The 144,179-nt window shown below is 37.6% G+C and overlaps 2 protein-coding genes across 6 annotated transcripts; one reads left to right on the top strand and one right to left on the bottom strand.

Annotated features, from left to right (window-relative positions):
- The first annotated feature begins 54,494 nt into the window (after positions 1–54,494).
- Positions 54,495–95,639, top strand: SLC44A3 (solute carrier family 44 member 3). 4 transcript variants are annotated; one of them, XR_015742928.1, is made up of 16 exons: positions 54,495–54,827; positions 57,557–57,664; positions 60,034–60,176; positions 60,586–60,722; positions 62,757–62,850; positions 64,509–64,678; positions 65,334–65,423; positions 67,703–67,827; positions 69,501–69,687; positions 72,540–72,705; positions 80,799–80,955; positions 83,349–83,432; positions 91,612–91,749; positions 93,348–93,400; positions 94,218–94,313; positions 95,436–95,639. XR_015742928.1 is itself a non-coding variant. In XM_087930193.1 (16 exons), the coding sequence occupies exons 1-16, from the start codon at positions 54,801–54,803 to the stop codon at positions 95,439–95,441; spliced, it is 1,965 nt and encodes a 654-aa protein (XP_087786319.1). In that variant the 5' UTR covers positions 54,495–54,800; the 3' UTR covers positions 95,442–95,639. The 4 variants fall into 4 exon arrangements, 2 of the variants coding, with proteins under 2 accessions (XP_087786319.1, XP_087786320.1); XR_015742927.1 differs by having other exon boundaries at positions 93,297–93,400; XM_087930193.1 differs by having other exon boundaries at positions 93,164–93,400.
- A 3,269-nt stretch (positions 95,640–98,908) lies between these two features.
- CNN3 (calponin 3) lies at positions 98,909–133,283 on the bottom strand. Of its 2 annotated transcripts, none has more exons than XM_026700346.2 (7): positions 133,152–133,283; positions 108,952–109,073; positions 108,264–108,330; positions 104,750–104,887; positions 103,634–103,750; positions 101,785–101,931; positions 98,909–100,033 (listed from the first exon to the last, which is right to left on the bottom strand). In XM_026700346.2, the coding sequence occupies exons 1-7, from the start codon at positions 133,206–133,208 to the stop codon at positions 99,686–99,688; spliced, it is 996 nt and encodes a 331-aa protein (XP_026556131.1). In that variant the 5' UTR covers positions 133,209–133,283; the 3' UTR covers positions 98,909–99,685. The 2 variants fall into 2 exon arrangements, with proteins under 2 accessions (XP_026556131.1, XP_087786321.1); XM_087930195.1 differs by lacking the exon at positions 133,152–133,283 and adding an exon at positions 131,612–131,756.
- Between the last annotated feature and the right edge of the window lie 10,896 nt (positions 133,284–144,179).

Raw genomic sequence — 144,179 nt, 5'->3', positions numbered from 1 at the left:
AATTTACCATTTGATCATTGAGTTAGAGTAAGATAGTCTTAAGGTTGGTTCTCCAAAGGGGATTTTCAATTTGAGTTTTCAAAGTAAAACTGGGCGAAACGTCAACAATGTAGTTAACAATTGTGTGGAAGCCAATGACAAATTCCGACATTCCTGATTTGTAGAGATAGGCTTTGATGTAGTGTGAGTGTGAGTGAAGTCCTGTACCTGTTATTTTCACTGAATTAAAAAAAGTATCTCACTGATAAGAAAATAAAAATGTATTTAAATATAAAGAGTCCTTTGAATTGAGTTCAACTTCTGCTTATTACATACATATCCATGAAGTTTTGCTTTGGTTTTTTGGCAGTCCTATTTGTTTTCTATGGCCACCTTCTGGAATGATTTTTCTGTTTCTCAGTGAGCCAAGGATGACCTAGTGGTCTTCCAAGCAAATTACTAATTTAAACTACCAGGATCCAATCTGGATCCATTCCTCCTTACCTGTAAGCCTTGCTTTTAAAAAGCCACCCTTGTAATTGTGCAATTCTATAGGTGACAGTTTCGTTTGGCTCAGAGTGATTAAATAATATGATGAAACATTGAAACCAAAAATAATGATCCCATCATATTTCAGCATCTCTGAGCTAATATTCAGATTGAGTTCACATCTCACTAAGTGCTAGATTAAAAAAAATGTTATGCGCTCCACTTGACATTCCGTAAGATCTGTGAGTCTCTTATGACTGTATATGGGTCATGAGGAAGAATTTGAAAGCTCTGGGAACAAAGTGTAATAGATGCTACATTATTATTTAACGACACACTGACACAAGGACATTTTCTGACACTTTTCCAGTGAAAACTTTAATACCCACTTTAAGTTTTCATTGGAAAAGCATTTGTCAGAAAATTGGCTCTGCCATTTCAAAAACCAATTTATATGGGTCATATAAATTCAGATCTTTATTTAGAAGAACATGTATCGAGTACTGTAGAAAGCTTCTATTTTAGTTGCCGTGATCTGTGTAAAACTGCTCTTAGGGGTAATTCCTTTAATTGCTGCTCTGAAAAAAAATTACCACTTGGAATTCAGCTCCAATATATTTATTTGGAACTGCAAAAGATCTGTTGTACCTATTTTTTCTTCTGGCAGGGAAAACTGGAGAGGCTTGAAGCATTTACTCACTACATGGCCTTCTTTCGTATCAGCAGTTCAGAAATAGGCTATAGCTCATAGATCATGGTCTTATTCCAAAACATTGCCCATGATAGTTTTAAAGTACAGTTTGTAATTTGCAGATTATGCACACCCAATAGTGGGTAGGTTTTTCAAAAAGCCATGGATAAAGATTTTGACTTTCTGTAACATGCAAACCTAATCTATATTAAAAGGGAGCATCAACCATAATAAATGTGTACCCCAGCAAAAGCCACTCCTAAGAAGTAAAGAGATTGGTGCAGGGCCACTAATGTAGAGGACAGGAGGAGTGGCTTTGAAGGATAGGAGGAAGAGTGACTACCAGTGATCAGATGAGAGAGGTTGAGCTTAGAATAGAATAGACTTGAATTCTTTATTGGCCAAGTGTGATTGGACACAGAAGGAATTTGTCTTGGTGCAAATGCTCTCAATGTACATAAAAGAAAAGATACATTCATCAAGAGTCAAGAATCATCAGCTACAACACTTAATAATAGTCATAGGGTGCAATAAGCATTTTAGTTTACCCAGGATTTAGCATGGATAACTTTAAATAACAGCTTTCCCTTCCGACCCCTTTTTAAATAGAAGACAAGCCTTTTAAAATAAACCATGTGATTTCCTCTGGTAGCATAGAAGTCACAGAAGTTCAACATCCTCATTTACAGAAGTTTCATCACAATATTACAATGATTGCACATACTGTATACACACACAAACACACACTGTGAATTAGGACCCAGAGAATTCAGTGGGAAAATAAAAACGATTGGGCTCTTAGCTGCCTGCTTTAGACAGCTATTAAAAACAAGCTTTGGTGAATATTTTTTAAAACTAAGATTAAATCTAAAGACTAAGGTTTTCTAAAGAGGCTTTTATTATTATTATTATTATTATTATTATTATTATTATTATTATTATTATTATTATTATCATCATCATCATCATCATCATCATCACCTCTTTTACCAGATATTGCAATGTCAATGAACCAACTCTTTTTCTTTTCAACTATTGTTATGTCAGATGTGTTGTGGGCCAAGTGCCTGAATTCTGAAGTCCCACAAGATCTTGACTTTTTCATTCTCCAGAACCTACTCAACCTGATATTCCCAGTAGTTGTTACTATATTCAAATCCAAACTTTTGGCACAGTTGTTGTTATTGTTGTTGTTATTGTTGTTGTTGTCATTGTTGTCATTGTGATTATTGTTATTATTATTGATTTAATCTTCAATTTGATTCACAATCTGAGATTGGTAAAATCTTCACAGTTCAAGTCTTAACCAAGGACCTAAGAATTGTTATTGTAGTAGTAGTAGTTGTTGTTGTTATTGTTATTATTATTATTATTATTATTATTATTATTTTACATAGTCAGAAGTTTAGGCCGGATTCAGCATTTTTATAACAATGTGGTGTTATAAAGAAACTCTTTCCACCCGACTAGAAAGGAAATCACCCAAACAGCAGAGGAATAAAAGATCAGATCCTAATTGTAAAGATGATGCTGGGAAATTGGAAGAGAGGAAGAAGGCATTTGACTCCCTGCTACATGATTAAATAATCAAGAGCCTAGAAGTAACAGGATTTAGTAGAAATACCAGAAGCTTTGTGCAAAAATCGATGACACACTGGAAAACACAGTTGCTGGTCAATGGTGAAGGACTGGAAGAGGTTATTATCAAGTGAGGAATTCATCAAAGAGACTTGCTGTTATCACAACTGTTTCTTATTGCACTAATTCCTCTGTCAACAATACTAAACAAGTCATGTCATAGCTATCAAACATCAAACATATCTGCCTGGCTATTTCCACCTTCTTTAAATAGGTGATCTAAAGCTATATGGAAAGCCATTTGAAATAGAATCACAGCTCAACATTGTCCATATATACAGGCAAGACCTTTCAAATGTGCTGCCCTCATCTTCTACAGGGGAAAATAATGAAAACTGAAGAAATCAAGATGTCCTATGGAAATAACATCAAGAACCCTGGCTGAAGTGATTGCATCAACATAGTGAAGAAGATCTTAAAGTTCAACCTCAGTGGATGAAATATGATCAAGGCAATTAACATGTGGGCAATTCCGGTCATTAGATGCACAGCTGGAGTAATGGATGGGAATAAAAGCCCTGTATAGGAAGACCAGAAACATAATGACAATGAATCATGCCCATCATTGGAGTGTCATTAGATTCTACTTACCAAGGAAAATAGGTGGGCATGGAATGTTGCAAGTTCACCAGAGAGCTGAAGAAGAAAAATGGACACCAGAAGAATATCTGAAGGACAGTGAAGAAGGCAAAGTATTACATTTGTCAGTACATTAAAAAAAAAAAAAAGCAGCAGGCAAAGCAGATAACAACAAGGCCTGGCAGTGGCTAAGAGCAGGAAAGTTGAAGAAAGAAACAGAAAGACTAATTCTGGCTGCATAAGACCAAGCCTTAAAACAAATGTATGCAAAGCCAGAATTGAGAAGAGAACAACAGACAGCAAGTGCCATCTCTGCAAAGAAGCTGGAAAAACTGTGAACCACCTGGTTAGCTGCTGCAAGAAAACACCACAACCGCATGGCAAAGAAGCAACAATAGGGCATTGGAAGGTCTAGAAGAAATACCATTTCCTGCAAGCAACCACTGGTGAAACCACAAACAGACAAGTAAAGTAATCAAAAATGAAGAAACCGAAGTGCTCTAGGATTTTAGAATTCAAATAGACAACACCTGCCACATAACACCCCAGACTTAATAACTCTTGATATTAAGACAAAAAAAATGTGGATAGTGGATATGGCAATATCTGGAGGCAGCAGAAAAGAAGAGAGAAAAACTGGAGAAAATTATAAACTACAAAGACCTGTTAATAGAAGTAGAACAACTGCGACAAAAGAAAACAAAGATAGTGCCAACAGTAATTGGGTGCAATTCTAAAACAGCTCCAGCAATACTTGAAAACAATCAGCATTGACAAAATCATCAGCAGACAACTTCAAAAAGCAGCTTTACTTGGAACAACATACATCCTGTGAGAACATCTTTAACACCATCAAACAACATCTGCCTATCCCAGGTTCTTTGGGAAGGACTTGGTAGGTGGATAAAAATGCAAAACCCAGTCTTAAAAGCACGACAAACCACGATTATTTAGACTTAGAAGGTTGCCCAGTTCTGGAATGATTGGACAGCTTATGTATGTAAAAGAGATTATTTTGTTTTAAAACAAAAGTGGAAAGTGGAAAGCAGCATTGTGTGCCCAGAAAAAATGTTTAAAATACTACCAACACACACACACACTCATTCTTACTAGGAGTTCAGAGACAGCTTGATCTTTTCAAGGTGGGATCTGTCATATCTACAATGGATGGTGTTCCAGAGGACAAACACTGTGACAGAGAAAGTATTTCCTGGGGTCTTTTAAGATGACACTGTTTAATGGAGGGTACCTGGTGTGATATATAGCAATATAAGACACAGCAACTTTTCATGTTAAAGAAGGATTTTAAATGAAAAACAAAGCAAGGTTATGAGAAAGCGCTACATTTATGGAATACTCACCATTTACTGGTATCTCTTTTGTAAACTTAAAAGTTATGCCCATTTCACTGTTATGGTGACTGGGCAGCTTACAAAATGATATAGATATTAATTTTACCTCTAGGTTGCTTCTTGATGACATCTCTTTGTGGTAATTGGGAGAATAAGATTCCTATTTTGGAACAATAGGGATCGATCAACATGGATTCAGTAGGCAGCTGTCAGCTGAAAACGAGTGATGTGGTTTGTGTTTTTTTTTTAAATTTTGTATAGAACCCTACCGCTCTGGATAAATTTTGACAAAGTGGAATGCATTTGAAAATTATGAGAAGGGAATCATAGCTTTTTTAAAATCCATGCATTCACTGTCAGAAAGGCAGAGAATCTACCAAAGCACTACAGAGAGCATGTGTTGTGCTAATCTCTCTCTCTCTCTCTCTCTCTCTCTCTCTCATCCTCATCCTCATCACAGCATGTGATAGAGGTAGAGAAGAGCAAGCAGAAGAAAAATGAACAGACTGATGGATCTACTTTCTAATCAAGTTGAACAATTACTTAGAGATTCCCTAATCTATTTGTCCACATAACAGCATTTAAAAGTAGTTTGTTCGTTTGTCTGTGTGCACTTGCGTGCATAAATAATGTAAGAGAAGTGTTCATGTTTTTGATCTTTACTGACTCTTATCCTTCCAACCAATCTTTATTCTATCTTCACAGTCTTTCTTCTTAATGGTCTTTTTCATTCAACTGTCCCACAAGCAACCCAGTGTAGATCATATCAGGATGGGGATTGCTTTATACCAGGAATAGACAACATCTCTGGATCAAAGGCCTCATTCACTACTTTGTGCAGGGAAGATGTCAAAAGATGCATACCATTAAATTTGAAAACTAGCGGACAGGGAAAAAAATATAACAACGCCTATGCATAATCATACAGTTAAAAGTACAGTTAAAATACTTGGATATTATTATATGTAGGTAGATAAGCAAGAGGATAAAGTGGGGGTGTTGCAGCAGGCCTTGGAGAAAAACGAAGTTATAATAAAAGAAGTAGAGAAAAGAACCGAACGAACAGAAAGGGAATTAGAAAGGGTGGATGAAGATCTCAAAAGCATGAGCAAAGAAATGGAGGACTCCCTTGTCCTCCTAGAAATGGACAAGGCAGCAACTTACCTAAGATTCCAAAATGTGACAGAATCAAAAGAAGAAGACCTGGAATACTTGATGGCAGAAATACTGGCTGGTTTATTGAAGATGGATAAAGATGAAATTCAAAAAGAGTTTGATGAAGTCTACCGGGTCAATACAAATTATGCAAGACGCCACAATTGTTCTAGGGAAGTACATATACGATTCACTAGAAGATGTGTTCGAGACATGATATATAGAACCTCAAGAGATAAAACTATAACCTACAAAGAGAAAGAAATTGTGATTCTTAAACAGATACCGAGGAGAATAAGGGAACAAAGGCGTGACTATAAATTTCTGGCAGCATATTTAAATAAAAAAAGAATCACATTTAAATGGCTTATTCCAGAAGGAATGTTAGTGTCGTGGAAAGAGAGGAAAATCAAAATAGATACTACGGAAAAAGCCCAGGATTTTTACGAACGGATGGTGGGCCCACAGGAGCAAAGTAGTAGGGAGAAATTGGACACAAAGTTTCAAGAAGAATACAGTGGACATAAAAATAGAACTGGAGCGGTAGGAAACCAAGAAAATACCTATCCACAACAAAAGACAGAAGGAACTACATCAATACAAGCGCAAGAAGAGAGAGGAATTGTTACGACAAAGAGCAAAACAAAACTAAATAGATGGGAGAAGAAAAAAAATTACTATCAATAAACATAAATGGTTTAAATTCAACAATTAAGAGAAAAAGGATATTATCTAAATTAATTAAACATAATGCAGATATAACGTGCCTGCAAGAAACCCATATAAAGAAGAAGGATGAAAAATATTTAGAATGCCCGAAATTAGGAAAATTATTTACCACACCAGCAGATGAGGAGAAAAAGAAGGGAATCGCAGTATATGTGAAAGAGGATTTGAAATCTGAGCTAATATGGTCGGACTTAGAAGGAAGGACTCTGGGTTTGCAGATCTGGATTAATGATATTCCAATTCTTTTAGTAGTAATATATGCCCCAAATGGAGACCAAAAGAGTTTTTAAACACCTATATGGAAAATTGGTTGAATTGCAAAAAAAGAAATATTTGTATGGTAGGGGACTTCAACTCCATTGCTGATTTCCAAAAGGATCACAGTAATGCCGGGAAGAATAAAAAGGGGAAGAGAGAGCTACCCAAGATTTGTAGGGAAATGATGAAAGAGCTAAATCTGACAGATATATGGAGAAGATTACATCCTGAAAAAAGACAATTTACATTTTATTCAAATCCCCACCAAACATGGACACGGATTGATATGGCATGGATGAGTGGAGAGATAGCAAATGAGACAAAAGAAGTGGAAATTTTGCCTAATGAATGGGCAGACCATAATCCAATACAGGTAATATGGAAGGGCAGGGCAAAACCAAAGAAAAGATGGACCTTAAACACTCAATTAATAAGAGAGAAAGAATATATTAATAAATTAAAGGAGGAATTGATTTTTTTATTAAAGAAAATGATAACGGAGAAACCACGAAACAAAATGTCTGGGATACGATGAAGGCGGTTATAAGAGGCACAACAATCTCTTATAATGCTAAGAGAAACAAGGAAAAATATTCCCAACAAAACAAATTACAACAGAGAATTAAGGAGCTAGAAACCCTTCTACAAAATAACCCAAAAGAATCCAAACTGCAAAATCAGATAAGTATAGTCAAACACAAACTGAATTTAATTGATCAAGAGAAAATGACTATGAATTTGAACTTAACTAGACAAATCTATTTTGAACATGCCAACAAGCCAGGAAGATGGCTATCTTATAAATTGAAAAAAAGAAAGAGAAGAGACTAATATACCAGTTAATAGATAGCAAAGGAGATACATACCAGGAAATAGAACAGAAAAAGAAATCATTCATAAATACTTTGAAGATTTATACAAAAGAGAGGATGTCAGTGAAGATAGAATAAGGAATTATCTAGATGAAGTAAAGGATAAGGCAATTGGGGAAGAAATGGCTGAACTATTAAATAAAGACATTACTGAATCGGAATTGAAATTAGCAATAGAGAGCCAGAAAAATAATAAAACCCGGGCCCAGACGGGATCCCAGGGAGCTGTACAAGGCAATAGCAGATCAAATCGGACCACTTATGGTGGAAGTTTTTAATGACGTTTTACTAGCAGCTAGGATGCCGGACTCATGGAGGGGGCACTGATCTCGCTGATCCCGAAGGAGGATACAGATCCCAGATATATAAACAATTACAGGCCGATTTCACTCTTAAATACTGATTATAAAATATTCACTTCTATTATAGCAAACAGATTAAAAAGATTGCTAAACTTGTATATACATGAAGATCAAAATGGATTCCTTCCAACTAGGCAAATAAAGAATAATCTAAGAATAGTATTAGACGTACTAGAATTTTATGAAGCCCACCCAGAGAGACAAGTAGCACTCATGTTTCTAGATGCAGAAAAAGCTTTCGATAATTTGAATTGGCAATTTTTAATTCAAAAAATTTATAATTTGAATCTGGGTACCAAATTTGAAAATATTATAACAACTATATATGACACACAACAAGCTAATATAATAGTGAATGGGGAATGCACCGCCCAATAAAGATAGAAAAAGGAGTGAGACAGGGTTGCCCACTCTCTCCCTGCTCTTCATATTAGCATTAGAGACATTATTAACACGAATTAGGCGGAATTCAGATATAAAGGGATTAACAGTTAAGAAAGAGGAATATAAATTGCAAGCGTTTGCGGACGACATGATTTTCTTCCTTGAAGAACCAAAAGACAGGGGACCAAAATTGATGAGTGAATTAGAGAAATTTGGAGCAGTAGCGGGACTTAAAATAAACAAAAAAAAAACCAAATTAATGACCAAAAATCTAACAGAAAAACAGAAAATAGAACTAGAAGAAATAATGCAGATACAAGTGACAAAGAAAGTGAAATACTTAGGAATTTGGCTAACCCCACACTGTAAGACACTTAAAGAAAACAATTATGATAAACTGATACATCAGGTAAAGAAAGATTTAGAATCGTGGGGGAAACTTCAAATTTCACTACTAGGCCGAATTGCTACTATTAAAATGAACATTCTCCCTAAATTTTTGTATTTATTCCAAACAATCCCAATTAAATTACATAAAAAGTTTTTTGAAGAACTCAATAGAACAACCCTGAAATTTATTTGGCAAGGGAAAAAACCCAGAATAAATGTAAAAGCAATGCAGGATATGAAGAGCAGGGGAGGGTTAGCATTTCCAAACTGGGAGTTTGGAAATAGATATGGATATGGAAACCTGGAAATGGATATGGCCACCTCATTCGTTTGGTTGAAGGATTGGGTGAATTTAACCAATAAAAGAATACTATTTCTAGAAGGCCATGATTTACAAAGGGGGTGGCACGCCTTTCTATGGGACGTAGGGAAAACCAGTCAAAAATATTTCCATAGACATTTAATTAGAGATGCACTATTAACAATTTGGAGGAAAATAAGGAAAAAACATTATACAAAAGTACCAGTATGGATTTCAACAATGGAGGCAATGATTCACCCAAACAATTTGGAGCTTACCAAAATGATTAAATACAAAGACTTATTAGACCCACAAGGAAATTTGAAACCGAGGCTGGATCTTCAAGAGCAAGGACATAAAATTGATCAATGGGTTTATCTTCAGATTCAAAGCAGATATAAACAAGACAAAAAAGAATTGAATTAATAACAAACTGCAACAGTTAGATAAAATTTTATTAGGATCAAATAAAAAAACATAACAAAATTTTATAACTACTTATTAGAAACAGAACTAGAAGAAGAAATCGTAAAAGGAAATATGATTGCTTGGAGTAAGAACGTAGGGCGCAGCATCACATTAGCGGAATGGGAGAAAGTTTGGGGCAGAAACAATAAGATTACCAAATCGGCAGCATACAAGGAAAATCTTTATAAAATGTTTTATAGATGGCATCTCCCCCTTCGAGGTTAGCGAAGATGCACCCCAACATGAGTTTGCATTGCTGGAAGTGTAGGAAAAAAGAAGGAACCTTTTTCCATATGTGGTGGTCCTGTGCAGAAACCCAAAAGTATTGGAAGAAAATCAAAACTTGGTTGGAAGAAATCACCAAAGAGCAGATCGAATACAAACCAGAGTCCTTCCTACTAGGGATTTTTGATAAGCAAATTTCCAAAAAAACCAAATACATAACAATACACATTTTAACAGCGGCCAGATTAGCCTTCGCTCAACATTGGAAACAACACCAAATTCCATCAGAAGAAATGATTATTGAAAAAAATCTCAAAATGCGCAGAAATGGATAAATTGACTTTGGCACTAAAAAACAAAGACACTTCACTATACTATGACAGCTGGAATTGTTGGTATAATTGGATTGACCAAAGATAAATAATATATTATAAGGCATAAAAGAAAAGTATCAATACATAATAACGAGGTAGCGATATAAGTTAAAAACAGGTGTGGTTATATGACACAAGTTAAGGTGATGAAAACAAAAGAAGATCTTGCAAACTGTTAAAATAAGAATACTTTTAATCCTGTAACCTCTTTCTTTCTTTCTTTTCTTAAAATCCTTTCCCTCTCTTCCTCTTCTCTTTTCTTTCTTTTCTTTCTTTCTTTCTTTTGCTTATTTGTGTATGTATTGTGACTGGTTTTAATTGTAAAAATTAATAAACTATATTTAAAAAAAAAAGTACAGTTAAAATACTTGGATATTATTATATGTAGGTAGATAAGCAAGTGTTTGGTTGGTTGCTTTTGTGCCTTTGAGTCAGTGCTGACTCATGGCAATTACCTGGACAGGTCCCTGCAGATTTCTGGGCAAGTTATTTTCAGAAAGGGTTTGCCCTTGCCTCCTTTCCAGGGTTGACAGAGAGTGATTGGCCCAAGGTCACCCAGCTGGTTTTGTGCCTAAGGTGGGATTTATAGACTCCTGGTCTCTAGCCCGGTACCTTAACTACTACACCACACTGGTAAGCTGGCAAGTAAATGATATCCTAACTTTGGAATTTTTCTCAAATGGGCATGTGCCACCATCTTATCTCTCCTCAGTTTTAATTCTGAAATTCCATTAGACCTTCATCTTGGCCGCACTACACTCCTTAATCTTGGGGACAATATTCCATTTATTTATTTATTTATTTACTTACTTACTTACATTTATATGCCACCCATCTGATTGTCAGTGATACCGGGTGGTTCAGCAGCATTTATGCTTACATGGGGTTACATGTTCAGTGGAATCCCTAATCCGCATGCTCCTTTGTGGCTCTCTTTCCCGGGCATCTTAGAAGATATACATTATCTGATTTTAAAGAACTTCTCTGGTAGAAAGTGCAATGCTTATTTTTGACATTTTGTCCTACTTGATCAGGATCTTGACATCACTTTCCCAGGTTGCCTGATTTGGAACCATGTATCTATACCTGAGGGTTAGTACAAATCTTGATGATTGCCACTATTATCTGTATTATTGTCACTGTATTAATTGATTTATATGTAATGTTATTCTATTTTATGTCTCCTTTTGAGCCTTATCAATAATTATAGGTTTATGTATTTCTATTGTATTCTTTGGCCTAAAGGAATTAGTAAAGGGGATTTGATTTCAACAGAATTTGCATCAGGATGTGGAAACCTAAGTAATAATGTGGCCACAAACTTTTTGAAGAACATTGTCAATGGCAGCAACATTTTGACTTGCAGTAGCAGCACAAAAGCAGGTATAATTTGGCAAGGTGTACCCATCCTCCATATCTATTCCAACAATGCATGTTATGGCATTTTACAAAAATACCTTAGTACTGTTTGGATTAAATACAATGAAAGCTATTTTTATTTATGTATTGAAAATAATTAGTCATTTAAGGGAACTTCCAGCATAGTAATAATATATCTGTGAAATGTTATACAGGTTGACTTATGACTGTAATTAAGCCCAATTTATGGTTGTAGGTTGTGTCACTTGTTAAGTGGGTGACCAAGACTTTGACTGATTTTATTACCTCTTTTTTGCAGCAGTCATTAATCAAATGCTATGGTTGTTAAGCAAATCCATTGCCTGCAATTAGCATTTTTTGCTAGAAACTGTAAGTAAACATTGGTTTCTGGCCAAAAAAATTTGTCATAAATTGTGTTTACATGATGCAAACAGCTGTAAATGGGAGTTGGTTGCTGAGATTGCAAAATGTGACTGGAGAAGGGACTTGGAATCCAGGTCATAAGAAGTGACCTGCTCTAAATCGAGGACTATCTGTATTTTCCCAGAAAGGTCAAATGTTCCTGGAAACCTTATATAAACCTATTAAAAGTAAACAATAAATAAATCAACAACAAAGGTCCAGCTTATTAAATATTTTGCGTGACAGTTGAAGTGAGGTGCAAAGTTTTTGACTCTTCTATTTTGCTTTGGATTCAGCCTCGAGTTAATTCCAGAAGTTTTTGACTTGTATTTATTTTCCAAATTGCCAAATGTGTACAAGTGTGTCTGTGTCCGTGTGTTGTTGTTGTGTTTTTTTGTTTTTTTTTTACATAGAATTGCTTTGTAGCTCCCTAAAATAGTTAACACATCTAGGAAATATCTTCTATTTTTAAAAAATCCAACAGTGACGATGACATCATGACTAATAAAATCATTTCCTCTTTGTTTTAAAATATGTAAATTTCCAAAAGGAAATGGAGTCACTGACTTCCCGTGAGTGGTTCATCAAATTGTATTTTTCAAGACAAATTGCTAAACGGCACGCTCACACGAAGTGTGCAGTCAGATATACTTTAGTAAAGCTTTAAAATCAGGCTTCTGCATCTCTATGTATTTACTCGCCTATAATGATCAAGAATTGATTCCATGCAAGTGGATAGGAATATGTTTGCCGGCAACTGGTCTAAATGGGACCCTTTGCTTGAGGTACTAGAACCCCTTGTCATCACTGGCAAAGTGCTACATTTTGAAATATGCCTTTAGATCCGTTCTATTATTGCAGGATATGAGGAAATAGTCATATGTACTTTCCCGCAGCAGGATATGAGGAAATAACCAGACAGAGTTTCTAGGCATTCTAATAGTTGCCCATAGAAGGAGTCACTCAATCAATCAATCAGAATAGAGATGGAAGGGATCTTGGAGGTCTTCTAGTCCAACCCCCTGCTCAAGCAGGAGACCTATGCCATTTCAGATAGGTGGCTGTCCAGTCTCTTTTTAAAACTTCCAGTGATGAAGCACCCACAACTTCTTGTGGCAAGCTGTTCCACTGGTTAATTGTCCTCACTGTTAGGAAGCTTCTCCTTAATTTCAGGTTGCTTCTCTCCTTGATTAGTTTCCATCCATTGTTTCTTATCTCTGTTAGAGTTTGCAGCAATCCAACCAACACAATAATTCAGCAGGATTCATTTACAGAAGAAACTTGTTTATATACAATAATAATATATAATATGATGCATGTATACAATACCATGCCAGAAGTTTTTAAGCTGGCTGTGCACATGGATGCTCCGGCTAACCACGCCTTCTTTCAGTGTATGGTGTGTATGATTCTGTGTGTGTTTTGGTTCCTTTCCTTGATTGAATCCTGTGAGGCAAGGAGCATCTAGTCAGCAAGCCTTGTTACAAATTGGACTGAAATGTGAAAAGGCATTCTCATTCTCTTTATACATTCTCATAACATACCAAAGAGGCAGTTAGGCCCCTGGGGGAGCCATGGATCACTATCCCTGTAGGAAGGAGGAAGCTGTGGAGAAAGAGAAAGAGAGGATGCCGTGCTGGGGTTTTCTTTAGGCTGAGTAAGTTTCCACACAAGCCTTCAATTCCAAGTATATTTCTTACCAATGCAAGATCTCTGACAAACAAAATGGATGAATTAAGGCTGCAGATTGCAAAAACTAAATTCATCAAGAACTGCTGTGTTTTGCTAATCACAGAAATTTGGCTTCATTCATTCATTCCAGATGCAGCTGTTGATCTGGAAGGCTACATAGGTCACCAGCAGGACAGGAGTAGAGATTCTGGCAAGATCAAAGAGGGAGGTTTAAGCCTTTATGTGAACAAAAGCTGGTGTATCAATACAAAGACTGTAGACAGCCACTGCTCCATGGATCTGGAGTATATGATTCTTAAATGTAGACCCATATATCTTCCACAGGAATTCAGCATGGTTTTGATTACTGCAGTCTATGTCCCACCCAATGCCAATATTACCATAGCTTTGGGATTCTTGTATAACATTGTTAGTAATCAGCAGAATAAGTATCCTGATGCTGTGCATATCATAGTAGGGGACTTAAATCAAGCTGATTTAAAAGAAGTGCTCCCTAAATTCTATCAGCATGTTAAGTGTGCTACTAGAGGAGCAAGCATATTGGACAAAGTATATACCAACATCAAACATGACTATAAGGTTATACAATTACCACATTTGGGACAATCAGACCATATGTCACTGCCTTTAGCACCAGTGTACATCCCTCTTAGGAGACGGGCTCTGCCTATAATAAAGACAGTGAAATCTTGGCCAGAAGATGCTTCCCAACAACTTCAGGATTATTTTGAGAACACAAATTGGGACATCTTTTACCACCCTGACCTAGAAGTGCACACTGCAACTGTTCTGTGCAATATCAAACACTGCAAAGATACTGTCACTGTGGATAAACATATTAGGATCTATCCCAAACAGAAACCCTGGATGACCAAGGAAGTCCAGCGCCTCTTGCGTGAGAGGACTAAGGTCTTTAGGTCCGGTGATGGGGCAAGATACAGTGTTGCCAGAGCTAATCTGAAGAAAGGTATTCGGAAAGCCAAGACTGATTATAAGAGGAAGATTGAGGATAATTTTTATAGCAATAACATGAGGCAGGTGTGACATGAGGTGTTACAAACCATCAACCGACCAATGTCATCCCAGCTGAGGGGGATGCTTCATTGGCAGAGGAGCTGAATCATTTCTTTGCTCACTTTGAAGTGGAGACATCAGAGACAGATAAAACACAACTACCAGCCAATTGTAGCCCCACCTCATTGTGCAGGAACAGGAGGTGAGGAGCATTCTGAGGGCCGTGGACCCTAGAAAGGCTGCCGGTCCTGACAGTATCTCTGGCCGAGTGCTTAAAGGCTGTGCTGATCAGTTAGCTGGAGTCTTTACTGGGATCTTCAATCGGTCTTTATCCCAGTCCACTATTCCATCTTGTTTGAAGGCTTCCACCATTGTTCCGCTACCAAAGAAATACCCTATCAATAACCTCAATGATTACAGACCAATGGCACTCACTCCTATCATCATGAAGTGCTTTGAGAAATTGGTCTGCCGGCACATCATTTCTGGTCTTCTGTATACATTTGATAAACACCAGTTTGCATACAGAAAAAATAGATCTACAGAGGACGCTATAGCCACCACTCTTAACACTGATCTGACTCATCTAGAACAGCGGGGGTGGGGGCTATGTGAGTATGCTTTTTGTGGATTTTAGTTCTGCATTTAACACAATTCTTTCACATAGACTAATGTCTAAACTTCTGGACCTTGGGCTTTCTAATTCAATATGCCTTTGGATTATGGATTTCCTGTCTGGCCACGCACAGAGGGTCAGATTAAGTAATCATACTTCTTCAGCCCTTATTCTTAACACTGGTACACCACAGGGTTGTGTGTTGAGTCCCTTACTCTATACTCTTTAAATGCATGACTGCATTCCCACTCACTCTAGTAATACTATTGCTAAATTTGCAGATGATACAACAGTGGTGGGACTTATCTCTGGGGGGGCAGGGATGAGTCTGCCTACCAAGATGAGGTGGACCAGTTGTTTTTGTGGTGTGGTCCTCAAGGAGCTTATAGTGGATTATAGAAGGAACAGATCAGACATCCAGCCCTTGCTTATCAATGGAGACTGAGTGGAGCAAGTGTCCAGTTTTAAGTTTCTGGGTATTACCCTAAAAGAGGACCTGACCTGGGGTGCTCACATTGCAGCCATGGTCAAAAGGGCCCCACAGAGATTATACTACCTGAGACTTCTCAGAAAACAACAACTGAATGAAAAAATGCTGGTGACCTTCTACCGCTGCATCATAGAGAGTATCTTAACTTACTGCACCTCTGTATGGTTTGCCAATTGCACAGTGGCAGATAGGAAAGCACTCCAGAGGGTTAATGTCATTGCCCAGAAGATCATTGGTTGCCCTCTCCCCTCTTTGGAAGAGCTTTATAGCTCCCGCTGCCTTAAGAAAGTTCAAAACATTCTCAATGATCCATCTCATCCTGGGAACCCTTTTTTTGAACTATTACCATCTGGCAGATGGTACAGAATAATAAAAACAAGGACAAATAGGCTGAAAAACAGTTCCTATCCCAGGGCAGTAGCTCTTTTGAATTCTGCTGTATAGTGCAGTGTTGGTGTGGTGTCGGGGGTTTCCGATTCAATGTGTCAAGGGTGAAGGATGTGTGTTTGTGTTTATTTTCAGTCATGATGTGCACTGAAGATGGTGTGTGATTTCGTTGTACGAGGTGCAATGACAACTAAACTAAACTAAACTAAACTAAACTAAAGAAGTCAGAACCAGAAGAATCCAGAAGTCATAATCACAGAAGCAATATAAACAGGGAAGCACTCATATACTGTATATACAGATCAGTGAACCTAAGCCATGCCCAGGCTCTGAGCTGTCTAGGTTATCAAACAGTCCCCACTGACTGCCTTGTTACCATATCTATTCCAATTTATGAACCTTATACACTGACAGTCTTGCCTTCTGGTGCTTTGGAAAATAAGTTGACCCTCCCTCTTATAAAAGAGTCCATAAGAAATATGCCTTTTGTGCCTCTTACCCCCTATTCCTTTTCAGAGTAGGCAAAATTTTGCAAAGTGAAGAAAATGATTTCAGAAATACTAAGCAAAAGAAATTTAAAACAGATAAGAAAAAAATGGAAATATAGCTATGTTTAGTTTAAATCAACTTCATTCTCTATATTGTTCCATAACAGTTTTATAACCATTTTTGTTTTCACCCGCCCATTTTATACATAGACTTTTGTTTTTAAACTCACTACCCTTTTCTTTTTGGGGATCTAATCAACTTGATTCAGTCATGACTTACTTCTTCTTTCAGTTTCTCTGAACCCATTCACTCTTCTTTCATATATTTGTAATTTAGTCCTCATTCTTTCTCTATATCTGACCAATTCAACTCAAAACATTTCTTTTATACTGGTCATTCATGTTTGCATTCAGTGGACATTTATTTATCATTTATTTACTCCTGACCCCGTTTTTATTTCTACTATCATACCATACATACAGTATTTCTTGAGGAACCCATTCCCCACTGCATTCAACTAACACATTTTACCTGATAAACTCAGCTACCATCGAACAGAAGCATATTCTTACACACATCTACTGCCTTTTCTTTTGACCAATATTACTGTAATTCCTTAATGGATGGTGAGGTGGCCATAGCTGTGAACCACAGGGTTGAGTGTTTCTTCCCTCACCCACCCATTCAAATTTAATATAGCTCACCCTACAGCCCCCCAAAGATACAAATTTTGTCCTGCTACACCATGACCCGCAGGTTCAGTGAATCTTTCAGGATGCGATGTTTTGTTTAAACTCAAGACGAAACACACTTTTTTGTGCAACATCTCTATTTAATGCCATCTTGTAGCAGCTTAGTTCAATATTAATCCAAGGGCTTTAATAAGACTGAATGCATAAAGGAGAAAAACAGGGGGGAAAGTCTGTTTTCTAGGCAGATGAGTTTATCACTCAGGAAATACAATCAGAATTGCTATCTGGTGCGATGATGTGAATGAGTGCAGTACATCAGCTGTTGCCTAGTGTGTGTCTATACTCTAATTCCATCACAGAACAATACTTGCTACCCAGTTAATCGGAAAGAGAAATACCACTTGAATTCATAACATGCCATCATCATTAAGTGGAAAGCTTTACTTTTCTAGGAAATGAGGAAAATAGCCTTTGACCTATAACTTGTTTTAAAAATTTGCAGAGCACAGAGTGGGAAGACTCAATTTTCTTCTAAAATATTTTCCCTGCTTATTCCAGACCACATCCCAACAACATATTTTTTTCCCCTGACATGTCCACTTGATATCTATATCTCAGCCCTAGAGTTGCATAGGCTTAAATAATCCTTAGCTACACCACTGCCAAAGTAGCATTTTCCTCTTATTCCAACACCACCAAAGTCTAGCTAGATAAAATCTATTGTGCTTGGCCATGTTTGGTCTTGGAAGGAAATCAAGTGACAGGCAACAAGGTGTATGTGTGTGGGGGAAGAGGGGAGTAGATACAGTCAAGGCAATGTAAGGATTGTCTCAATCAAGGATTGGTGAAGTCCACTTCAGCTTCGCTGTGGGAAAAGGCTTTTAGGCTTAGGTTTCATCAACCATCTTGGACTGGGAATGTGCTTCATATGATTACTGCTAGGAGGAAAACTCTGAATTCTTAATTAAAATTTGCCTAAAGAAACAACATTGATGTTTTGAAGCTAGCTGTTATGTTCTTGACTTAACTGTTCTTTATAGTGTTGCCCTGATAAGCTTCATTTGTTTACTTTTCTATTTGCCATATGATTACCCTGCTGGAGCAGGAAAAAAAACACATTTTTTTTTCTATAGCACCCACTTAGTTTGTGGACCTTCTATCACATAGTGGAAAATCACTTAGAAATGGCAACAATTCACAGTCATTGCTTGTTTGAGCACTCTCGATCTGCTTCTCTACAGTACCTGATGACAAGAAGAACATTGTGTCGTTGAACGGAGACATAATTTTTCTTAATTGTCAATTTTCTGATTTAAGTTAGGAAAATATTTTCTTTCAGAGCCACTTTATTCCTTTCCAGACACTGGTTGGTTGGATCACACTTCTTTGTGGTTTATAAATAGCACAGGTGAAACATGGCAAGTTACAGTTCTTTCTGATATAGTGTATATTTTGTTTGAGAGTAGTTTTCTGACTGCGGTTAATATATATTTATATCATCCAACTGATAATATTGTCCATTTGTGTTTATATTAAAAAAATATTCGTATGCTGGTCAAACATCAGCTTTTTTTATTGGCCACCCATAAAGAAAGAGGTAGTTATATTTTAGAATCCAGATGACTTCTGCATAAAAACACATATTTAAAAAGTATTAATGGAAATGGAAATACTAGCTACTGGTATTTACTAGTTATAATACTAGTTATAAACAAGATACCTTATTGATTTTTGAAAATGAGTATACTCTATAGGTACAAAAATAAGCAGCCTATAATGCAATATAAGTAAATATTATTCATCTTGCTATATACATTTCCAGTATACATACTTTAATTGTAGAGAACTGAAATTTATTAATATATTTCTTATAAATGGCATACTCTCTTTTTCCATGTTTTCTATGCTGAGGATACTGACATTTAGAGACATTATGATTAAGATCATTTTAAAAAAAATCCTACTCATGTTTTACTTCAAGTATTAATAGCTGTTGTAAACAAGTAGTAACAGTAACATTTACAGTTCAGTCATAATTGGCACCATCTATTTTTAGAAAATGAACAATTTCACATGCATCATTAATGTTTCCTCACATACAGAAGCAATTGTTCTCTCATTATGGCTAATGATAATGACTAATTGCCTGTACAGAATATAACTGAAATTATATATTTATGGATGTTAATTAGCACTGTTTTTCATTTCTTTAAGAAATTCAGTATATTTATTTACTCTGAATCATAAGGTAGGCTGATAAACAAAGCCTTCAGTTACTGAAGTCAGCATCCTTTTCTAGAACAGCAGAATCCTGAGAGACATATCATGATTTGCAAACTGTACATTAATCACCTGCAGTTTAAGAAAGAAGTGTTTTAGGGCTAGGCATTATGTCTATTTACTTTATTATAGGGCAGATTCAGCAAAACTGCACTAACAGACCACATCTGCCCATGTGATTCTGGGTAACTGGAAATAGTCCAATGGGTGCAGTTTCTCTGTCATTTTTACAGGAATCTATGCAACGATAATATATCACCCCTGCTGTAACATCTTCCAGGAAGGACAGAAACTACACTCATCTTTTTCTTTGAGACTCAACTGTGCTACTATCCACATAGCCAAATCTGTATAGCTGCAGTTAAAAAAAAATAAAAACAACTGGTGCAAATGTGACAAAATTTGTCAGTCTAGACTCATCACTAATTTTATTTTATTGTTAATACAGTGATCTTTAATCATAATAATGACTTATTAGATTTGAACTTATCAGTTTAATTCAGTAACCTACTGTAGAATTCAGTATGAACTCTTAGTTTCTGGAACAGGGGTGTCAAATTCATGGCTCACGAGCTGAATGCAGCACACGCTGGCCGCGACCACGACCATTTTAGCAAAGGGGGAAAAGTCGTGATACGCCACATGACGATGTGATGCTGCGAGTTTGACACTCCTGTTCTAGAACAAAAATTACGTCAATGTGACTCTCTTCATACCACCACCGGTAATGTGGGTGTTGGTTCCAGGTTGAGATCCAAAGCTTCCACGTCAAGAGTTAAAATTGGTGGTTGTTGCATCCATTCTTTCTCTTCTGATGTTGGGATTCATTTCCTCAGTTTCTAAAGTTCATTGGCTTACTCATCTGTTGTCCTCCTGCCAACAATGAAAAGTAATTTGGTCTTCAGAATCTGAATTCAGTGGTCCAAAGTTAAAGAAGATAGGAATAAAGAAGGAAGGGAGATTAAATGTGTGCAAATAGAATGCAAGTCAAGATGGAAGCACTCAGGTGGTCCTCAACTTACAATCACAACTGAGCCCAAAATGTATGTTGCTAAGTGAGAAATTTAAGTTTAGCCCCATTTTATGACTTTTCTCGCCGCATTTGTTAATTGAATCATTGCCGTTCTTAAATTAATAACATCGTTCTTAAGTGAATCTGATTTCCTCATTGACTTTGCTTGTCAGAAGGTCACAAAAGGTGATCGCATGACCCCAGGAGACTGCAACTGCCATAAATGTGAGTCAGTTGTCAAGCATGGGGATGCTGCAATGGTCATAAGTGTGAAAAATAGTCATGTCACTTTTTTCAGTGCTGTTGTAACTTGGAATGGTCATTAAACAAAGTGTTGTAAGTCGAGGACTACCTGGATATCTTTATATCCTTCAATCCACCTGAAACTAGTCATGATTTATATCTAAGATATTTAATAGTGAAATGAAGGAACTAAGGAAATAAAGAATCCAAATAGCAGTGTCTTGCACTTGCCAATATGTTGGCCCAAGATTAAAACATCCATCTACCATATTCAATCTAGAAATTGCTACAGTACATGAGTCAAGCATGATCTTGAAAAATAATGCGGTAGCCTTTCACAGCAGTTAGAAATATTTTTAATAGCAACTAATTTATTTATAGCTCTTAGCAAAGCCTTGGATAATACTGTCTTAGAGTATGACTCGACTCTGTGTTCACAGAAGAGGCTGACTGATGGAAAAGTGCACATCTGGAGGACTTCACATTTTATCCTAGCCAAGCCATCTCTTCAGTACACACACACACACACTAAGAGAACATGTTGTCCTGAGAATTTTCCCTTCTGAGGATACTCCCCTCCATTATGGCAGAGAAATCTAATAGGCGATTCATTCACAGAAGACTCTCAAAGGTGTGATTCATTCTCTTACAATGTGAATTCAGTCTGCTTACTGAACTATTTAGTAGGGTTCTCTTGCATAGTCTAACTGCACGCCAGTTCACAAATTGGCTTGCTTTTTATAATTTTTAACAGTTCAATTAGCATTATGAAATGAATGTAAATCTGAATGTATCATTCCAGTCCAACATTACCTTAAGAGCAGTTCAATACTAAATGTTATTAGACATAATATCTCATGAAATCAAAAGGAACATTACCAATTCTTAGTAAAAGACAGAATGGCTAAAAATAATGTTTTGAATTCAAAATGTTCTACAGGGGCCCTATGCTTTTTATTTACTTTTAGTTATTCCACACTATGTATGGTTTTAATGATGGCTTTAAGAGTGTAATGTCCCTCTGTCATTCTTATTTGTGGGCGTCGTGAATGTTTTACGTGGAAACCGCATAAATGGATAAAACCTCAAAAATTCTCAGTTTAAATATTAGTATAGCTATTTAAAATTGGAAATATATGCCAGAGCAAGAAACCATTATTCTCCCTGCCACCACCCACCTGAAAAAAGTTCGTTGTTTTCAGAGATATCTTAGTACTTTTGATATTAATGGCTTTATGTGAGAGCAGAGAACATATTTGAATTCTAGAATGTCTCTGTAACCCTTTAATTTCAAAAAATGTGTGTTCACTCATGAAACGTGGATCTGGAGGTCAGAGCCCAGCTGCCAACCTCCACATTCAGGTTATATTTACTCTAAAGATCTCAGAGAAATGCTTACCCAGCATTAAAAGCTATCTCTGATTGCAATGGGAAAATACATTTTTTATTCAGGAATTCTACCTCCCACTTGCAGGGTCTGGGGATCTGGCAAAGATGAGGTTTAGCAGATGAATAGAGGCTGCAGGTAAACAGTCCGCACCAATCGATCTTTTGAGTTGTGCTGGCAAATACCTTTATTTATTTTTATTTATTTATTTGTTGAGCATGTATTAAATAACAGATATAAGTATAAACATGATTATTAATACATGAAATGGATAAGAATAAAAGGGAACATTAGGAGAGGGACGGTAGACACATTGGTGAGCTTATGCAAGCCCCTTAAAGACCTCTTAGGAATGGCGTGAGGTCTTAAAGTTTTTGGGGTTTTTGGAAGAAACCAGAGTCAGGTAGAACATTCCAGGCATTGACCACTCTGTTGCTGAAGTCATATTTCCTGCAATCGAGTTTGGTGCAGTTTACCTTGAGTTTGTATCTATTATGTACTCATGTATTGTTGTGGTTGAAGTTGAAGTAGTCATTGATGGGTAGGACATTGCAATGAATAATTTTGTGTACTACGCTTAGGTTGGACCGAAGTCGGCATAGTTCTAAGTTGTCTAAGCCTAAAATTTCAAGTCTGGTGGCATAAGGTATTCTGTTATGAGTAGAGAGGTGGAGGACTCTTCTCATGAAATATCTCTGGACTCTCTCAATGGTATTAATGTTTGATATGCAGTGCGGATTCCAGACAGATGAGCTGTATTCAAGAACTGGTCTAGCAAATGTTTTGTATGCTCTAGTTAGTAGTACAATATTACTGGAGAAAAAGCTACGCAAGATTAGGTTTACAACTCTTAATGGCTATGTTGTTACAATGAGCTATGTTTTTTGGCTTTGTCGTTACAGTGTTCTCTATAGCACTTAGATCATTAGAGATGAGTACTCCAAGGTCCTTGACAGAGTAGGGGCCATCTACCTTCCATTGGATGAGTGTCTGCAGAGGATATGCAGACTGGACAGGTAGGATTTCATTGACAGAACCGCTGAAATATACGGTCAGATCAGAATGTGTGCTGTGGTCTTCTCTGAATTTTCGGAGACCAAAGCTTAAGAGACAAATCAGACGATGACCCCAAAGATCCAAGATGTCATCTCATACCTACAGCAACATCAGGTGACCCTGAGCAGGTGAGACATTGGGATCAGATTTTGGCAGGCACATAGCTGCATTGAACAAAGGCAATCTGCATATTTTCTTGAAGCAGACAGCAAGACCTCTAATAAAAGCATGCCGACATATGGTGTTATATATGGACAGCTTCCAGAACCTTGTCCCGCTATTGAAAAACAACAATAATAGCAGCCTCTCTGATTTGGGATCTGCATTCTTATCCCTCTTGCTCCTTGTCCCATTATTCAGACAAGCTCATGGGATTTTGTGGTGCTCCAACACAATTTTTACCGATAACTGTTTTTGCTCTGCCTCTCTTCTGCTAGCAGATCACCAACTGTTCAAATTACAAGACAAGTTATGTTCTCTATGAACCTCTAATGCTTAATTGCTTAGTAATTGGATAATTACACAATGGCTGACTAATACAGTATCAGGAGATTTATGTCATGGCAATAAAATGTTTCAAACATGTATTATGTCTGGCTTTCGGTTTTAGCAAAACTGACATAGGATGATATGCCTCATGTCCTCATGTCCTTCACCTTTAAAACACATTGTTTGGGTCATATTTACTTTCAGAACCCTAAAAGGTTCAAAACTCAATTGCTTGTGGCTGATTGAAGAAGTTTCTCAGAAATATGATTTTTCTCCCCTCTCAGTTCTATAAATGTTGTCAGAAGCTGAGCAGGATAAAGAAACCTACTGGATCTGCTGCCCAACAGCACTGCTTCCTTCTGATTCAGATTAGGGCTGCTCTCCTTTGGATTTGACTGCCTGGGCTTCTTTCAATTCAGGAGCTTCATGTGGAATTCCATCGGCGTTACAAACCTAAAAGGAAATAAGCTACATTAAGGTGAAGTGGCGGGAAGCAACAAAATATTTTATGGCTTGCTTTACAGTACTTCCTTTTCTATAGCCAAAAAAAAAAAGAAAATAAGAAAACAAAAAAAATCATGTGTATAGATTTCAGAAAGCTTCCTGGAGAATATATGTGGTCCAAGAAGACAGTGTTGATTCTACTTATGCTTTAACTGACTGTATCATTCACTAATGTGCTAGACGTGTATTCCTGAATAATCCAGTGGTGGGCTGCTTGCCCATACCGGTAGTTATGACCACCAGCTGGGCCTGTCCACCTGTCCCGGTGCTATCCCATCCTATATATCTCACATTTTGCTCGCTCGCCCCATCCATGCAGCCCAGCTCCTCTCCCTGCCTTACCCACTCTTGTCGGGCTCCAAGTTCACCCAGAGCCTGTCAGCTCCGAATGTGCCTCACAGCAAGTCATCTGGCCATGTCACCTTATCTCTGCTGCTGCTGGATCTGTATTTCTGCTTGTGTGCTGGCCGATGGTTTTGGAATGACTCAGCAGAGCTGAGGATGGATTCTGCAACAACTGCGGGGCTGCTCGAACTGGCTCTTTATTGATGTGGTGCATATTGTTAAAGGGGGTTGGGGCACATATAGGTGGTGATTAGGACTTAGGTTAAAACATGGTGAAGGTGGCACCAGGTGGGGATCAGTTAGTGAGGGTCAGAATAGGGAAGGGATGTAGACGTGTTATAGGGTTAATAGCATTTAGAGATAATGGGTTAGGCGTGGCCAGAATTAGAACTGCCTATAGGCCTGGGTGTGGTGGGGTGTGTCTCATGATAATGGTGATAAAAGGAAAGGGATCAAACTCAAACCCAACTCTAACCTTGCCTGGCTTTTAGCCATTCTTGCCTGATTAGAGTATTTGTTGTTTGATGCTATATTGAATAAACCATCATTGTCCTAAAGAGGAATTGGAGTTTGGATTCATTTAAAGACAAATCTTCAATACTCAAGGACTGGCTAAGAACTCTACTCACTGGAGCTATGAAGGAGGCATGTGTGCATGTACACGCTCACATTTTCGGTTTTGCACTAGGTGAACCAATTGTTACAGTATGTGCAGCCCACCTCTGGAATAATCCCTTATGTAATCCCTCTTGCATCCATTTTTGTCTTTTCCATGAGTCAGATGGCACAATGATTTATTTTCTGACAGACTTGAGTTTTCTGCCGTGCTTCCCAGAGTATTGTTTGCTTGTATATTTGTCGACAGTACTGTGCCTGTTTTGATTTCTAAATAACTCTGTGGGGGAGGCTTACTTGCAGATGGGTTTGAATCACTCAGTTGTGCAATATATCATAAAGAGTTTAGCTTTAATTTCAAACCACCAAACATTTCAAGCAGCAGCTACAGATATGGGAACAGCTCCCCACATTACTCCTCTACTTTTGTGGGAAATAATTTTTGTGTGGGGTGGGGGAAGTGGCTGTGTGGGGTGGGGGAAGTGGCTGATGAAATGCACCAGTCCTGAGTATGAGAGACTGCTTACACAGTTTAAAAAAAGCAGAAAAAGGATTAATTTTTACTAGTATGATTCTGCTGGTAGTAGAAACCAGCATTAACTGCCTCGCATAGAGCAAGTAACTCAAGTATAGGGTTGGTTAGCTTATGCTTTTTCCTTGATTCTGTAAAAAACAGAACTGCAAATGCTGTGTGCTTTGCCAGTTCCTTTACATCTCTGACTATTTGGCTGGGCATGTAATGTGCTGATGTGTTGTAATTACCAGAATGGATGATTGTGTCCCTTATCTTTATTGTCTTATGGAGGCATTCTACTTCTGATCTCGCAGTAGAAATCAAATCCTTTTTTTTTTTAAGGAAAAGAATTTCCTTCATTTATTAATTTGACTATATACTGTATATTTAGATTTTCCATAAGAAAAGTCTAAAATAGATAACAGCAGAAATAACGTGGTTTCTTTTAAATGAAACATTATACTAGTGCAGATAAATGATAACAGAAAGTGTTAGATGGGTCCATGTATGAACGAGAGGCAGGACACGGCAGGAACTGGTAAGATGTCTTTATTATAGTTAAATCCAAAAAGCCACTCAATCGTGGCAGGCACCAGCTTTTGTAGCTGGCACTGTCCAGAGCTTCAGCCACTGACGAGACTTTATTTTTCCTTCTGGTGGCTGGGCCAATGAGAGGAGTCTGTTAGCTGACTCCACTCTTTGGCCATATTTGGTCATATGTAACACTCCTCTCCTCTTAGTGTTCATCCAATCAGTGCTCGCCTACCGTACGTAGTCGCACAGGTAGGCGGGGCTTCGAGCGGCGCAATTGGACCTGCGCATCTCACTTGTTCCTGGGGCAGCAGCCCGAGTGGATGGGTCCACCGCTGCTCCGGTCCCTGCTTGCGGAACAGTCTCGAAACCCACTTGTGGCACGGCAGGGACCATTGAGCCTGAGGTCTCAGAAGGACACCGCGGGACCTCCTCTTTGCAAGATAAGTGTCTTTGCTGTTGTTGTGTGGGGGTTGGTGTCTGCATCAAGGATTGTTCTGTCGGTGCATGTCAGGTGTCTGGCTGGTTGTCTGAGTTCGAGACCCAGCCTTGTATTTGATCGATGTGCCGCTCCCATAGTTTCCCTTCTTCTGTCTCCACCCTGTAGGACCGGGCCCCATAATTCTGGTCACCCTGGTGGGTACCCATGCAGATCCCCCTGTGTACTTGTGGGCCCCCTATTGTGAATTGTCTGCACTTCCCCGTGGAGTCTGGGGGTGTCTCTGTGCTATAATTGGGGTGTACTCGGTCATGTGGAGACCGTAGCCTCTGGCCCATTAACAGTTCTGTGGGGCTACAGTGTGTTGTTGCGTGGGCACTCTCTGCTTCCTGGTTTACCATCTGGCTTACCGGCTTTGTTTGTAGATGTCCCCATCATCGTCATCGCTTGCCTTGGATGCAGATTCGCTTGGTTTGGGGTGGCAATCAGTCACAGTTGCGTGGACCTTCCTGTTCCTCTGATCCGTGCTGCTGAGTTGTCGAATGACTCTGCGGCTCGTGCCTCATCAACAGCCTCTTTGAAGGTGATGTCCTTGTGGGCTAGGAGTTTCTTTTGTAGTGCAGGATCCTTCGTTCTCAGGATAATCCGGTCCCTGATCATCCCTCGGTGTTGGGGAATCTGCAGTTTTTCGCGATTCTCCGCAAGCCTGCCACAAATGCATTGATTGTGTCCCCCTCTCTTTGGCTCCATGTGTAGAAATCATATTGGCTAGCCAGGTAGGGGGGAGAGGGGCCACAGTGTCCCTTGAGGGACCATTGTAGTTCATCCCAGGACACAGTCTGTAGGTTGTTTGCTACCAGAGCATCTGCCATTTTGTAGATCTCGATGTCGCAGTAAGTTAGGAACAGTGCTTTTTTCTGAGCATCGGGAGCCGCTTGGAGTCTATTGACTTCCATGTGCAGGTTAAAACAGCCCATGTAGCAGGACCATTTTTCCTTCCCTGGATTGTAAGGGATTGCCATCCGACAGTGTGCTAGTCTGGTTGCACATTGTGCCATGTTGGTCAATGGGTCGTGATCATTGCACTAGCTGTTAAATGGCATCCAAATCCACAAGGTGTCCGTTCTCTCTGCAGTTCAGGATCCCACCTTCATCACCAGTGTTAGATGGGTCCATGTGTGAATGAGAGGTGGGACACAGCAGGAACTAGTAAGATGTCTTTATTGTAGTTAAATCCAAAAAGTCACTCAATCGCGGCAGGCACCGGCTTTTGTAGCCGGCGCTGTCCAAAGCTTCAGCCACTGACAGGACTTTATTTTTCCTGCCAGAGGCTGGGCCAATGAGAGGAGTCTATTAGCCGATTCCACTCTTTGGCCATATTTGGTCATATGTAACAGAAAGGATAAGCCATTCAAAGTTAAGGTAAATGAAAAGACCAGGGAATATAGAGTATCTTAGAAAGACATGTAGGTGGTCTCCAAATTAACATATCTCCGGAATTAAATAGCCTGGACTCCATCTCCCAAGAGCTGTTTCTTTTTATCAATGCATTGTGCTGTTTATCAGAGTTTCTTTAATTTCCAGAGATTGTTTGGTCCAGATAAGTATATAGGGAGAAAAATCATTCTGCAGCTATTCAGTCCATAATTATGATGGCCACCTTGAAGTGGTCATAATAATTATGCACTGAAGTCTGGTGTGGTGAAGTCTGATTTTTTATTAAATATTGTGTTTCTGCTTTATTTCTGGACTACATTCATGTTTTGTATTGTTCTTAGATAGCATCTTGGCAGAACTTTAGACTCAAAGGAATTAGAACAGCTATTTCTATTATATGTGTATGGAAACTTTCTTTCTTCAGTTCTGAATGGGACAAAATTGGGCCTACACAGTAAAAACAGAATGGGTTAGCTATTTGAGAAAGGAATGGGAGAAATCTGTAATTTTCAGATGGGACTCACAGAATTATAAATTCAAAACATTTTCTGGTAGTCACCATGTGGCTATTAAGTATGAAAGAGTGGATTTGGCTACTTGACTAGAATGTTCTGGCTCTGCTTTTGCCTGCTATCAATATAGATATTTGTAAATAAGCTAATAGATTACAGAATACTTTAAATCTCAATGCTTGAAATCTAAAAAAAGAGTCAATCCTTATAACTAGGTTTAGTGGCTAAGACATCAAGATAGAAACCAGGAGACAGTGAGTTCTATTCCCACTTTAGGCATGAAGTGGGCATGTGTGACTTTGAGCCAGTCAACTCAATCTACCTCACAAGGTTGTTGTGGGAAAAATGAGAGGAGGGAGGAGCATTAGGTATGTTTGCCACCTTGAGTTGTTTATAAAAAATAATAAAGGTGAGATAAAATTAAGTAAATAAATACTGCACAGTTGAAATTCACTACTGTTTCAGAAAGCGGGATGGGCATTAATGTACTTTTGATTTCAGTATTTAGATGGGAATACATTTCATTCAAAAATATCCCCATTTTTTTTCCCCGGCCACTTTCCTAAATCCATGAGAAAATTTTTTGCAGTGAGGTCTTCTGATATTCAAACATCAGGAATCATTTAGAAGTTTGTCTGCCTACTCATTCCATCAAATGATTATGTAATTTTTCTTGTGACTGGTGAACTATGTAGCCAGAGGTTTTTACTTAGATCCACACCCAGAACTATCCTTTCAAACTTCCTTCAGATTCTTAAAAAGGAAATATATTTTCATCCTAATAAGGCATGTGTTTGTCTAAATAGTGATGTTGTTAGTGTAAACATTAGGGCTAAAGTATTTTAAGTGGGCTAGATATTCAGCACTGATAACAGCATAACTGAGCCTGGGGGAATTAAATATCATATAATGAAGAAGGAAGCTCAGAGTTGTAATTAGAATGCTCATTCTAAAGAAGGCTCTAGAATATTTCCAGTGGGTGAAGACTGCTACTGATCTAAATTTAGAAAAGGAAGGTGGCTGCATTGAAGTCAGTTATATAACCTATATCTAGAGGTTTAAATTATATAAACCATGCTATTCAGTTTGGATTAAGAAGATTCTAGATGAGGACCCAGCTTCTTCCTCAGCCTAACAATCCTTGAGAAGATGAGAAGGTAATATAATTCTACTGTGAATATATCTATGGCCAAGCATGCTTTCAATATTACCTTATTATAGGTCTCATGATAACACCACTTTCCATATGGAACGTTAGTAAGGTAGCAAGAAGTTGAATATATAACTCCCCTCCCCAGTGATCTATCTCAATTCATTGAGAAAGAGACATTTTTCACAATATGCCAACCACAGGGATTCAAATGTCTGGTACACATATGCTATTCCATCCCATAAGTCTAGGAACATGCAAAGGAACATATGAGATACCTTAAAAACTGATCTACAGACACTTGTTTTCTTTGACAAAAACACAGTAGGATATTTGAAATATCTTCTAAGAGCCAGAATGGTTAGTCGCAGCTTTAGGAACTTTGAAATCAGGTTGTTACTTGTGGGGGAGCTGTCATAACTTTGAACAGTCACTAATGACTAGTTGTAAGTCAAGGACTACCTGTAGTTGCACTTGGGAGACCCAGGTTCAAGTCCACCCTGTGGCATGAAAGCTTTGGATCAGTTACTCTCTCTTGACCTAATCCACCTCACAGGAATATGGATGTGAGGACAAAATAAGGGAGACCAGCTGAAAGTTGTCTTTAATTCCTGGACAAAGATGGGCTACAATTTAGATATTAATCACATCCTCTAAGTCTGTTTAAGGTCCTGGAGTTTTAAGACACAACAGTGCCATTATGAGTAAAGAAATGGGTGATTAACATGGGATTGGAGCTAGCACAAAGTACTCTATTCAGCTATTCTCATGGTTGAGAGCAGAATCATAAAAAACACTGAATTTTTGATGAGTTTTAAATTGTACTGGATGTACTGTAGTTGCTTAAAGACAGCTAACTACTAATGAGGTGCTTGCTCATGTCCACCATCTGTCCTTGAATTCTAGCCATAAATTCTCTGTGACTTATACTAACCACTCATTTTTATTAAGGTCTGTGGTTTTCATATTTTCTGCATTCCTTGCTTGGCTCCTATGCTGTCAGTATTACCCTAGCCAGGATCTCAGGGCATAGGTTAATTTAGTTGACTACAATATGTTTATTACCTATATTGAAAGTTCACATGTAGGCTTTTTATAGTGACCACAGTGCAAAAAAAAGTAGTCAGCATATGAGCTATTCAGCCCACAATTTGAAAAATATGCACCCAGATCTTAACAGAGCTGGGGCTTCCCATAAACCACCAACACAGAATAACTCTTTTGTATAACTAAGATAGTCTGCTGTCTAGCAGAAGCAAATAGTAAGCATCAAATAATACCATGGATCTGGCTAAGCTATTAAGAAGGGGATGTTTACCTTTTTCATGTTATACATAACTGGAAGTGGCCACCTATCTTGTACATATTCTATCGCATTTATCTTTTAATCTTTTTTTTTAAAATAAAAGTTTTATTTAAGTTTTCACAAAACATACAAATATAAATAAAATATCTTTTTTTTGAGAACAGCGTGGCCCCGGGTTATCACTTCTCCATACAGACATAAACTCAATACATATTTATCTTATATATTCTAATCCATATCTTATAACTATTTTCACAATTTTTTCAATAGCTTTTCCCTTTCTTTACTTCCTATAGCCTTATTTTAAATTATCTCATTCCTTTCTTAATTCAATTACATATCTTTTTCTAATTTTTAAAATCTTTCTAATCAATGCTTTTATACTTTCATCTGTCCTGTTTATAATTTCATATTATCTTTTCCCATAAAACAAATTTTCCCCTGTAATTACTAGACTGGAGTGTAAGATTTTCAAATCTTGTTTAAAAATTTAAGTTACATCTTTACAGTTATAACATTCATTTTCTATCCTCTATTTTATAACACATACATATTTTCAATCGAATTCTGCTTGGTACATTCCCTTAAAAATATACACTAAATTCTTAAAAGAAAAACGTATATATGTATATATATATGTGTGTATATGTATAACAGTAATAAATGGAATAATTATTCTATTCAAGTACAGCTCTGCCATTAATATCAATAACAATCTTTTACATTTCTATTTCTTTTAACAAACATTATCTAGTAGTATCAGTTGTCTTTCACTTTAATCATCTATATTTCATACTTTACTTATTACTATCTTTAAATAAAAAAAAATAGTTATTAACAGTAGGCAATAAAGTTATTATTCTTATTCAAGTTCATCTTGTCAACTGATAAAAATCTTTCATGTTTCTTTTCAGTTTTTTAAACATTCTTTTTAAATCATTGAGAGCCTTATTCTCTTTATAAACAAATATTCCACTACACATCAGTAGAAATTTTTCCTATCACTTTAATCATCTAATATATTTTCTAACCCTTTTCTATTTCTAATATAACAATGCTATCCCATGCACCCTTGCAGAATCCTCTCAAGTTAAATTTTAACCATTGTCTCTGTGTCTTTTAAATAGGTTTATACCTTTAATTCTTGTATGTTTTTCCTGTAACTCTATAGCTTGTTTCTGTCCTTTGTAGCTTCTTTTCCTTTTCCTTTCCCTCTTCCCTATCTTCTTTTCCCTCTCCTTTTTATTCCCTTTTCTATCTGATTCTCCCTTCTGTGATCCTCCCTTCTGCTTCTTCCTGATATTATGATTACTTTTCAAATTACGTTTTTGGGGGGGTTGTTGCTTCAATGCTTAAGTTTTTAATTCTTTCCCCCCTTTCCCTTTTTTACTGCATTTAAAATTTCTTGGTCATCCCGCCCTTCTTGTTCTGCCAGCTTTTCTTGCTGTTTTTCATAGTTCAAGCTCTCCATTTCTAAAAATTGAAATACGAAGCCAAAAGATCCTCTTCCCTCTTGTGCTTCTTCTTTTTGTTCTTTAAGTCTCATTTTTATCTCTTCAAGGAGTGATGGCATTTTAAAAAAATTTAAATAACCCCAAATTGATTTTATTTTATTTCATTAGGATCCTCCATCCAAAGTTCCAGGAATCATCCAATTATCCAAAACTGTTTCTTGCTTCTTTTCTCATTTTCTCTTTCCAGGGGCTTTGTTCTCTTGTAACAATGTTTCAGCTACAATGTATCTTTTGCAAGCCTTGTTAAAATTCCACTATCATTTTTTTTTAAAGTTCCAGGTGGTCTTCTCCATTTTCCAGATTCTACCCTCTTTTTTCCATTTTCCCTCCTCTGCTTTCTTTTTTTAAAGAAAGTTTTTAAATTATCCAAGAATCTTTATCCCTTTGACACTTTATTTTCAGCTAGAAATAGCCTATTAATATCAAAGTGGATTAGTATCAATTTCTTATTCGAATCTCTTCTTCTTAACATCCCAGGTCAATTAAAACTGTCAATGTGAGAGGAAAAAAAAGCCAATTCCGTTTCCTTTCCCTTTCTCTTTTGCAGCTTAAGATCTTTTTTAGGAATAGTAGTAGTCTTTAAAATTCAGGTTCCGGATACCTTAAATAGATGTTCTCCATTCAACCCGATCAGTCAAACTTTCTCCTTTAAAATTCCTCCTGCACAATCTTGGCCATTTCTGACCACTGCTGCAACCGCCTTTGAGAAAGGGAGTAATGGCCAGCCGAGGAGGAGAGATGCGGCTCTCCTCAACCCCGCTGATGGCTCCCCCTTCTTCACCACCTCTACGGGGTGGCTTCAGCCCCGAATCCAGGCGGCTCGGGGTGCTCCAGTGGCGAGCACGGATCAAAAGCGCGCACGATCGCAATTTCGGTCCGTCATCGAAGAAGCCCAAACTGGAAGTCGAATTTATCTTTTAATCTTATACATCATGCAGATCTAAGTCTTCTTATAAGCAAATGTTTGGGTTGGCCCCAGTGATAAAACATACTCAAAGAATTAGCCTAGTGAAATATCTGGAAATTCACAAATATTTTGCAGTATCACCTAGTGGGAAGTTGTTGAATCTGTTTCATGCAGACAGGAATGGATTTTGAAACAGATGCTGGATTATGAAGTTTATTTATTATTATTTTTGTTTCATTCTCCAACATAATTTTTATAGTAATAGTAAAATTTAGTCTAAAATGTTTATTTTTATTTGTTTACTGCATTGGGGATTCTTTGTTTAACCCTCTTAAAGCATACGCAAACATTTTTTTTATTTCCATCAAGATACATTTTCTTACATCTTAATTAGTTATTGCTTCCATTAACTACGTTCTTTAAAAACAGACCATCCATTCTGAACATTAGCAGTTCATTAGCAGAGAAATAATATCAGAGGAGGCTAAAGTTGTATCCTAGAAACCAGACAGTGACTAGAAGTGTCCATTACTTTTATTACCCCCTTTCAGAAATATACAATAGATGAAAGGAAGAGGAAGTAGACAGCTAGTCTTATTTCAAAGTCCTGTGGACACAACATGAAGATAGTCCCAGCTTATTTTTATTACTTCTCTTCATATGCCCCAATTGTTTTTAATCTAAGAAGGAATTTTCCACTTGTTTACCAGATCTGTAAACCACCAGCTTTTCCAATTAAAATCAGAGAAACTGTTCAAGTGCTTGTAATTGCAACAGATATTCTTGAATGCCATCCATATCCCTTTAGTTTATAAGATCAATATATTCTTAAAATCCTGAAATTAAACTCTTCCAGAAGATATGGAGCACACTGACAGAGGTGGCAGCTGGTCTTCCCAAAGACGACTGCTTTATTAGGTGCAATATTAGATGCAACTTCTATATTAGATGCAGTCATATTGGGCCATTGGGCCAATTGCTAGGCCATCCTAGAAATAAAGAGCCAACTTAGTGTAGAGGTTAAAGTATTGGCCTAGGAACCAGGAGACTGTGAGTTCTAGTCCTGCCTTAGGCATAAAAATCTGGCTGGGTGAATTTGGCCCAGTCATTCTCTCTCAAAGAGGCAGTGATAAATCACTTCCAAAAAGCATTACTAAGAAACCCACAACAGAACAGCAGCTACCAAAAATGACTACCTATAAATTGTTGGGCCATCCTAGAAACCTTAGGAGCCCAAATTCTCCTAAGCAAGAATAGAAGGCAAAATGTTCAATTTAGGAGTTTCAAACCTCACGCTTCCTTCTTGGCTACATTCTTTTCAGCTCTCTTTCCTCCTCTTTATTCATTATACAATATCTTACTCTCATTCTCATTTTTGTTATTCTTGGCAGTGCATAACTTTACCATTTTCTCATGCATCTCTTTTCAAAACACTCCTGTGGTTCCACACATTTCCAGGGCTCTCTGTAATTCTCTTTCAAGCATCTTCCACATCTATTTTCCTTAACCCTGCTTTCCATCCATTCTTTGGGGAAATTACTCTATTTTCTAGTTTTTTCTCTCTTACAGGACTTGTGCTTTCTCATCCTGTACTCACTCTGCTTTTAACTCTAGCTTCTTTTATCTCTTCCCTTTTTCTTTCCTGTCCATTTTGTGAGCCTATTAAATAATGGACTGCTCCCAAATACAACTGGACCTTCTCAAGAACCTATGTTAATACCCTTAGAGGTAGATATAATTATAATAATAATAATATGCCAGCCCTTCAGAGATTATGGCCATGTGAATTAAGGGTGAAGAGTTGATGACACATGCGATTATGAAATGTAGTTTTATACTGACTCACAAGTAGCTACTTGTACTTAAAGAAAATGCATGCCCAGCCAGAAAAATGTTACATTTAATATTTTTTGATAATAGATATCCGGAAAGTGGATCTGGCATTTCAAAGTTATCTGGAGAAAAATATTTATTACTTCTCCCAGGAAAGAAGTTAATTAGCAGTTCTTTTCAATCACTTTGTCATGTAATTTCAACTTGATTATTATATTTTACTCTTGAGGTTATCTTCAGTCAGGACTCATAGAGGCAAACTGTAATTAAATTGTCTTACAGGCAAACTGTAATTAAAAGTGATCTTAAATAAAGAGAAGGGAGAAAGGCAGCTCCCACAGTTGGTTTGGAACCAGTAGAAAGATAATCACAAGAGTCAAATGTAATAATTGGTTGAAATTGCATGATAAAGTGATTGCAGAAGGGCAGGATTGGTCAGGTGACTCCAAATGAATACTCTTTTTATATATCTAAACTACCAACAGGAATTTGATACTAGAATTGTGTTACACACACCATTACTGTCATGATAAAACTTTAGAATAGAAATTTTGAATTCCAATTAGTCAGAATGATTGGAAGCAAGGGCATTAGTGTATGTTGGGGGTAGATCAAAAAACTCAAAGATGTCTGTGACTCTGATCAAAACTCATCTCTTTTTCGTGCAAGTTGTGTTTCCACTGAGGTCAACTGGATTGCCTTGTTCATTGATAAATAGGTATAGCAAAACATACTAACATGCAAAAAGAGGTTTTAAGCATTGTTTAACAGCAGTGGAAATGGCAGGCAGAGAGGGAATGTTATGGATCCAGTTGGTTAAGAATTTCAACTGGCAGGATCTAGAAAAGAGGGCCTTCTCTGCTATTGACCCTTGCCGTATGAAATTGTCCCTGGAAGCAGGGTAAACCTCCACTCCTGGCCTTCTGGAAGAGCATTAAGACTGTGCTCTCTGCCAAGTGGCCTGAGAGATCCAAGGGTGCCCTGCAAACCTTGGGGTGGTTGATGGACTGAAGGCACTTCCTCTGCCTTTCAACTTTGCATTTGTTCATGTTAACGTTGTTTTACCCTGATTTTTTTTAACTTTAGCTTTTATATCATTTTACTGTTATCTGTAAACCACCCAGAGGTACTCAGATGTTATAGGGGATACAGGAATTTGAGGAACAAACAAATATAATACAGGTAGTCCTCAACTTACAACAGTTCTTTTAATGACCGTTCCAAGTTACAATGGCACTGAAAAAAGTGACTTATGACCGTTTTTCACAGTTACTACTTTTGCAGCATCCCCACAACCATGTGATCAAAATTCAGATGCTTCTCAATTGATTCATACTTACGACCGTTGCAGTGTCCCAGCAGCTATGCGATTCCCCTTTTGCCACCTCCTGAGAAGCAAAGTCAATGGGGAAGCCAGATTCACTTTAACAACCGTGCTACCAACTTAACAAGTGCAGTGATTCACTTAACAACTGTGGCAAGCAAGGTTGTAAAATGGAGCAAAAACTCACGTAACAAATCTTTCACTTCACAACGTAAGTTTTGGGCTCAATTTTGGTCATAAGTCGAGGACCGCCTGTACAACCTGTCCATTTCCAAACACAAGTTAAGATTCAGTCCGAGTTAAAAAAAACAACAACAAAGGGTTAATTTTTCAGCCCTCCCTGAAATTCCCCCCTTTGTTGGAAAGAAAGGCTAATTTCTGGCCGGGGATCTTTACTAGGGTTGTACAAAGACTGGGATTTTTACACAGTAGCTTATCCCTGCCTAGTTTCTATAGGCTTTAACTATGCTGTACGTCCACATCATTAGGGGGTAACTATTTAAAGACAGACACGTTAAACATTGAGTGTACGACTGCGTGTCCAATTCAAGCTTTCTGTCTTGCTGTGAATAAATGAGCTACAGAATATCCTTGTGGATTTATTCAGCCCTTGCAAGTTTTACTTCTTAAAATGCGATCTGCGTTTAGAGTTTATTTAAAGGGGGGGCGAGCGGGGGGGAAGAAAGTTTTGATATTATGCAACTGGAGATGAATCAGTATCCATTTCACCTCTTCACCCCCAATCCCTTCCTTTGTTTCCCTTGCATCACTATTTATTTTTTCTTTAGACAGAAAGCTCCAAAAGACCTCACCAGTGGAAGAATGCAATTCAAAGAAAATAAAGGAAGCTGGGAGGACCACCATTCATCTGCCATCTTTCCTGTTTCTTTTCTTTTTTTCTTTTCTTCTTACATTGTTTGGAAGAATAAACAGCTCGACTTTAGTCAGTCAAAAACTGGCATCTGAGTTTTCCTAACTGCATGTATAAACACATGGAGACAGTCTTTTTTTTCTTCTTCTTCTTTTCTTTCAACAGGACCGACCCTATAAAGAAAATTCTCAGGGAAGTGTACATAATATAAAGCAGGCGTCTCCAATCTTGGCAACTTTAAAACTTGTGGACTTCAACTCCCAGAGTTCCTCAGGCAGCGAAGCTGGGAATTGAAGTCCGCAAGCCTTAAAAGGTGCCAAACTTGGAGACCCCTGATATAAAGGACAATGCCATCTAAGTAAAATGAAGTTTGCAAGCAGATATGTTTACAAAAGCAGAGGGAAATACCGAATCTATGCTACTCCCCGCTCCCACAACTTCTCCCTCTTTCTAGTATAGGGTTTCTTCCTGGAACTGATCCTGTTAGCAACTTTAAGGAGTCCGTGTGCTGAGCTTTCTCTGCTTCTTGCAGAAGGACTACACTAGGGATGAAATTCAAAAATTTTCCTCACCAGCTCTGTGGGCGTGGCTTGGTATACTTGATATAATAGTAATAGCAACCAGGAGTGATTTTTTTACTGATTCAAATCACCTGTGGGCCGAGGTAGTTGAATTTCACCCCCGGACTACACCCTGTTAGTCTAAAATCAAACAAGCCAATTCAAAAGAAGTGCAATATATTTCCACATTGGTGTGTTTTGTGGAGTGCCTCTGCATGAGGAAACCACGCCAGGTGGCAAATGCTAGAAATCTAGAAGCTATATCTGAAGGAAATGTCTTAATTGGAGCAGAACCACGTCTGATAAGGAGAAAAGCCCAAAATTTGGAATGACAAATAGGCTACCAGGTCTAAAGTTGCTTAATCCAAGATAATCACAAAATAAAAGCAAAACATTCGAGAAAACCCCAACTCTGCTGCTTTTCAATGATTGTACAGATTTTTGTCACCCCTGATGAGGAAAATAGCTGGATAAGGCAGAGATATCGGATAGTTCTACTAGTCTGACATTAAAGGCTCATTCCTGAACTCTTCAAACTACCAAGATTTAATTATGTGTCATCTGCCAAAATTTATTTATTTATTTATTTATTTATTTATTTATTATATTATATTATATTATATTATATTATATTATATTTATTATATTATATTATATTATATTATTTGATTTGTCAATTGCTTACAAGATAATAGGTATAAATATATACATAGTTATGAATACATGAAATGGGTACATATAAGAAAAATAAAAGAAACAATAGGACAGGGATGGTAGGCACATTGGTGCACTTATGCACGCCCCCTACAGGCCTCTTAGGAAAGGGGTGAGGTCAATAGTAGACAGTCTAAGGTTAAAGTTTTTGGGGTTTGGGGAAGAAACCACAGAGTCAGGTAGAGCAGGGGTCCCCAACCACCGGGCCGCGGACCGGTACCGATCTGTGGAACATTTCCTACCGGGCCGCCGGTTTGCTGGGTGCCGCCATCTTGTTTGACAAGAAAGTGCTTCCAGGTGAGCTTTTCCGGTTGGAAAGCGGCATTTGGGTCCTGAAGGAATCATTGCGCCTTAGTTTTATTGAAGGGGGGGTTTCGAATGAAACTAAGGCGTGAGGATTCTTTCAGCACCCAAGGCAAAGCGAGCCGAGCAACCATCCCGAAGCCGTCCCGAAGGGAAGCCCATCGACAAAGGTACAAAGGAGGAGTTGAAGGTGGCAGGGAGAAGTGGGGGACGGCTGGCTGGCCGGTCGCTCAGCTCGCCTTGCCTTGTCATGCGTGCTGATGCCGGTACGGGGCCACGGATCATTTTGTGATGCCGGTACCGGGCCATGGCACAAAAAAGTTTGGGGCCACTGAGGTAGAGTATTCCAGACATTGACCACTCTGTTGCTGAAGTCGTATTTCCTGCAATCAAGTTTGGTGCGATTAATCTTGAGTTTGTATCTATTGTTTGCTCTTGTGTTGTTATGGTTGAAGCTTTGAATTCATTGACAGGTAGGACATTGCAATGTATGATTTTATATAACATACTTAGATCAGACCGAAGACGGCGTAATTCAAGGTTTTCTAGGTCTAGAATTTCAAGCCTGGTGGCATAAGGTATTCTACAACGAGTAGAGGAGTGGAGAACTCTTCTTGTGAAATATTTCTGGACTTTCTCAACTGTGTTAATATCAGATACATAATGTGTGTTCCAGATTGATGAGCTGTATTTGAGTATTGGTCTAGCAAATGTTTTGTATGCTCTAGTTAGTAGTGTGATATTACCAGAGAAAAAGCTACGTAGGATTAGGTTAACAACTCTTAATGCCTTTTTGGCTATGTAGTTACAGTGGGCTCTAGCACTTAGATCATTAGAGATGAGTATTCCAAGGTCCTTTACAGAGCTTGGATCATCAACAAGATCTTGACTATTCAGCTTGTATTTTATTTTCTGATTTTTTTTTTTGCCAGTATGTAAGACAGAGCATTTATTTGTTGAGATTTGAAGTTGCCATTTGTTTGACCATTCTGATACATAGTCAAGATCTTTTTGAAGGGTAGCAGTATTGTCTGTGGTATTGAACAGCTTTACATCATCAGCGAAAAGAACGCAGTTGCTCTTAATATGATCACAGAGGTTATTTATGTAGAGTATGAAGACAGTTGGTCCTAGAACACTGCCTTGGGGGACACCACTGTTGACAGGTACAGAATTTGATAGGACACTCCCAATTTTGACCATTTGTTGTCTGTTTGACAGGAATGCTTCTATCCAGTTATGCAGTTGTCCAGAGATACCATAAGATTTTAGTTTTAGGAGTAGTTTGTTGTGTACCACTGAATCAAAGGCTTTACAGAAGTCTATGTAGATTGTGTCTATTGCTTTGCCCTGATCAAGTTGTATAGTCCATATGTTTTTGCAATGTAAGAGTTGCAGATTACAGGATAGTTTTTTTCTGAAACCAAATTGTTTATTAGAGAGTAGGTTGTTTGTCTCTAAGTGGAGGATAATGGATTGGTTAATAATTGATTCCATGACTTTACAGGAGATGTAGCATAAGGAGATTGGTCTGTAATTTTCAACTAGGCTGGGGTCTCCCTTTTTGAAGATGGGGATGACTGTGGCTTGTGACCATAGGTTAGGCAAGGAGCTGGTCCTGAAAGATTTTTCAAAGATTATGCTTAGAGGTTCAGCTATGGCAGTGGATAGCTTTTTTAAGAAGTAGGCACATATTCCATCCAGTCCAATAGATAGAGATAGTTTTAGATTGCGTAGTGTATTGTCTTCTGTAAAATCAATATGTATTAGATCATTGTAGTTGTCTGTGGTTCGGCTAGGAAATACTGGGCATGATCCATTGCTGTTTACAAATACTGAGCTGAAGATGTTGATGTTGGCTTTAATGGTGTCATTGTTGGAGTCTACCATTAGGTCCTATCAGGGGTGGGATGGACCTTGATTCTTTTAGTTTGTTGTTTACAAAATTGTAAAAAGCGTGGAATTGGTGCATTAAAGGTTTTCCTCTTGTTTAATGTGATAATTGGTGCATTCAGTCTTTATCTGGTGGCATAAATTTGTGTATTGGCTTTTGAAAATGGCAACGTGACCAGATTTGTTTTTCCGCCAGACTGATCTCTTTTTGGATTGAAGTTTCCTTATTGTTATGGGTAATCTGTTTTTTTTTTTTGGGGGGGAGTTGTTGTTGGTATATATAGTTTGATGACTCTTTTGACTTCAAGTAAAAATATGTTTTAATGGTCTTCAACAGTATTGCATCCAGAGAATAGAAAATGCCAATCAAGGGATGAGAGATCATTGTTTATAAGATCATAGTTGCCTTTTTTGAAGTTATAATTGGGGATTACATCATTGTGATGATTTTTGTGTGGGCGTATGTTGAGACAAAAGTCAATCATATTGTGGTCACTGCTGGAAAAGGGTTCTTTAGTTTGTATTCCGTAAATTAAATTCAAACTATTGCAGAAGATGAGATTGAGGCAGTTGTTTAGTCTAGTGTTGTTGGTTACTAGTTGTTCCAGTCCCAGATTTGTAACAGCATTGTAGAAGGTTGCGTGTATGGGTTCAGTTGTACATTCATTTAGGGTCCAGTCAATATGAGGTAGATTGAAGTCACCAAGAAAGATAAAAGCGTGTGGGAAGGATGCTGCCCATGTTAGTAGTGTATTTAGCTTGTTTACATGTTTGATGTCATAATCAGGTGCTCTGTAACATAGTAAGAATCGAAATGTGATATTTAAGGATAGTTCACAGATGATGGTCTCAGGAAGAGCAAGCTCCTGGGTAACTTGGATGTTTTTTAGATGTAAGGACTTTTTATAGAAGATAGCAACACCACCTCCTCTACGAATTTCACGATCTGATCGGTAAACATGATAGTCTCTTACTGTGGTAATGGAGTCAGGGAGAGATGCGTTGAGCCATGTTTCACAGACAAATATGATGTCGAATTTAGCCATATTTAGTAAGAGGAGAAATTCAGGTATTTTATTCGCAAGGCTTCTTGCATTGAGTAGCTTGCATTTAAGGCCAGCAGTAGATGGAATTGAGGTAGTTAGGGGCGTGCGTGCCTAGTCTTGGGTGATGGTGGATTGGTTGAGGTAGGGTTGTGGTTGAAGGTTAAAGCTGAGCTGCGGGTTGTGTGACTTACTTTTGATACAGTCAGCATGGTAGTCAATGTACAGGTCCTTCTCTCCATTGTCTAGACGTTTTTTGAGTTCAGTGCGGAGTACACGGGAGCAGGCACGTTGCTGTATGGTTAGGTCAGGGCGACAACGGAGGTTCTTATGATTGGTGCTGGTTTTGGCGAGTGAATTTATAGCGTAAATGAATTTACGTTTGCTTGATTCATTTTTGCAAATGACCCTGCAGAAGCGTGGGGCCACAGAGCCATCTCTGTTTTTGAGCTCTTGGCCAATGCGGGAAATGTCAAAATTACTGCATACTGACAAGAAAATATTTACTTTTGAGGAAACCAATACTCTCAAAGATACATATATTTTCAGATAGGCATGCCTTTCCCAACTGTTAATCATGTTTACATTCTCTGTGGCCTACACTCCTTAAAACAGGGCTGTGCTAAGGGTAGTAGTTTCAGATTAGAGGATGACTTCCTTCAAAGGAGAAAGATGGATTTGAAGAATTCTGTCTTAGAGGAGTTGAAACTTGCTGCACCTTAGGCTTTTGGAAATGTTTACCTCCAAGATTTATAGAGCTTTAGATGGCAGGGGGAAAAGACCAGGGGCAACACTAGATTCTGTAGTAACCCAGTTGTTAAGTGAGCCTGGTTTCCCTATTGACTTTGCTTTTCAGAAAGTCACAGATGATCACATGACCTCTGGACACTGCAACTTTCATAAATGAGCCAGTTTGCCAAGAGTTTGAATTTGATCACATGACCATGGGGATGCTGCAAGGGTCATAAGTATGAAAAACGGTCATAAGTTACTTTTTTCATGATAACTTTGAACGGTCACTAATGAAAGGTTATAAGTTGAGGAGTACTTGTATATCACTGCAAAGAGTAGACACAGTTGGCATGCTTGTATTTATTAGTGCAAAAGCATTTTTGGTCATAGTTAAAATGTAGGATTACTATGTATAAAAATACAAAATTTGGATGACCATCAGACAATGGCAAAGTTTTCTGTACAGTGTTTGCTGGATTTTGCAGTAAACAAAACCTAGTAACGTCTAACGTTTCTATAGTTAAGAGGTCTGAGATAACCATGATTCACCCTTACCCCAAATCTGGGTCTTTTTTATCTCATCTACTGATGATCTGGATTTTTGCAGTCCTAATTATTTATGACAGAATTTTTAAATTACTGAAATTTTATACATTACTGAGCATTGTTTTTCTAACAAGCTATTAACACGCACAAGCTTCTTTCATCTGATATGAGAACAAAAGAGCAATTGTCACTGTATAATGTTTGAAGAACTAATCCTGTGCCAAGCAAGGCATATCTTTACTATGATCAAGAATAGCACTTATGCTTTACTAAAGACAACCTGCTAAATTATTTACTGCGATATCAGATTAAGAAAAATGAATTTCCAAGAAAGCTTATTAAGTGAATTAAGTAAATTATAATTATATGGTCAGAGTGCATCCATTGCAACAGTTGTATTGTATAAATTGTGGGATGGACTTATTTTTGGAAAAAAGTAAAAATATTTAACATTTGACTGTTTCAGGGGATACTAGAATACTACTCCAGAGATCTGAAGCACAGTTGTGTTTAGCAAAGGTATTTGCAAAGAAGTACCAGAACTCTGAATTTCTTCCAGCTAGGTTCCTAATGCTGAATATATGTTGCTGAAGAGATTCTAGTATATTTATTTTGGACCCTGCCTTGATTATTGCTTACACACAACAATTGAATAAAGAGTGTGATGAACAGAGTAGAGTGTTTGATTCAATCAGGGATCACAGCTGTGTCAACACTAAAGCATCATATTTAACCATACCAGATGTGTTGCCCCAAGGACTTGTTGCACTAGATTCTTTGACTGTGGGAAGACAATTTTGGGAAGGAGTGGTTTGTCTGCTGTTTTAAGAGAAAGGAAATGAAACAGTCATCTTATTTCTTAATACTAACTTCCATGTGGAGGTGGGGAATCTGTAACCTTCAGATTTCTGTATTAAGGGCCTTCCTAAAGGACACCCCCCCCAAAAAAAACCCTACCTTTAATAGTGCTTATGGACTTCTTCACTGGTAGCTAATCATTAAGGCTACTACATCTGGGCTGCATAAATCCAATAACTACTGATATATCTGCAAAGATATATGGAACAACATAATGCTTTCGTGTTCTCAAACTTACTCTGAATTTTGCAGGACAGATCTGTCACCCTGCCACCCATGGTACAAAGCTGCCTGGTACCCCTTTTTATGGTTTGTTCCCATGACACTTCTTTCAACCAGAGAAGAAGATTCCCCTAAAACATCCTTAGCTGTACTAATGCAAAAGTACTGCTTTCTCTCTTAAGCTTACAGCATGAGCCGTGTTGGCGTGATAGTTAGAACACAATATTGCAGTCTAACTCTGCCCACTGCCAAAAGTTTGATTCTGACTAGCTCAAGGTTGACTCAGCCTTCCATCCTTCTGAGGCTAACTCTGCCCGCTGCCAGTTTGATTCTGTTTGATTCTGATTAGCTCAAGGTTGACTCACACATCATCCTTCCGAGGTCGGTAAAATGAGGACAGAGATTGTTGGGGGCAGTATGCTGACTGTAAACTGCTCAAAGAATGCTGTAGAGCACCATGGAGTGGTATATAAATTTAAGTACTACTGCTCTTCAGTGACAGTTGCATGGTCTATAAAATTGTACATGTTTCATCCACCATACCGTGGTGGATGGTGTGGTGGATGATCCACCTGACTAGTGGTCCAGGTCAGATGACTTGTAGCAGGTAGGATCAGCTAGCTTTCAGGCTGAGGCAGACATGTCCTCTCATCTCCAGTTTGCGGGTGATGTCCATCCCCATTCTCTTCTCCTCCAAAGAGTTGGAGAGAGTTGGCATACCAAATGCATTCTCAAAGCGTAGGAAGCTGCTTTACCACTTTTACAAAGCAGTGGTGTGCCTTCAATGCTATCTGAACCTTCAGCCCTGCATTTTTCACACTCTATAGGAGGATTCAGGGAAAAAAATCCATAGGAGTCTGCACCTCGGTAAGGGAACTGTTATTTTTCACCTATTGGTGAAAGGCTGATATGGGGCAGCTTTATATATAAGCTGATTTACATATGTATGGACTTGCGCAAGAGTGCTAGAGCCATGTTCTCAGGCAGTTTCAGAGTGAATACCACTTAATACCACACTGCTGGAGAACAATTTGTCTGAAATGATATAGGGTCTCTTGGGGAATGACTAGAAGACCTCCAAGATCCCTTTCAACTTTATCATTCTATGTTCTATATTTAAATCTTGACATCTACATCATCTTCTTTGTTGTCTTCCAAGTCATGTCTTATTCTAGATTCCATTTTTTTCATATGTCATTTTTAGCATAGTTCTTTCATGTGGTTGGGCTGAAGCAGCAGTCAATTTGCTACTGCGAGAAACAAAACATGTCCCATTGCCATGTTACCTGTTCTTGGATGACAGCAGATGTAATGGGCAAGTACTAAATTTAATGCTGGACAGTTGTAGAAAAACAATAGTGCTAGACCACTTTAGCTCCCATAATATTCCATTGAGTCTAAATAGAAGTAATAAGTAAACGCAGTTTACTTGGCAATATTTTCAGAAGTGCTTTAACTCCTTCCTAAGATTGAGAGGGAATGGTTGGCCCAAGGTAACTCAGATGACTTCATGCTTAAGACAGGTCTAGGGTCATCATTTCCCAGTTTCTAGTCCAGTGCCTTTGACCACTACAGGAAACTGACTCACAATTGTTATAACATAATATAAATATTATTGCATTACACAATACATAAATTACATTGTGAGTACAAATGTGTTGGACCAAAAGTCACATAGCCAACTACCAGCATGGCTTTTGGACCTTCTTACATTTGGGTTTACTTCAAGTAACATATTTTTTTATGATCCTAATAAGAACACTAGAATATTCTATCTATTCAAAAATCATGGAACTTACTTCCAATTTTTTTTTAGCAAAAAATGGCCAACGGTGAACATATATTGGCTTAATGACCATAAAATCAGTAAATGCTCATAATGTCTAGTCCCACAATGTTTACTTTACAACCATCATGATTTATGACAGGGTCCATTACAGTCATAAGTCGAGAACTACCTATACTTGAATAAAGAATTTGCCAATAAAATAAGATACCAGATTTGTAAAATTGATTTGCTATTTGGATATACCCATATAAACCGTTCTCTCTCAGAGATATATTCTCATGCGTTCCCCTCTCTCCTTCCATCAGAAGTACCAAAGAAACCAGGAGATGGGGTGAGGGGGAAGACATTGGGGAAAAATAACGCTGGGGGAAAACAAGGAAAAAAGGAGATGAGGCAAGATGAAGAGGTAGCTGAGCTGAGGGAGGGAGAAGAAGAAAGAAACCAGGAATTCAAAATAGAGAATGTGATGCACAAATAGGGGAGAGATTCCCACCACCCATTCTGCTTCACTGAGGATTCCAGGAAAATGCTTGACATCAAGAGATAAGAGTGTTCGACTTGACACACGTTTCTTTTCTTTAAAAAAGCTGGAATTTCTCTGTTTGACAGAATAATGTTTCAAAGCCATGACTAATGGAGGCTCTCCATCCCATCCTAGATTCTGGACCCCTCATCCATAATGAGGAAGCAGCTGTCTTGCATTTGCAGTTATGTGATAACCCTCCCAGTGGGCTGGGAAAGTAGGCAACCTGTGTAGAATGTTTGGGAAAAATCCCCATGATTAACATTTTGTGTGCAGGTGAATAAGTTCATGAAGGCTAGTCATTTCCCATAATGGAGTGATTTCCTTCATAATAAACTTTAGCATGATTAAGAATACAGAGTCCAGGGGATTTATGAGGTTTTTATTGTTACTGCTTTTCAGAATTTTCTCAGAACCTTATCAACGTCATTTTCTGATGATTTAACCAAGACTATGGCAATGCAGTACCCATTGCCTTAAACTTCTACCATGGGTTAACATGCTGGTTAAAAAGCAATGCAACATCCTGTTACCAAAAATAATATATCTATTAAAGAACACGCTATGTTGAAGGCAAGAGCTTCCTCTTTAGAAAATTTTACTCTCTGGATAGATTTCCTGTAAAATATATGGTGTAATAGCACCATTCATGATCACACACACAACAGCTCCGAAATGAGGATTTGTAAGAAACATGCAAAACTAACATTCACCAATAACTGGAAATTTAAACAGTACGAAAATTTAGCAGTGCAAAATAAGGTTTTTGCTTCTCTGAAATATTATTTCTATTTTGTCTCATTCATGCCTTCATTGTTCTAACGGAAGCTTCTAAGTTGCATTTATACGTAAGTAAATATAGCAGCCTTCCACAGTCTGAGCTAATGGGGTTGCTGACAGTGAATGATGAGAGTTATAGTCCAAAATATTTGGATTATACCAAGAACGACAAGATTTAATACACAGCATAAAGCAGTAATTTATATTGAGTAATGGATATATTATGGATATATTACATTAAGGCATAGATAACCGAAGCCAGGTAAAGTTTTTCAGAGTGCCTACTGCATTGTACCATGGTCTTCATCTTGACACCTCATTGCAAAGATAAATTAAACAGAACAGAAGTGTATAAATGTTGGTGTTTCTTTCAGGAGAAAGGAGAGACAAGTGTTCAATATGAGCATAAATTTGATTTAATTAATTTAATTAATTGATACAACTGATACAATTACAGTGCTGCCACTATATTTAATAATGTTCTCATTCTGACAAACTAAAAACTATAGTTTGGTGGCAGCTTCTGAGAGGTGTGCCCCCAGCATACCTTTCCTCAAATTTCAATATCAATGTAACAAAAAAATACTAACAGTCAAGATATGGGCTTGACTTTTTAAGAAGAAATACCTAAGAGTAGAACCAGAATTAGGTTCTTCAAATTAAAAAATAAATTACAGGTAGTCCAACAAATTTCATTTGTAGGCATTTATTCTTTCCTCTCTTCTCAAATATGAGTGATAAAGAACACCTGTAAAGCATCCAGGGATTTGACCATGACCCCAGATTGCTTCCTTAGGACTACAACAAACAACTTCACTGAAGTTGTATCACCAGAGGTGGTATTCAGCAGGTTCTGACCAGTTCTGGAGAACCCATAGTGGAAATTTTGAGTAGTTCGGAGAACCAGCAAATGCCACCTATGACTGCAGATTTTATAGTATCCTTCCCCTGCCATGTCCACCAAGCCATGCCCATAGAACCGGTAGTAAAAAAAAAATTGAATCCCACCACTGTGTATCACCCTGAGTGAATCCTAGGACATTACAAGTGAACTACAATGTCCTGAACTCTGCATTCCATACAGCCACTAACCAGAAGCTGGGGAAGATTTTGCTGAGGGTAACTATATTGTGGGAGATGAGAATTTACTCCCTATAATTGCATTTATTTGCTATTAAGTTGTTTTTAAATAATCACAAAGTAGATAATAATACAGAGTAAAAATGTTTGTTGCTTGTTTATTTATTTAATTTTGCCCATCTTGCTATAGATTTTTTACTTATAGTATCCTTCATATGAAATAATAAGCATTTTCAGAAAATAAGACAAAATCATAACAAAAACCATAGCAACAAAGAACTGAGTGAATAGGTAAGTCATTGCCTGGAACAATTAGTATTGACTACTAATAGAGAATGGAAGGGCCTTGGAAATTATGGAGAAGCTACCACCACCAAGACTACCTTGAATCACATTCCATCTTAGACCCACAAATTTAATCACAAGTAGGACTTGTGGTTGCTGATCTCAATCAAGGGATTGGTTGCTGAGGAAGAAGGGACGTATTTAGAAAGTTTTTCCCCTACTCTGGTCAGGTACTGTCTCTGGATCGGAGATTAGTCCACCTGCTGAAACAATACCTGGGGAAACAGTAATTTTTAGGAGGGCCAGAGTGGTTAAATTCTTTATTCATTAATCTTGACTCTTAAGTGACCCTTCCTTATCTGTGAGTTTCTGTTTGTTCAGCAAATGTGACATTCTGACCGCATTGTTCCTGAATTTAAGTTCAGTTCTGTTTTCAAAAATGGAAACCCTTAAGAAATACTTATTAAATGTTAATGTTAAATAGATATCCAAAATCGCCTCATACAAGTTAAAGCTACCCTGTGCTGGCTCCTTCTGGGGAAAGTCTGTAATCACAGTGTTTGCCAGATGGCATGTGGTGTTTCTATTGACATAAATGTTTTATAAGCTAAGTAACTGCTCTGAATTTTCCAATTTTTTTCATGGTTGAAAGGACATTGGATGACTACACATAAGGAAAAGTGATTGATTTTTAAGAATGAAAATCATTACATTTAAGTACGGCACCTCTTTTCCCCTTCTGTTCTCTTACTTCTTAAGAAACAGCCACCAATAAATATCAGATGCTTGTCCAGTTCAGCTGCATTCCTTTGAGATGGATACTTATTGATATAGGTGCTGGCTTACAGAAGCCCTACTCAATTATCAGACAAGAACTCCTTGTCCTGTATCATGGATATAGCCAGAGAATGTGTGGGTAACTGGTCTGCACTTGGCAGCCTGTTTTGGCTTCTTTTCTAGGTCACTTTCCCATGTCCACCTCTGCATATTAAAGATCGCTTAGCTTCCAGCTTTCATTCAGAGAGAGAAAGCACTCTTTAGGGATTTAAAGAAAGATGCTGTCTTCAGGGGTACAGACTCTTATTTCACTTGTCCCCCAACTATATTTCTAGGTAGTCCTCAATTTACAACCGTTCGTTTAATGGCCGCTTAAAGTTATGACGGCACTACAGTTGCAATTGGTACTGGGACTTAAGACAGTGGCAGTGTCTCCATGATCAAAATTTGGGTGTATTTTTGATGGTTGCAGCATCTGAGGTTCATGTTATTTCCATGTGCCTTTTTCCCCCCAGGGAAGTTTAAAACAAAGACAATATGGAAAAGCGGGTTTGTTTAGCAACTGTAGCAAAAAAGCTGGTAATATCAGATACAACTCACACCTGCATCATTTAACGAAGGTAATTCCAGTCGCAATTGTAGATGTAAATTGGAGATTATCTGTCATCTGCCTGTTTGTTATTTCTCTTCCTAGTTAGCATTTTCAGTTTTAAAATGGGTATTGACACAACGGATTTCTAGAAACAAAAGAGGTAGCAGTTAAGGGAGTATAGTATCAAATGAGAAACAGAAAAACAAACCTCTTAGCTTGTTTGGAACACAGTTCCTGTCATGTTCAAATGCAGGATTATGATAGATGCATGCTATCTGCAAAGAGGGAAAATTATATAAAGTGCATTTCAGAGCTGCACGGTATTTTGAAGTCAGCTCCAAAAACATGCTTCAAACATGAAGTCCATGAATATAGCTCCTGTTTGCAAGAGCGGCATCTTTTTCAGAGATCTTGGGCAATTTCTGCAGAGATAATCCCTGTTCTGACCAAGGCTTCCCGAGACCATAATTAAGCACACACTTATTTAAACTCTTGTTTTATTTCAATGCTGGGTATTATGTTCATTCCCAGCTGGTAATGAGTCCCAAACAGTCCCTTCAAGATAAGCACCCACCTTTCTTTCCTTTGAATTGCTGCCAATAACTAGAGTGCCAAATGAATTATAAAAAAAACCAACCAAAGTACAAAGTCCACACAGAGCTTCAGGGATTAATCCGAACAGAACAAACGACTTTGCTTCCTACAAAGGTTTCTTCACCTTTACCAGTCCTTTATACTTTATGGGAGGGGCAATCACCTCCAAGCCTTACTCCTGAGTCGCTCCTTTTTTTTCAGCTGTTCTTGCCTTTTAGCAGCTCTGCACATACGTGCACTGGGAACAGGCTCCCTTTGTTTTTCTGCCTTGCTGCTGCCAGACTCCAGAGGCTCCTGAGTCAGCACCCCACTCCCTGCATCGGACACAGGGCTCTCGTCCGAGTCCTCTCCAGACTGATCCTTCTTCTTCACCACTGTCCGATTCCACTGCAGTCTGCACGGGCTGCCGGCGAACTACAACAATCCCAGGAAAAACTGCCTATTCATATTTTAGGATTTCTCTTTTGCCCAAGTAAGCTTCCATCAGGGTATAAAGCCTAATTGTTTTTGACAGACAGCCACAACTCCATCCACAGACATCTGGACACAATTACATAATCTGTAACCTTGGGAGCAGACCCTGTGGAGCAATTTCACCACTTTAGTATACTGAACAACTTTTGAGTTGTAAACAAAGTATGAACATGGTCAGATCTTCAAATTCCAAAGAGATGAAGACTTTGAAAGGCAAGCAGCTTACTCTCTCATAGATTGTTGTAGTTTCTTGGAGGCATTTTCAATACTGGATTACTTGCTTAGATAGAATTCTTCAACATAAATTACATTACTAATAAAATCTTGAACCCTAATATTCTGTGTCTGCAAAAGTGACTCCTGCTGAAGCATTTCCTTTTCAGTCATAAAACGTACTTGGGAATTTTGTCTAAGTCAAAATTGAACTTGAACTTTTTTACTACTATCTGCTATGATATTTACAGATGCAAAAATAACCTGGAAAATAAAATCCAGGACAAGTTTTCAAAATTCTATGAAAGACATCAACATTTTAAATTACTTCCATTAGTCAGAATTCAGGGGCAAATAGAAAATTGGTTTCAAATAACTGTCCATAACCCAGGAGAGTCAAAATCAATACAATTAAATATGTTCATTTAGTTCTATGTCAGATTGTGGACCAAGGGTTGTATCAGGAAATCTGTCTATCATAGACCAGCATCTGTCAGCAAAATGAATTTGGTTCCCTTTGCAAACCACTGTCCTTCCTAAATATCTTGAATATAGTCCTGTAATTCTATAATGGTATAAAAACCTTTTCCTGTTTTCTTTTGCAACCTGCAGTAGTTAAATAGCTATATATTCTATGATAGATAGCACCACCTGGTGGAAGAAAACCCAGAATTCAACTGTTTACAAAACCTGAGTTTTTCAACATAGTGGGAGAGACAAATGAAATATTTCAACATAATGGTATTAGCAGAAACATATTCTAATAAACACATGGTAATAATTACTTTTACATAAAAGTGCACCATTTAGAAATGTCCAGTTTCTACAAGGTTGAGTCAGAATGAGGTATGATTCTAACATGAAAATATTTCATATTTTTAAAACTTCATTTCACTAGATACATTATTAATTCAAAGCTTGCAATCACAAAAAATGTTCAGGGCAGCATCCAGAAACAGTAGAAATCAACTTGACTTGCATGTATAACTATATTTCAATTTCAATGGGTATTAGGGTGCAAACATTTACCTTTTATTAATATACACATCATGAAATCACAGCTGTCAGTTTTTAGTTGGAGTTAGCCTTCATAAACATCAACTCTTCCAAAGAATTTAGGATATCGTAATATATTGGTATAGTATATCTCCAGATCTAAGTGGAATGGCATTTTGTGACAGGTGTAGATGTTGTCAATGCAGATTTTTGAAGTGCTGTCTAACATTTTTTGGTATCACACAAAGTGTGCTGATAACCACTGTTGTTATTTATTAATTATGGTTCAGCCAGATGTTTAGACTGGATTTGGCATTTTGATTTACCTGAGTCCTAAGGACTTGGGGAAGACAGATGTTTTTATTTGATGAGGTTAAAGGGATTGTCACAGGATGGAAGCTGTCCCCAAAATGCTTTTTTGAAATTGACCGATGATGATTTTGTCCATGCTGTTTCTGTTCAACTGGTGTTCCAGAAGTTTTGGGATTACTGCCAAGGCACCTATAATTATTGGTACTATCTTTGCTTTCTTTTGTCGTAGTCAATTCTATTTCTATTTGCAGGTCTTTGTATTTTGCAATTTTCTCCAGTTTTTCTTCTCTTCTCTTCTGCTTATTATTATGTGCCATGAAGACATTTTTCACTCTTAGTGACCACATTGATTTTTTTCTGATGACAACCTGTCCCTAACGTGTTCTTTCAAATCTCCAAATTGTATACTTATTGCCAGTGTAACTGAGCATATCTTCCTTAATGCTGATCATTCTGTTCTTTCCGTCCGCTTTTCCCAGCATTAAGTATTTTCTACTTTCTTTTAAATCCTTGGAGGTTGTTTTTTTTTTTTGCTTCATTCAGAAAGAAAAACATTTTCCATTTTATTTATTTATTCGTTGATTTTGAATATTTCTGGATTCTTCATCTCCCTCAAAAAAGGACTTTGGACAATGTACAATCTCATTTTCCTGAGAACATAGGATTGTACTACAGAACATGTGTTGCTAGATATGTTGTAAAATTATAGTCATAACATGCTCATAAAAATTAATGCATATTAATCAAAACTGTTTTTAATGAATTATATTTAATTTTATAATTGGCAGTGTTTTGGTTTTTGCTTAAACTGCATGAATGATTAGCAACTTAATGCTAAACAAATAACAGATATAATTATCTTCATTTCCTACTGTATAAATTAATGTTATCAAGCAGTGTGTAACTTAGACTTTGCTCTAGCTGGGAGGTTATAACCAGATTGCAGTTTGAATGTTGTAGGATTTCCTTTATTCCACTTTCTTTTACATGATGTCAAAGTTCAGTAAAAGAAAGTGTACTTCAACGAGTTTTGAGTCATATATACAGGACCTCTTAATCATGTTTTACTCGGGGGAGGGGGGGCGGTATTTTGACAAGACAGATCCTAGCTCTCAGTGAGAGAAATCTACTAGTAAGTGCTTTCAAAATAAGTTGAGGGCCACAAAAACATTCAAGAGGAAAAACTCGGCAGCTCCGGCGGCTCCCGTTCCTTCTGTATTGTGAATGCATCAGCCTGTCTTTATCCAGGGCTATAAGAAGTGCTTATGAGGCTATGAGGGGATTTTCTTTACTAACTGGGTGGGTGGGCATTTTTACACACACTCTCTCTCTCTCTGCTCGACGACGAAAGGCACATTGAAATCCAGTCACACACGAGAACGGGAAACGCGCAACCTTCCGCCCGTCACCAACAAGATCCCATTTATTCTTATTTTATGCCTTGTAATTTACGGCGAGCTGGCTCTGGGCGCGCGCCTCCCCTCCAGCGCGGAATTGTTGCAAAACTTTGCACACCCGCCGCGAGCACCTTGTTCCCGGAAAGGCAAACAAAGGCAAGGCATGCGGGGAAACCCAGGCGCAAAGGCGACTCTTGCCGGGAGGCCCTTTCAGACCTTTTCTTCCCCCCGCCCCCGCCCCCGCACGCCGGTCTATAGACCAGGATGGCAGCGTGCTAAACCCGAGGCTGGGATACTTTGGCTAAATCTGTAGCCCGCACCCAGCTGCAGCCCGGCCTGGCCCAGCCCAGACTTCCCGACCTGAGGCTGGCAAAGCAGGAAGGAGCCGCCCAGGTTGCCCCAGCACCCAAAGCGGCAGGGGTGGGAAAGGAGGGAGTAGCATGGCGTGCTACAGAGGCGAGTATTCGGTAAGAGACCAAGCGCGGTATTTCCTTGAGGGGAGCTTTAGACGGGTGGCGCCCTCCCCTCACCGTTGCAGGAGGAATGGGGGGGGGGGGAACAGGTCAGAGAGGAAAAAGACCGGCTTCGGCTACTTGGCAGCAGCCCAGGACGTCGCTAACAACGCGGGAAAGTGGCGTTTTCTCTCTCCCCCACCGGTTACGCGTGGATGAGGCGCTGCCCGCAAAAGCGGACTGCGGTGCCTCCCAAGCCGACAGGTGCACGGAAAGACGGTATCGCTTCCACCGTAACGAGGTCTTTTCCCGCGGCGAGGGTTTTTTTTTTTCCCCTTGTGCATTTGTAACGCGGGGGGGAAGGAACAAGCCCCCCGATGGGTTCAGCTGGGTTGGCGAGTTGAGAAAAAAAAAAGTTGCAATGCGAGGAAAAGCAGAGTTTCTGCGTCTCTGAATGGGTTGCAAGTAGCAAAGGTCGACTATTTTTCAGGGATTCTTTTAAAGAAGGAGCTCTGCCCTACCCGGGACGAAAAGGTTTGGTCTCCTTGCACTTCGGTGGATCTGTGATTAGGTCCCATTGAGCTGGAATAGTCAGTGAATGGCGTTGGAACCGTCGTTAGTGGTCAGACGAATCTTTTTGGCAAAATTGGACTGATAGAATGAAGAAGTACTATCTAAGCTACCTTGTTTTCTTTGCGGGGGGGGGGGAGGCACGGTTTAAAAACAATGTAATTGGTAAACATTTGCATTTATACCTGTGTAGTTTATCCATTAAGGTCATCCTTAATCCTTAAGGTCATCTTAATCATCTTAATCCTTAAGGTCATTCATTAAGGTAATCCCATGTTTTCCAGCAAGAGTTAAAAATGTTGGAAATCACATTCTGTAATCCCTTTCCCCCCAAAGTTAGTTGCATTGAGAGTTAATGACTAGCCTCAAGTTACCTACCGTCTTACAGCTAAAATTTTCAAAAGAGTACAATATTTGTTGCCCAGGGTTGAACTGTGGAGTCCTTGGTATTCTCTGAGCTCAATTGTTTGCTTACCTTTTCATAACAAACTATGTAACATCAGCAGTGCTTAGTAAGAATAGAGTTCATTGTCATTTTATATACATGCCCTGTCAATATTGGTGGAAGTGGTCTTGAGAGAATATAAAATGAGAGCAAACTCCACTCCCTACTGACACTGATGAACTTACCCAGATTGGTAATGAAACCTTGGCAAGAAAACAATCAAACTTGGAGAGCACCAAGTACCCCACAGCTACATTTTAATTGTAAGCCTCCCAGAATTGATTTTCAGAATGAGATGGGCATCATATAAATATAATACATTAATAAAAATAAAGAGGAATCTGAACCAGGATCTCTAGCTCTTTGTGGTCATGAGTGGGTAGTGGAGTGATTTGCCCTAAAACTTTAGTCAAAACGTTTACATGCCATATAATTGCTGCAACTTTATTTACATTTTCTTATGATGTCGTATCAGTTAAGTCCTAGAGAATGCTATCCTAAGAGTACAGATAGTCCTCAACTTACAACCATTCGTTTAGTGACTGAAGTTACAACAGCTTTGAAAAAAGTGACTTATGACTGTTTTCACACTTATAACCGTGGTCAAAATTCATCTGGCATGTATTTATGGCAACTGGCATGTATTTATAATGGCTTTAATGTCCTGGGGTCATATGATCACATTTTGGGATCTTCTGACAAATGAAATCAATGGGGAAGCCAGATTCACCAAACAACTGCGTTACTGACTTAACTGCAGTAACTCATTTGTGTGTGTTACTGTGTCAAGAAAGGCCATAATATTGGGCAAAATCTACTTAACTGTATTGCTTAGCAACAGAAATTTTGGGCTCAGTTGTCATAAATCAAGGACTACTTGTAAGTTCTTGTTTGTTTCAGTAACATATTGAACAATTATGCAATATAGCTCAGTAAAGCCATTCAAAGTATTTGATAGAGGTGTTTTGCAACATGCGAGAGTAGGAACGACAACAAAAGTAACTTTGAAGTTTTATAGCAGCCACATAGTTTGTAAGGCTGCTTTAGAAGTACTTCCCATATCTCTCTGCATGCATATGCATGCACTGTTACTTTGTTTTGCAAGAGAGAAAAGCAAAATATTTGCTGTATATATGCATGTTTTGATGTTTTGCTTAGCCTTATGTACAACAACCACGAAAGGTTATAAGTAACTATGTCAATGGGTCATTTATATATGTATTACATATCTAAACAGCACTTCTTAAGGCATACAAAAATTAGCTAGAATGCATTGAATGAATTGTAAAAAATTATTATCGATAAAATCTGCAGCAATGAGATTGATTAGTCTCAATCTAAGAGAACTCAAAGATATTTCTGTTGAAGATTTTTTTCTGTTAAAACCATATAGCATGCTTCAATTGGCAAGGGAGATAGGGACCTTAAAAATATATAAGATAACTATTAGAGAAGTTACTTCTTCAGGTAATTCCTCCAGTTCATTTAGGGATTCAAAGTTAATTTTGTTAATACCCGTAACATTTAAGTTTATAATCTGATACTTGTGTGCTTAGTACAGATTAAACTAAAATGATTATAATCTGATGCTTGTATACTTGGTGCAGATTAAACTAAAATGAGTGACCAAGATATATCCATTGGATGGCATGCAAAAACAATACATTGTCTATCTAAACATCCTTAATGTTTAATGAATTTTAAAATATATCCTATTTGTGAATTTTAGGTTTCTGAAGATAGATTTCCTGAATCAAGAAAGTGGCGACCATTGATACATAGGAAATGCACAGACAAATTTTGGTTGATAATATTTTTCCTCTTTTGGGCAGGTTTGGTAAGTAAGAGTTCCTGCTGAAATAAATGTGTTGAAAAGAATGAGATGTGATTCAAATTGTTAGTGAATAATCTGATAAAAATATTTCTTTATTCTACTGCAGTCAGTACTCTTTGTGTATACAATTTCTGTGGAAGCAAAATTTTGCAATATTTTAACTGGTTTTGCGACTGTCTATTGATTATGTTATATCAGGGTGCAGTAACATAGCGGTTTCAGTATTTTATTGCAATTGAATATGTTTCTCTACCAATAGACCTGGTTCATTGCCAAATTGTTATATATAAGGATATAGATATGGGGAAATCAAATTTGCCACTAGATTGTTTAATGATAATCCCTTTTAGCAAGAGTTCCTTCCCTGTCTTCCAGATTCCTATATTTAGAATAATTGCTGTATAAGGTCAGGGATCCTTAGTCCTTTCAGAGCTTGGCTGTTCCTTGCAGATGCTTCATTGCCCAAACTAGGTAACATAATCAGTGCTAGTTAGGAGTGGGGTTTGCTCCCAATATATTTTGGAGTTAATCTATGCTCTTTGGCTGCTGGTAGCGAAATGTTTGAATCTTTTTGTTCCCTTTTTGACTTGTTGATTGTCTCTTTTGCATGGTAAGTAGATATTGTTTATGCACATGTCTATTGATGGCTAATTTGTCAGAGTGTGAGACTTCTAGAAATTCCCTAGTGTTTTTGGACTTGGCTTGTCTAGGATAGTCACAGTTTCTCAATTGAAAGTATGATTAAGTCTCTCCATATGTTTTGAAATTAAAGATTTTTGAACATGTCTTCTGATTGCAACCACATGGAATCAGCATAGCACATAAGCCAACTAAAGCCCTTCAAATATCCTAAGTAAACCAAAAGGCCTAGTAGCCCCAGAAGAAAAAACAGGAGTCATCTATAACATATAGTGCAGGGGTGTCAAACTGGCAGCCTGCAGGCCGGATGCATCACACACAGGCCACACCTTCCTTCTGTGAAGGGAAAAAAACGTCGCAAAACATCACATGATGGCAATGTGACGCAGCAAGTTTGACACCGGTGATATAGTGTAGTGCTGAAACAGTCACTACAAACAGGCAGAAGACTGACAGAACGCATGTATGAACACCAACTAGTACTCAGAAAACATGATTAATTAACTCCACATCAGACCAGCAATCAAGTAAACAATATCCCAATCAAGGAATGGCCAAACAGCCAACAGTAAACAGCCCAACCAAAGAATCTTTAAGACTGCCCCCCCTCCAAATGGTGACAGGCCAAGTCACTAGAACACGGGTGTCAATTTCCCAGCATCATGTTTCGTGATGTTTTTCCCATTTGCAGAGCTGGGTCGGGCGTGGCCTGCGCATGATGCATCCAGCCCATGGGCAGCCAGTTTGACACCCCTGCACTAGAATATAAACTGAAAGCAACCCTAGTATTAATTAGCACTGATGATATTACCTAGTTTGGGTAAAGGTAACTCTGGGTGGCTTACATAAAAATGTATCTATACATACGTGCTAAAAAAATAAACAGCAAAAATTAAAAACCAAGGATACACGGGGAGGCCAGGGTGCAGTGAGGAGAGGTGGAATCTGTTGTTACTCAATCAACCATCTCCACTGTGCTGTTCTCCCTTTAAATTTTCCAATAAAGGACATACTCTCCTTTATTAGTTATTTTAAGGTCATGTTTGGGGCAAGCTCGGAAGAGAAGGGAAAAATCAGGCTGTCACTTTCTGTTAAAGTGGGGCTGGTTACTAATCTGAACATTTTATTTCTCTTTTCATTTGGAGGAAAGATTTTATGGGTATCAATAAATATTCTTAGCGTTTCCTGATATGTTAAAATTCTCCTTATTAGCAAAGAAGAAAATGTTTTAACTTTATCGTATATCTCCCTATAACTATAAGCAGAACATTTTCTTGTCTTTCCTCTCTATTTTCTTTTCTTCACCCAAAAAGTCTATGGAATTATAAACACTAAGTATGCAAAGCAAAACTGTACAAAACTGTAAAGCAGTCACAGACTCCTGGAAATAGTTGAGAATCCTGTTGTCAGTAACTTTGCTGTTTGTGATTATCTGGGATTCTTTAAGCTGATCTTATCAGCTACTGAGGTCACTTAAGTGGCTTGAGTTGGAAAAAGCACCATGTATTTCTGAACAAACCAGAAGGTAAGGGAGAAGTATACACCAAATCCATACATAATATTCTGTTACAGCTTCTGATAAATGCTTCCCTTGACATAATTGCATTAAAAAGGAATCATAAATATACTTAAGGGTTGAAATAGTTAACCCTTAATGTTCAGTAGAAGGAATGGTATAAGTGTTGCAGATCGATGTGAATTCCAATAATAAAGTGGTGTGCATGTGCTTATAGATGTTTATAACAGGTTATGCTGTAACAGCTGGAGCTACAGAAAGGCTTATATTTGGATATGATAGCTATGGAAATGTTTGTGGTCGGAGGAATACACCTGTGCTTGGTGCACCTTTGTCAGGACAAGATATGAGAAATAAAAAGTGAGAAAATTATTATTTATACTATTTTAATATTATCTCCGTTATATTTGAAGTGAAATTTGATTCCTGAGAAATTCATAATTGGTGTGGCTACAGGTATTTTGCACAAAGAAAAAAATGCATAAATATCCTAAAGCAACAACTATATAACAATATTTGCTAAGATTCAATACATTTGGAAATCCTCTTAAGGCTTAAAATCAGCTTTTTGCTTAATATATTATTAGTTTATCCTATATATAGTATTGGTCAGAATAAAATTGCAGTAGTATGCAGTATGAAACATATTAATTAGAAATTCATTTTTGGTTTCAGTTAAAAAAAATATCTGTTTTTGATGCCTAGGTAAAAATTGTAGAGAAAGTAAAATACACATTTGATTCTTAAAGATTCTCTCTCCCATCCTTAGATTTGTGTTCTATTTGAATTCATGTGGTTTAAAAACAAAAAACCAGAACATCAAATCAACTGCATTATGTGTATCAAGCTGTCCACAGGAACAACTGAATTCTTCGGAAGATATCCAGCTATTTGCAAATAACAATGGTATGAATTTCTTTATAACCAGGGTTGTGTGTATATATTTATACACTCTGTGTGTGTGTGTGTGTGTGTGTGTGTGTGTGTGTGTATACACACACATGCATACATACACACAACCTTGTTTCTCACAAAATAAGGCCGGGCCTTTTTTTTCTTTTTGACCCCCCAAAAAACGGCTAGGCCGTCTTTTCGGGGTTGACTTAAATTTTGCCCTCCCACACTCCCTCACCTAGAGCGGTCCATGGAAAGCTATGCCTCCCTACCAGGCCGCTCCTAACAGCTGATCATGGTGGAGCGCGGAGAGCTCCTTACCCCCGCCAAGTGCCTTTGCCGCAGACCCGGGTATGGTGCTGGCTGCAGGCCGGGTCAGCAGGCGGGTGACGGTGTGGATAGCGGTGGCAGGGCACTTTGCGTCACGGGACATTCGTCGGCCGCCACTTCCTCTGCCGCCGTTGCTTTCCCTTCTACTCTCGCTGCGGCTTATGCCACATTCAGAGTGCTGCCAGCAGTGGCTGGACACACCCCGCTGCTGATGAGAACTGCCTGCCCTTCCACAGGGCATCGCTTTGCTTGATAGTTGCATCAACAACATCCTGCAAGTCGGTGAGTGATTTGGGCTTCGGTGGATAGAAGCAGTGGAGGGAGGGTGATGCCATCGTTTCTCTCCCCCCACATGCCCCACTTTGCTTCCTGTCCCAGAGCTTCAGGTCATGATCTCATCGGACTCTGTCCCTCCCACCTGCATTCTTCAAGTGGATTCTCTTGCCTCAATCAGCTGTACGGTTGGGCACTCTCCTCTTGCCCCAGCTGCCCGAAACCTCCCTGTGGACCTTTCCCCCCTCTTTAAGCTTTGCTTATTCTTATTCCCTCCATCAGTTCCCTAAGAATACAGACTGGTGGGGGAGGAGGAAGCTGAATGAATGAATCACCAGGAGAATCCTCTGGGAAGCTTGGCAGGGAAAGAAGGGGGGGAGGGAGAGAGGGAAGATTGTCTTTGGGATTTGCCAGGAGAAATCGAGGAGGTGGATTTCCATCCTATTTCTGTTCTTCAAGGAGATGAAGGTGGGGAGTGGTTACTTCTTCCATTTAAGGGAGTGCTAAGAGTGAATGAATGAATGAGCCTTCCAGTCCAAACATAAGAGAAAGGGAACCATCCTACAGATCCTTAGCACCCCCTTAAATGCACTCCCCACCTTCATCTCATTGAAGGACAGAAATAGGATGGAAATCCACCTCCTCGATTTCTCCTAGCAGCAGAGGAAGCGGCGGCCATCGAAGGTCCCATGACGCAAAGTGCCCCGCCGCCACTGCCCGCCCACTGACCCGGCCTGTAGCCAGCACCATACCCGGGTCTGTGGCAAAGGTGCTTGGTGTGGAGCTCTCTGCGCTCTGTCATGATGGCTGTTAGGAGCTGCCTGGTGGTGAGGTGTAGCTGCTCATGGACCGCTCCTAATGGCAAGTTTCGCCGCCCCCCAGCACCCCCCCACCCTTCCCCTAAATAAGCCCAAATTTTGGGGGCGGGGCTTAATTTAACTCATGCCAATAAAATAGTGCTGGGCCTTCCTATTGGGGGGGCGAAGAGAAACACGGTGTATATATAATAATTTTATTATAATGCTTAATAAAAGATTGAATAAAATTACTGATTTCAAATAAGCATGGTCGAAAATAATTTTTGCTGTTCCACATTTTTTTATTGCCATTATACATCATCACACTGAATAGTTTCTTTACGATGATCAGAGTTATGGAACCAATTGCTTATTAGAATTTCTAAAAGTTAACAGGCTTTAAAATTATCAATTTACATAGATTTTTGTAATAAAATGAATATTTTGCCCAGTTTACCGATTCTGCTTTCTCTTTTTTCATGTTTATGTCTTTTAATTATATTTTAGTTTTGCTATAACTTTAATCTTTAAGAAATTATGAAATGTAATCTATATTTTTCTTTTAAAAATGGAACAAATCAATAAAAAACAATTCCAATACCGGGCACATGACTCTGAACATATTTTATGGGTTTGTTTTCTGTAGGGTCTTGCCTTTGTGTTTACAGTTTGAATGCTAGCAGTTGTATACACGGATCCAAAGCTTCTGAACTTTGTCCCACCCTACCAGTGCCACCAAGGTAAGAACAACCGTGAGTGTTATTTATATAGAATGAAACACATTCAGTTCACTAGTTTTGCATTGAAAAGTTGCCCTTTTTCAGAATAAAACTCAGTAGTTTCAAGGAAGGTATGTTTAAAATGTTCTGCATATTCTAAGCACTCTACAGGTAGTCCTTGACTCCCAATGGCACTTGTGACTGGAATTTCTATCTCTAAGTAATGTAGTTGTAATTACATTGCTTAGCGATAGCAACCTCTGCAGTCCACTTGCCATCATTCCCTGAATTCCACAATTGTTAGACTAAACAACTTATTACCAGTGTTCTGAACCGGTTCCCAAAAATGACAGACCATCTGTAGTTAAATAAATGTTCCCTTTATTAGGAGCACCAGCAGCCCTAACAAAAAGTCTCTCTCTCCCTCATAACAGGCTAACAAGTATGTCCGATAGGGAGATGAATAATTGTCTGCCAGACCTATTCATCTCCTCCTGCTTTTTATCCCCAGAGCTAGAGTGGGGCTTCGCTAGTAGTGGTAGCTCTTCCGTCCCATAGACTTCCACTGCTCTCCTCTCCTCTGCCTTCTGCGCATCCCTGCGTCAGGCACTGGACCCAGCTGTTCCTCCTCTTCCTCATCAGCCATCTCCAGACCTGGGGCTGTTGACTCTCCCTCTGAGGGCTGATGGACGGCCCAGGCTCTGCCTCCATCTCTATTTCTGACAGTTCCATTCCCTCTTTTCCCATGGAGCTCTCAGATGGCCTTGATGCTGGCCCTGACTCCCATGCCACCGCTTCATCTGATTCGGCTGCTGAAGGGACCAGCAGCTGACAGGCCACAACAGTTGTGTTAACAGAGGGATACAATCAAGATCAAGGGAGCCACTAATACCACTCTATAAAGCCTTAGTAAGACCACACCTAGAGTACTGCATCTGGTTTTGTTCACCACATTATAAAAAGGATGTTGAGACTATAGAAAGAGTGCAGAGAAGAGCAACCAGGATGATTAGGGGACTGGAGACTAAAACATACGAAGAAAGGTTACAGGAACTGGGCATGGCTAGTCTAGTGAAGAGAAGGACCAGGGGAGACATGATAGCAGTCTTCCAATATTTGAGGGGCCGCCACAGAGAGGAAGGGGTCAAGCTATTTTCTAAAGTGCCTGTAGGCCCGACAAGGAATAATGGATGGAAACTGAACGAGGAGAGATTTAATCTGGAAATAAGGAGCAACTTTCTGACAGTGAGGACAATCAACCAGTGGAACAGCTTGCCCTCGGAAGTTGTGGGAGCGCCATCACTTGAGACTTTCAAGAAGAGATTGGACTGCCATTTGTCAGAAATGGTGTAGGGTCTCCTGCTTAGGCAGGGAGTTGGACTAGATGACCTACAAGGTCCCTTCTAATTCTGATTATCTGTTAATCTGTTAAGCCAGCTTCCCACAATCAGTGAGAAAGCCAGCAGGAAGTTGCAAGTCCCAGGCTCTCAGGCAATAAGTGGCTGCTACCAGGTGGGGGAGGATGTGAGAAGGGGTGCAGTGGAGGATTGGGGAGGGTACATGAGGGGCTGTGCACAGTATGGGGAAAGTGCATATGAAGGTGTGAGGGCGTGTGTGACTTTCATTCGAGTGTGTTCACTTTTTAACTATTATATATATATATATATATATTGTCCCAGTGTGTCTTTTCCGGTGTTTAATCGATGTGTTCCACGGAACCTCAAATGCTATTCCAATTTCGCACCTGTATTAATAGATGTGGTAAATGAGGAGGATATCTTTCATCGTATTCTGGGTGGGCTTATGGCAGGAAGAGATACAGTAATGGGACTATGCATCTTTTCATTAGGTAAGTTGAGTCTCAGTTTATTTCACGTAAATGTTATTTATATTTATCTTTTAAAATGTTATTAGTGCATTACAAGACATATGCAACTTTGCTCTGTTATTTATCTTCAAACAAACAAAGGCAAAATTACCCATGAAGACACAATTTTATTACTCATTGAAATATATTACTGAAATGTAGAATGGAGAATTTTTCAACTAAATATATATATTTAACTGAAAAATTCTCCATTCTACATTTCAGTAATGTATTTCAATGAGTAATAAAATTGTGTAATTCAGTTTTTACAAAGAGGAAAATAATTCTGAATATAAATGCAATGAAAATGAAAGAACAACATAAGAAAAATGGAAACTTGATCCATTAAAAATAAACAATAATAATAATAGAACCTAAATAAAAATATGGTACTGAATTGGAAGAGAAATTGCATTAATTTCTGTCTCAAAGTGATAAGACCTGCATGAAGATATATAGAATTTATTGTTAAAAGGCAATGCACGTGCATAGTAAGGCTGCCATTAGATACTGTAATGTTTGGCAATTAAATTGGCAAGGAATGCAATTTTCATCCTTAGGTTCAAAGAAATTTTCCTTGTACTCCACTTAATTAGCTTGTTAAAATAAGCAATCTATTCCATTGTTTTCATTGCAGTTTTGTCTGCCCTAATGATGTTAGCCTTCAGATGCATCAATATGCTCGTGGTCCATATTTTTCTTACAATATTTGTATTTGGATTATTATGTAAGTATAATTATAATTTAATTTACAATTTAGCAAAACTGAACGTTCATGCTAAATTATTTCACCAGCTGTACATTAACATGAGGGCTTTTCACTTCTTTTTATCCTGATGAAAATCTCCCATACCCTGAAAACCATAAGTCAGAAATCTTACAATGTAAAGAGCTACTTGCAGAAAAAAAAATAACATTCATGGTTCTTTCTATGTTTCATTTTAAAACCACTAATAAATAAAGTGATTTACTGAAGAAATAGATCTGATTCTCCTGACATCTAGTTTACTAGCAAATGAAAAATAATTTCAGTAGGATTCATGGGTTAATACTCAAACATGTACTTTGAATATTAAAGTCTCTGGCATCTGAAGGGACTCAGAAGGACAAGAACATTTTGTCTTAGATCTTGGAGAACTCTTGTTCTCTTCTTAATTATTTGATCAGGCATTCCTGACTCTTGAACATGTTTAACATAAATGTTTTTAGAGAGCTGGTGGTGATGAAGAGAATTAGCAAAAAATACCTGTATTCCAAAAGACAAGTATATTGAGCCACGGTGGTGCAACGGTTAGAGTGCAGTACTGCAGGCTACTTCTGTTGCCTGCTGGCTACCTGCAATTTGGCAGTTCAAATCTCACCAGGCTCAAGGTTGACTCGGCTTTCCATCCTTCCGAGGTTGGTAAAATGATCCCAAATTATTGGGGGCAATATGCTGACTCTGTAAATTGCTTAGAGAGGGCACTGTAAAGCGGTATATAAATCTTAAGTGCTATTGCTATATTTGGAAAGAAAAATAAATTAACCAATAACGTGCAAAAGTGGAATTAAGTTCTAAATACCAAGCTATTTATTTCATTTTTTTATTTATATACATTTATTTTACAAAAAAAAAAAAGAAAATTAAAGGTCTTCTAGTCAAACCCCCCGCTCCACCATTCAAGACAAGTGATTGTCCTATCTCTTAGAATGCAGGATAAGACAAGTCTTGGGCTATCAATGTGGATAAATTGCCCTGTTCTGTGAAATAAAATTAGGGGTGGGGGGGATAGAACCTCTCCCTTATTGCTAAATTGTGGAGTAATAGATCAGCTTTATCAGCATCAGAGGTGGTATTCAGCAGGTTCTGATGAGTTCTGAAGAACTGGTAGCAGAAATTTTGAGTAGTTCAAAGAACTGTCAAATATCACCCCTGACTGGAGATTTTACAGTATCCTTCCCCTGCCACGCCCACCAAGCCATGCCCACAGAACCGGTAATAAAATAAATTGAATCCCACCACTGATCAGCATCCAAAAAACATGCTACATTAGCAAGAACCTGAAATCTTACCTAACTCTACCACATATTACAGTAAGAATTGTAGGAAACTGAGGAAAATGGTTTTACAGAAACTCTCATGAGCTTTGCAAGTTTTCCTTGTGCAGACATTCAGTTCCACACAGTTTAAACAGAGGAAGTGATTTTCTGCTTATAGTTTCCTCTCAAAAAAATTGTTTTTGATTTCCATTTAAACCAGTTAGTGATTCTTCCTGCCATCTTTCCAACAATCTTTGTACCACTCAAGAATGATCTGTAACCGGTATTATTTATTATTAAACTTGCATGCTGTCCATCTCGCCAAAGGTGACTCTAGGTAGCTTACAAGCATTTTTTAAAATGCTCTATAAAATATTAAATAAACTATATAAAGAGCTTAAATTTAAAAATGCAATTAAAATAAAATTAAGCAGGATGGAGAGAGAGAGAGAGGGAGCAAAGTGTTCACAGGGAAGAGGGGTTGCTATCTACTCCACTAGCCAGCTCCAAAGTGCCACACACCGACTGGGGCTCCAGGCTAGTTGGCACAACCAGGTGCTCTAAGTCTTTAAAAAGGCCAAAAGGATAGGAGTAGATCTGACTTTGTGGGGCAAGATGTTCCAAAGGGCAGGAGCCATGGCAGAAAAGCCTCTTCTGGCTAAAATTCCTTGGCTGAAGATTTTTTAAGGAGATGCAAACCCATGTGTTCATTTATACCCAAAGAACCTAGTTACAATCAAACATCCTTAGCAGGTAGTTGGAGTAGAAGTTGATATGCATCAATATTATTGTCTCACAAAAATGCAAACTAGAGTAAAATTTCAGTTTGTTATACCCTTTTTTTGTACCAACCTTAATTGTTTAGTCTCTTTGGAACCGCAGTTGAATCATGCTGAGTAAACGCTTGATGATAAGCTTAATATGCCAGTGCTGCTCTTTTATCTTTTATATTAAATAAACATGGCTCGATTTTTCTGTTTGTTCTAGTTGTCTCAGGTGTTATGTGGTGGCTTTATTACAATAATAGCAGCGGGCCCAGCATAGAATTAGAAACTGAAAAAGAAAATATGAAATTATTATATGGACTTTCTATTATATCTACAGTTATTGCGGTAAGGCATCTATGTATATTATAACTAATATTCTATGGATACTTTATTCAATATAGCTGGGATAGGACTTCATCAGAAATATTTGCTAAACTGAAAGCCTACAGTTAATTTCTTGTTTTTAATTGCTTCTATCGATTAAATTGCTTCTAGTAGGTATATACAATCTGTAAAAAGCCAGTGTTCGTGCAACTGAACATACACAAATCGGCATTTGCTGCAGGTGAATTATCCTTCCTCTATTTGGTTATAATGTAGAAACATGTACCTTCTATCTTCTATCTGTTGCTCAGTAGTGAATGCTAGGAAAGATGGTGCTCTATTATTACCTTGGATCCTGCTGTGAATACCCGATCCACACCTAAGGCAGGGCTATCAAACTCATGGCCTGTGGGCAAGATGTGTCACGCGCTGCCCACGCCCAGTTTAGTGAAGGGGAGAAAAGTCCAACTATATCACATGACGCCACCGTGAGGATGCGAGTTTGACACCTCTGACTTAAGGTGTTGCTGTTTTAAGTCATAAACACATCTCATGTACATCAATCTGAAACTTTTCAAATTATATTTGATTGACACATTTGTTTTTCACTATACCCTTCTTATATTAATTGCTGCTAAGGTTTTATTTAATTATTTAAGAGGACTGATACATGAAAAGTAATAGCATCAGTCATAATATCCAAATAAGTCAGATTTCAGGGATGCCTGGATGCAGCTTATTTTTTATTTTGAATTAATCTATAATCTATTCTAATCTATTTTCAGAATCTTTAGGGAAGACAGTTAGAAGATCCAGTTGGTCAGTAATGGAACTTGATGTAAAATACTCTGTACATGACTGACTCAAACCTTATAGTAAGGTTTGGCTAGAATGTATTTCTAAAATCTACTTGATAAATTCTATTAGTAAATGAATGTCAGGTTACAATGGAATAGGACATAAGCTGTAGAGAGAGAAAGCATACAGCTGCTGCACTTGTGGATTGTCCCAATGTGAATTAGGCTTTTGTGTCCGTCATCAGATTCAATTAATAGAGATTTGTGGGCCCCAAGCGTCAGCAGTAGCAATGTTTTTGCCTCATTAACCACTATACCCAGTTTCTGGCACAAGGAGGCAGCAGATATATCAAGGAAGACAGCTTCATTAACAATACACAAAATATTTTGTGTTATATTTTGAATAAACGTTTTACTTAACATTTTTAGCACTGGACTGTTAAGATAAAGATCTTTCAGTGTATGAAAAGAGACAGATCAAACAAACTGCACCTCATTTTTAATCATACATATGGCTGGTCTTTATGTTATTGCATTTTCCTGCTGTATAATTGTAGCTGCTTATATTTAGATCAGTAAGAAAACTTAAAAAAAGAAGTATCTAACAAAAACATACTCATTTGTTGAAGTTATGTTTGAGCCTTTTCTACATAGAATCTGTGGTTTTCACAGTGTATCTTCTACACCTTTTCTTGGGCAGAATTGTGATGCAAAACAGTGATTATGGTATTGAAATTTTTATTTCTGTGTTGGTGCATGTATAATGTAAATTTGTAAGACTACCTGTGTCAAAATTATTTGGTTAGTGGACAAATGAAAAATTATGTGCAGTTACTAAAGACTTGATTCTCATTTGTTAATACCAAACATTCTAATGCATTATTTTTCTTTTTATAGGTGATCCTAATTGTCCTGATAGTGTTATTAAGAAAGAAGATTCACTTAATTCTTCAGCTCTTTCACGCTGCCAATAAAATAATTGGCAAAGCCCCCTTTTTGTATTTTCAGCCTATTTGGACGTTTGTAATACTTATTTTATTCTGGGTGTATTGGGTGGCTGTGCTACTTAGCTTAGGAACTGCAGGTCAGTAATGTTACATTGATTCTCTTTGCTACATAAATATATCATTTTTCGCTGATGATCAGAAGTTATTAAAATTGTCCCAAGGCTTGTAAATACGTTTGTGCATGAGTGTTGCACAAGCTATTTTGTTTTCTAGAATTGCAAAATATTGTGGATCTAGAACCAATCAAGCTAGACCCTACATTGATTATTGTCTGATTATCATAGATTGGCTTAACTTGTCATTTTATAAACAATATATCCTAGCCCTGTGTATTTACTTATCTTGTTATTTGACCTTAAGATAGAAAACAGCATTTCCTACAAAAAGAAAAAATATCCAATTTCTCTTAGTTGCACTTAAAGAAGCTTGGATGGTTATGGTCTTGAGTCAAGATAGTAAAATTGGTAAACCCATACTTCTTCAAAATGTATAGTATTGCTTGAATCAAGAATAATTTTAATTATATGATTTAATATAGTTGCTAAGGCAGTGGTTTTTTTTGTCTATACTATGGAAATAAAGGAGAGGGTTAGAAGTCCACCGATCATATATAAATAAGGATTAGTATGAATACAATTGTATGAGAATACAATATCAATGCAAAAATTAGCAGTCAGCCAACCAGTTGCCTCTTTACTGTGAAGGAACAATTATTTCTTAATTTTGTTAATATTTGCAAAATGTTAGAATGAAAAAGTAATTGAAAAACTATTCAGTTGATGTAGATATATCCCCAAATTTCCCAAATTTTAAAAAAAAACACATTGAGGGATAAAGTCACAATGATGCTCTTCTGTTATCAAAACTTTGCAGTTTAACAGATATGCCTATTAGTATTGTTTCTGCTATATGAAGTTTTCCTCATTTTCCCCAGCTTCCTCTGTTAAAATTATATTGTGTGAAATAGAACTTAATATATCCATTGAGATTGGTTTTATATGCTGTGTCCCTCTCTAAAAGGAATGCCAATGCTAGGATTCAAATACAAAATAAGTATAAACACACCTCTTATATTAATACATAAATTTAAATAATAAAACCATTCTGCAAGAATAAAAGCCACGAGGGAAATTATTTGTTGATATTTTAAAATGACTCTAGAATACTCTATGGATTGAAGTGAAGCATTATAATTAATTGTATTACAATCTAGGAGTTACTAACATAACGAAAACAGGGTGATTTGTAAAATAACATGGATATTTTCCATATTACAGTGAAACCTATATCCGTGTAGGTGTCTCTGGCAGATAGCATTCTCCTGGAGAGAAAAATTGTGGACTTTGATCCACAATTCATTTAGTAGGATATGAGCCTTATCTTCAAGTGACCTTGCTCTGGTGGATTCCAAATCTAATTATGATGCTGGTTTAGGTTTCAGGATTCAAGTAGTTCTGGACTCGATGCCACAATCCTAATGGATGTGGCTTGCTCCTCCTTGTATAAGAATCTAAGCCAAACCATTGCTTGAAGTAGGGGTCCTGAAATCTAACATTAAATGCTGCTCTTTATGTTCTACCACTTAAACCAATAGTTAGTAGATACTTTAAAATGTCTTTATAACACTTTATTGTGTTCTGTCACTTTAATATGGAAATACAAATTAGTAGATGTGTGTGACTGAAAAAAAATTGGCATTATCAATGTGCAGATTTTCTTTAGCTGACCTAGCTAATGTGTTGTTAGGTTACAAGGAAACACTTTCTATAACCTTGAAAAGACAGCTAGCTTGCCTTTATATGTAGGAGTGTGATTTGAAGGTCACATATTTCCTAGACAATGTGCTTCACTTAGAATACTTATAAAGTCTTTTCTCTTTCAGTCCCTGCCCAGCCCTCCATTTAGAAGCAGTTAGAAGTTCTAATTCATTATGGACATGTTAATGTCTGAAATTGATAGAACGGTAACAGCCATTAGACCTGTTAGAAAGTTTCCTTGTTTGCTTTGCATTTTTTCCCCAGGGTAAGATATTCAGAAAAAAAAAAAAAGAAGTACGACATGAATACATTACCCTTTTCTCTGTATGTATGTATTTTCTAGTATAGATGCACATTCTTGTCTGCTTTTGAAATCGTTTTAATTTTATAAATCTTTGTTTTCTCTCCAGGAATGTTGATCTTTATGTTAGCTATACTTAATATAGCTTAGTTTTGTTATAATTAATAAAGGCAGTCCTTATTTAATGACTGTTTTGTTTAGCAACTGTTCGCAATTATTATGGTGATGAAAAAGTAACTAATGAATCCTGATATTTATGACTTTTGCTGGTCTGTAAAGCAAAGCAAAATTTAGATCATAGGCATGGTTGCTGCTTCACTTAGTGACCACTTCACCTAATAATGGAGTTGCCAGTCACAACTGTAATTGTTATACAAGGACTACTTGTATATACAAAGCTGTCTCAGTTTTAAAAGTTTAAAGTTGTAGCTCCTTTTGATGTAACTTAAAACGTTTTGGAGCTGCACTTTGTTCCTTGTTTTTAGTCTGTCTAGTTTTTATTTTTTTAGCATAAACATCTTAGTCTGACGTTTATCTTTTTATACATTTTTATTGTCTTAATTTTTTTATCTATAATTGGTTTTAAATATTTTCATTATAAATTGTTTCTAAAACACAATAAAAAAGAAGTTGAATAATTAATAATTAATACCAGTATAAAATGTAAAGACTGATATATATATGTCAAAGCAAGTCCACCACGTTCAAGAATGTTTATTTTCAGTAAAAAAAAAAAGTCCACCACGTTTTAAAATGTTTATTTTCAGTAAAAAAAAAAATTAAAAAAAACAACGTTGAATAACAGCTGGATAAACTAAAAAAGGACAGTAGAAGAATATTGATTTCTATTCTTTGTGCCTTAAATTTATAGGCAGTGCGCAAGTCATTTCAGGAGGACAAGTGAAATACAAAATTCGATTTGGAATCCGCTACATGTGGTGGTATCATTTACTAGGGCTTATCTGGACAAGTGAATTTATTCTTGCATGTCAGCAAATGACTGTGGCTGGAACTATAGTTACTTGCTTCTTCAACCGGTATGTACGACTTACAATCTAATTGCCAAAACCTTGTTTCTAAGCTTACTTTTACTGTATTTTTAAGTGATTAGGGGGGAAAAAATCAAAAAAGACCTGTAAGCATATATAAACAAGCCCTCTGGAAGTCATTGGATTCCTTTATAAACAGTATAAACAGGATTATATAATTACTGAGGAATGTGATGAGAGCAGTTGATCTTTATTGGCTGATGTTCTATTCTGTGAACTAAGTGGCTTTCTTTAAAATCTTGCTTGTCTCATTAATTCAGTGGCTGCATTCATGCCTAACACAATCTATAATTTAGTAGAGCATCAACAGAATTCAGACTTCTGGACTTTCCCACACTACTTCTGCTATTCTGGCATAACTTTGGGGAAAAGATGAGAAACATTTGCTGTTTTCAACTAACAGCAGTTTCTCATTGGATACAAACTAGAGCGGGCTTTAAATTAATGGTTTGTTTATATCCAGAAAGCTTAAATCACACTTTGTAATCCAAGGTTTTTATCAAAACCATAGTTAAACAATTGCAGATTGTGTTTTATGTGCATTTTATTACAAAAAATTTAAAAGAAAATAAAACTAACAAACTGATACAGGATAAGAAGAAGAGAGAGAGGAAGAAAAAACAAAAGTACAGAAGGTATGAGGAAGCTTCTTATTTCCTCTGCTGTCTGGTTACTTTTTTCTTTTACCCATTTTTTCTAATCAAACAACAAATCATAAGTATATTCTTTTCTGTTTTCTGCAAAAAAGTCTATAAAGGGATTTTAGTCAACCATACATACTGTTTTTGGCTTCAATTATACTTTAAAATCTTTTGAATTAATTATTATTTATATCTCAAAAGTTTTTCAGCTTTTTTTACATGTCCCCCCCAAATGATAAAATGTCACTTCACATTGTTCACATTTCTAGCAAAGATCTGAAATACCTTTACACATTCTAGATAATTTTTGTGGTGAAAAATGCCAACCATAAATCGTTTTATAAAAAAATTCTTTAGGATTAGAGAATAATGTAAATCAGTCCTTTCAACAACCTATTTTCGGATTGATCCATTTATATATATTAACCAAAACTTTTAATCAATTTTATCATATGTTCTTTTACTTGTTCTTCTGTCGTGTATTTCAATAAAAGTTTATTGAATTTTAGCAATAACATCTTAATCATTAATATATAGTTCTGTTTCAGACTGTCAAACAATAAAATCTTTTATCCACTTCAGAATTTTCTGATAATTGTATGTAAGAAGACAATTGATAAGTAATATTTTTATTGTCAAATCTTCTATGAGTGTATTTTACACTTTATTTGAGAAAATTCTAGCATGCTAAATTAATAGTTCATGTTTACTTATCATTTCTCATCTTAAAATAATTGCATATTGTTTTCAAACATAACATAAGAGTTAGAAGAAAACCAAAGTGGATGCTTTTAACTTACAGGTGAGAAATCAGACTCATAAATGATACTAAGCAGTTATTTAAAATTAAGTCAATCAAGCTTGCTGTTTCATTTTGAAATAATAATACTTAACTAATCTATAAAATTTGTTGGATTAGGGTGATGTTGAATGGTTCACACATAACATTAAATCAGTATTTACTTTTTGACCATGGCTTTTTGAATAGGCCATAGTAGCTTGGTTCACATTAAGCCAAAAAAAAAAAAATCAAACATATTACAACTTAATATTAAGCATGAACCAGGTCACTGAATGCACAGTACATTTAATCTCTTAAAAGAGCTATGTAAAAGTTTTTTTAAAAAATCAACCTAAATTATTTCTAATGGTCTGTTTAATGTACAATAAGTTGCTTGTTTTTTAGCATGTGTATTATATGTGTGTATATGTCTTAGAGAGAGAATGTGGGTGATAAGGCTCTGTTTTCTAGAAATTCTATCAAAAAGGAAGAAGGAAATCAGTGCCTCTGGCATCAATTAAACTGCAATCTAAGCAACAGTTTATTGAATTTCAGCCTGGAAGAAATGATACAGTTCTCCACTTACAACCATTCATTTAGTGACTGTTTGAAGTTACAGGGGCACTGAAAAAAGTGGTTTATGATCATTTTTAACATGACTATTACAGCATCCCCATAAGTCACATGATCAAAATAAAGATACTTGGCAACTGGTATATATTTATGATGGTTGCAGTTTCCCTGGGTCAGGTGATTACTTTTTGCCACCTTCTGACAAACAAAATCAATGGGGAAGCCAGATTCACTCAATAACCATGATACTAACTTGTCAGCTGCACTGATTCACTTAACTGTGGCAAGAAATGTTGTAAAATGGCAAGATTAATTTAACAACTGTCTTGTTTAGCAAAATAAATTTTGGGCCCAGTTCAGAAGAATTTATCAGAGAGCAGTCCCTTTTTTTCATTAAATATTGTAAATACTGAAACATTCTGTATTCTCAAAGGTTTCACAGTTCCCTGTTGTTTTCACGAAACTGAGATTATCCACAATTAGAACTGGAATTCTGATTTTTATGTTTTACTATTTGATTAATAGCATGATGTGCTTTAAGTTGTGTTAATAGGTTTAGGTTTGCTCCTGTGTTTCTCATCCTCTTGCATAGGTATAAACATTTTTGTGTTTTTTAATTAACCTGCCTGGCTTACGTAGAATGGTTCGTCTATAGCAGGGGTTCCCAACCTGGGGTGCTCGCACCCCCTGGGGGTGCGAGACGATATTCCAGGGCGTGCGAGAAAAGTCCAGGTAAATAATAGGATATTGGCTATATGTTGGCATTTTTATTTATTATTTATTTCAGGGGTGCGAGGTTCGAGTGAAATTTCTTTAGGGGTGCGGGGCGAAAAAAAGGTTGGGAACCACAGGGAGCTGATCTGTTGGATTATGAACACTAGTTTCATTTGGCAGGTGTTTCTGTCTTACATGACTCAATAGTTCATTGGTACCCAGAGTGGGAATCACCCATCAATCTCAGGATTGCAAACTAAGCTTGGAAAGTTTGGAAAAGATGGAAAAGAGGACTCTAGTAAATTATTGCTGCTATTTGTCTGTTGTGCAAAATGCCGTAGGGGTTGAGCCCATGTATTACAGAATCACTACTTCATAAGGTTTCAGTTCAGTTCCAGTTCTATTTATAGTAGGGATGCCTCACCCCTTTTGGATATGAAGGATTTTGGTTAAATTCTTTCTCTTTCCTAATTTTCATAAAATGTCAACATGGTGTGATTACTTTACTTCAGTAGCTTGGTGAGCAGAAAGAAGGAATTCACACTAATTATATCCAGTGATGCGTAATATTTTTATTTTGTTTTGCTATAAAATATGTAATTTAGATTTGTATTCAGTTTGCAAAGAAATGTAAATATTATGTCTTTGGTCTGAAAAACAGTTTTGCTTTTCAGACACATTCTTTATAGAACATAACTAAGGATTCTGAGCATCTACACAGGACAAATACTGCGTAAGATACTTTGAGAATACACAGAATTATAGCAATTTTTTCATAAAACATTAATTTTTAACACTGCATCCTATTATCAACCTTTTAACCAGAATGCATAGGATAAATAATTTTGGACTAGTTTAGTTCCAGAAAGAAATGTTGATTTGACCAATATTTCCTCTGATGAATACCCATTTTTGCCATAAGTTTGATTCTCTTTCAAATATGATTACACCATGTCAGAACTAAACTTGACACTCTTAATATCACTGATAATTGTAAAAGTTACACGATAGGCGTTTGAATTGAAAACCTTACACTTCCAGATGGAAATGTGCAGTCCCCCTGGTGTTGATCTCTCTTCCTATTATTTGCTTTGTCAGCATGTTGAAAATGAGATAAATCGATACAGTAGAACAATGTTATAAATATAGAAAAGAAAAATAACAGTGTTTTTCACATACTTTGTGGGAGGGATGTGAACAAGAGCTTTGTTTATCACCGTCTGTCTAAAGCTTTCCTTTTTAGCTAGTAAGCAATTACAGGAAACTGGAGAGACTTTAGTTTTGCAAATCTGCTTCCTTACTACTCAGTCCATTAGGCGCACTGCTGTCTTCTCCTCAGCAGAATTAAACTGGGGTGGGTTGTGAGTTGTTTCAGCTGGATTACCTATTGCAGGAGACATCTGTTTGACCTAAAACAATAAAAATGAAACATGCTTTGCTTTCTTTTATTTTTGATGAAAGATGCATTCCTTAGAAACTGTAATGAAAATGAGGGGTTCAGATAATAGCATGCTATATGGTTTGTGCAAATAGGCTCTGCATTTTCAAATATATAGCTAGAATTTTAGCTTAATGGATAATGCATTTTTGGAAACTTGATTGGCAAAATACTTCAATAAACATGCACTGAGATCCCAACTCAGCCATGATATTCATTGATTCTCATTGGGTGGAATATTTTTTATCCTCTATCGCTGTTTCTAAAATTTGAATAATATTCTTCCCAGTATTATTTTGTAGCAAAAACATTGCTTGATTGTTAAGGATCTCTCCTACTAAAATCAGTAGTAGGAATACTGGAAGCTAGCTTTAAATTTGTAAAGCTGCTATGCTGTGGGATTAAGTACCTCTCAGATTTAAACAGATAAAGAGCAAATGTTTAAAAATCATAACAGCAAGAACAATAGAGCACATATAAGGGTAGTTATGCCATATCAATCATGAAGGCAGCATAGGAAAATGTTGCTTAAGACAGCCCAGGAGTATTTTCTCATAGTGGTGTTTCCTTCAATCCCTCTGAAATGTCATACAATATTTACATGATTGCATTACTAGTAACACCATGAGAATTGCTCTAGTTTCTAGCCTCAGCATATTATATGACCTTGAATCAGTAATGCTGGAAAAGATTATATGTGTTAGTAGACCAGCTGATGGCATTCTTTAAATCCTATTACTTTGCTAAGGATTGGGTGCTTTAAACCTTTTGTATATTTGGCTTGATTTTAGATACAAAGAAGAATATCAGGTTTTTTCCCCATTTTTCCTTGCCAAGAAAGAGGCAAGGCAATTATTAGTTAGAATCACTTAAAGAATTTCTAGACCTTTTCCTGGACATTTCAGAACATACGGTTTGTGCATATCAATTATCTAATCTTACAAGTAAAAGGTAATCAAGCAAAGACAGTTTATTATTTTAATGTCGGAAGAAATTAACTACTAATGGATGCGTAATCCCTCTTATATATGAAATATTGTACACTGGGTTTCTGTACTAATTTAACTATGAAATAACAATATCTTCAAATACATGAAGTTTCAAATGTAAGTGCTTATTAGGAGGCATTTTGAATTAAAACCCTTTGAAATCTGTTAATAATTATTTTATACAAAAATCCAGTCATTATCCCTAAATAGTCTTTTAGGCTGAATAACTAAAATATATACGTATCACTTTTATGGTATTTCCTATTGAAAATACTGAAACACAGGAAAGCAGTATAGCCATTTAGCTGTAGTGTAGCAGAAATTTTTGTGGGTCCTTGGGAATTTATGTTAGAACAGGCATTTTAATCGATGTTCTTTTGTCCCGGCAAAACAAGCTTTCTTGAATCAAGTTTAGTTTACTTCACTATCTTGTAGTATTCAATATTGGCTAAGTAGGAGTGTGCTTAATTCTAAATTCTATTTTTCTTTATTTAATTTGTTCCTCTTTTACCATTTTTATTTTTTTTAAAGGCTCAAAGTTTTTGCAAGCAGCAGGCGAGCGTGTTTCTTCATTTGTGCATGCACAGGATTAGGTTGCATGCACAAATCCATCCCTGCCCTTGCTGCCAGTCCGTGGAGCCAGAAAGGTTGGGGTTCACTGCTTTATAGCAGTTCACAGAATCAGCATATTGCCCCCAGTGATCTGGCTCCTCATTTTACCAACCTCAGAAGGATGGAAGGCTGAGTCAACCTTGAGCCGGTCAGGATCAAACACCTGGATATAGGCAGAGTCACCTTGCAATACTGCATTCTAACCACTACACCATCATGGCTCATCTTGCTGCTATCTTTGCTTTCTTTTGCCACAATCAGTCTATTTCTATTTGCAGCCTTTGTATTTTGTGATTTTCTTCCGTTTTTTTCTCTTCTGTTTTGCTGTTTCCAGGTTGATACCATGTCTACTATCCAGACATTTTTGTCATTCTTCTCAACAGTTGTTAAGTCTAGGGTACTATGTGGCAGGTGCTGCCTGTTTGAATTCTAAAGTCCCAGAACATTTCATTTTCTATTACTCTATTTTCTGATGTATTTGGAACAATCTAATGTATTTTATTTTGTAAGTAGAGCCAGTCAACATCATTGCAGGTTTCCTTATCTTTATTTTTCTGGTCTTATCCATTATTAAATTTATTTGCTGCCCATCTTGGTATTCAAGGTGAGTCTGAGCAGCTAATATTTCTTCCTTCTTCTATTTTTCCCTGTGGGGTAAGTTGGACTGAGAGGGGGTGACATGGTTCACAAAGCTATCTAGCTGGCTTTCATGGCTAAGGTGAGATTACTTAGTGGAAATTACTGAGTGGAAATTACACTAGTTGGCATTTTCTCTCTTGGCTTGGCTGTTGCTGTTTGCACATGGCTACTTTCTCTTCTTTTCAGACCTACCATGAATGTTGTCTGTAAAGAGTAGATCTGTCCCATGATAATTTGTGTGGAAACAGTAAATCTTCAACAGCTAGTATTGTCTAGCTTCATCTTAGTTTGTTAGCTATTAATCCTCCACCGCTCCTGCTTTCTCCTATTCAGAATTCTTTCAGTTTTAAGTCTTCATTTTCCCCCTCCTTCATGCTAGCTGAGGAATAGTCACCTCCCTTCCTATGGGAAAATAACCTCTACAGCAGGTTTTTCCAAACTGTGAGCTTTGAGGAGATGCAGGCGGAGTCCAGGGAAGACTTTTAATAGATTTTTAAATATCTTTATTAAAAGAAATAGTTTTGTTATATGGTTTTCATTGTTCATTTATGTTCATTTTTAGGATTTTTAGTGGAGATCTGTACATTTAAGATTACAAATAAAGGGTTGTAACCATCTTGAGCAGTACCGACATTTTTTCTTTTCTCAAAATGTATCAGAAAGAGAATTGAATTTGTAAGAGTAAAACTTCTCACTCAAGTATATACGCATTTCTAATTTTGTAGCAGTTTGGCTATATGTGAGATGTTGTACAGTATTTTGTGGTTATTTATACACATTTGGACCTCAGTATGTTACTTTCTACTTTGAAGCAATGCAAGTTTCTCTTAGGGCCTTTCCCCACTGCAGAACCCACCAAGATCTGAACTAGGAACTGCACTGCATGTCCTTTGCTGTCCCCACTGATGGTTCCAATCTTGTCTCTTTTGCCTTTATTCTCAATCACTTCCTCCTGTCTAATTTCACTGCAACAGACTTAACAGATTTCCATACATCTTAAGGTTTGTTTTGGGTCTGTTGAAAAAGGGGAAGAATATTATTTTAATATGAGCATACAGGTAGTCCTTGACTTATGATCACAATTGAGCCCAAAATTTCCATTGCTAAGTGAGACATTGGTTAAGTGAATTTTGCCTCATTTTATGACCTTTCTTGCCATGGTTATTACATAAATCACTGCAGTTGTTAAGTGAGAGATATGGTTATTAAGTGAATCTGGCTTCCCCATTGACTTTGCTTGTCAGAAGGTCGCAAAAGGTGATCACATGACACACACCCCAGACACTGCAGCTGTCATAAATAGGAAGCATCTGAATTTTTATCATGTGTCCATGAGGATGCTACGACAGTCATAAGTGTGAAAAATGGTCATAAGTCACTTTTTTCAGTGCTGCTGTAACTTCACTAAATGAACTGTTGTAAGTCGAGGACTATCTGTATAATGTAGCTTCTGAAATGGAATTGACTGGATGATCAGAAATCATAAAATGATACAAAATTTAAATTGATCAAAGATGTGTCTTCGAGCGGTTTGCAAGGATAAAACCCCAATTCATTCTTCGTGCATTAGAAAATGGAGTACTATAAACACTTGGAAGGATTTCCAAACTATTGGATAAAGATTCTAATAGTTATGTTGTGTTTATATTTCATTTTCTGTACAGTTTTTTATGCTTGCTTATTTTTCATTGTAGAAATAAGATTAAACTATCAAGTCATCCAATCCTGGGTTCCATATCAGTTCTCTTTTGTTATCATCTGGGAACAGTTGTGAAAGGGTCCCTTATAATCCCAATAATGAGAGTCCCAAGGATTATTCTATTGTCTGTTTATAACATTCTGAAAAATAAGGTAGGCTCCTACTTTCGTTTTCTAACACCACAGCATAGCAATCGGGCAAATAACTCTAGAAATATAATATCTAAGTAAGGAAATGAAATGCAGTCTTTATTTGCCTCATTTTATATTGGACTTTATTACTTAGCTTTATCTCAGCAGGCAACAGCTTAAAAAGCAATAAATTTCATTGTAACAGACTTACTTTGAAAAGGATGCATATCCTAATGATTTGCTCCTAATCTCTGATAGCTAGAAAAAAAAATACTGCAAAACTAACAAAGTTTGCTTAGGCTAAGGGACTAACTATCTTTGAGAGGAAGATGAAAATGTCTATTATGAGTGGGTCAGAAATGGAGGGTATGTGGATTGATGTTTCAACTTTTTTCTTGTAAAGTATCATGGAGAGTTGCCCCTTGAGTATTTAAAGTTCCAATGAGATACAATGAAAGAGATTTCTAGAACTTCATATATTAAAATGGAAGGCTGACAAGTACACAATGTTAAGTTTATATGCATAGACCAAGTTAACCGGAAGGTAGAAGGAAAATGTTCAGGCTTGCATCTTTCTCATTCATGTTGTTCTTAGCTATAATTTAGGTGTCAAGGAAAGACAAGTATGCTTTGATAATACTTCGCAAACTAATGGTATAGTTTTGATTGGGTGTATCTGCATGGCAAACCAAAACCACTTCTTCCCTTCATCATATTGATATTTTCCATAAGTGCATATGATGGAATTTAAAACAAAAACAAAAGGGAAGATTAGACATTTACTTTCCTTTCTTGGTAATTTTGGCCATAATCAGGACACTCTTTATCTATTTCTTAAGGTTTTAAAAAAAAAACTTAAGTGGGGAGAGCTGCTGAACAGAGCTCATGAAGTTTGCTCGGATGTCAGCCAGGAAGAAGTGGGCCAAGCAATGAATGGTTTACCTTTTATTAATTGGTGCTTTCCATGGATCTGGTTAGCCTGAATCCCAAATGAATGTGTTGCATGACCTTGGTCAATATTTCTTTGGGTTCATAACACTTCATAAATGAGTTACATATAAACTTGTTTAGTGATATAGTCCTTGACTTACAATTGGTTGCTTAGCAGCCATTCAAAGTTATCACGGACCCCAAAAAGGGGACTTAACACCCAGATCCGAACTTCTGATGGTGAGTTCCTGCCCCCGTTACATCCCCTCCCTCCCCTCCACTGCTGGTCATGTAACTGGAACACTTAGGCCGTTTGCAAAATCCTGGATAATGTTTATGACATTTTTGCTGAAAACCAGCAGTTCTGTTTTTTGATAGAACTAGTGAGCCATTGTTTATTTAATACCACAATATTCATTTTATGACCCCTGCATTCACTTAACTGCTGCAAAAAATGTAAAATCGGGTTGATCACATGAATGACCTCTTTCACAATCATTACTTATGACCATAATGTGGTCATAACTCAAAGACTTCTTGTAATGTTTTAGATACTGTATTCCTTTATTCTGGTTCACTAGCAAATGAGTGAAATATTTTTCAGAAGACCCAGAATTATTCACTATGTTACTTGAACTTTTCAAAGATCCCTTAAATGTATTTCAACAATAACTGTGAACTTGTACATTGCTGTATAGTACTCTATCATCAAACTTTTCTGATTATAATCAATGACATTCCCATTATTACTTCACTTCAACCTACTTTATTTAAACCTACTTTATTTGCCTGTATTTATCTTACTTCCTCAGGTAGAAGAAAGAAGCAATAAAATAAAAGAGACAAATGTTACAGAAGCACTTGTAGAAAGGAAAAGCAATGCAATGAACAGGACAAAAAGAAAGAATTTTCTCACTGAGAAAATTATAATATGCTGAGAAAAATATTATACTTCAAGGCTTATTGTTAATCTAAAAGACAGAAGTCTCTTTGGTATGGCTGCAACGTAGACACATATCTAGTTTAGGTAATTTACCATTGATAAGATGATGACTCCTTTGAGGGAGATGGACAGTAATAATAAATAAATAAATTTATGTCACAGAAATTTGACATTTGTCTCTGAAAATGGTCCTTTAATTAATTAATTACTGTCACAGAAATTTGAGACTTTTCTCTAAAAATGGTCCTGAAATAAGGAAAAATTACATTTGAAAATCCTAGGTATGTATTTCTGTGATTGAAAAATATCCTGTTTCTAAAATAAAATAAATACCAAAGCTGCTATCTATCACTGCAAGAGCTTTAATTCCAAGATGCCAAAGTCTTTTCAAGATACTTCATGAATCATGAAAATAATAAATGAATATGAATCTTGTATTCCGCACGTGGGAAGTAGGAAGTGTTAGAAAAATCTGAAAGATTTGCTTTTTAAATTCTGTCATCTTTGATGATTAATTACAACTTGTGCTTTTCCCCCCCAGGAGAACATGTGTGCAAGATGTATTTTCAAATGCTGCTTTTGCAGTTACTGGTGCCTAGAAAGATTTCTTGGATATTTAAACCAGGTACATTATATAAATTGGATAATATCACATGCAAAATAATGAAAGTCACATGAAAAAGAAATGCTCTGCTGATCAGTAATATTTCCAAGGCAGTTACTATCCTAGTTTTGTGACAACTAGCAAAGAACGATGATCTATATTTAAGAACCCTTTGCCCTTTTCATTCCAGCTGATTTTATAGAAAGCATGCAGGACTGTGCTATAAATCTTAGCCAAAATAAATCACATTGAGTTCAATAGGCCTATTCACTGATACATGGGGGGTAGAACAGCTTCTGTGATTTATAATGACCGATTTAACTAACACGACTAAACTAGAATGCATCTAAATCTGATTATTTCGTTCTGCCAGACATAAGCACCTAGTGAATTATAGTCCACAAAATGAGAATATAATCAGCTTCTGTAAAAATCTAAAAGGGAATTCCTTGGCTGGAATCAATGTTATTCATGGCATTATATCTATAATACCCTGAGCTGTTGTAATCTGGGAATATATATTATTCCATACATTTTTGCCAGGTGTGTTTCCCCAGAATTATTTTAGACTTTGGTGGAATGCGCATTAGTATATAATTACTGCTTTGAGTCCTGATTTTTACAAGTGGGCACATTGGTTTGCTGCAAGTCTTTCTCTTACTTCGACTAAAGATTGCTGCTTGCCATTCCTTAATATATAGGAAACATTTTCATGTTGCTTTTTCTGGTGGGAAAGAAATTAAAATCAGTGAGACAGTATGTGCAATATTTGTGTTAGCGAAACATTATTTCCTTGTCTAATGCAATAAGAAAAATAGGACAGATGACAATAGAATAGAATAGAATTCTTTACTGACCAAGTGTGGTTGGACACACAAAGAATTTGTCTTTGGTGCTCTCAGTGTACATAAAGAAAAAAATAAAATACATTCATCAAGAATCATAAGATACAACACTTAGTAATAGTCACTAAAGTTACTAATAAGCAATCAAATCATACTAGAAACTGAAACAATATAAATTGTAAAGATACAAACAACATGGTTATATTCATAAATGGGAAGATATAGGTACTAGGAAGGATGAGAAGAATAATACAGTCTTGGTAAATAATTTGACAGCGTTGTGGGAATTAGTTGTTTAGCAGAGTGATGGCATTCGGGGGAAAACTCCTTGTGTCTAGTTGTTCTGGTGTGCAGTGCCTTATAGCATTGTTTTTTGGGTAGAAGTTGAAACAATTTATGTCCAGGATGTGAGGGGTCTGTAGATATTTTCACAGCCCTTTTTTTGACTTGTGCAGTATACAGGTCCTCGATTGAAGGCAGGTTGATAGCAATTGTTTTTTCTGCAGTTCTAATTAGCAGTTGTGTCTGGCTTGTTTGGTTGCAGAGCCAAACCAGACAGTTATAGAGATGCAGATGACAGACTCAATAATTCCTCTGTGGAACTGAATCATCAGCTCCTTGGGCAGTTTGAGCTGTCTGAGTTGGTGCAGAAAGAACATTCTTTGTTGTGCTTTTTTGATGACGTTTTTCATGTTATGTGTCCATTGTAAGTCTTGAGATATGATAGAACCTAGAAGTTCTCTACTGTTGATACTGTGTTGTCTAGTATTGTAAGACGTGGTAGTATAGGAGGGTTTCTTCTAAAATCTACCACCATTTCTATGGTTTTGAGTGTATTTAATTCAAGATTGTTCTGGTTGCACCACAAGGCTACTTGTTCAACCTCCCTTCTATATGCAGATTCATGTTTTTTGGCTGCCGACATTAGCAGCAAATAACACTTAGTTTACAGATCCTGCATTGTTTACTATTCGTTTTCTGGGTACATTTTAAGGTGCTGATTTTAACCTATTAATCCCTTTATGGCTGAGACCATGGATATTTGCAAGACTACCTACTCTAAACAGTACCAGCCCAATGACTTAGATCAGTGGCCCCCTAACCTTTTTGTGCTGCCTGGTACCGCACACAAAGACCGCCCGGTACAGGCGCACGCAGACAAGGCAAGCCGAGCGACCGCCGCCAGCCACCCCCACTTCTCCCACCACCTCACCTTCCTTTGTAACCCTGCGGCTTCACCGGGACGCTGCTCCCCCTGCCTTGGGTGCGAAAGCTCCGCCTTAGTTCAAGCCCCCTTTGAGAAACTAAGGCGGTTCCTTGGCCCGCCATTTGCACCGGAAAAGCTCACCCGGGCTTTCTCCAAACAAGAGCGGCGCCAAAACCCCCGTGGAAATGTTCCACGGCCGGGACCCCCCGTGGGGGGCCCCGACTTAGATGATTTAATCTGTTTTCTGAATTTCCTGTGGTTGCTGAAAAATTTAGAATTTGCAGAACAGGTACTGAAGCTGGAAGACATCAAAGAAGGCACCAGGAGTGCCATAAACTGAATCCTATTTAATAAAACTTTTCCCGATAATTACTGCGCCAGGTTTCCTTTCAAATCCCAATCTGGTGAATCCAAGCAGTAGGGACTGTCTCTGGAATTTGAATCACAAAGGGGATATTTTAATTAGGCATATTTTAATTTATAGCCCTTCCGTCTGCCCCTGGTATTGCTTAGTTTGGGCATCAGCAAGGGAAGATTACATATTAATGATAATTAAATGTCTGGAAGATATCGGAGGCCTGCTAAGACAAAAGAGGAAAATAATTATCAATTTAAGGTTAGAGCAGAAATGTGTTACCTGGTAGGTCATGCATAACTTTGTCCTACTTCTGTTTTAGAGATACAATTGTTTTATTCTCTCTTAATTTGAGGGGTTTCTTAGTGATAATGCTTAAAGTCAATCTAACAATTTCTGAGTACTTTGGGGAGCTGTATTGACTGGTATTCTTTCTAGTGTCCAGTGTCATACACTCTAAATATCTCTACTTTCTGGCATATCTACAAACTCCAGGGAAGGAACATTTAAAAGAAGCCACATTATGCAATTAAGAACTGGCCATAGGGCTTTATATGTTCACATTGTATGCAGGGGACAAAACAAATAATCCTGCTATTTCAAAGCCATTTTGTTCCCTACGCATGTCTGAAAGAGGCTGTGTTGTTATCCCATCAATATTTTCCTTTACTGCTATAAAAAATACTTCCTTCTGTAGCTTCCATCTGTCACAGTCTCTGGATCATTACTTTTTCATTTTGCTGCACCATTAGGTCTCTGGGAGAGCTCTTTACATAGTAGGAGATGGCCAACCACTCTAAAAATGCAGGCAGGCTGTGGATTGGAAGCTGGGCATGGTTGCATCTGTTGCTGTGGTGCTCTCCCTTTCACTGGGATAATTTTTAGAATCTTAGAATGGAAGATAGAATTTGGCTGTGACGCAAAGTAGCAATTATTTTTCACCAGAAGGGTTTTTTTAAAAGTTGTTGGATCTGTGCCATGTAGCATTTCTCATGAAGCTATCAGGTCAGTTTTTCCAAGACCTTTGGCATTCTGTCTATGTTGGGAAGTGTATTTTTTCTTAAACATTTTCTTCGCCTACTTAATTTGAAGTATGTAAACAAACCCATTCCTTATTTATCTGTTTCTTTGGTTCCCATGCATATTAATGCAAGAAATCCAGAGTAATTTACTCTGAAATCCAGAGTAAATATAAACGGTCAGTATCTGAAGCTTACTTTTTTGTTATGTTCCCTTAAGATATTTAGTTTATGATACATAAATTAAAGCAAGATTTAAATTTTAACAAAATGCCCTTGACTTAGTCAATTATTGGGAGAATCAATGTTACTTTCAGAGTTTATCTTGACTGCTGCTTCAGTTTACAAAAGATTGTACTTAAGTATTAGAGTATTGTAATTATTACTAGATAGCTTTTTAGAGTTCAAGGATTTGTATGCTAGGATTTTTTTTTTTGCCTTGTCTTGACTTCAGATTATGCACACCTGGAATCTGTCCCCCACCCACCCTGGGAGCTTGAATTAGGATTCAGAAAGCAATTCCAGAGAAAAAAAATTGGTTTAAATGGAAAAGAGGTCCCTTATTTGCTGTTTCGTTCTCTGCCCTATTCAATAATGTTCAGGATGTTCTTGGTCCTTGGGAGTAAATTGCAAGTGGTTGTATTAGGAAGAAGTCAACAACCCCACAAATTTCTTTTTAGAAAATTCTTCCCATGAGGAAAGATGTTGAATAATATCTATTAAAGCTGCATGATTCTTTAGAAGTACTAAAATAATTAGGCTGAGGCTTGAGCTAATTAATAGCACAATATTTTAGATGGTGGGGATTGGTTTGTTTTATTGTTGATATGTTATTGTGTGTATCCTATGTTCAGGAAGTCACTGTCATATTACCTACCTCCATGGCAGCATAAATACTATGTAGAAATTTCATGGATTACAACTGATTTCATTTATGTGTGTTTTACACTGTTTTATTTTAGTATGATTTATTACAGACATGTGGATTTATATTTCTGTATTAATATTTCCCAACTCTCTTATGAAAATAAATCATTGTGTACATTGACTTAATTTTCATAGGTTCCAAAGGACTAAACACAGGGAAAAAAGTAGAAACAGAATATTAATCTTAGGTTGTTGAAGGATGTATTTAAACAGATGCTGAGAGTATTTTCAGTCCGATTCATGTCCACAGTCAGAATTTTAATTCCACATTGAGCATTAGAAGACTGCACATTTCTTTTTAAGAATAACTTTTTCTTTTTAAGAATAATTTTACAGACTTGTGTACTTATTAAATATATCAGTATTAAAATTCTTTTTTTAAAGAGGACAAGAATGGCTCATTTTTCACTACATAAAATAAGGATGTTTATAGCTTATTGGGAAAAGTAATTGTAGATTTTTGGATATTCTTATTTATATGCTTAATTAGTTTGGTTCTTGAGGAATGAAGCTTATTGATCTCCACAGTTCTAAATCAGTGGAACAACTTGCATCCAGAAGTTGTAAATGCTCCAGCACTGGAAGTTTTTAAGACATTGGATAACCATTTGTCTGAAATGCTATAGGGTTTTCTGCCTAAGCAGGGGGTTGGACTAGAAGACCTCCAAGGTCCCTTCCAACTCTGTTATTCTATTCTGTTCTGTTCTGTTCTGTTCTATTCTGAATAAACTAGTGAAAAGATTGTCCTCATATTAAAACTTGAATGATATATAGATTTTTCAGTTAGCCCTTTTAGCAGCCCAACACAATAAAATAATTCTTAATGGGAGTACCCTAGGTGATCTAGCTGGTGAGTTTACTTTTAGTTTCTCACATGGGAATAGTGTTACTGATTTTGCGCTGGTATCCCAGCTTCTTAGAAAGGCAGTCCGTGCTTTTTATGCGGACTGCCTTATGGAGAGCGAGCACTACCCCCTGATTACAATCATTGGGCTTTCCTCAAATATACATCTCCCTAGGGGTCCCCAGATATTAGATCCCTATGTGGCCTCGTATACAAGGAGGATCAAATGATCTTCTAATACTGAAAGAAAGTTCCACTCCTTTTTATCATCTCTGGAGTGTCTCAGCCTATACAACCAGGCCCTAACAGGTAGTTGCCCAGGGACAATCTCGGCCTTTGAATCACTAATTAATAGTGTTCAAAGGGAGCTAGGAGCTGTCCGTAGGCCAAGTGGTCCATATCATTCAAGAAGTAATTCTTGGTTTGACAAAGAGTGTCTGATGCTCAGGAACCAGATTAATTGGGTTTACCTGCTCTATCATAATCGAGGGGATAAATGCCCATCAGAGGACTACTATCGCTTGAAGCGGGAGTATAAAGGACTAATTGCTAAGAAAAAGAAAGCTAAAGAGAGAGAGAAGTGGGATCTACTTCTCCTCTCCATCCAGCAGAAGAACAATCAATTATTTTGGCAAATTGTTGCCAGTTCCTTGCCAGATCATCAAGAACTCCCCCTCTGCTGTATTTCCAACAGAGATTGGTAAAACCATTTCTTGGCAATTTTCCAGGCGTCAACAAGTTTGATCGTGCTTGGACCACAGCTGCCTCCTGCAGTTCCTGACTGGCAACTTGTGACTCATGCTGAGATCACTGAGCTTATCTCTGAACTCAAGTCAGGCAAAGCCCCTGAACCTGATGCTATACCCCCTGATCTGCTAAAATCCAATCCCGAGTGGTGGATTCCTCTCTTAGCAAGACTCTTCACGCATATCAATAGAGGATCTGGCAGGATCCCTACCTCCTCCTGGAGCTTAGCAATTATTGTTCCAGTTTTTAAACGAGGAAATAGGAACAGTCCAGCCGACTATTGCCCCATAAGCCTGCTCTCCATCATTGGAAAATTGTATGCTAAATATCTCCAATGTAGACTCCTCACTTGGGTTGAGGAGTCCAATATTATTGGTGCTGAACAGATTGGTTTTAAAGCGGGCTGTACCACACTGGACCACTGCTTTGTCTTAGCACACTTGGTCAATAAATATACTACCATACCAGGTGGCAAACTTTTTACTGCTTTTATCGACCTAAAGTCAGTGTTTGACTCAGTCCCTAGGGGACTGTTTTGGTCAAAACTGCTCAAAAGTTCTATCGCTAGACGTCTTCTGTTCCTAATTAGATCCTTGTACAACCAGACCTCTAGTCAGATCAGGTGTGGTTTGCAGGGAGAACTTTCAAATCCTATCCCGATTAAGAACGGAGTAAGGCAGGATTGTGTTCTAGCTCCTCTTTTGTTTAATTTATTCTTATCTGACTTGGCCTTTCACATTGGACGTATTGAGTCCCACGCCCCAAAGCTGTCAACTACAAAGATCCCACTTCTCCTTTATGCTGACGATGCGGCCCTCCTTTCATTGTCAAGACCAGGTCTGAAAAGATTACTTTCTGCATTTGGGTCTTACTGTGCTCAGAACCACTTGTCTATTAATTATGACAAAGCCAAAGTATTGGTGTTCTCTAGAGCCCGGAAATTGTATAACTGGGCTATCAATGGTAGTACTGTTACGCAGGTTTTCCATTTTAAGTATTTAGGTCAGGTACACCTGACCTGACTTAGGTATTCAATTTCAGAACACTGGTGCTTGGACTAGACATCGAACCCAGGTACTGAATTCAGCCTCCTGTAGTCCTCATAAGATTTTAAGATTTTTTTATACCCAAGGAGGCCAGTTTATTCCTTCTGCTCTGTGTATTTACAAAGCCAAAACTTTGGCTCAAACTCTTTACAGAATTCCCATATCGATACAGGGCTTCAAGGATTGTACTGAAAGAAACCAGGCTGTCTTTCTTAGAAAACCTCTGGGTCTTCCTCCTTGTGTTGGTTTTGCTCCGATATACCTGGAACTGGTACTCGATCAGTCGAATGTATGGCGTGGATTAACACCTTTAACTGATGGTTTTGGGTGCTCTTTCTAGCAGTTCCTGGTAGCTATCTCTCCCTGGCGTTTGCTGAAGACTCTCATATTTCTTGTTGGGAGAGGGAGCTGATGAAGAAATTACACCTGATAGGTTTTACGGGGGATGCCCTGGGAGATTATGGCCTTAAGGATGCCCAATTTAAGGTAGTCCAATGGCTTGTGGACATTGACTTGCAATATCTATGAGCCAGAGCTAACAAAACTTGCTCCCCTCTGATCTTCAGCCAATTTAATAATTACGGACTGAGGATGGCTTCCTATTTTTACACTCTAACCATTTCCAAGTATAGAAGAGCTTTCTCCCTAGCTCGCTTTAACGTCTTGCCTTCAGCACTACTGAATGGGCAATTTAAGAGGCTCCTCATTAATGAGCGGCTATGCCCTTGTGACAAAGCTGAGGTTGAAACTGGAGCATGTCCTTTTATATTGCCCTATGTATAATGCAGGCAGATCTAAGTTACTGTCTCTCCTTGAAACAGACCCTTCTAGACCCAATGTTAGTAAATTGTTCTTATATTGTCTAGGGGATGGCTTCTCATATATCACTTCTCAGGTTTCCAAATTTTTCTTAAGTGCTGTAACCATCAGAGGAGAATGCTGTAATTCCCCTTAGTCAAGTTTTTGGTGACCAATTGCTCATGATTAATTTTCCCATGTTCTTCTTTTGTTGTACTTGTGTTTTGGTCTGTGACCGCAAATAAAGTTTTATTATTATTATAAGTTTTGACAATGAGATTAAAAGTTATGCAAGTAATTTCATTTCCCCAGTATGATAAAATATAGATATTTATAAAAATAACTTTGGCCAAGTACTTCCTATTTTCTGTTGTTACTTCTGCTATTTTACCAATTAACGTTCTGATTGCAGAATGCATATGCGGCAACTATCATAAATGGGACAAATTTTTGTACTTCGGCTAAAGATGCCAGTGTTATTTTATCAAAAAATGTAACTAGCACCATGGCAATCAACTGCTTCAGTGACTTTGCTGTCTTTCTTGCAAAGGTAAAACTTTATTAACTTTTTTTTCCTCATTGAAAACCTTGTTTAGTCCATGATGCAGGGGTAAATTCAGTCAGATTCAAGGGTAAATTCAAATTTTATGGAAATTAAATTGTTCTCTGGAAGCAAGTAAAATATATATGATATCCATGTCCATATTAAGGACTTGATCACTGAGCAAGCACAGAAGTATTGCTTGGGCTGTTAAGTACAGTGTCCATTGGGGTGTTATGTCAGTCTTGGATCCTCCTATTGGCAAAACCCCTTCGTAATTTTTTTATTCATCTGATCGTAGTATATGTTTGTAGCCAGATTAAACCTACAGTTGGTACATACATATGCTGATTGGCATTGTGATGACCCGGGGCATGACACAACAATAACAAAGGCACAAAAGTAGATAAATTCCCTTTAACACCTCCAACGTGGCCCCCAATGTCTAGTTATCCTCGGCTGAAGATCAAACTCTTCCAAAAACAGTCTACAAAGGGAAGAAGTGCAGTCCAAACCCAAAGTACAGATAAATTAGAAATAAAAAAAGCAACACAAACCATGCTGAAGTAATTAACACAACAGGCCAGGATAATAAATTGCAGACTTCCAAAAGATAACGAAGCACACACAGTTGGGGAGGATAGCAAAACCCAGACAAGCCTCAATAAAGTTAATGCATGCTTTGCTTCCAGCAAGGTGGTGTGTGCAAACGCCCTTCTTATATCCTGTTCTCCCAGCTGCAACTAATGAAAGGGACCAGGGCCTTTTTCTCTCCCGTAAGCCACGTTGCTCCCTTCTCTGTTCTTCCCTGCATGCCCTAGGATGAAGAGTGGGTGGCCCTGGGTCTTCCTCTGAATGCCCAGCCGGACTGTGCCCTTCCCCCGTTTCTTCCACAGCCACTGGAGCCACACTCCCACTCCCTGTCAGCTGCTCAATCTCCCCCTCAGAATCAGACTCCAACAAGGGCATGACAGGCATCCAGTGTGGTCTTAACAGTAGTTCCTGCACCACAGTGAGAATTTAGGGTTGTGGGGGAGTTCAAAGAAGATAAACCAATTGTTCAAATGATGGGAAGAAGAGATGCCTCTTCATGGGAGACCCAAATTCATTCATAAATAAAACAATGAAGATATTTCTTCAGTTAAATTAAAGCAAGATATGGCAGAAATGAAAGTCCAAACAAAAGTGAAGAAAATAGTCAAGCAATATTTGTCGAAACAACCTGGAAAGTTTAGGTGAAAATGTCCCAGCAGATTTTTGAAAACAGTCATAATCTTTATACTAATTTTATTTACTTATTTATTTAAATTTCTGTCGTCCATCTCACTATCCAAGCAACACTAATAATAAGCATTTACATACAGGTGGTACCTTCTTTAGATGAGTTACCTTTTAAAATATATCTAATTTTATCCTAATATAGATGTTCGTAGCATGTTTCACCGTTTTTGGGGGCTTGATGGCATTTAACTACCACCAGGAATTAAAAGTTTGGGCCTTGCCACTGCTGCTGGTTGCCGTTTTCGCTTATTTCATTGCCCATAACTTCTTATCAGTATTTCAGACTACAGTGGATGTTCTTTTCCTTTGCTTTGCTGTTGATGTAGAAACAAATGATGGCTCTTCAGATAAACCATACCTAATGGATCAAGATTTAATGGTAAGCACTCCCAAAAGCAGTTTATAATGTCTTAATTTTTTAAAATGAGGTAGTTATGTCAAAAGTTGATAGTAAACATTTTTAGAAAACACCTGTATTCTTATCTAGTTTAGGATTCTATTTTCCAATTTAAAGTTGGTGGCAAATATATTGTGAAACTTTTTCCATTTTCTAGTATTAGAATGTATTCTAGATTTTAAGAATTTCCTAGATGCTTCAATGACCATCATAGATTTTTCCTGATGATGTCGAAGTCTATATAGACTAGGCATTTAATGTGATTTTCTAAACGTATCTGTTTTAAACTTTGCAAGATAATAATTGCAGTGCTAAATAGCATTAATTACACATAACTCCCATTTAACTGGGGAGGGGGGATTTGTTTTAAATATGCTTAAGATTTCTTATTTAAAACCCTGCCCTAAGCTAGACTTATAGATTCATTTGCTCAGAATCATTCTAAGAACTGTGGCTTAATTACATATTTCTAAATTGATAGAAAGTTATCTTAGTTTTAAATTCGTGCAACAAAATATGTCATATGCAGTTGTTTTGTAGGACAAATAAAACAGCATTTTATAGGAAATTAATTGAGTTACTGTTTTTATTTTATATATTCCTTTTTTACCCATCAAGAATATATAATTTAACTTACTACAGGATATATGTTTCATCCTGGAATACAAAGAACTTTTGATTAAAATGTAGTAGTATTATAATGTTAATACTGGCTTGATAATCTATTGATTTGAGCTTGCTCAAATGATAATAGTATTAAATATAATAAGTTTGGGTAATGTATTGCTATTATTTGCAGAACTTTGTCTATCAGAACAGCAAGCTTGCAAAGACCAAAGAAAGAAATAGAAGAATATTTTATAACAATGAAAACAGCATTGAATTGCAGCTTATGGTAAGAGACAAACCAATTCTAAACGTCAGTAGGAACTGCTGACTGCCCTGAGTTGCAGTGTTCTATTGTAGTTAAAACATTTCATAACAGAAATCCCTCAATCAAATGTGAGTCAGTAGCAGAGAGGAGGAGGGAGTTACCTGTTCTTGTTCAGGTATCCCTCATCTTAACAACAATTCATTTAGTGACCATTCAAAGTTATAACAGCACAGAAACTTATGACCATTTTTCACACTTATGACTGCTGCAGTTATCCCTATGGCCATACATTTGGATGCTTAACAGCTGACTCACATTTATGATGGTTGCAGTGTCCTGGAATTATGTGACCCACCTTTTGTAACCTTCTAACAAGCAAAGTCAACAGGGAAAACAGATTCACTTAATAGAATTCCTTGATTTCTGGGGGTTTGGAAAGTTGTTTCTTGGAAAGTTATAAGAGATATATTACTACAAGAAGGCACAAAATAATAAGTTTCCAGTAGTATCACGTTGTTAAAATTAACACTGCTATGATCACTGCATTGCTGGCTGCATTAATCTTTTCCCAAGTATCATAAAGTCCACTTCAAATACATAATTTCACTGTAAAATAGTAACATAATCTTTAAAATAATATCTGTGCAGCATTATTTTATTTTATTTTTTGCATTTGAGCAAAACAAGTCATTGTGATGCTTCCAAAGTATCATTTTGCTGTCAGGGGATTTCCAGTAGCAGCCATCATTTTTCTGCCAAAATTATTCATGCCAGAAAAGGAAATCTGCACATAGGGGTCATATTTCTGGATTATTATTTTGTTATATTTTTTTTGTTCATGCTGCACATCTGGAGGGCTTAGGTCCTTGTGCCTTTTTTAGAAGTTTGGAAATAGTATACTGTAGGGTTGTGCTGCCGAGAATCTGTGGTTTTCAGTTGATTAGGTTTATGTATGTCTCAGCTTGGTTTATTTCATCATATGCATCTCCGTGCATTTCTGCCTCCACCCAAGAAAAATCTTGAAAAAGTTAAATATGCAATGACAGAATGCAAAAAATATTGTTATACTAAACTTTTTTTCCTGTTATTTACAGACACTTATGTTATTATGGCTAATTTCATATTTTATTTTCTTTACTGTAGAGCTGAAATTGAGATGGCTTTAAAACTACATGCAGCAAAGATAAGATGAAGATCAGAGAAAAACAATTCCCTGAATTGATTTGTATATTTTGCACTGAAAGAGATGATTTGGTCTACTTTCACTTTGTGAAAAAATGTCTTCAGCTTTTGATTTTGTTAAGAATTTATTTAAGATATTTTATTAAAGTATATTAATGATCAACTATGGCATCAGTTTAATGGTTTCATTTAGATTTTAGGTATCACTTCTTAACCATATTGTCAAAATGACTATACGTTTGTTCCAGTGTCACAAGTTCCACCCTCTCTTATTTCTGTTGAAATGTTGCATCCAAGTGCATAAGAGGAATGGATTGTGTTGCTACACAAGTTCTGCAGTTTTCTTAGACATAATGACACAGCAACCATTTTATTTTGCTAAAGAATGCACTGGAAGATCAAGATTTTTTTTTAAGATGACCATATAGGGTTTTTCTTTGCTGCTCAGTAGGAACCCTGGTTTTATTTTCAGACATCCCAAAAATGAAAACAAGGGATAATTCAGGTTTTTAATGTTAAAAACCAAGAATGTGTTGTACCTGCCCAGAATCATTTGTTTGGTGAGATGGGAGGATATATAAATAGGGCAAATTTAATTAAATTTGAGAACCTATGGAAAACTGAATCACCATGCTATAGATTTTGTCAACAAAGAAAGAGTGCATGGGGAGGATCATGTTTCATATTACAAAAGTAATGTGTTTACACATATTTCTTTTTTCTGAGTATTTAGATGTTAGCTGTTGTACAGGAAGTCCTTGACTTATGACCGGTCACTTAGCGACTGTTCAAAGTTATGAGAGACCTGTCCAGGGCTACTTACAAGCTGGTTCCAAAGTTCTGATGAATATACCCCCCCGTCAGGTGACTGCATGTCATGCACTCAGCAACTGGCCCGTGTTTGTTTTTGCTGAAACCATTATTACTTTTGGTTTTGGACAAAAATGGCCAATAGGGAACAGTGCGATAAATAGCAGGCTCCATTGTGGTTGTAAGTTGAGGACTTCCTGTACTTCACTATTAATTTCAGCTTAATCAAATCCTAATTTTCAAGGTTATGAGAGTGACACAATATGTTTCTTATTTGTAACTATGCAGAACAGAGCATGAGTAATCCAGCTCTCTATATGGATCAAGAATAAACAGCCTTTCTTATGTTTCTAAGGATCATAAGAAGTATCTTGAGACAGCAACATCTTTTGAGAGTATGGAATTTTCAAGCCTTTAGCTACATACAAGCTTAAAAAACTAAGAAACAAGTAGTATAAAAATCAGATGATTTGGTGCTGAATATCTGTGGCAATGTTCTTACAAAGCTCTAGCAACAGCAAAAAATGGTGGGATATGTGGTTGGTAAGACCCCTTGAGTTGTCCACCTCAAATATGTACAGTATTTACAATTACTTGGATTCTAAAGTTGGACTTGGGGGGGAAAATGTCCTTGTCAAAACTTGTTATATAACCAGTAGGATCAAGACGATTGTGCAATCCTTTCTTAAGTCTCCATCCAATGAAAAGGAATGTGTTCTAAGACACTGCAGAAGCACCAGAAACTGCTGAATAGCAAAAAATATTGTACATATGTATATCTTCTGAGAATATATTGAAGACACTGGGAATGCCTAGGGTAGGGATGCCTGTATATTGTAAAAATACTTTTAATAAAATAAATGGAAAACTGGTATGATGCCAAGGATGTTTTTTTACCGGAATGTCTATGGGACCTTTGGTGACCCCAAAGTTATTTACAGAAAATAAAGGATGGATGACTGAAGTTCTCTGAAATAAATCCTTGGGTTAGCAGATTTCAGATATTATGAAAGCATTGTCTGTTACATAAAAGTTTTAGTACAAGTGATGCTATTTACCTCAGCCCCATACTTAGGCAAATGACATAAATTGAAGAAAATAACAAAGTTAGATTTAACACACCGTTATGTTATTTTTTGCACTATAAGACGCTCCAGAATTTAAGACATACCTAGCTTTTGTGGAGAAAAACAAGGAAAAAAAATCTGCCTCTGCCTCCCAGCATCCATCCGGTATTCATCTGGCTATCATCCTTGCAGCAAGCAGCCTGGTCAGCTTTAGCATATTATTGCAGCCCCAGCATGTGGCTCATCAGGGTTGCGCTCCATTGCACCCGCCACCTGTTAACTGAGCTGAGCTGCCCCGGTGGTGGGGAACACGAGCCTTCGCTGCCGAACAGCTGATTGGTAGTTGGATCAGACTCCTGGAATACCAATTCCTGGCAGCGATTGGCCGCAGTGGTAATCTCTGCTGCCTAGAACAGCTGATCAGCGGTATTCCAGGAGGCCTATCCAACCGCCAATCAGCTGCTTGGCAGCGAAGTCTCCAGCATTCCCCAGCGGTGGCAAACAGCAGCGGCAGTGACAGGCAATGGTGGTGATCCCCCCTCCCCCGCCGCACTCTAACCCTTAGACATTTCCACCCACTTTGGGCTGAGAGTGCATCTTACAGTGAAAAATACGGTAATTTAGTCTTCCTGTGACTTGTTCATTATGCTGAAGTTTTACTATATTTAGAAGTGTATCTTACAACCAGTAGGAAGGAGTGTGTTAAACTGAACAAAAACGCAATCTGCTGGCTTTTAATAAACTGGTAATTTCTGACATACACCCGGCAGCCATTTTGTGAGGGTCCCACAAGTATGCTTTCATAAATCCAATCCTCCCCCAACAGATTGACAATTTCCCCCCCTTGGGCAATCTGATAAATAAAATGATACACGTTATAAAGTCTGAAGAGAATTGATAGAATTTTCTTGAAATTCTCTAAGAAAGATGTGTTTATAGGTCTGTGTGAGTCAAATCTGATTTGTTTTCAGAAAAGATACTTGTTTACCCACAAAATACCTTCAGATGAAATTGGAAGACCCTGCTTTATTTGGAATGCCCAGGGTATCAAAATTGCAGCCCCTTAAAAGTACTTCATGTAGAAATTCTGGGATATTAGTTTCAAATTTTCAATATAATGGGCAAGCTAAAAATCACCAATAGAATCCAATAAATGTGTCTTCTACTATTGAACCCAAATAATGGTTGCTAGACTGGAGAAATCCTTTGGCAACAATTGAAAATGGCAGTGTGTCCTTTACATCCAATCTTGGTAGAAAAGCTAATTTTTTTAACAAGTATTTTAACTAGGGTAGTAGTTTCTAATAGGGAAATTGACATCTTAATTAGCAGCAATGTTAGTTAAATAGACTCCTATTTCACTGTTGCACTTCTAACAACATAGAATTTCAGCTTTTCTAGTCTTTATGTTGAACGTCTGTTACTGTAGGCAGTTGCCTTTTATTACTTGTTATAATTTTACTTATTTTGATTTTGAAGTTGCTTGGATCGATCTGGCTCCTTGATAACTTCTGTAACTAGCATTTATTTTTTTAATAATACATGTTCTTCTAAGTCTTCAAGAAAACAACATTTATTTATAAAAAATACAACAAGATCAGTTGATGATGAGAAATGTGGCAATAAATACAATTCAAAGAAAAGGCAATTCTACATGGATATATTATGGCACAGAAAATAAAGTCAATGACCTTCAAAATGTAGATTTTTGTGGGCTCAGAACTTAATACTAGTTCCTTTCTAAAAAAGAAAGCTTTTCCTAGAATTTTGGTGAATTTAGACATTGTGATGAAACATACACAATCACAAATGCACATTTATTATTTCTACTATGACTTCAGGAGATAAGCAAGCAAGTACAAAACCAACATTTTTAACTATTAACTATAACCTTTATTTTGATGGCATGGTCCAGAATTAACTTTATGAATAAAGGCATCTACAGTCTTCCACAGAATGGAGCTGCAAATAAAAAAAGGTTTAAAAACTTGGAATAGTATGTAAAATGCCTATTTCAGAACAAGATTGTAAAAAAAAAAATGCATAGTTCCTTATTATTAAAAGACTTGGCTGTATATGAGAAGTTCCCTTTCACAGTATTCCTTTTTACTTCATATGCTGTTATTGGTTATGCTGTAGACTGCAAATGTTACAGCATTAAAGGCAACTAGAGAAGAAAAGGGCAAAGAAAGGAAAAAGGAATGTTATTATGTAAGGCAATATTTCCTTAAGTACATGAAGCATAATGTGTAAAGGATGGGTAACAATTCCACAAGGCTAGTTTCGTTTTTCTTGAATAAAATAATAAACTAATACTGAGCTTTTGAGGCAAATCTAGTAATCAATGCCATGGTCACTGTATTGACCGTGGTAATCTCTCTGATATTCATCTTGGTATTCCCCGTGATAGTCATCTGGATATTCTGCCTGATAATCACTATCACTGATTTCTGATCCATTAGTTCCTGTTCCTTGGCTTCCATTATGAATGACAGGTTCTGTTGGTGCAGCACAATACTTAGGGTCATACACTTGCCGTCCAAGCCCGTATACACTCATCCCCTTCTGTGAAGCCACTTTGTTGGTGCCCATTTGTAGTGAAATTGTAGTGTTATCAATGGGCTGTAATGTAACCTTCTGGTCATAGATGTCTCGCCTTGTTCCTGGTGCAGGCATCCCTGCCTAAAAAACAAACAAAAAATATTTCCGGGATTATAGTAACTGCTAGTACATGGGACGGTCCACTTAAGGTTGATTCAAATTAATGATGGCCCCAGAAAGGGAGTTTTATAGGCTTCTCTAACAAAATTGCAAAACGTTGCACCGCACCTCTTTCCTGGTCACGTGATCACAATCTAAATGCCTGGCAACCTGTTGGCCCTTCTGATTGGTTGCCAAGCACACTGTGATCATATGATCATTGTTTTCAAACTTCATTGCAAGCTAAGCTGCTGCCATCTACCACGAGGACTCCCTCTTGTCTCTGGGGGCTGGTTGAAAACCTCCACACCAAATCCAAGCAGCCACAGAGCTGAAATCCTATAGGGTGCTCTTTCAGCCAGCCCACAGAGAGAAAAGCAAGATTTTTAGTCCCTGAGTAGAGAGACAACATATTAAGGTAAGGAGTGAGGGGTGCTTCTGGGTGGGGGAAAGCCCAGCCCAGGACATGTGTAAATCTCTACATTTGGGCTGAAAATCCTGCTTGGTTGGTGAGGAGGATTTTCAGCTCCAGAGTGGAGACGCAAAGCAATAAAGTAAGGCAGGTGAGGTGCCTCTGGAGGATGAAAAAGATCTTGATCCAGTGCAGCTGTACGTGAATGTCTCTATTTGGACTGAAAATTCTGCTTAGGTTTCAGGAGGAGATTTTTCAGCTCCTGAAATGCAAGCAGCTTACCACAGGCCTCTCCCACCTTCACAAGGCATACCACATTCCTTACCTGGGATTCCGCTTAACAACCCGCAAGATCACTTAATTTCTTGTTGTTTATTAAATAAACATTAAAAACGTTGAACACAGTACAACTTTCCTGGCAGTTATTTTGCCATACATACTACAACATAAAACTACACACAACAGTTGATCTATTTATCTTATATTACTAAGTTAGTGCTATTAACATATGCAAGATCACTTAATGACCACAACATGGAATGCTGAGATTGTGGTCATTGAGTGAAGCAATCATGTGACATCTTATTTTACTCTGACTGAGATTTGGGTCCCCAATTATAAGTTGAGGACTACACGGTGTCAAAACTCTTTGAATTTGGCACTCAATGCATTTTGATGCAGAAAGGTCCCAGCACTCATTGTTTGTTTAATACCTGACAACCTATGATCAGGAGGGCAGCTGCGGAGAATGGACAGGAAGTTGGCTATGCTGGGTCACTGCAAAAGGAAGCAAGGGATAGCCAAAGAGGGCGGACAGGAAGTCAGCAATACTGGAAAAGCTGCTGATATAGGCTGAGGGACAGACAAGAAGTTCAAAGGGCCATATGGTAAGTCACGTGGTTTGGTGCTTATTTTTAATACCCATCATACCCTCCTGGAACCAGTTAACCCATTGTACCCTTCTGGAACCAGTTAATGACAAGTACCAAGGTGCCACTGTATCTGTAAATAGTACAACTAGGATACATGTGAAATACTGTAAAATTAAGTTCATTAAACAATGTTGTCCAATAGTTCTACACAGGACATGACTGTGGAATGGGGGAAATAATTTGTTAGGACCCTTGCTGCTTCAGTACTTAGAATGCAAAGACTAGAAGAAAAGCCTTCAGAATATTCTGTTTTTCCTCCAAGATTTAACTGAAGGATCAAAAATGCACTGAGACTAAACTAGAGTCCATCCTTTCCAATAATTAGACTATTAGATACAATTCAGAAGAGAATGATTGGAAATCTAGATCAGAGAGTAGGCATTCCTTACCTGACTGGCACCTTTATTAGTCCCCATCTGCAGGCTAATTGTTGTCTGGTCAAATGGCTTGTCTGTTTGCATCTTTGGATCATAGAGATGTCTCCTAGTTCCATAAGCTGTCATTCCTGCCTGACTGGCACATTTGTTAGTCCCCATCTACAACCAATTAGAGAATACAATTAAAAAATAATAATCCCCAAATGTTTGTTGTGATAAGTATGATTAATATCTAAATAACCATCTATTACAGAGACTAAAGTGGTACAGATAGTCCTCGACTTATGACCACAATTGAGCCCAGAACATAAGTTGCTAAGTGAGAAATTTGTTAAGAATTTTTCCCCATTTTATGACATGCAACAGTTAAGTGAATCTGACTTTTCTCCACTGACTTTGCTTGTCAGAAGGTCACAAAAGATGACCACATGATTTCTGAGACATAGCAACCGTCGTAAATATGAACCAGTTGTCAAACATCCGAATGTAAATCACATGGGGATGCTGTAGGTGTGAAAGATGGCCATAAGTCACTTTTTTCAGTAACTGGACACTAAATTAACTCTCTGTTAAGTCGAGGACGAGCTGTATAGCTAAAAGAACTGAAGCCAAGGAACTTGACTTTGGGATGGGGGAGTGGCAGTTCCAAATGATACCAAAATACTTGCCTTGCCCAAAAATTCATTTAACAGAAACTGATGTTTAGAAAAAGTATGCAGAAACATGTGATGGATATTTATAAGAAACAAGGCAAGACCCATCTATGAAAAAAAATCAGTCAAAATATAACCTGTACATAGAGTAATAGAAACAAAATATATCATCATGGATGAAAAATATATAAAAAAGAAAAGACAAAATATACTAAACCCAGTCTGCTTTTTAAATAAGATTATTAGAACAAGATGTACTTCCCAGAAACAAAAACTGCCCCTTGCTATATCCACCATCTTAAAATTTCAGGATGTTCTCACCTCTAACTCAAAGCCTTACACCATCACTCATTACCCTCACCATTAGCTTTTCTGTTCCCTGGTACAGTTAATATTCTTGGCTTTAGTTATGTTTAGCTTAGTTTAGTTTAGACTTATGGTGTTCATGGGCAAACATTACCTAATGATACCAAAACAAAAAACCATCAACATCCTCATCTCTGTGATGATGACAGGTTTTTTTTCCAAATTATGACAAAATCTGTTCTGGATACACTTTGACAATATCTATACATCTGATATGAAGCAAAAGCCATGCTGGACTAGTCAACTGTCTCCTTGTGAATATACCTTGCATTTTCTGCCCCCCCTCCCCCCCCCATATGCAAAGAGTCAAATATCTGGTAAACATCATTGTAAATGCAACTAGCATAAGGATTAATCTTGAGGAAGAGGAGGAAGCAACAACCAAGATGACAGTTCAGATGACAGAAATTTGAGTCTAGAGCAGAAATACAATTCAAGAAAGTGCCTCAGACATGACCCCTAGTTCTCATGAAGATAAGTGGGGAGGAAGGAACTTGTAAGATTCCATTACCGTAATTTTATAGTAATAGCATTAACATCCATAACTTTGGATTCCTAATCTCATCTAGAAGGGCTAGTAACAAATAATATAGCATATGTTGGAATAAACAGCTGCTTTACTATGGCTTGTATTTTCTGAGCTGAAGAGGCTACGCAGAGCACCTTTTTAAAAAGTTGCCTTATTACCAAGTGTGATCTAAAAGTAGTTCAATTATTGAAAAACTGCTCTGTGGTAATGTAAATCTCATCAGTTTTTTGAAATACGGTATAAATCATAGGCAATTACATCCCAAAAACTTTCTCTGCATATTAATTTAGTACCTTTTATCCTGTTTGCTTACCTGCAAACCGATCACACTTTGTCCAGCCTTGAGTTTTCCGGCATCAAAACTTCTTGCTTGTTTTTCTGCGTATTTAACACCAATATCAATTGTAGTGTGGAATCCCTTGGTTTTTGCCTAGACATAGGATAAAACTACATTTAGTATTTCTTGTACCAAGAAAAGAGAATATTTGCAGCTTGGGGTTGAAATGAGGCATCCTTAGTGCTCTCTGAGCTTGGTTGTTTTCTTGCAGATATTTCGTTATTCAAACTAGGTAACATCATCAGCGCTAGTAAGGAATGGGGTTTGCTCTCAGTTTATATTATCCAATAGCCCAACGAACAAAGGTATTGTTTATTTCTTAATTGTTGGTCTGAGGTTACTCTTGATTAACCTCAGGTCAACAATCAAGAAGTAAACAATACCCAAACTAAGGAACTGCCATACAAGCTAACAGTAAATAGCCCAATCAAAAAACATCCAAGGCCTCTTCCACCGACACTGACAGGGCAAGCCACTAGAATATAAACTGAGAGTAAACCCCACTCCTTACTAGCACAGATTATGTTATCTAGTTTGGGTAATGAAATGTCTGCAAGAAAATAACCAAACTCAGAGAGTACCAGGGACCCCCTCAATATTTCATGCACTTTTCTCTAATCACTTATTGTTAAGATACAAATATCAATATAGTAGTGTTTGTAACCAATTGCAATGATGACAGAATGATGGCATGAATGATGGCATCATGCAAATGTCCCCCAAAACACCCTGGTCTCACAACAGCCAATTTCAGTAAGTAAGGCATGGCATTTGTATGATTGTCAGCCCTTGTGAAAGAATGAAGGTTTGTCATGTTTATTCAAAATCAATGATCAGACTCTTGATTTGACATTTTGACCTATTGCTTTGTTAATGTAATGGTTAAGGTGATGAATTTTGTGTAGATAAATTAATGGGATTCAGTAATTTAATTCTTAAGGCTGCCATAATACAAACTCAAACTATGAAATTCAAGGGCAGGCCTGTTCTTTATTTCTTTAGGTAACAAATGATGTGAACCAATGTTATAAGGTTTGTTATTTACTAAGGAAGGTAAATTGTGCATTGGACTCCATAGATCAATGTACTTACCAAGCCTGCAAGTGCCACCAATGATGTTTGAACTTGGGTCATATTTCCATTCTCAAAGAGATCATTTGCTTCAAAAATATCATGTGGTTTCATGCCATATTGTTGTATGGCCTTGATAAAATTTCCAATGTTCTCCAGCTAGAAACAAATGTAGGAAGTCACACTCTTATGACTTGTTAAGCGTTTGTTTACTTAAAGAGGAGCTACACATTACTTGGAACCAATAATTGTGGAGGGCTATTGTTTGAGAAAAACCAATTCAGGTGGAATTCATTTGGATGGGAGAAATGCAACCTGCCGGCATCTTCCTTCAAATCACTGTTCTGGCTGTTTTTAATGATAGTTATGATTTAGGTACACAAATTTGTAAATAAAATATTTTTAATTGAGGAAAATGATACTTAAATGAAGCTTGAAAGTCAAGCATAACAGAAAACAGGAAGAGAATATTTCAATAATTAACAAAGCATCAGAAAAGTGCAATTTTATTTTATTCAATATTGATTTTGAAGTGCCTGGCTGAAATGATCCCATAATATTTGTACTACTGTTGCAAAAAATAATTTTGCTTCAACACCTGTTGTATTTGAAGGTTTATTTTGCTGGATGTGGGTATTCTTCTATTTAATCTTTCCTGATACATATAATGTGAAAAATCATTTCCTTTAGAAAATTGGGCAAATTTCTACTTTAAAGCAGAAGTTATTGATTTTCATTCTTGTATTACTACAGGGCCCTGCTATTTGGAAAGTGAGTGCACAGTATCCTATTCCTTGAGCTATGAAAATTTAGAGAAAAACTGCAAAAAGATAAGAAATTTCTCCAATCTCAAGAATGCTTTTAACAAAACTTCTGCTTCTCTGTGGACTTCCGGTGGTGCTTCCATCAGCGACAAACCAGAGACTGTGATTGTGTGCAGCTTCGATCCGTGTTTACCCTGTCGGACCAGATCCACCTCAGAGGGGTGGAGAAAACAGGGGAGACTGCCAGCTGGGTTGAGGGGAGCCGCATCTCCCCTCCCTGGTTAGGTATACTCCCCTCGAAGACAGGAGTAAGCGGCAGTCTTTAATGGCTGTCCTAAAGATGGGAAGCTATCTGGGAATTAAGTCTGTGCTGGAGCGATGAAGAAGTGGACAGCGTGGAGACCAGGCATAATTTATGGACATAAAGATACCCCACAATTAAGGTATAAAGAATTTTTCTAAAAGGATTACAAAGCGGCGACCAGAGAGAGAGAAAAGAAAGGTGGAAATAAATGAAAGGTTTGAATTTTGTCAGAAGCAAAATTGAAGGAGGAAGCTGGAAGAAAATTTGGACAAACATATGATTCTGGCACTAAATAGGCATAATTAAATGCTGAACTTGAATGTGCCAAAAGGAAATGATTAATAATATGTATTTTTGAAACTTAAAAGCCTCAAATAAAGGGGAAAAAGTTGGAAAGAAAGGCTGGAATTTGGATGTAACAGAGAGCGACACCTAATGGTAAAGGAAAAATTAAAGTGACATTTTTTAAAAAGTGCCTGGTTCTTTCAAAATTGAAACTTGATACAAAACAAGAGGAACTTTGTTACAATAAAATAGAAACCCTGAAAAGTGAAAACACAGAATATTAAGATAAAAGAAAGAAGCATGAAGAAATTACCCTGGGACTGTTTGGTGATTTTGGCATAAATTTAAACTTATAGATATTGGACTATTTGATGATTTTGGAAAAAACTTAAAGAGGAATTAATAGAAGTTAATCGTTGGAAATAAACATTAATACGCTGGTTGAATTAAATTACCGGACAATTGGTTTGGACTTAAATACTAAAAAAAGAGATAAAGAAAATATAAAAGAAGTGTCTAAAAATGGCAGAATTTTTTGGAACTAAAAATGGAATTAAGAAATATAAAGGAAATGTTACGTGAAAGAAATGAATCATGCTGTATTGCCTTACAATTAATAGAAATGGCGAACAAAGAACAAGGAGTGCCAGAAGGGGAGGAGCTGATCAAAGCAGAAGCCAGCTTCAACGAACAAATAGAGCAATGAACATTAAAACAAAGGGAAAAAGAATGGGAATTAAAACTTGGAGGTTTGAGGAGGCAATTAAAAAGGGAAATGTCTTGAAAGCTAAACAAAGAAAAAGGAAACAGCAGAAAAAGGAATTATGGAAGAAAGTTTTAAAGAGGGAGGGGGATAAAAATTGGAATAAGGAAGGGAAAAATGAAGGGAAAATGAGGTAATAAGCGAAATAACCAGAAAACAAGGAGATATGGAAACCGAACAAAAATGATAAGAAATTGTTTAGTCAGGAGACATAGAGACAATGGGTAGATAAAGATTTAAAAAAAGGGATTCTGCAAGGTAATGTGTTGTAATACATCAGAATGTAGTTTTTTAAAAAAGTGAATGCAACTGATTTTTTTCTTTTTTTTTTAATTGGCTTTTTTTAAGGATTATTGTTAATTTATATATGGATTCAACTGAAATAAATGCAAAGCTATGATAAGAAGATGAATTATATTTAATAAAACAAATATAGTGAAAATGAATTATGAGGATCCTAGTGAAAAGACTAATATCAGTTTCTATAATTAATTGAATAGATCAATATATTTGAAATAATTAATGATTTAGAAAGTAATTGAGGGAAAAGACTATCATGCGGAATCTTGCTTAAAAGTATATATATGCATATGTGACATATAGTAGTTAGGAGATTATTGTTATTAAACTAGAATGTGATAATTATATTGTGATTATATTATGATAAACTTTGATTATGGATTAAAGGGGAATAAATTGAGGGATATACAAGATAAAAGGGTGGCACACTCTAATTGGTAATTGAAGGGGGAAATTTTTGGAATTATTAGATTTAAGATGAAATTTACTGAATAATGAAATAAGAGTATGTGATAAAATTGCAAATGTGACAGATAAAAGTATAAAGGTACAATGAATTTAGAATAAAAAAGAATGTTAGACTATAGAATAAGATATGAGAACATTTAAAGAAAAAGGAAGTAAGATATAAATTGAAAATTGATTTAATAAGTGTAAAGAAAATAAGAATATGGAGAAAATTTATTGGAAAATGGAGGTAATGATATGATATAGAATTGAATGTGAAAGATAAATATATACTAAGGTCATTTTTCTATTGAAGTGTAAAAACCTTGAACCACGTTGTTCACTGAAAGAGATGTTTTAAAATATAAAAATAAAAAATTACCAAAAAAACCCTTCTGGTTCTCTGATTTCTTTTAAAAGAACTATCTTCCTCCTTGATTTTTTTAATTTGCAAGAAATAAATGTGCAGGTATGATATCTCCTAATTAGTAAAATTAGTAATCCTGTCGCTCAAACATTGGTGCAGCAGTTAATACTGTAAACAATTTGTGGTTCCTGAAAAATAAACCTTTAATGATTCATTTTTCTTTTTGAAAACCACTGGCCATTAACTTTTATTCATTGCAATTCTCCTTAAAGAAAAGACAAATAAAAAAATAAACCATAGCTTACCTGGTGCCAGTTTAACTTGGATTGGTTTATTTTCTTTATTGATCCTGGCTGGAGTTTGTTGATAAGCCTGCAAAAATGATGAAGTAAAGGGCCTTTTTTAATTTTCTGTCTTTTTACAAAGCCATAATCTAAATGTTAGTACCACGCTTAAAAAAGTGTTAATTCTGCTATTGAAGGCGTTTTATGTTTTTTTCATACAAGAAAATGATCTTCGGTACAAGCTGCATTAGTTCCACATTTTCCATCGACTAGCTACCTTATAATTTTGTTCAACTATTATACTGCATTTTCCTGTATGCAAAATATAAGAAGTTTCTTGAAGTTCCAATTTTTAAAAACCTGACATGAAAATTATAAGGTACTTTAGTAACAGGCAAGCTTATTTCATAGAGAACAAAAAATGCACGAAATGTTGATAATGTTAATTCAGCTGAAGAGATAGTTACAAAGGAGAACTATATTCTGTCATCTCTAAGAGCTACAGAGTTATTTTGGTAGGTTCAGTTCTTCAAACCTGCACTTTCAACAATTACGCAATATACACATCGCTCTGTATATTGAATAGCCTATCTAAGACATAGGCATGTGTACATAACGTTTTAAAAGTGGAAACTATAAATTTTGATCTATGCCCGACAGCTGCTGTTTTAGGCTTAAACAGAAGGAGAATTTAAAAAGTGTTGCTTACTCGCACAGTATAATGCCATCCTTTAAGCCCAGCTGGAAATTTGGGCCAATGCTCATGCCAGTAACTTCTTCAATCCAGTTGCGGAGATCTTCTTCTACCTGTGGATCATATTTCAAAGCAATCTACAAGCCAAAAGGAAATAATAAATAAAAGGATTAATATCTGTTCTCTAATTTTAATTACTTTCACATTTGCTTAAGCAATTATATTTGAAATATGCCCCTTTATGAATAGATGTTATTTTAATCATTTTTATTAATCTGTATAAAAATAAATGTGTAATCTCTGTATAATTGTATTCTACATTATGAATTGATATTTTTGAATTTTATGTGTTGATTTTCTTCTAAGAGTTTAAAACCTCACATGTCATTCTTCCCTTTAACTTCATTCTTGATGATGTTTTCAAGACTGTATGATAATGAACCAGTCTGCATTATGCTGATATAAACTCTTCTTAATATACCCAGAGGAACCTATCACAAGTAAGTATGACAAACTAACATATATGGCTTTGCCTGTGGTATATTTAACTTAATATGCAAAACCAGAGGCTCTTATCAAGGCAAAAGCATCTGTCTAATTCTCAAGGGGTTGTATGAGCACCATCCTCAAGTAAAATGAAATAAAAACCATTATCAAATGAAATCCGTATATTTTCTTGCTGTGGCTTTGACAGTTGACGGTGTGCATAAATCAAAAATGGCTATTTGGATAACCAATTCCAACCCTAAACTGAATTAAATTAAATTAATGGGAAACATATGCCTTTATGCTGCTATGGAAGACTCTTAGCCTTACTTCAAAAACCTCTATTTTTCTGCATAGAGACAATGGGGAGAGAAAACAACATAGGATTACAAAGCATTTAGGCATAAAGATGGTATGTATCATAAACAGAGTGGAAATTTATCACCCCTTCCCAATGACTATTAAGTCAGTGCTCAGAGGAAAAATGTAATTACCCACAATTCTAGAATATAGGCTCTAAAATCAATATTTATCTGAGGTCAACCACATTTGAGAGCAATACAGTATTACTGTATTTAGAAAGAATTATTCCTTTCAACACTTCCAATGATGAGGAAACTAAGCAGAGGCTAAACAATATTAGAGAACTTAGACCTAAACATCTGCTTTAAATTAATTGAAAACTAGGGAAAACATGATTATTGACTAAGAATTTAAATAGTACTGTAATAATGATTTGCCTTCCGGGCTACCAGGATCATTACAATACACTAAGGCAGGGGTCTTCAAACTTGACAGCTTTAAGACTTGTGGACTTCAACTCCCAGAAGCCCTCCTCCAGTCATGTTAGGTCGGAAATTCTTAGGAGTTGAAGTCCACAAGCCTTAAACTTGCCAAGTTTGAAGATCCTTGCACTAAGGAAAGGCACCGTAGCAGGCAAAAAAAAAAAAAAAACCAGAAGAAAGGCAATTTAATCACATCCTGCTGTACAAGACTAGGCCCAGAACACAGCAGGTTTTCAGTAAGTAAAACAAACAAACTGCTGACAGTCTATACTAGGCACAATGGATACAGCAAGAAAAAAGGAATGACCACAAAATATAACAGAACTTTTGAAAGACTTCTTTCTATTTCTGGCAATGCCAAGCTTGGGTCACGATAAAAAACAATAATGTAGGAGACCATTTTGAAAAAGAATCTGATTGCGTACCAAAAAAAACCCTACCTGCCAAATACAAGAAAAATGTCACTGCAAAGCATTGTGACAATCAAATACTATTCCAAACATCACAACTCTGGCTGTTGGGAAATTGTGAGGGCTCAGGACTGATATTTTTTTCTATAGCTGGTGAAAAGTTGGATTAAGCAAATTAGACGATCCCCTAATGGGTTCACAGATAGGGTGGCTGCTTCTAATTAATAAGAATTGGGCACAGCATATCTATCCCACTGGAAAAACCTGTCAATTTAATTAAGATTTTTCTATCCCACCTTGAAATTATAAATTAAAATGCACATCCTTAATTTAATGCACAACTGAGGTATGTGCATAATAGCAATCAACACCTTTTACTGTTGGCAATTCTGCCAACTCACTCCCAGTTGAGATGCTTTCTCCATGGCAAACTAAAGTTTGAATTTAGGTTGATGGCCAGTGTCTAAGCAAAAAAATAATTCAATCAAAATGTTAAATAATCAAAGAGCTATCATACTTGAGCTTCTCTATAACAAAACCTCTTCCTTGGTGAACTGCACAGACAAAATGGATTTTCACTGGAGCCAAGAAGAAACCTTCTACTTCTCCACTACTCAAGATTTCTGTGGGAGTAAATTACAGCCACACCATTATACTTGAAACATTTCATTATAACTGTACTCCCCTATATTTTGCACAGAACAAGCCAGCCAGTTGTTCATATTTAAGTCCCACAAGTAATTCAGTTCTTATTTATTATATTCTCTACAGTTCATCTTAAACTCACTTGGTCTTTTAAAGGGAACAATTACCAGCCTTTTCTCTACATGCACAGATATGGGACAAAAACAGCCAGTGAATATAGAAAGGGTGAATGTAGAAACTAAAAAACTGCATTCATAGTCAATGAATCTCTGTTTCTGTCTTTAGGATAAAACAGAACCTCACTGTATAATTCTTTTAAAAATATACTTTGAGCTCATTTATCAGCTTGGAATCTTTTTAATAAAAGAGATACAGAGCTAAAAGAGAATGTCAATATAAGAGGAATTTTGAAGGAGATTAACTCTATACTGAAGACCACAAGAGCAATATTTTCATCAGGTTAGTAGTAAAGCAAACCCAGTAATCAATTCTATCCTTGTTTATTTACATACAAACTCGCCTACCTATTGGCAAATAAAATATTCAATGTTCATTTTGCTAGTTTGGTATGCATCTGAATTTCAGTATTTTCATTATGGAATAAAATGCTTATTGCCTTGAGATGCATTTTATCATCAGTGTTCCAGCAACAGCAGCAACAATAACAACAATAGTAGTATTTAGTAAACTTGTATGCCACCTGACTTTCAATGACTAGGTGGCTCATAACAATCAAATTACAATAAAATGAATTAAACATAAAAAATAAATATAACAATTCTGAGCTACCAAAAGCTGCAGATATGTATTTTAATTTTATATGTGATAAATTTCTTTGTTTTCTACAATATTGCTGAAATGTTTCTAAAGGATTTCTATAGTAATTCCAATAAAATATCAGACAAACTGTGTTGTGAAACTTTACTCATTCTTCTAAATTTTCTCAATGTGTACACTGGAGCTCCAGTGTACACAAAATAATTGTGTAGGCATAGGATTTATTATTATCATTATCATTATCATTATCATTATTGTTATTAAGCTGCTGCTTTGTCACTGAAATTGCAAAATAACATTCAAGTCATCATCCTTTCCCATTATGCTCATTGTGTCTTTGGATACTTCTTTGCTGTTGTTATGTCATGACAACAGATATGCTAAATTTCTCAATACTTGTCCCACCTAAAATTTTCTTCCAAATATATTATTTGTCATAACCAATACACGGATGCTTCATATACATGCACAAGATGTTTAAAAAAATGATTATACTGGAATTTCAGTATATTCCCAGATACATTGAATGGACATGATCATGAAGTTACCAAGAAGCTTAATCTGCAAATAAGTATGGTATGAAATAAAGTATGGGATTACATCATCTTCAGGAGGATGATATATTTATTCATGATTCAATATAAGATGGAAAACGAGGGGAAAGTTCCCTCAATAAATTAGTGAATGTCTCTCCCAAATGGCATTCCAATTTATGGGTTGCTTACAGAGCAAAACCAGAAATTTTATTTTTCATTGCTTTTAAACTGTATGATTGCAACAACATACATAAAAGTGTTTCAAGGGTGTTGTGTATGTACAGCAAATATATTGAGGAGAAGGGAAGTGGAATGAAGCTGTTCTCCCTGATTCCTGCTGTATCTTGTGGAAGTCTGAAAAAGGGCTCTATTTGAATATTGTTGTAAATATGCAAAAGCAGAAGGTGGCAATTTTGGTGGCCAAAGATCACATTTAAAACTGAGGTGAGAAATAATACACCATTTATGTGGGCTCAGTTTCAGGGAACATTTGGGGAGGGGGGTGTTCCTATTGTAATAGGCCTACTTTTAGGGCAGTTACTGTATGTCTCCAATACATTTCTTTTCAACACGGCAGAAAATTTTGCTGTCAGTTTTCAGCATTAATTAGTGATTTGAAAGAAAAAAGTACATAGGACTGCAGATTGCTCATTCCTGTTTTACACGATTGGAGAACAGGATAAGCATGATATGCCTCAATGCAGACATAGCCCTATTTTTCTCTCCTCTCAAAAGTCACCTCTGTGAAAGTCTGCGTAGGGGTATAAATGCATTTTATGTAATCTCAGGCAATTGAGAAAATTTGCAATGTCTGAAAGCACAAGATTGGCAAATTCTAAGCTTATTTTGTCTTCGTTGCTACCAAAACTAGATTAGATTAAAAAAATTTAACAAACATGTGCCTTTAAAAGTCTCTAAGAATTATGCAGGTAGTGCTATTCAATTATCTTTCATTCAAAATTAAAACAGCCTGCTATATGTTTGCAAAATTACATTTAATTAAAACTATACTAATTCCTATTCAGTTTAGACTTAAATAATTGTCATTCTATAATGGAACCAAATTTCAAATCAATGGTGTTTAAATGCCTATCAAACAGTAGTACACATATCCTAAGCAGGGTCATGGATAGAATTTTTTGGTAACTTCAACAGGTTGCAGGATGATTTAAGCCCTTGGAAATGTGATTATTAGGACATGATTTTATTTTTATAAAGGAGAAGCAAAATAAATCTGCATGAGATCCTTGGTTCTCTCAGAGTTTATTTTTTTCTTATAGATGTTTCATTGCCCAACTATGAGCTACAAATATTCTTCTATTGAAATCTGCATAATTCCACTTTATTGGCAACAGCACAGATAAGATACACTACAGCTGCCCTGTTACAGTCAGCATATTTCATTAATCTTCTCATTAAAAAAATTAAACTCTTAAATTCAGCTCTTAAAGCTGAATTCCTAGGGACATGCTGGGCACGTCCAACTTGTGTTCTTGGCAACAATATGGAAAGGATTAAGTACTGACTCTTTCCAGGATTCTTCTAGTCTACAGCTCTGGATTTATGGTGATATTAACCAAGTCAAATTCGTCTTTACTTATTTCAAGACCAGCCAATCAAAACTATAGAATCAAAAACACTTAGGAAATCTTCTAATCAGACCACTCCCCAGCACGGACAAATGACTGTCCATTGTTTGAAAATCTTCAGTGATGGAGCACCCACAACTCCAGAAAGCAGTCTATTCTACCATTTAATAGCTCTCGTGATTGGGAAAGTACTCCTTATTTTGAGCTTGGGTTTCTGGAAAATTTCTACCTGCTGGCTTTTGTCCTACCCTCAAGTGCTACAGAGTAGAAATCCACACCCTCTTTCCACTGATGGCTAAGTATTGGGAGATTGCTACCATCTCTCCTCTTACCCACTCCCAATCCACCCCACCCTCTTCTTTAAGCTAAACATATTTAGTTCTGTTCATAGGATTGTGCCTACCTCAGAAAGCCTGGGGATATGATTTTGAATTCCATATAAAGAAATAGGAACATGGGGCAAGTTACTTCTTTATTGTTTTTACCCTAGGTCAGGGGTCAGCAACCTTAAACATTCAAAGAGCCATTTGGATCAATTTCCCACAGAAAATAAAACACCAAGAGCCACAAAACCTGAGTGGGCATGGCCAACTTGATGTCACTCACTCCCACCCAGTCACATGACCCCTTCCAGCCACACCTACCCAGCTGGTCATTAAGGCAGAGAACTGGTTGTTAAATTATTTGCTATGCCCGGCCCTGCCTCTCTCTATCTCTATCTCTCTTCTCCTCTCCTCTCCTCTCCTCTCTTCTCTTCTCCCTCTCTGCCTCCCTGACCCCACCTCTCTCCTTCCTGATTTCACTTTCCTTCTTCCCTTCCCCGATTTATACTTCCTTCCTTCCCCTGATTTCACCTACCTACCTTCCTTCCTTCCTTCCCCCCTCCTCTGATTTCACAGTCCTTCCTTTAATCCTGTATATTATGGTTCATTATTGTTAGTATTTATTAAAGAATGCTGCATAGCTTAGAAGCTCTCAAAATAACAGCAGCTGTTATTTACTTACACACACACATACACACACCTTCACCTATTTTTATTCCACTTTCCCTGGTTCCTTGGGGAAGTAATAGCATCTTTTCCCCATTCCCATCTTTAATAACCAGGACTTTGCACCAGTGAGAGATTTGAGCACACATTTTGCATTTCTCTTCCCTCACACCCAGAGAAAAAGGATTCAGCAACATGAACCAGGAAACCCAGGGGAGACTCCCCTCTGGACTTGGGAGTGTGTGTGGTGGGGGGAGAGAGAAAGAGAGGGGGTTGGGGGATACCTGTCTGAGAACTTGGTGCGGTCTGGAGCTGCTGCGTTTATGCCCGTCGCTTCCCCATGGAAAAATGCTCCAGTCGACACCTTGGAGGGAGTTCTCTATCCACTCCTCCCTCGCAGCCTATTGTCCCACTTTGTTTCCCCCTCCCCTTAATATGATGCTAGGGAAGAAAGCCGAGAGGGGAGAATGGGCATTGGTATAAGTTACCCTGAACGCCCTTTCTATCTATGCGAGAGAGCCCAGGATGGGTTGACTCCTTCCTATGACGTCATTTAGCTGATTCTGTACTAAGATATAAAAGCCAGCCCCTGAGAGAGACCCCAGCTTTGGCGAAGATACTTGACAGACTGAAAGGTGTCTCTGAAAGCACAAATGAATACAGAAATATGACTTACCCTCTCCGGATGAATCAAGGGAGGGGCTGGGCTCTCTCGCAGCATAGACAGAAAGGGCGTTCAGGGTAGCTTCTACCAACGCCCATTCTCCTCCATGCTGCATCGAGAGCCCAGGGTGGGACATACCAAAGCTTGCATGTCCATGGGCGGGTCCTCGTCTGGCTCATCACACCGACTGAGAAGGGAGAAGGGCCTGAACCCTTTCCAGAGGTTGAAGAATTTGCTTGAAGCCTTCAGCCAATCCCTGCCTAATGGCTGATGAGACTACATCTTGGATATCCCTTGGTCTATGCTCAAAGGTAGAGGCTAGAGCCTTAGCTTTGATTTTAGCAGCCACCTCCCTCTGGACTGATTGGGTGCGTTGCCTATGTCTTTTTCTCCTATTGGGCTTAAGAGACTGTTCCACTGGGGGGGGGAAAGCTCTGCCAGAGCCTTATCTTGCTCCATTTGTAAAATAAAGGCTCTTGCGTTGGAAAGAAGCTGTTTAGAAATTTTTCTATTAAGCCCCTTAGGGTATAAATGGCCCCCGGCCTTACAAAATGGCCGCTCACCTCATGGTGGAAGGCTTGAATCCAAGGTGGCCGCTGACTACAGGAAAACAGGCTCCAAGATTGAAGAATCGTTCCTTAGGCTATACAGAGCCCCGAGTGAAGTCAGCAAGGGAAAAACACAGCAACCAGCTACACGATCAGCTGGCTTGAGCTCTTATCAGTTTGCCGTGTTTACGATCCCTCCAAACTGCAGGCGTGGGGGAGGTCTGCAGACGCTGCCCAGCTTGCCTACACAGAGCTCTGTGACCCTACTCCCAACTTGCAGGAGAAAGAGAGAGAGAGAGAGAGCCCTGTTCTCTGGAAGAGCAGCTGCCCAGATCCCTGGGAGCTGCTTGAAGAGAGGAAAAAAGTACTGAAGATCGCTGGTGATTGCTATCTAACAGAATGCTTTCAGAGACACAGCTTTACTGACCGAAAGAAGCTGAGTCAAAAGCTGGGGTCTCTCCCGGGGCTGGCTTTTATATCACAGTACAGACTCAGCTATGACGCCACAGGAAGGAGTCAACCCATCCTGGGCTCTCGATGCGGCATGGAGGAGAATCAAAGGGGGAGGGAAAAAGAGACCCAGGCAGATCCCTCTCTGAATATCCTCCCACCCAGATTTCAACTGATTTCTTCTCTGATCCTCTGATGAACCCTCCTTTTTGGACTCTGGACCGCTGGGCCTGTATTTTTCCCATTTATTGAGGGAAGTTTGATTTTTCTTGGGTCCTCCCCCCTCCCCATGCCAAAAGGAAAGCCAGACAGGCTTCTCCTCCTAGAAGTCCCCCTACCCTTCCCCCTGCTTAAAGTGAACACGCTAGTCACTTTAATATTCGTTTCTATTAATGCATCTCAATAAATCAATCCCATTCATTATGTATTTCATTGTATTTTAATGTATTCTGAAGCTCAATAGCCAATTAACACAAAAGCATGCAGAGATGTCATATGCATTTCAAAACGTAACCAACACTCTAGCAACTCTGCACATACACAGCCTTGAGTGTGAATTATGGTATATATAATTATTTGCATGTATGTATGTATGTATGTATGTATGTATGTATGTATGTATGACATTCAGCTTTGTTCGGGTATTTTCCCACGTCATTGTAGTTGTGCTTTTAAAGTTGTAGCAATGTTTCGGCAGAATCCCATCTGCCATCATCAGGCTTCCGTATAGTGTTCGTCTGTGAGTCAGGCTTTTATAGTGGCTTCTGACTCACAGATGAACACTATACAGAAGCCTAATGATGGCAGATGAGATTCTGCCGAAACGTTGCTACAACTTTAAAAGCACAACTACAATGACGTGGGAAAATACCCGAACAAAGCTGAATGCCATACATGTAAGTACCCGCGAAAACTTAAGAAAACATACATACATACATACATACATACATATATACACACACATACACATATATATATGCAAACATCTTTGCACTATCTGCCTTGGATGAAAAAAACACACACACAACACGACACTTTCTGCCCGTCCATTCCTCCATTCCTCCACCCACATAAATTCTAACTTTCCCATATCTGAAGCTGCAGTTGCTTTAATAGGCACCTTCTGGCAGCCAGAGTGGCAAGAATGGAACAAAGCTGTCTTCTTCAATCTAGTAATATACTTAACTGCTTCATTTCTTTCAAAGCCTTTGTCAATCGTTCAATCAATTCAAGCAGAAACAGAGTTAAGACAGCTCCTACTGTTGTGTTGTTGAAGTTGAAAACAGATTAGGGAAAAAAACTACAGAATATTTGGCTCACCCCCACTCTTAGCTGTTTTATTTTATCATACTCAAAGTGGCCACCTTCAAGCCAGAATGTTCTGTAATTGAAGAATTCTTCATTATCTCTAGTGATAAAAAATATTTTAGATAACACTTATCTCAAAATACAGTAAACTTTTGCTTTACCAGACCATTCAGAGATATGTAAAGCAAGTGTCTATTACACCTGAATGTCTGCTAAAAACAGAAAATCATATGTGTTAGTGACATCATTTGGATTATATTACATATGCACAATAGTACTAATTAGAAGCTAAAAGAGTTATGCACTCAACTCCTGCTTTGTTTGATATTGTAAACCCTTAAACTATTGTATTGTATTGTATCCAGCTTTATTTCTTTGTTTTTCAAATGAAGCACACAGAGACTTTATTAAAAGTTTGATGGAGTACCTGCTGTAACTAACTTATGATTCTGTTGAGCTAAATAAACAAAAATAACATTATTTTGCATATTAAGTGTTGTATGACATGCAGTTAGTTAGTGCACAAAGATAGGTAATTGGTGGTTTAGCACATAGAAGAGATTATTTTATCTTTGTTTTTTAAATTTTTAACAATTTTAACCCACCCAGGATTGATGGAAGTCAGGTGGCATATAAATTTAATACATTATTATTAATCCTGCCCATTTAGTTCACCTAAAAGCTGCCAGCCATACCATTCCAGACTTTGTAAAAAAAAGTTTAAGCCAATTGGTATCTGATGATATTTGCAAAAGAATTGAATTCAGTGAGATTTTTTAAATATTTCAGTGAAACTGTATGTTAATAGAAACCATTCTGTTTCAGATTCAATCCAGCCACAAAATCCAATAAGGAGTATATAAAGTAGTGCAAATCTCCAGGGCTGGTGTAGTCAGCAATACAACACAACATGACTCAAATCTAAAAGAAAAATAGACCTACTCTTTCCTCTTTTAAAAGTGCCTAAGAAAAAATAAAACTGCTTTTTATTATTTTCTTCAAGTTTGAGTTTTCCAGCCTTATCTGGACTCTGCTTTCTCACTAGACAAATGCTTCCATATCTAAATATCAACCACAGCCTGAAAATATTGAAGGAAAAACCACTCTCCATATTATATTTCAGAATACTAAACTATGATATTTCAGACTTTTCCCTTTATTTTTTCTCATACAATTTTGAGTCAATTGTCCTCCAATGACAACTGGAAAGACATCCAAAAGAGCTAGGGTCAAAGTAATCCTGCTGAAAACATATGAGCTATGCCATGTAACTGGTAACAGAATGACCACTTCTCTTAATTTGTGCGTGAAAAAGGAACATCATGTGAACAAGGATCTTCTTTTGTAAAAGTGCCAAGCAACTGGATGGAATATCTGTGTGTATGTGTGTGTGCCCATCCAATATGGAAAACATTTGAAGTGAGATCTCTATCTCAAATCTCATCTCTAATACTGCATTCCAGAATAATTGTTAAAAATAAGTGGAGAAGATACACTCAACAGCAACTTCTTATAAAGTTTAAAACATAGGTTCTCCCATATCGCCCATCAATAAGATGTAACACCTAATAGCACTGAAATTTTTGGGAAGACGATACATGATACAAATAGTCAAAGAAGGTACAGTAAAAATCTATGCTTTTAAAATGAAAATGGGTTCTTACTGTTCGAAGAATCAGAATCCAAGAAATAGTCTGCACAATCAGCCGAGTTCAAATCCTAGATAAGTTCCTTTTAAGTTTCACCAGCAACGTTCCGTGCGTTCCCTCTGGTCGAAAACTGGGTCAAAACTGGGCATGCTCAGGCAAGTGAGGCGTGGCCAAAGACCTGATTGACTCAGTCTCCGAGCAGAAGAAGAGGAGTTAACCCATGCTTTGGATTCTCCGTTCAGCACACCGGATAATGTGTCATTTTGGCTCCAAAAAATGATTATTGTGACATAATCAATCACACCAACCTTAAAGAATATGCACACAATCATTATTTAATTAAAAATTGAACATACGAGCTACAAGTCTGAATTCAGTTCCTTCCTTCTCCTCTTAAAATGCAAATATGACAATTTCTTATAAAGTTAACTTTTAATCAGAATCGAGGCTGCTATTGATTATATCTGCAACAAACATGATTTTGTCAAATGGAACACTGAAAAACAAAATTATTCTCATTGTTAACTACAGATGTTGACTTTGAAAATTAAACATGACTTAGGAAAAACACTGAAATACCCTGACCATTCAATTTAACCAATTCATTAACAAAATGTAAAATCTTTATACATTCAACTAAGTTAAAACAATTAGAAATCAGACCATCTAATCTCTTTGATTTGGTGTTGACCAAAATCACCTCTCATCTTCCCTATCAATCAGTTTTCCATTTATCCATTTTTGTCCAATCACCTCCCTGGAAGAGGGAGAGGGAGAGGGAGGGAGGGAGAGAGAGAGAGAGAAAGAGAGAGAGAAACAATTGACAATAGAGTCATAAATTGTTGAAATTTAATATTTAATAAATAAAGACTTAATAACTGTAAATAATGTACCCGAGGCAGTTCCTGGTTGCATGAGGCCTGGAAACTTCAGAAAATGCTCTGAAGCATCTGTGGCTTTATAGTCTCCAAAAAGGGAACAGGAAAGTAAGTCCCATTCTCGCATGTTTTTTTAGGGGGGTGTTCAAAGGCTGCAGAAGAGCAGGGCCTTCTCTCGTATGGCTTTCCAGAGGATTACTGAGTCCTAGAGTGTCACCAGTGACATACATGTCATAGGTTTGCCATCCCTATACTAGACAATAATCACTCCTTTTCCAAAATACATCAATATGTAGCAATAGAAAAGAAGAAATTCAAACCTGAAATTATTATTTAAATGTTGCAGGCAATAAGGCTGGGCAATGGGCACTCTTTGAAAATGATTTGGAAGTATTTCTTTAGACTTTCTTTTATAAACATAGCATTTCCCTGCTACTCATTATAGTAGGTCACTTTCAAGCTTTTAAATAAGTCTGAGAAAAAGATCGTACTTCTTTAATGAACCAAATCAATAACGCAGCTTGCATTTAAAGTGACTTTTAAAGGGGGGGTAATATTTTCAGTCTCAAGTTTGACAAAATAAAAAGTACTACACCAATATACTGGTAGACTAGTCAGACAAAAAAAAAGTAATTTTATATCTAAAGATGCATTTGTTAAGAATTTGAAAAGTTAAACTGAAATTGAGGTTCATCTATCTTTATGGTTGAGGCCTCTCTGAAAAGTTAGAATTAAGTACTGTGTTTCTCGAGCTCATTTCTTAATCAGAACTCGAATGACAACAAGAATGTTAATGAAAACTCCACATAAGACTTATTAATGCTATCAGTATCCAAAATAAATAAAATTGTATCAAAGAAAAATGGTAAATAAGAAACGCAGACTTGGATAAATGACACAAAATTCAAATAATTATGTTGTTCATAGGAATCAACTGCAAAACATCTAGTGGGATAGCTTTATTAAAATTAATTGAGATATCATGAAAACAGGCAAGTAGTTGAATTCTTCCAACTCTTGTTATGTTTTATTAAATAATTCTAACAACTATGATTATTTTTAGAATTATGTCACAATGTCTTTTATATAGAAGATCTCTTTTTGTTTAAAGTAGAATAGAGAGGAGAGTAGAATAGAGAGGAGAGGAGAGGAGAGGAGAGTAGAACAGAACAAGGAATAGGAATAGGAATAGGAATAGAGCTGGAAGAGATCTTGAAGGTCTTCTAATCCAATCAGCTGCTCAAGCAGGAGATCCTATAACCATTTCAGACAACTGGCTGTCCAGTCTCTTCTTAAAAACCTCCAGTGATAAAGCACCCATAACTTCTGACTTTTATTTTTACAACAGCAACCTTATGAAATATGCTTGACTAAGAATAGCCCCAAAAGTCTATGGCTGAGAAGGAGAGCTAATCCTGTGTCTCCTTAATCCTGGCCCAGTACCTTAAACATTATACAACACTGGATCTTCTCACCCTTATTTTTGAGTTTAACAACACACACACACACACACACACACACACACACCTCACTTCAGTGGACTGGATATTGGGGGACATAGGAGAAGCTGGCCATGATGTTTTGGCTCACTTAATAGGAATAAAAGAACATAAATGAACTACTGGGGCAAGGCAGAATAATTTTATAAGTTACATAAATTAATAAATATTTAAATTATTAAAATTAGTAAATTTCATTATTATTAAAATTAAAAAAATAATAATGTTAGTGTAATAGTACAGTGTGTTTCAGCTCCTGTAGTCAAGCAACATCATGACTTTGGAATTAACATTTTGAGATATGCTTTTTTAAAAAACCATTTAGTACATTCTATTAATTTTGAGATTGTTCTTTTGAAATTTCTATATTGCAGCTGCACTGAAAGTATGAAAACTGGCAATACTTTAGACATATTCCTTTTTGGGAATCTTTTGGGAAACCAGAATAAATGGGTAGCATAAACAGATAGAGAACTGCTACTCAAAAAAATCAAATTCAAGAGGGATAATCCTCCTGTAATTCAGAAACATGCATATCAAGTAAGCTGTGTGTTTCTCTCTTCCACAACACAGGAAAAAAACTACTAGAGAGTGGACCTATGTAAAGTTAAACGTGATTACTTTAATATGCAGATACACAGCAAATGCACTTAGGAACACGGATGCATGTAGGCAACCACACAATTATCTTGATAACTACAAATTACAATTGCTGTTGTATAAAATAAGCGTATACTTATATCTCAGGTATGCATAATTTGTAATCCACTGAGCCAGCTGCATGGCCACATTAATCAATGTGCTAGTGACTGTCACCAAATAGAAGTAAAACCAATAATTTAACTGAGCCTGTGATGAGTTGCCACTCATGTTGACGGAATGCATTCCTTTTTTTTAGCTCTTATTGACAGTTTCTTTCTTTTAGAATATGTTATACATAAATCAAGTCCAAATGTTTAGAGATTTAAAAATCCACTTCTCTGCTTTGTGTCAGAACGAACGCTGGGAATCAGTGTAGCTGTCTACACAGGCTTGATTACAAAACAAGCATGTTCTCTGTTGGTGTCTCCTATCCAAAACAAAGTAACTGCTGTTTCTGGAATGATAATCCTCAATTTATGACTCTTTGCTTAACAACTATTCAAAGTTACAACATCTCTCTCCAGAGATACTTTTAACCCATTTTCGAAGTTAGAAATGCTGCACTCTCCATGTAGTCACATGACTGCATTTTGGGCACTTGGCAACTGGCTCATCTTTATGGTCATTTGCAGTGTCTCAGTCACATGACCACAATTTGCAAATGTTTTTTGGCCAGTTTGAGGGATTTGCTTCCAATTTCTGGGGTGGGGATTCCTATTGGAAAAATGCATTTGGTTAACTGCTGCAAAAAATGTAAAAAAAATGGTTCTAGTGACATGATACCTCAACTTATGACCATAAGTTATGACTATGGACAGCAATTCTGGGCTCAATTTCTATTGCAAGTTGAAGTCTACCTTAACACTCTTAGTTTGAAGCTTGATGGCTTTCACTGGCTTAAGAGAACATAGTATAAAAGCAGCTACTTTATAGAAAATGCAGACAACTGGATTAAGATTTGCTAAGTGGTTGCTCTAACAGAAGCTTCACTTCTTATTATAGGGTTTTGCAAACAAGGACCACCCCTTTCTCCCCTACCCACATCAATCAGACCTGTAAACTATACTTTAAGCACAGAGCCCCTGTAATCCCCTAATCATATATCAATCCAAGGGATAATGGGAACATGTTGCTTTTCATTCTGTGCTTTTCAGAATCTACAAAGTACCTCTTGAGGGAAGAGATGGCTACTTTCTGTAGTCCTTGGGGATGCATTGGCGCAGAGGCTTAATGACCCTGGAACTGGCCAGAAATGATTTGCACACCGGCAGTTTGAGCCCAGCTCCCCAAGAAGGTCCTTGCTCCCCAGCTCCTGCCCATCCAGCATGCCATGTTGTGAATTGATATACGGGTTCCATTTTGCTGGGAAAAACCTAGCTGTGTTCATGTGTGTGGAGAGCAGAAGCCAGCACTGGACTTGGCTGAACACGAGGCAAGGAGAGACAAGTGGAGGAACCCGGAAGAGCCAGCAACCAAGCACCACTAGTCAACTGGTGTAAGCTAGCTTGCCCCCCTGCAGTGCACCAAGGATAGGCACTAAGCGCGGAACAGAATGAACTAGCAATTTATGAAAACAATCAACCAATGGAACACCTTACCCTCAGAAGTTGTGGGAGCACCATCACTTGAGACCCTCAAGAAGAGATTGGACTGCCATTTGTCAGAAATGGTGTAGGGTCTCCCGCTTGGGCAGGGGATTGGACTAGATGACCTACAAGGTCCCTTCCAACTCTGATTATCTGATATCTGTTATCTGCTGTATGGACTGAATAGTGTCTAGCATTTGTAGATTTCCCTGACACTGGTATGCCATAAATAAATCTGAGGTAAACAAGTGAAATCAAGCTAGCACCCATTCCTTTCACCATTTCCTTCTTTAATAGTGAAATATATACCATGATTTTTTATTCAGATCATATCCTCACATTGAACTTTTGAATAGACAGCTACTGTACTTAAAATCCACGGGGGGGGGGGATTACTAAGAATAATCATCATGACTGCCTATGGTCACCCCTCATAGTGTCGCTTTTGCATTCTTTCTCCTTGAGATTGAAATATATATAGATTTCTGTCTAATACAAGTGAATACTGGTCCTCATTCACTACACCATCTTCCAGAAGCAACCTCTTTTGGGGACACAAATTTGTGAAACTGTTTCAGAATCTAATTGGGGTCTTGGAAGTCCATTTTCTATTCTGTTTTGTTGAACAGGAGGTTGAACTAGAACAAGGGTCTCCAACCTTGGCAACTTGAAGACTTGTGGACTTCACCTCCCAGAGTTGAAGAGAAGGAAGGAAGTGAAGTCCACAAGTCTTCAAGTTGCCAAGGTTGGAGACCCTTGAACTAGAAGACCTTGAAGGGCCCTTCCAATTCTGTTATTCTGTTTTCTTGTTTTGAGTGGGAAGAAACCAAAATACCTTTAGAACTCTAGTCTGAGCAAAGATCTTTCCAATATATGGATATGAAGCTTAAAACTACAAAAGGTTATTACTACTAAGCTTTAAATGCTCATTTTAAAGTACAAGAATAGTTATTTATCCCCTTTACACATGAGTGTCCAAAATGTGGTGGTGCTTATCTGTGACAAGACAGCAGTTTAATAATACTGTTAAGAGCAGTTCTAACCAGAGGACAGCTAATGTAATTGCAATTCTTGAGGCATATCCAAGGATATAATCTGGGCTTTCTAATGAGCTAATTTATTTGTTGTGTTCTGCCTTTCCTTAGGAATTAAAAGCAACACACTTAATATTCCCACTCTAATTTTATCATCTTATCCTAGCCCAAAGCCATTGAGCGAATTTCATGACTGACTGGTGACTTGAATCTTATGAGTCTACCAGTTGGAGTCAACCACCCATTACAGTCAATTTCTTATGTCTTACTCAGAATTAACTTCAGATGTAAACCTGGAAAATTTATCTAGATATGTTCTGATAGGATCTGTACCCTACACACAATGGATGCTACAGTACTTCCAGTCCTTGTATCAGGCACAGAAAGGCAATCATAAAAAGGCAACCAGTTGGCTGGAAGAAAATAAATAATTATTAAACAAGTACTGTATTATTTCTTTCTCTTTTTTTCTTTCATTTTTTTCCATGTCGGGGGGAAAAAAGGGTCATGGTCTGATTTGGACACTGCAAGATTCTTCTCTCATAAATCAGAACAACATCCAGGTGGGAATATGGGATATTCTGGTGGCACAGTGGTTAGAATGCAGTATTGTAGGCTAACTCTGCCCACAGCCAGGAGTTTGATCTTGACCAGCTAAAAATTGACTCAGCCTTCCAACTTTCCAAGGTCAGTAAAATGAGGACCCACATTGTTGGGGGAAATATGCTGAGCCAACCAGAGAGTGCTGTAAAGCACTATGGGATGGTATATAAGTCTAAGTGTTAATGCTATTGCTATACTGTTTCCTAAATGAGAACAATAAGCAGATGGTAACTATCACAATACACTTTTTGCTCCTTCCCTCTGAAAATGGCCTACCTGTATAGACTTGGAACTCATTACGTTACAGAGCCATATAGAAAAGACAAATTGAAAAAATTAAAGTCCAGATCAGTATCTCAATACCAAAATAACTTTACAAAAATTTTGAAGAGCTGGCTGCTTGGCAAAATTTATGTGTTGGATTGGAGAATGAAAATAGATCTGGTGGCCTATTAGTGCCTGGGCTTGGCTATTTTCTCAGTTAAAATACAAAGAAGAAGTACAGTATACAATCCTGATGAGATTTTTTTTTTTTTTTAGGTTGAAAAACTCTTTTAAAAAATTCTGCAAGTAAAATTCAATTTTCTGGATTCACCTTCCTAATGTTAGTCTCGGAGTTAATGTTTCAAACGAAGGATTGCTGGAAGTCTGGTTTTAGTAAACTACACCTAAATTGGAAACAATTTAGGACAGGCTATTTCCTAAACTGATATATTCTGAACTCAGCTTATTCTGGTTAATCATCTAACCGCAAGCAAGCTACATGGTCCTTCTAGAGCCCTGTTAAATAATTTTGGAAGACACTCCCTTGTTATTCAATCAAGCAAATACTGTGGAATGTTTCCTGGTATGAACCTCTCACTCCATTTATTTATGAGATGCTCTCCATTCATTGTACATTATAATACAGTTGAAATAGACCATTAGACTTTAAATCCCTTTTAGTTCTACAATTATTTTTGACATTTGGTCTTATTATGATCATCAAGCAGGAGGCTCCAACTATGACATATAAAAAATAAGAGAAAACTACATAATCATCCAATCCAAGTATTTTATATGACACCAATCAACAAAGTATTTAAATATATGGATTCAACTGAATAACGTTAGAGAGCCTTCATAAGTTGTTAGCAAATACTTTCCCTAATATCCCAATTATTTAGAAAGTTTTTTCTTTAGAATAATCCTGAGTTACTTAGACAACATTATAAGATTTCTAATTTAATATTACAATTATTAAATGAACTGGGTATTTTATTGTCCTGCACGTATATTCAACATTTCATGTTATATCAGAAAATTACTACTTTATCAACTTCCGGATAATTAACAATAATTACATACATACATCTAGTAAATAAAAATACCCGCAGGAAATAGCAACATAACTTTATTAAGAGTTCAAATCAAAATAAATATAATAGAGCTTCATCAACAAAAAAACACAGAGATGGCGTCATCCTATTGTGAAAAAACTCTGTTTTCAATGTTTTCTGGAAGACAGTCAAAGTCTTATCTAATTGCTGGAGGAAGGCTGCTCCATACAACAGGAAGCACAACTGGGATTCATTCCACTTCACCTCACCATAAAAAAAAAAAGAACCGCTGGCAATTTTTCTAGGGAAGAATAGCTTTGACAAACTGATTTTATTGGAGAAGATCCTGGAAATATTTTAAATACTCATCACAGTTAATAAGTTTAGCTTAAAAAACTCCAACCTACTTTGTATAAAACTCTTTTCTGGATTCACCTTGTCCTTTTATGGCCTAACATTATATTACCACAACCGTACTTCAAGTGTACATCCTTACTGAAGTTAGGAGATGTTTGGAAAAGGTTTGTGAAACCCTTTCTGTTTTGTAATCTACTACCATCATTTGTGTGTATGTGTTTGTGTGAGTGTGTGTGTGAGAGAGAGATTAGTGAAGTGTTCCTAGAGCCACAGTAAACCATTGTTAACCAGGCCTAGCCAAACCATTCTGCAACATTACATATCACAGCAATTCATGCAACTGTTTAACAGAGGGGATCTGGCTAAAGTTACTGAAATTAATTTCTGCACACCGCAATCTACATTGGCTTAAGGTCTAAATTAGATTTTTTTTCCAAATTATTATTTGATTTATACATACTATTGCTTTAGCATATACATTTATCCTATTGAAGGAGCCTTTACAAATGGATAAAGGCAGGAATTTTGTCTACTTAGACATAAAAGTAGTTCAAAAGAATATAGTCATCACTCCTCAATAACTTGATGGTCCTTTCCCATTTTCTATGACTATAACACTATTGCATGTTATTAGAAACTAACTATAGAAGGACAACTCTTGAATAAGATCAGTATCATAGGCATAGGCATTAACAATTTAAAAGGATAAACCATTGTTAACCAGGCCTAGCCAAACCATTCTGCAACATTACATATCACAGCAATTCATGCAACTGTTTAACAGAGGGGATCTGGCTAATGTTACTGAAATTAATAATTTCTGCACACCGCAATCTACATTGGCTTAAGGTCTAAATTAGATTTTTTTTCCAAATTATTATTTGATTTATACATACTATTGCTTTAGCATATACATTTATCCTATTGAAGGAGCCTTTACAAATGGATAAAGGCAGGAATTTTGTCTACTTAGACATAAAAGTAGTTCAAAAGAATATAGTCATCACTCCTCAATAACTTGATGGTCCTTTCCCATTTTCTATGACTATAACACTATTGCATGTTATTAGAAACTAACTATAGAAGGACAACTCTTGAATAAGATCAGTATCATAGGCATAGGCATTAACAATTTAAAAGGATAAATTCCACTAAAACTATAGTTTCTTGCACACCTGATTATAAATTCTGTTGACATGTAACAAATCTATTTCTAGCTAAATCCATTTGCTCTGGGATTCAAAAATTCCGCTTAGAATAAACTCCATTGAAATGAAGAGATCTACTAAAGAGGAGTGGCCTACAACCCTAAAATATGAAAAGACATAGTTTAAACGTAAGAAGCACTTTTAAAGTGTTCCTGAATGGATACATAGTTCTTACTCTATCAAGAATCTTATTCAAAACCAAAAATTATGGAAAGCTTTTTTTGTACAAAGTATCTAACAACTTTGCTAAGTTAGTGCAACAACTATTTTCAGAATAGCACAATCAGTTAAATTCAATTTCTTAACATTGCAATTATTTAGGTCACACAGCAAACTATTCTTCAGTTATGAGAAGACTTCAGTTAGGGTTTATATACTAGTAAAAATATTGGGATTTGCTGATTAAAAGTTGTTTTCTACTTTCAATCAAGGAAAAGAGCATTCATTATCACATACTGCTCTCTTATTTCAATATTTTATAATTATTAAATATAAACATACATTAAAAATTATATTTAAATTTAGCGATGCATTGCTAATCTCATTTAATCTTACAAATTCTATTGAAGAAAACAGGGTATGTAATTGAGTAGTAAAGCATCTAGACCATAAGAAAGCCTTTCTAGCTCTTTTATCATTAAAACAAGAGAAAGCTTTATCTACTTCTTTCTGAGCAGTTGTCCTAACTTTGCTATCTGTCCATCTGTCTACAGGAGAGAAAGATCTTATTGGATTGGCCTATTTTGACCTACTTGTGTTTTATATTTCTTGTAGTAGCTGCTTTGAATTTCTATGCCGAGGTTTAAAGGAGAAATATAATATTACACGTATCATTTTCTAAAAGGTTTTATGTATTGGGTATCTCCTGCATATAATAATGAAGAGCATTCACTCTATTCTCAAAAGTGAATTAACCTTTAGAAGTGTTTTGAGTACACATCTTTCCTTCTTCAGTTCATACCAACAAATACATTATTTTTCAATTAAGGGCTTATTAGACTACATTCCTAATCATTGAAAACAAACCCATTTTATTTGCAATGTTAAAAACTTAAGGAGACATAATTAATCACCTTAAAAGTTAGCCATAGCAGAAATGATATTTGTTCCAACAGGTAGCCCAGAAAGAAAAAGGCCAAGAACAAAAAACAGTTGGTCATAAGACAGGTAACAATTTAAAGAACAACATGGGGAAGTTTAGTTAGGAAGGAGTATTATACTTATTTTGGAGGAAGCCCCATTGAAATAGCTGGGATTTAATTACAAGTAAACATGCACAAGATTTGGGGGATCCAAGATTTAAACAAAATGAATCAAGCAGTATTGGAAAACCATAAACCACCAGTTTTCTGCTCTATCTCCAAAGACTTGCATTTTTTTAATGTCAAAAAAACTTTGGTTAAACTCAATACTGTTCTATGCATCCTTGCTGTTATGACAGGAGTATGTTACAACATAGGAATTAGGTACCACCACTGCACTTCTTTCTGGAGGAAGAGTGGGAATTCCTCACTATACTTCATTTCCCAGAAGACTTAAGAGAGACTCAAGCCCAAGCTGCAGAAGCTTCCTTTGTGTGTATCTCCCCCCCCCCCCCCCCCCCACCACTTTGGACTTCAGAGCAGCAGTATAGAGACAATGAATATTCTGTGCACAACACCCACATGGATTGGCTGGTCTCTCCCCAATACCCTATGATGTAATGCAACTGGAATGTGCTGGGGGTTTTGAGCTGGGAGTATTGGGAGGGGAGGGGAGAGTAGGTGACACTTCTCCTCTGTTTGGCAGACCAAAGAGGTTCAGCAAATTAACATGACAGAGCTGGTAGATCTGCCAAGTTTCATTACCTTTTCCTCTATGTTCTATTTAGGACGGAAGGGTTCCCTTTAAAACCCTGAGAACAGGCTCCAATTCCTGAATCACTACATCACTGTTATCTGGGAAAATATGATTGCCTAAGACAGGAAATGAATATAAATTAGGCAACATATCAAATAGAAGTGCAAGGGTTGGATGTTTTTTTTTTAAAAAAAATCCCTAAACTAGCAGGATATGATGGAAGGATTTAAATGAATTACAGTACTGGGGGGGGGGGGAGAGAGGGGAAAGCAGGCTGTCCAGTGTCCTGCTGTTTTCTGCAGATCTCCTCTACTAGTTTACAAAAACCACCCTACTTCATTGGCATTTTAATCTAGCAATCTTAAGACCGCAAAGGTTCAAAAGTAGAAACCAGCCTGCCCTCAATACAACTGTTTCAGTGCTTTTAAAATCACTCTTGTGGGCTTTGGGAGCTTGTTCTTTCCATCGTGCTGTTGGATCGTTTTCCTCGGCCCTCAGGAAGGGGTTTTTTTTGGTTTTTTTCCTTTTTCCCCTGGAGCCAAAGCCTGCTTGCAGCACCGAAATACAGAGAAGGGGAAAAGAGAAGGGGAAAAGAGGCGCATCCGTCTTTTCCCCAACGCACCATCCCTCGCCTGGCGCTCGCTAGCGCTAGATCGGAGCCACGTAGGCTGGGAGCACCTCCCGCTTCCCCCCGCGCTGCCGCCATCTCCCGACCTTGGGTGGGTCCCACAGGCAAGCAGGAGGAGAGCCGGTCCTTCAAACCGGGGTGGGGTGGGGGGGTCTTCCCCAAGCCGTCCCTTCCCCGCCCCCGTTTGTCAAGTCCGTCTCAAGAGTGCCAAAAATAAAATAAAATAAAAAATAAAAAAAAGGCCACCGGGCAAGCAAGCGTCCCGCTGCCTTTGTCTCTCTCTTTCTCTCTGTTCTTTCCCCAGCAGCCGGAGCTTCCTTGTCCTTCAGCGGTTCGCCGGACTGGTCTATTCACCCTCGGCATCTGCAGCGTGTAACAGTAGTTGGAAAGAAAGGAGGAGAGGAGAGCAAGAAAGGCCTTTTTTTTTTTCCCCCTCTTCCCGCCTTCCCTTTCTGGGAAAGTACTTTTCCACTCCGAGAGGAAGGCAGCGCAGAGGCCAAGAAGAAAAAGTTTAAAGGGAAGCAAGCAGGACTCCCTGCCTCTCCCACCACCACCACCACCTCCTCCTCCTCCTCTCCCTCAGCTCAGGTCGACCCGGCAAGCGACGAACAGGTCTCCTCCAACCCCACGCAGAAGTGACGAGGAAAAGCGACCCGCAATAGAGGAACGCCGCTCAAGCCAACAGAAACCTCTAGGGGAGGGAAGACCCTAACCGCTTCTCCGTATTCCCGCCCCCCCCGTCCCCTCACCACACAAGCTCGGAAAGAAAAGCGGGCGGGGTGGAGAGGGTCGGAAGAGAAGGCCGAGTAAAGGAGGGGAGGGGCTGGCGACCCAGGGGACGCCAGGAGTAGCGTAGTGGAAAGCGTAATTTTCTTAGGAGGAAGAGGACGAGGAGCGTGCTACGCATTCCCATTAAAAAGGGACCGGGGAAGGCGAAGCGGAGGGGAGGGGGGGCGCTATCCTGAATCTTTTAGGTGCGCCTGGTCCTAGCTTATGAGTAAGCCCCGCAGGGAGAACGTCTAGCAAACGAGAAAGACCGGCAGGGTTTCTCTGTAGCGGAAAAAAATGGGGGGAAGAACGAGGCAAAGGCGCCATTATTTATTTATTTATCTGTCCTGGAGTGGAAGCCTCAGAAAGGCCAAGGTTTGGCTTGGTTTGGTTGTGTGTGTGTGTGTGTGTGTGTTTTTTTTTTTCCTGCCTTGGCTATGACTCCGGGCCGCGTACCCCAGCGTCTGCGTGGATGTTTCCTCATATAAACCGAGTAAGAGGCGAGGGGCATTTCTCACCGAGGTTCCAAGCCCACGGGATAAGACCCTGGTGACGATATCCTCCCCCTCCCCAAATTGAAGCAGCAACATTTCTTTTTAAGGACCAGGTTTAGAGACGTGTGAGAAACACCGTCCTCTGAAACAGCCACCCTTTCTTTGCGCAGCCCCCCGCCACCCCACTTAAACCAAACAATGGAGCGGGGGGGGGGCAGTCATGGAAGAGGCGCGGAACATCAAAGGCGCTGCGAACAGGAGTAGGGTTTCCAAACCTGAAACTATGTGGGAAAAAGAGGGGTGGGCGCAGGAGCCGGACTCCATTTCTTTCCTCCACCCCCCACCCCCCCCCTCAAACGGAGCGCAAAGAGAGGCGCCGCTGCGGCCCTCCCTCCTTCGCTCAACTCTTCCCGCGCCTTGCCTCCATCCCACGTCTTCCCCTCTGAGGCGCAAACAAAGCGGGAGAGAAAGCCAGCCGCGGAGCTGACGGGCTTTGAGCCTTTCCCACCTCGGCGGTGCTTTACCTTATTCTTCACCTCGGCGGAGAGTCCGTAAGAGGGGCCCTTGTTAAAGTGGGTCATGGCAACGGCGCCGGGTCGGTGTCGGTGCCCGAGGTGGGGACGCGGCTACAGCTCTCCTCCTGTCTGCGCTCGACTGGATGCTCCGGGCTGCCAGTGGGGCGCGAGCGAGCGAGCGCGCGAGGGCGGGCCGGCCTGGAGAGGGAGGGACGTGGGGCCAAGCTGGCTGACGGCGGCCGCGGCGGCTTAGACGGCCTCCGAAACTTCTAGTCCCGCCCCGGCCCGGAGAGCAGTCTTGGCGCCCCTTCTCCGAGAAGCCCAACGAGAGCCATTCCTCTCCCGGCCGCGGGAGGAGCACCCGGCGGGCAGGCAGTCTCCCTCCGCTTGCCGTGTCCCCAGCTTTTGGAGTCCTGAGAAAAGCCTCCAAACGACCGGCCGCTCGTTTCGCCCCGTTCATTATAAGCCCGCGTCAAATAAATCCGTTTTACGGCCCGCGCTAATTTACCAATCGCAGCTTGCTAGTTCATGATGCGCCAGGTTAAATCACTCGCTGAAGGATGGGTGTGCTACAACACCGCCCTTCCTAAACGCGGCTCGGGGTAGTAGTCTGTTAGTCCTACCCTGGGTGGCTTGTCTGGCCAAGTGGGCTGGGAACGATGGGTGTTGTGGTGTAGCACCTAACTGGAGGGCACCTGATGGGAAAAGCTGTCGAAGATTAGAAGAATGGTTGTTCGTTCTCATCCTAAATACAGTGTTTTGACTCAAAAGGAGCAAGGACCTAGCAAGTATGTTTAGGATTGCTCCTTTAAACTAGCATAAGTTATTGTAAATCAACATGTGGGATATTATTTGTGCTTGGTTATAAAGTGCTTCATTCTTTTTTAACAATGCATCCACCAATACATGTGTCTGACCATCCACTCACTCTATCTATCTATCTATCTATCTATCTATCTATCTATCTATCTATCTATCTCTACTGTATCTCTCATCTCTCTATCTCTATCTCTCTACGTCTATCTTGTGGAGCAAATATTCCTTCAAATTCGTATTATAAACTAAAGCCAATGGGGGATATATTTAACAAAGGCTGTATTGTAAATGAAGAAGCTGTTTGGGATGTTGCTTGGAGAAAGACAGAATCATTTGAGTAGAATATAACTTTTTCTTATGGATAACTGACAAACCTTAGTATGAAAACATTGAAAGCTGTACATTTGGATCATTGGAGCCTCAGGGTAGTTGGAGGGAGAACTGGCAGTTGTTAATGGCTGGGCGGGGGTTTGCTTAGCACTTCTGCCAAGGAAGAGAGAAACATCAAAGAAAGCAGGAAGGAATTACTTGCTGTTCAGAATTTTATAGCAACATTATGGAAAAACAACGTGCCAGAAACTTTGTTTTAAGAATCCTGAAATGGTGACTAATTTTTAACACATGCTATAGAAAGGAATCTTTTTAAAAGCTTCTCAACTGGATCAATAGTTGGTTAGCTATTTTTTTTTCAACTTGTACAATATTTGTATATAAACTAAGCATACACAATACATGTGAATCAGGTGAAATTCAAAAATTTTCCCTAACGGCTCTGTGGGCGTGGCTTGGTGGGACTCAGTCTCTAAAAGGAAGAAGGTGGGTGGGTGCGGGCAGGGCCAACCGATTCAAATTGTCCCTACCACCTCTCCCGAGGTGGTTGAATTTCACCCCTGATGTAAACCCCTCTGTATTTAAGCTGTTCTTTCCCCGGACCACAGGAATTACGAGTTTATAAATAAGATTGCTATTTCTTTTTGTCCTTTTAGCAGGGTTTCTGTCCTTCTGACAGACAGAAATCTATCCCATAACTGACTACTGTTACATCTCTTAGAAGTAGATGCATATAATTCAGATAAATGTAGTCTATTGGATTTTGTTTGTCAAAAATGTTTTTAAAAAGTTCTGATTATGGTCTGTTGGTCAGTTGCCATAAGATGTCTTGTATGTGAATAGAATTTATATACAGCCTTTAGGGGGAAAAAGGCTCAAGGCCGAAAATGTCTCCTTATCTAGTTTTGGTGTGTAGTATGTGGGTGTAGGTGTGTGGATGATTATGTTTTTACATGGAATTCTACGTTTATTTGAGTTTCCATGTGTTTACATGGAATGCTAACTTTATTTGAATTTGTTTTTGTGATTGGCTGGGCCTTTATTGTAAAACAGTTTAGGAAATGTTCTTACTGTTATTTTGGATTCTTCTGAAAAGTGACTGTGAAACATGGAAAAAAAGGTGTGGGATGATATTTCAAGGAGAGACAATGAGTGAATTGAATTGTTGCAGGGAAAGGGCTGAAGATCATTGGTTCTGCTTTCTCTTACTTCACTTTCCTGTTTAATCAAGGAAGGCACAGCTAGACTCAGAACCTAGAACTCAGAAGAGTGCAGTGCTTACTGTTTTGCTTCTATCACATCTGAAAATATTAGATCAGAAGTATTGGTCTTCTTTACCTGGATGCCAGAGAGATGGAGAAGGAAGAAGAGAACAGTCTTCTGATAGCAATGTATTTAATTCTTCACAAATGTAGTTATAAAGAGGGACTTTTACTAGGATTTCACTATTGTAATGTGTTCAGTTGGAATAATTTTAGACCTCACCATCCTGTTTGTTTTGGATTCTTTTCATTTATAAAACTCTTAACTTGAAAGGCCAAACTAAAAAAAAAAGTGATGTAACCCCTGTTTTTTAAGTAGAATGGTTGGGATTGCAAATCATACTAAGCCAAGAGTCCACAATCTTTAGGACATGCTTTAACTTTGGAGAGCACACAACCCACACAGCATGGTTACCATCGTGGAATTGGTGAATCACTAAGTACTGGAACAAGGAGATTTCCGCTGACCATCATCCATTATCTTGTTGGATAATTTCTGCTACCTGTACTTTTAAACAGAGACGTAAACCTTAGCTCTCTATCATTTTTGTTCTCCAAGACTGTTTTTAGAGTAAATTTGTAGGCTAAGAAGCATTCTTGAAAAGAAAGTGTGCTTAACCATGGCACTTTGTTTTGAAGTGTAGTATTTTCCATTTCTATCATTTAGACAGTCTATAAATAAAGAATGAAGACAGTTTATCATGTGGGGCATGGAGATCGTTAAACATAAAAGAGAGATGCTCTGAAGTACTGTATTTGGATAAAGTATATGACCATTAAAAGATGCTGCATGAAATCTATCCCCTCAACTACTACTGTGCTTGCCTTATCATGGTAGATGGGTGTTCCTTGGAGCATGTGTTTATGTAAAGACTATTTAATCCCAGCAGGGTCATTCAAGGTATGAATAGTCCAGCTAAAGCAATTCTGCATTTATGTTGGCTGCATGCTTTAAGAAGAAGCTGTAAATAAATGATCACTTAAATGGCAATAGCATTAAACTAGATTAAAGCCTTTGGGACCCCAAGTTGACCTGCAGTAAAAGGAAATCTGAAGTGGCAAAGCCACAATTACAGTGGAGAATAAGAAGAATGTACTTGGGGAAAGCACAATACGGTGAAGCAGGAAATAAATTGACTAGAGAAACTCACTGTGTTATTCCCATCTTTCTGCAAACAAGGACCCATCCTTCAAGAACGTACAGATAGATCCATCATACAGCTCAAAAATAGAAAGAGTAATCAAAAAGTATGTGACAACCACTAAGGAATGTCTCTGTTCTCTATTGCGATGGTGGGGGGAGGTTTTGTAAGAGTTCTAAATCGTCTGGAACTGGCTTGCTGGCCCAGTCACCTTTGTTGACCTCAAGAAAACCTTTGATACCCTTAGCCAAAAAGGATTGTGGAGGATTATATCAAAGTTTGGCTTCCTCATCAGATTCATTCAGATGATACGCCGGTTCCATGAAAGCACAATGGCCAGAATGGTGGATGGTGAAAAATTCTCCCAGTCACCCATAGTGTGAAATAGAGCTGTGTGCTTGTACCCACACTGTCCAGCATGATGTTTATTGCCATGCAGAATGATGCCTCTTTATAAATACAGGACCACCAACTTCGTATATCTCTGAAGGTAGGGCATCTTTCCCTGGGGCTTTACGATTGAATAGCTGGCTGACAGTTTCCATGGCTTCAGTTATTATCGGTGGATCATCCATGGAGCTGTTGATACTGATCTGGGGAATCCTGTCTATCACCGCATTGTGAATAGATGACTATCGGTTGAGGACGGCTACAATGTGTTTAGCCTATCTCTGTGGAATATGAGCCTATTCTATAATGGGAGTTGTGCCATCTATGATCAGGAGAGGGGAATCCCCAAGAGAACATTTTCAAGTCATTTCTATCAGCTTATCCTTGTATTATATCTGCCCTGCTGCTCAGCCAGACATCTAGCATTTTATGCAATTTATTCTGGACTATCCTACTAGCATTGGTAAAGGTGTTTTCTTGTTGGCTAATGATACATCATTCTGATCCACATTATGAATGTGATATTTTTCAAGTAGCAAAGCCTGTGTTCATTCTCATTGAACCAGTTATGCTGCTTATGAGTAGAGGACTCTCGCATCTTCAATGCAGATGAATGGACTGCATCCCTGAAGCATTCCTAGTTGTCCGCAGCACTGCCAGCAAGATGTAGGTCAGCAAACTCAGTTTCTAACCCTTCAGCCAGCGCTGAAGCTGTAATGGGGGGGGGGGCGGTCTCCAGCCTGCCCACTTTCATTCTTTTCACGGCTTTACTTCCTTGTGGTCACCTCTTGGTTCTGATTGTCTTCATTATGAAGACAATGTGCCTTTGATCTGCCCAGTAGTAAGCACTACACATGATCTTAATCATTCTGACATCCTGCCTGTTTTTTTTTCTTTTGACAAGGACATAGGCATTAAGATGCCAACGTTAGGAGCGGCAGTGCATCTAGGAAGTCATTTTACGGACTTGGTAGGCAGAACATTCTAGCAGTGGTAATACACTACGCAGGTCTTCAACAAAGAAGGTCCTCATTGTTAAACTTGCCCGTTCCACATCTCCCAGTGACTCCCTGCCAAGCTGTAGAAGTGCACTCTACTTTTACATTAAAGTCACCAAGTTTGTTGGTGCTGCTGATAGTAGAGCATGTAGTTCTTCGTGGAATCTATCTTTCATCTCATCCAGGTTGGTCCTTATGGGCGAATAGGCAGAGGGGCACGTTTTCTACTTTGTAGAGGCGGCTGCAATGTCATGAGCTGGTTTTTAAGACCCTTGGAGATACTAGCCAGGTCTTTGAATCAAGGGACTTCTGATGGCAAATCCAATTCCAGCATTCTAAGGCTTAACACTGCCATGTCTGCATTTTTTTTCCAATTTCAACCAGCTGAGCTTCATTGGAAAGATAAGTTTCACTCAGGGCTGCAGTGTGAACACTGTAATCTTGCAGGCTCTTTGCTATTCTTGGCTCTGACCTGTAGGCTGTAGGGTTGTCCAAAATTATCTATGAGAGAGATGGGCAGATAAGAAGTTTGATATATAATTAAATAAACAAAGTAAAAATGTGCAGACATTCCAAGTGCCAATGTGTCATGGATCTGCCCCTGGAGCCCTCTCAAGATGCATGTTCAGAGAAGGGTGAATTTGAGTCTGCGGAGGAAACTGTGGAATCGAGAATTGGTCAGGATCAGGACTCGGAGAATGTTAGCCTGATGGAGCAGCCTCAGCTGGGTCAATTGGACCAGCGGCAGGCTGAGGGAGGCGAGCCACAGCTGCAGCGAGTTGGCTAGGAAGTGTCAGTCCAGGACCAGGAGCAGCTGCCACCCGTTAGCAAGGAGGAGAAGGTGGAATCCACACCTCCTCCTGATCCAAGGACACGTAGAGCAGAGAGGAGATAGGCACAACATTGGTCAGCTAGATAACTCATGAGGAGGCAACTTCTCATGAAGAACTTCACCAGGCCCTCCTCATGAAGGGCTGCACCAGCATTGCCTACTTATACCCTGCCCTGAGTACTTGAGTGTGGCTGGAGCAATGTGCCCAGTTCTGTGCCTTGTGTGCTTGTGCCCTGTATCCTAGTCTGTTCAACTGGATTGCTTTCCTAGACTTGGTGTGTGCCCATTGGACTCGGTTGCCCAGTGACTCTTGCTGTACTGAGTTTGGAATCTGGATCCACGCAACAGGGGTGCTTTCCCAAGACCTGTTTGGGGGGAGGGTGTTGAATAAATACCTGTAAAACTCCTTCCAATATGGGTGGGGGGGAGGGAGGAGTGGGGTAGCACACAATGCTGAATGTTATTTGTGTTTTTTTGTTCAGCTGCCAAGATAGAATATATCGAAGAAAATATATCGAAGAAAAACTAGGCAACAATAATAATTTTACATAAAGAAGTGTTATGCTGATGATATAGCATTAAGACTCATGCAGTCACAGAGCTAATAACAAATAATTAATAACTTTGGTTGCTTTCCTGGATCCAAAATTAATGAAAAGAAAATAACCTCTGGTGAAGAAAATGCTGTGAAAAAAACAGACTGGTGATGAGATAACAAAAGACTCGGTTAACCAAGAACTCCATCTGACAAGAAGCAATAAAAATATATTTCAAAGCAATTACAACAAATGATGGAAAGAAATAAAGCAAGTCCTCAAAATATGGAGAGGTCTGAAATTTTCCTGGCTAGGACTTAATACAATCATAAAAATGAATATATTACCTCAAATGAACTTTCTATTCCAAATGGCACCATTTCCAATTTCAGACAAAAACTTGCAGAATTGCTAAAGAACAAGCAACAGATTCATATGGAGAAGGGGAAAAAGCCCCAAAGGAAGACATGAAATTCTACATAATTTCTGTTTAAAAAGAGGTGGACTAGCCATTCTTCAATGCAAGATTGTACTCTAGAGAGAACTGCCTATCATGGATAACAGAACAGATAAAATCTGTGAAGAACTGAACATTATTAAAAGGGGCAGGTCAAACTAATAGACTTCATGGATTCTGTAGTAGGAAGAAACAAAAGAAGAAAAGAATTTGAAAGTACATGCAGAGACACAGCATATTAAAAATTTTTTTTTAAAAAAAGTATAAGTCAGACAATTTAACCCCTAATCTCACTAACAAATGGTTTCCAAGGATAATTTAAGTAAAAAAGATCCAAGTACATATGCTAATACTATATCTGGATTTAAGAAACAGATTAAAGACACATCAGGAACTGCATAATAAAAGTAGTAGTTTACCATGCTTATTGAATTTACAAGCTGGAGGAATATTTTAAAAATGATCTCAAAAAAGAAGGAACTTTGAGAAAGATGACAGAATTTTTATTATTGATGTATTTATATCCTGCCTTTATTATTTTTACAAATAAGCTGCCAAACATATCCAATGCCACTTTCCTCCTCTTATTTTCTGTATAACAACAACTCTGTGAGGTGGGTTGGCCTGACGAGAGAATGACTGGCCCCAAATCACCCATCGGGCTTTCATGACTAAGATGGGACCAGAGCTCCAGTTTTCTAGCCTGGTGCCTTAACCATTAGACCAAACCGGCTTTGAAATGTTTACACAAAACAACACAAAATGTTATATAAAAATAATTTATAAATTGTTGCTCACAATGTACATATAAAGAGCAAGTAATAGGTCACAGATAGGAAATCATAGTTATATCATTAATCATAAATTACAAACAACAATTGATAAATCATAAGAAATCAATAGGAGATGATAGTAGGAAAGGTGAGAAAATGAGAAAAGTCGAGAAATGAGACAGTGTTGTAAGAATTAAGTATTCAGCAGAGTGATAGCATGTGGCGGGGGGAGGAAACTATCTTTATGTCTGGTTGTTTTGGAATGCAGTGCTCCATAGTGACATCTTAGGGGAGAAGTCAAAATAGATTATGTCCAGGATGTGAGGGGTCTGTAGATATTTTCTCAGCCCTCTTTCTGGTTTGTGCAGTATACAGATCTTCAATGGGAGGCAGGGTGGTTGTTTTTTCTGCAGTCCTAATTATCCTAGCATATGAAGAATGGTTACAGGAACTGGGCTTGGCTAGTTTAGTGAAGAGAAGGACCAGGGGAGACATGATAGCGGTCTTCCAATATTTGAGGGGCTGCCACAGAGAGGAGGAAGGGGGTCAATCTATTTTCTAAAGCACCTGAAGGCCAGACAAGGAATAATGGATGGAAACTGACAAGGAGAGATTTAACCTGGAAATAAGGAGAACCTTTCTGACAGAATAATCAACCAATGGAACAGCTTGCCTCGGACGTTGTGGGAGCACCCTCATTTGAGACTTTCAAGAAGAGATTGGACTGCCATATGTCAGAAATGGTGTAGGGTCTCCTGCTTGGGTTGGGGGTTGGACTAGATGACCTACAAGGTCCCTTCCAACTCTGATTATCTGTTAAATCTATTAAATCCATTGAAGTTTGTACCTGTCCTGTTTGGTTGCTGTGCCAAACCAGACAGTTATTGAGGTACAAATGACGGACTGAATAATTCCTCTGCAGAACTGCATGAACAGATCCTTGGGCAATTTGAGATTTCTGATTGATGCAGGAAGAACATTCTTTGTTGTGCTGTTTTAATGATAGTTCTAATGTTAGGTGACCATTTCCTTGGAGATAATAGAAACTTAAAAGTCTCTACTGTTGATACTGTGTTGCCTGGTATTGTAAGAGGTGATAGAATAGGAGAGCTTCTCCTAAAATCTGTTATCAACTCTACAGTTTTAATAGTGTTCAGCTCCAGATTGTATTGGCTGCACCACAGGGCCAGTTGATGTATCTGTCATCTATGTGCAGACTCATCATCGTCTTGAATGAGACCAATGACTGCTGTATGATCTATAAACTTTAGTACAGTAGTTGGACAGTATATGGCAGAGCAGGAAATATTAATTGCTAAGTCAATAGAAATTTCTATTTAAAATAATACTAATGAATTGAGTTTGGAAGGATTTCTTGTTTTATTTTTGAAAGAATAATGCTGTAGCTACTTCCCAGGTGAGGCACAAATAGTATACATTAGAGTTGATGTTGGGAGTACTGTAGCTGCTTACTCTTCACTAGTATTTTCTTTCCTTGGGTTAATTTGTGACTGGAATCTTTTTCTTATGAAGGAGCAAAGGCAGACTGAACCGATATATTTCTGGATGCTGCATTAGATATTATTGCCAAGCAGCAATAATTTGGTCCTATTTTTTTACCTAATCAAACAACAGACTGCATGCCACTATTTATACTGAATAAGACTTTCCTATCCAAACTTTTGCTTAAATAAAAATGGAAAGCTTCAGCTTGACTATCTAAATTACTTCTGCTTGGCACTATAATTAGGGACTGATAGTGCTTCACAGACTGATAGGCTACAGGCTGTTTCATTACACTAATGTCATTTGTTTGTGGTTTCCTTTTATTCTGATTTTTGCCAAAATCAGATAATCCAGTGATTAACCTTGATTTATCATACAAATGCAGGTCAGCCACTATGTGTTTGCCATGGCTGGATTAATTTATAACAATGCAAACTCTGCAGTGCTAGCTTCTCTAAAAATCATTATTTACAATAGAATCTAGTAATTTCTGCTAGCAGTTCTTTAGGATGAAGGAACAAAAAGGTTGGTAGGAATCTGAAAAAGCCCGGGCAACAAAAACTGAACTATTAAAAAATAAATAAACTGAAAGTGACTTGGCTTTTTTATGGGATCAAACATTGTACAACTGCTTATAATGAATAGTTGTTGTAGGCTTGATAAAATAAGAAAAGCATTTTCTAAGCAAATACAGTTAACTTTTTTTTAAATGACTAATTGGAACATGGGCCTTGAATGCACCTCTGAAAATTTGTATGATACTTTTGACAAGTTTTTTTAATCAGTTTTTTCCTCTTAGTAATTCTTTTTTTAAAAAAATATAATTTATTAATTTTTACAATTAAAACCAGTCACAATACATACACAAATAAGCAAAAGAAAAAAAAGAAAGAAGAGAGGAGAGAAAGAGAGGGAAAGAATTTTGAGAAAAGAAAGGAAAAGGAAGGGGGAAGAAAGAAAGAAAGAAAGAGGTTACAAGGTAAAAAGTATTCTTATTTTAGTAATTCTTAAGTGTATTGGAATAATTATTACTTTAATGTTTAAAGTAAAATCTGAACTCTATTCTAAAGAAAAAAAACTGTGTTGAGTTTTTCTCCCTGTGGGAGAAGAAATTAAGTTATGTTTCAGCTTATTGGGCTACTGAAATGGCTCTGGGGATATTACAGAGAAAACAGTAAGTCCCTAATATTAATTAAATGGGGAATGATTAAACTTACACCACACGTTTTGTTAAAAGCCCTCCATCCGATTGTCATTTAATTAATTGATTCTCTACATGTAGCAGTTCATTTATCTCAATATATTTCCATTAAGAAATTAACCGTAAAACAAGAGAAGGATGAAAACCTATTCATAACATAAAAAAACAATGTCAGAAAGGAAATTCTCCCAGCTCTCTTTTTGCCCTAGAAGCTTGCCACAAAGCAGATTATAATTTTGCATTCATTTAATACCATTCAGACACAGTGGTGGAATTTAGGATTTTTAAGACAAGACTGGGGTTGAGTCTAAGCTGGCAATATGGGTTCTTGTGAAGAGATTATGCGGGAGCCCTTGTTCAAGTCCTTGAACGTCTTATCAAGAAAACTGCCCTTAAAATGTAATTTAGAGTACTTTCACTATCTGTCTTGATAAGTTAGTTTATTTAGGCAAAGCACAAACAGAGCTTTGCTAAGGAGTTGTCTCTCTCAGTATTTCCTGTATTTCAAGGCAATGGATGTGGATAGTCTTATTTATATCGTCCTTTTTTTTACAGTTCAGTCGTATGTTTTTAGTCAGAAGTAACTCTCCGGAAAAAAAATCAAGGCAAGTATTGAATTAACCTAGCATGAATGAGAAATGTTTTGAGCACTTAAAAAGTAATGGAAATACCAAAATTAGGGTCAGCTATGATAAAAAGCCTAGGTTAAAACAGCCAGCATTCCACCACTTGGCTATTTCCTCACCAAGAAGAAATGTTTTAGAATTTCCCCCAGCCCATGTAAAGGCAACAAA

Source organism: Pseudonaja textilis, chromosome 3 (assembly GCF_049901715.1).
Source record: "Pseudonaja textilis isolate UNSWEBS1 chromosome 3, rPseTex1.2, whole genome shotgun sequence".
Classification (NCBI taxonomy): Eukaryota; Metazoa; Chordata; class Lepidosauria; order Squamata; family Elapidae; genus Pseudonaja; species Pseudonaja textilis.
The sequence above is the reverse complement of the archived record's forward strand: the minus strand, read 5'-3'. Positions and strand labels throughout refer to the sequence as shown.

Coding starts and splice junctions, on each gene's coding strand:
- SLC44A3 (XM_087930193.1), top strand. CDS start 54,801: ATGGCGTGCTACAGAGGCGAGTATTCG. Junction 60,723..62,756: donor GCTATTTGCAAATAACAATG/GTATGAATTTCT, acceptor TGTTTTCTGTAG/GGTCTTGCCTTTGTGTTTAC. Junction 83,433..91,611: donor TTCTTGGATATTTAAACCAG/GTACATTATATA, acceptor TTCTGATTGCAG/AATGCATATGCGGCAACTAT.
- CNN3 (XM_087930195.1), bottom strand. CDS start 131,728: ATGCCGAGGGTGAATAGACCAGTCCGGCGAACCGCTGAAGGACAAGGA. Junction 103,751..104,749: donor TGGTGGCACTTGCAGGCTTG/GTAAGTACATTG, acceptor TCCTATGTCTAG/GCAAAAACCAAGGGATTCCA. Junction 101,932..103,633: donor AAAGTGTGATCGGTTTGCAG/GTAAGCAAACAG, acceptor AATTGGTTGTAG/ATGGGGACTAACAAATGTGC.